General features: G+C 34.0%; 6 protein-coding genes, 1 non-coding gene and 2 pseudogenes across 27 annotated transcripts; 7 read left to right on the forward strand and 2 right to left on the reverse strand.

Annotated features, from left to right (window-relative positions):
• The first annotated feature begins 5,163 nt into the window (after positions 1 to 5,163).
• On the forward strand, positions 5,164 to 7,972 carry LOC18448462 (oil body-associated protein 1A). 2 transcript variants are annotated; one of them, XM_020676134.2, is made up of 3 exons: positions 5,164 to 5,315; positions 6,482 to 6,942; positions 7,540 to 7,972. In XM_020676134.2, exons 1-3 carry the CDS (start codon positions 5,203 to 5,205, stop codon positions 7,728 to 7,730), a joined length of 765 nt encoding a protein of 254 aa, XP_020531793.2. In that variant the 5' UTR covers positions 5,164 to 5,202; the 3' UTR covers positions 7,731 to 7,972. The 2 variants fall into 2 exon arrangements, with proteins under 2 accessions (XP_020531793.2, XP_006858585.2); XM_006858523.4 differs by having other exon boundaries at positions 6,482 to 6,885.
• A 4,629-nt stretch (positions 7,973 to 12,601) lies between these two features.
• On the forward strand, positions 12,602 to 31,892 carry LOC18448463 (P-loop containing nucleoside triphosphate hydrolases superfamily protein). 4 transcript variants are annotated; one of them, XM_011630313.3, is made up of 6 exons: positions 12,602 to 12,740; positions 15,495 to 15,761; positions 18,678 to 18,955; positions 30,533 to 30,697; positions 31,129 to 31,260; positions 31,494 to 31,892. In XM_011630313.3, exons 2-6 carry the CDS (start codon positions 15,530 to 15,532, stop codon positions 31,701 to 31,703), a joined length of 1,017 nt encoding a protein of 338 aa, XP_011628615.1. In that variant the 5' UTR covers positions 12,602 to 12,740; positions 15,495 to 15,529; the 3' UTR covers positions 31,704 to 31,892. The 4 variants fall into 4 exon arrangements, with proteins under 4 accessions (XP_011628615.1, XP_006858586.1, XP_088707118.1 ...); XM_006858524.4 differs by having other exon boundaries at positions 15,511 to 15,761; XM_088850992.1 differs by having other exon boundaries at positions 12,602 to 12,632.
• A 4,710-nt stretch (positions 31,893 to 36,602) lies between these two features.
• LOC18448464 (immune-associated nucleotide-binding protein 9) lies at positions 36,603 to 76,370 on the forward strand. Of its 9 annotated transcripts, XM_011630349.3 has the most exons (6): positions 36,603 to 36,661; positions 52,840 to 53,046; positions 70,689 to 70,960; positions 74,891 to 75,055; positions 75,685 to 75,792; positions 75,996 to 76,370. In XM_011630349.3, the coding sequence occupies exons 2-6, from the start codon at positions 52,863 to 52,865 to the stop codon at positions 76,110 to 76,112; spliced, it is 846 nt and encodes a 281-aa protein (XP_011628651.1). In that variant the 5' UTR covers positions 36,603 to 36,661; positions 52,840 to 52,862; the 3' UTR covers positions 76,113 to 76,370. The 9 variants fall into 9 exon arrangements, 8 of the variants coding, with proteins under 8 accessions (XP_011628651.1, XP_088707122.1, XP_088707121.1 ...); XM_088850996.1 differs by lacking the exons at positions 36,603 to 36,661; positions 52,840 to 53,046 and adding an exon at positions 67,652 to 68,927; XM_088850995.1 differs by lacking the exons at positions 36,603 to 36,661; positions 52,840 to 53,046 and adding an exon at positions 67,652 to 68,359.
• On the forward strand, positions 41,184 to 42,403 carry LOC148779952 (pentatricopeptide repeat-containing protein At3g62890 pseudogene; annotated as a pseudogene).
• A 1,439-nt stretch (positions 76,371 to 77,809) lies between the features above and the next one.
• On the reverse strand, positions 77,810 to 84,104 carry LOC110006406 (uncharacterized). 2 transcript variants are annotated; one of them, XM_088851000.1, is made up of 5 exons: positions 79,654 to 84,104; positions 79,150 to 79,555; positions 78,909 to 79,073; positions 78,357 to 78,782; positions 77,810 to 78,258 (listed from the first exon to the last, which is right to left on the reverse strand). In XM_088851000.1, exons 4-5 carry the CDS (start codon positions 78,564 to 78,566, stop codon positions 78,013 to 78,015), a joined length of 456 nt encoding a protein of 151 aa, XP_088707126.1. In that variant the 5' UTR covers positions 78,567 to 78,782; positions 78,909 to 79,073; positions 79,150 to 79,555; positions 79,654 to 84,104; the 3' UTR covers positions 77,810 to 78,012. The 2 variants fall into 2 exon arrangements, with proteins under 2 accessions (XP_088707126.1, XP_088707127.1); XM_088851001.1 differs by having other exon boundaries at positions 78,357 to 78,775; positions 79,654 to 82,402.
• On the forward strand, positions 82,732 to 84,815 carry LOC105421746 (putative pentatricopeptide repeat-containing protein At5g40405 pseudogene; annotated as a pseudogene). Its single transcript, XR_016043688.1, has one exon. The product of XR_016043688.1 is annotated as a putative pentatricopeptide repeat-containing protein At5g40405 pseudogene (transcript).
• A 12,929-nt stretch (positions 84,816 to 97,744) lies between these two features.
• LOC18448465 (RNA-binding KH domain-containing protein) lies at positions 97,745 to 113,200 on the forward strand. 6 transcript variants are annotated; one of them, XM_011630316.2, is made up of 8 exons: positions 97,745 to 98,087; positions 98,721 to 98,812; positions 104,311 to 104,456; positions 110,328 to 110,462; positions 110,612 to 110,728; positions 111,411 to 111,554; positions 112,132 to 112,299; positions 112,743 to 113,200. In XM_011630316.2, exons 1-7 carry the CDS (start codon positions 97,972 to 97,974, stop codon positions 112,276 to 112,278), a joined length of 897 nt encoding a protein of 298 aa, XP_011628618.1. In that variant the 5' UTR covers positions 97,745 to 97,971; the 3' UTR covers positions 112,279 to 112,299; positions 112,743 to 113,200. The 6 variants fall into 6 exon arrangements, with proteins under 6 accessions (XP_011628618.1, XP_011628619.1, XP_011628620.1 ...); XM_011630317.3 differs by having other exon boundaries at positions 98,724 to 98,812; XM_011630318.3 differs by having other exon boundaries at positions 98,727 to 98,812.
• A 1,615-nt stretch (positions 113,201 to 114,815) lies between these two features.
• LOC18448466 (agamous-like MADS-box protein AGL11) lies at positions 114,816 to 139,125 on the reverse strand. Of its 2 annotated transcripts, XM_006858527.3 has the most exons (9): positions 138,768 to 139,125; positions 137,169 to 137,390; positions 118,806 to 118,887; positions 118,574 to 118,635; positions 118,392 to 118,491; positions 117,901 to 117,942; positions 117,645 to 117,686; positions 115,770 to 115,924; positions 114,816 to 115,086 (listed from the first exon to the last, which is right to left on the reverse strand). In XM_006858527.3, the coding sequence occupies exons 2-9, from the start codon at positions 137,348 to 137,350 to the stop codon at positions 115,083 to 115,085; spliced, it is 669 nt and encodes a 222-aa protein (XP_006858589.1). In that variant the 5' UTR covers positions 137,351 to 137,390; positions 138,768 to 139,125; the 3' UTR covers positions 114,816 to 115,082. The 2 variants fall into 2 exon arrangements, with proteins under 2 accessions (XP_006858589.1, XP_088707131.1); XM_088851005.1 differs by lacking the exon at positions 114,816 to 115,086 and having other exon boundaries at positions 115,766 to 115,924; positions 138,768 to 139,121.
• Positions 117,749 to 117,851, forward strand: LOC148779953 (U6 spliceosomal RNA). Its single transcript, XR_016045129.1, has one exon. It is a non-coding gene; the product is annotated as a U6 spliceosomal RNA (small nuclear RNA).
• Positions 139,126 to 144,179: the final 5,054 nt, after the last annotated feature.

The following is a 144,179-nucleotide window of genomic DNA, read 5'->3' on the forward strand; positions in this document are numbered from 1 at the left end:
CATGAACGTATTGGACAAATCTTAGCGAATTTGGTGGAAAAATGAGTGAAGAATCCATTTTTTCTCAATTTCGGGTCAAAAGAACCCGAAAATTAGTACTCTAGATTCCATCCACCAGGGGCTTTGATCCAACAAATTACAATATGGCTTTGCCACGGGGATCAAAGAATAACAATTTAAAACTAATTTCAAGTTCTTTCATTGCGGTTTGAGGGATAAAATCAAAGAAGGGTGCATCGGGTTTTTGTGGTCGATATTTCATGAGCTTTCTATAAAAAAAAAATCTCATAAAAAATAGAAATTTGATGACATAGAACTTATTTTGGTTCAAGGATCGATTGATTTATGTTCAAATTGATGGATTTCGGCAAATATTTGATAAAAAAAAAAAAACCAAAGCATGCATGAATCTACCTATTTTTTATGTTTTTCCTTGGTTCTTTGTATGAAGTAGGGGTTCAAACAAACTCACCCAATTCCAGGCGAGAATATGTCTAATGCATCCACCAAGCATGAGTCTGACATGGGTAGTTCCAAGTTGGTTCATCTTTTTTTTTTTGACAAAGAGAACTTATTTTATTCATCGGTAAAACATAAACATGCATAGCTCATAAAAGAACAGCAGCAATAACTAGGGAGTCCAAAAGAATTCATTTCTTGAAAAAATCATATCAAATATCATTCCCCTCCCGATAGACATGCTGAAAGTTAACCGCCATGGAGGATACTAAATCCATCACCCATAACAAAATGGATCTAAGGTGCCATGGTGGCTTAGAGATTTTTGAACTCCAATTGATGATATTAAGTGAATCTCCTTCAATAATTAACGTCTCCATCAAACGTCTCCCTCCCCATTAGAATACCTTGCAACACAACAACCAATTCCCTCCCCATTAGAATACCTTGCAACACAACAACCAATTCAGCATGATTGGCTGAAACAACTCCACACGGCCCAATATAGCAAAATACTATCAAACCCTTAGAATCTTACATACTCCTCCCACTCTTGCATTCATTAGGTTACCGTAAGAAGATCCATCAAAATTAAGTTTTAAACATCCCTAGAGAGGAGCTTGCCACCTGGATCTTGGTCTCACCTTTAAAGTCCTATATGATAGGATATTTGCCAAATTAAGGAAAATATCCACCTTAAAGACTCCATACCTTTCTTTAGTAACATTGAACCAACTCCAAAGAGTATGTAAAGAATTTTATTTTGAAGCCCTTGGACAACCAAAGAAACTCCATCAAAAGTTATTTTATTCCTCTCAAGTCATAGCTCCCAAATAATAGCTCATCTGAAAAAGTCCCATATCATCCCTCCCAATTTTGAGAATCCAGCCAATTTAAGATGGTATAACACATCAATCAATGAACCTGGCATAACCATATTCACTCCGACTTTATCCATTGCTTATTGCCAAATATGAACGGCAAAAGGGCTTGACAAGAAAAGATTAGCACAAGTTTCTTCATCATTCTTGAGAAAAAGACACATTTACTAACGCCTTCCTTGTTTTTCTAAGATTACTAATAGAGAGTACCTTACGATGAATTATAACCCAAATGAATCCTTGAAATCGGAGAGGTATCTTCCATTTCCTGCATCCATGTAATCCGATCGTTAAAAGGTAAAGAGTACACAAATCTCACCAAAAAAACACTATTAGCCTCAAACTCTCAAATAGCCTCATCAGCTGCCACATTAGAAAGATGCACATCAATAAGCTAAGCAAATCAGTTAATTGGTCATACACCACAGACAGAATCCTAATATACTGACAATTGATGTTTCAAAAAACTTCTCCTCCATTAGACTCACCAATATCACAAACCTTAGCCAAAAGGTTAGAGCATCTTTGAAACAGTTCTGGATACTCAGATTTAAGTGCTATATCTTAAGCCCACTTTTGATGCCAGAATAAAATTTCCTCACCTTTCCCAACGGACCAGCACGTGTGCCTTACCACAAAGGACCGTGTAAAGCTAATCGACTTCCACACATGTGACTGTCGCGACCCTCACTTTTTTTTGAGGGTGTGGTTTGGATAAAGTGTCAACCTTAAACAATCAAAGTAAAGGGGCACATTTAAATATTAATAAACAACACTACTTTGGTGTTGGAAACTCTTACAATGGCCTAAAATATATTTTAAGACAAACTTATAAAATTTAAAGCTTGAAAAATGATGTAGATCAAACATATCTGTAAAGTATTAGCACTTGGAAATTTTGAAAACAGACAGTCTAGATAATGTGCTACAAGATGCACTTATTCTAGAACGTGAACTCCTATTCCTTTTCATATCAATATATCTTGAGGTTGAGATGATCAATTATAAAATCTTTCAACTTAAAAATAACTTTTTAGGATGAATTTCTAAAAAGTGTGGTTTGCATAAGGTTGCAACCTTAAACAATCAATTTAAGGTGGCGTCTCCAAAATTTATCATAAGAAGTGATTTTGTTGCCAAAATTTTTTGTGATGACTTGAAAATCTATTTTTATCTCTAATTATACGATTTAAACTCTATAAATAGTTCAAATCAAGTAGATCTATATGTGAAAATTTTAAAAATTGACTGTCTAGATAATGTATTACAAGATGCATTATTTTTTAGACTTGAAATTCTTTTTTATTATTTTATATCCATATATTTTGATATCGAGATGGTTAGTTAGAGACTCAGAGGGTTTTCCAACATCAAAACGATATTGTTTCGATGGATTTTTGAAGTGCACATTAATTCTACATTTTAAAGTTGCAACCTCATATGAACTTTTTCTATTTTTGAGATATACATCATATATGTAGAATAAGATAGGCACCTTATATAAAGCTTTTTCTATTTTTGCGAAAAAAAAGTATATAATGATATCATTTATCTTTGGTACAAAGAGGTCACAATTAAACTTGAATATTTGATATGAAATTAGATAGTTATATTTTTTCCATTGTGGTTGCAATAAATCTTGACTATTGGATGTGAAATTAGATAAAAAAAAAAAATTCATATTTTTCCTATTATTTATTTATTTTTATTTTAACTAGTGAATTGTGGAGGGGGTGGCATGCTTTTATCGTGGGGCATCACGCGCCCACCACGTAATACTGAACCACTAGACTCTTAATCGCCCCGGCAACCGTCCGATAAAAAACAAACGGCCCAGATCAACTAATTAGCTCAGTTAAAATCTCACTCCCTCTTGTCATTTGCGTTAATAATAGCAACGATTCCGTTACCTCGCCCCTTGCTTCAATCCTCGCCTCTCCTTCTCCCCACTTCTCTTCTCTCTCTAAACCCGTTTACCTCTTTGTAAATAGCACTCTCTCTCATAAATATAATAGTATATAAATTAAATATTTTATAAATAAATCTCTCCCTTACATCTATCAAATGAAATGGTCTAATTTTTTTAAAAATTAATTATACTTATTTATTTTTGAGATTTAATCTTTTTTAAGATTAATTATATATTTATTTCTTTTTTATGATATACAAATATAATATATATATAATTAGTCTTTATATAATTAAAAAAATAAAATTCTATATGATAATTTACAAAAAGTAACATAATTATCTGAAATTATTGTTTGTTTATGTTAATAACTTAAATATAATCATGTTAAACTTATGTCAATATAATTATTTTTAAATACATTACAATTATTTTTAAATTATATGGAAGTTTTTTTTATTTTTTTAAATTATTTTGATTTAATATTGTAATACTATATTATAATTAATAATCATAATCAAGGATTTAAAAAGCGGCGAGTCGACGCGGCTGTGGTAATTAAATTATAAGATAAAAAAAGAAAAAATTATTAAAAATAATAATTGGGTGCTCACCACCCCTATATTCTACCAAAAAAATCTAAGTTTACCTACCCAAATAAAACATAAAAACTCTATTGGGCATCTCATGGGATTATAACATTGTATGATTAGAAATTAATTAAGTACTTAATTGAGATTAAGAATGAGTACTAACTCATAGGATATTAAGAAAACAAAAAATAATGCTAATTCTAGTTTATTGAATATTAAAAAATATTAGTTTAAAAAATATTTTAATAGAAAAAAATAACACTAACTCATACCACTTTAAAATTTATTTCTACATTGATAACCAAATCTTTTGTTTTATTTATTTTTATTTATTTGTATTATAAATTATGTAATATACTATTTTTCTTACAGGTGTCAATAATACATTTTAAATTAGATGATAGTATAAGATATTTTGGATTTGTTATTATTTATATAATAAAATAACTATAAAATGTAAACCAACAATTTCAATTTCAGTATATAATATTATAGTTAGTCAGTTTGTAATAATTTTGGATTATAGTTAGGTTGTAATAATTTGAGTTTTTTTTAGTGGATTAAGATTTTTGTCAATTCGAGATTTTGGTGGCTATTTTTTATTTATTTAATCCATTTTTTATTGTAGTTCATGTATGATTATATATTTTATCCATGATAATTTTATGAATTTTTATTTTGTTGATGTAAATTTATTGGTTAACAAAAGTTCATACAGGGAAAGAACATCTCAATATCGCATATTGATGAAAAAAATGAAAGCTAATACTATAGTGCCCCTATTTCTTATTGGATTCCAAAAAAATAATATTTATAATGAATTTTAATAATTTTTTTTACCGATTCGTCAGATTTTCGATCCAAATCGTCGATTCACCGATCTAGATAAGTTTTTTGGAATGCTCGATCCGAAGTACCGATCCGTTTTTTAAACCACTTAAGTATTTGTTACCTCCTTGTATGAAAACATAAATAGCCTCCTACACAAACCCTTTTTACGATATTAGGTGGACAACTTGTATAAACTTTTTTTTCTTTTTTCTTTTTTAACCCCCCATCCCTTGTCTCCTTTTTGGTCCCGAGGGAACACATTGTACTCGCTCACAAATTAAGAGTCAAAAGGGAGGAGGCATACCCAATCCTTCAGCTTGCCAGGTGGGATTATATATTTAATATCTGGTCCTTCACCACGGTGCTACCTGTCTTCATATACATAGGAAAAATGAATACGTGGTCCTGCTTCAGGTGAAAGGTGTCACCTAGTGAAAGTGCATGGTTCATTCATCAACTTCTTCACATTATATAAAGAAAGAGAACGAAGGGGTTTGGGGTCAAAACAAGTGCTGAAATCGCACGAGAAATGGCTGAAGTCCCAGGAGAGGCCACACAGACGGGCACTGCCCTTCTGGAGAAGGCCACTGCAGTCCTCGAAGGCTTCGGGCCCATCAATTCCATACACCAGCACCTATGCGCGTGTGTACCCTCAACCCTCCTTATGAACGGTTTCATTACTTATAAATTGTTTTGACTATGGTTTTTAGAGATGTCGATCGGATCGGAATCACCTGATTTAGATTGGTTTGTAGAGATGCTCGGTTTGGAATCGCTTAATTTGGAATTTGGTTGCACTGGTGCCCAGAGGCACTGGTTCGGTTCCCTTAATATATGGGAATGGATAGTTCATGTTAGGAACTGGCTGGTTCGGTAATGAATTGTATTAATTTTTTTGATATTTTTTTTTGCATGTTCATTGTTCTTCAATTTTTTACTTCTCGACTATTTCTTTTAATTTGTTTTTTCAATTTTTTAATTTTAGTGGGAGATTCTCTTAACCAGATCTGGATAAGTGATAGGCCGGACCTATTGCTGGATTGCCAGATGCAATTTCATAAACATTGGTTTCAAATTTCTTTTATTTCTTATTTTTTTGGGTGAATACATTGGTTTCAACTTTTAATGAAGTGTATGTTCACTCTGCAATTACAAAGGCAGGCCATGCGCTTTAGGGACATGTTGGGTGGTAGAGATTGATTAGTTCATCTCTACTATTCAACATTGAGAGATGGCAGATACTGGCATGTGCATGTGTGATACATGTGTGTGTATGGTATTATTTGTTCTTGCGTTTTTTTTTTCTATTTCTATAATGAAAAGAAACTTATACAAGGCGACGCCTAAACAATCAAATTAAGGCGCATCTCAAGTTTTGATGTTCAATAATTCTCAAATTGATCATCTCGACATCAAAATGCATTGACGAAAAAAACGGATTTTAAGTTTTGAAAATAGTATATCTTGTGATCTATTTTGGATCGGGCAAGGTTTAGGCCACGTTTTAAAGTCCCACTCTGGGCACGATAGGCCCTGAAATTTTATCATACATGTTATCAAAGAGATTTCCTTGTACGGCCTGAATTTTCAGGTTTGGGCTGGTTCGGCTTTGTCATCATAAAGTCAGGCCTGACCCGGTCAGGGATAGGTCCGATCTTTTTTGGGCTAGGGTTTGGCCGTCCTAATTGGCTCGGGCCCTCGGCTTCTCCATATTTTGAGCCCATGGTCGACTTGTTAGGTAGTTGAATTTGCATGGTTTTGGACCCTAAGTTGTTAATACATTTTAATGCGTTTGTGAGCGAGCGTAGGTTCCACTTCTATGGAGACAACATGGCCCGACAGGTACAAGCCCACCACTACTGCTCCCACCCAAGTGAGGATATGAGGCAGTGTCTCATATACGACAGCCCTGATGCGGATGCTCGACTGATTGGCGTGGAGTACATAATTTCCGAGAGCCTGTTCTTGACACTTCCTGACCAGGAGAAGAAGCTGTGGCATTCGCATGAGTACGAGGTGAAGAGTGGCACACTCTTCATGCCCGGGGTTCCCGGCCCCCTCCAGCACCGAGAAATGGAGAAACTTTGCAAGTCGTATGGCAAAGCCATCCACTTTTGGCAGATTGATAAGGGCGACTCGCTCCCGCTCGGCCCACCTAGCCTTATGTATGCTCTCACTACTGATGGCCAGCTTGACACCCAGCTCGCTCGAGGTCGATACTTGACCCATCCCTCCCCATGCTATCCTTTTGTGCATCTCCTTATCCATGGTATGTATTTTTTCCGGCCAGGCCAGGCCCGGTCCCGGGCTGGTATCGGGCTCGGCTCAGGGCTGAGTAACTTGGCCAATCCAAGTGGATTCAGCTGGTACATGGCTAGAAAAAACTCCCCTTGCTACGGGACTTAGGCTAAGACGAGTTACTTGACCTTCTCTTTGAGACACTGACAAAGGGCCTTAGAAAATATAATAAAGATTTAAGAAAATTTTAAGAAGTAAAAAAGATGTATTAAAAGGATGTTCTAATTTAATGCATCTTTAAAAGTTGCAACATGGTTAAGGAGGAAAACATGGATTAAAAAGAATCTAGTTCACGAATATTTTTCAAAAAATAAAAAAGAAAAATATAAAAATGTGGTTAATGATGATAAAAAAAAAAAAAAAAAAAAAGGAAAAAAAAGAAGAATAAGGTACTCACCAATTTTTCCCCAAAACATCCCAATGAAGTAAAAATTTTAGAACAGCTTATTTTTTGCGTTTGTTTTTAGCTTTTCGAATTTTTTAAACGCACGGAATTGTCTCTATCTTTGCGCGTTGTTTTTCTTTCTTTTTTAGCATTATTGCTAGTAATGGGTTGAAAAAATTGCAGAGGCGGAGAAGCGTTTCGGAATCAACTTAGAGGAGGAAAGGAAGAAGAGGGAATACATGAAAGGCCCTGACCATGGCATCCACCCTCTTGCAAATGGCTGGTCAAGCGGCAAGGGTTTGAAGTTCAAATTGAGAGAGACCGAATGTCTTCCATCTCCTTCCGCTACTGGAATTACGAGAGTTTTCGTCTAAACAAAACAAACAGAGGATTGCAGCCTTGTAGAAGATCTATACACTTGTTCTCTTCTGTATTTTCTGCAAATGAATGTTGCTAAGTTTTTGCAAAGAGCTACGGCCCTGTAAATGTGTGTACGTGCGTATTATCGTGCATATATTTGCCTTGTATTTTCATGTTTTATTGTTGATTGTTATTTTGCGTGCATATATGGTTGGAAATTGATTTTATAGTCAAAATAGAGATTTTCAGTTTCAAAGTGAAATTGTTTTTTTTTTTTTGAAGTCTTGAAAAAGTCTTGGCCTTCTATATGTGTGTTGTGTTACCGATTAGGATATGTGTGGCCTCAATTAGGGAAATTGTTTTTTTGACCATGATGATGATCTATACTTTATTAGTATTCTATAGTTGGGTGGATATCCATCTTAAAAATAAATAAAAAGTTTATACAAGGTTGCATCATTAAAAATGTAAAATAAAGGTGCGCTAGATCATTGAAAATTTGGGGGGGGGGGGGGGGGGGGGGTAGAATTGATATTTTAGAGTATGTGGTAAAATATATGGGCTTTACATGTATATTTATAATAGAAAATAGTTTATAAAATTTATTTTATTCCGGAGTACTTATTTTGTTTTAAAAAAATCATGAGATGGTTTATACATAGAAGCAAACAAAAATAAAGTAATTTACATTATATTAATAAAATATTGGGTACAGGTAGTAGAAAAGTTCGGAGTACACACGCAGAGAGGTTTTGTTTTTGCCTTTTTTGGGGGGAGAGGAAGCCATTAAGATAATTGAGAGTCCTACACAGAAACGAACGCCAATGCAGCCTGGAACTCTGTCACAACGGCACTGAACTGTACATTAGAGAACTGTGCATTAGAGGGAGGATCTTTGGCCACATTGGAGATAGGGAGGTTCGCTTAATATTGGGTTTAAAAACTTTTTTTAAAATTTAAATTTATTTTTAAAAATCTAACATGAAATCAAGGAACCCATAAATAATATTAAACCATACATTAATCTGATATTAGTTTTTATGAAATAAAGGCATTTTTTTTTTAATTCATATGATATACTTTTTAATGAATTAATAATAAAAATATTTTTTATTTTAAATGTTTATATTGGAACTAGAAAAAACCCTTAATTTGAATATTAACAATCTATAATTAAGATTTTATTGAAAACAAATAGATTTGAATTATTGGAATCCAAATCACAACTTAAATCTATTTCATGTTAGTAATAAAAAATTATGTTATAACATATTTATTGATTCCTTAATTTCCATATCAAAAAATTAGAAAAATCATCTTTATTTTCGGATGTTCAAATATTTACCTTAGTAAAATGTGATGCAAATAACAATCTCACTTAAATTTAAGTGGTATGGGGCCTATGAACTTGTCAAACTTTTTGCGTGCATTTGATTCTTAATTTGGAATCACATGCTTTTAATAAACTTTTGGAATCACATGCTTTTAATAAACTTTTTGTGTGCATTTGATTTTTAATTTGGAATCACATACTTTTAATATAACATGGAATAACATACTCTTGTGATAAGTTTTAGTTTTTATTTTTTTTATTTTTTATTTTTACTATAAGCCTCTATATAAATTCCATCTATTTTGTGAGGCTCACTTTCAAAAACTAAAAGAACTAAAAGCTAAAGATAAATTTGTTTAGCAAATAAATATCGGTGATAGATTGGAAGATAAAATATGTTAAAGCATTGGAAGATACTAAATAGTTATATTGATTTTAAGTGAATTTTTTTTTGTTTAATATTAGTTAATATTATAATATTTAATATTTTAAATTTAAAAGATTCCAATAATATTTGAAAAATTTGAAAAAATGAATATCATATTCTCAATCTAAAAATAGCCCAACATTTTAATCCGGTTAATTACACAATACTTAAAACTAACAAATGTATGAATATTTTTTTAATTTTAATTATTCATAATTTTGAGTTATATTTTCATAAAATTAGAATTTTAATATGAAAATTATTAATTTATAATTAAAAATATTCCAAGAAAAAAAAGCCCACTGGTGGGTCATCGTAATTTTTGGGTAAAATATAAGTGAAAAAATGTCGTGTAATTTTTCTCTTAAAAATGAAGTTTATTTTGTTTTTTTCCGTTAAAAGTTTAATAATTATCATGTGATTTAAACTCATCATCCAAGATAAAAAGTATAATTTTGAGAGAATAAAAAATAATATTGAAGTAACAAGCTCATTATTAAAAAAAACTATTGCAGTTCTATCCACAAGTATACCACGCTCTCTCTGGAGCATAATTGATTTCTACTTCCTCTGAATGAACAACTTGGGCAGGTTTTTTCCATCTAAAATTTTGGCAACGAATCACTAATGGTTATTCTAAAAAAAAAAAAAAAGAAATTTGAGTTTTTCAACATTTAGATCTCACCCTCTAAAAATTAGATGGTTTTTATTCAATCTTGAGACGTTATTTTTTGAAGCGATTAGAAGGTGCAATTATGTTTTTTTTTTAATTGAGGTTAATCTATGTATTAAAGAGCTTATATCAGTGTTTGTAAAATCGAACCAGAATAGTTAACTGGACATGGGCCCAGAAGCGGTTTAACCGGCCTAACCAGTAAACCAGTTGATTCAACTGTTCTAATCAGATAAATTTTGGGCAGTGAAAAAAGTGTTAAAAAAAATAAAAAAGATACAAAAAAACAATCTACTAAAATATGGAATGAACGATTAAAATAAAACACATTCAAATGAAGTTGAAAATTAATAAGAAAAATGAATTTAAAAAATCGATTTGTGTCGAAGGATAATTTTAATTTTTTTTTAAAAAGCTTGGAAAATATAAAAGTGAGTACTAATGATCAAAATAATTTTAAATTTTTACTATAATGTAAATAATATTAAAAAATTTATTACAAACAAATTTATTTATTTTTAGGAATTTATATACATTTTTTTGAAATTTTTTAAAAATATCGGTAGATCACCCAAACCGTCCAAAACCAGAACCGGCCAGTCATCTAATCGGACGGTTACGGGTTAGATTGGCACGTTTTTCCAAAAGTGGGTTATATCCTTATGGGGCCTAGAACTAATCTTGGTTTTTACTTGAGAGATTAAATGAGCCCTAGAAATAATCTTTAGGTGGGGTTTTACTTGAGAGATTAGATGGACAACATACTCACGATCTTTTGGCTTGTTGAATAGCTTATTTCAAAATGGCTTCTACTTAAATAAGTGAATATGTGGATAGATGATAATGATTTATTGGAATTGGCTTGTTTGTTCAAATAAGTACTTGGTTGGATTCCCGTAGCCGAACCAATTAAATAGGAATAGTACTTGATTGAACAAAAATTTCTGATTGTACGCACTTCTGAATTCATTAACCCCTTGTCAATTGATTACGAATAGCTTCATTGAGACCAAAAAGTAAATTGCGCAAGGGCTTCTAACTTTGCAAATTGAGCTTGATCCAAGTTTGATTTGTCAACTACTTGTTTCATAGCCGTAACTTGTATTGCGGATCCGAGTTCTACAAACAGAAATACCCACAACTTTACAAATTGACCTTGATCTAATTTTGAGTTCTCAACTACTTGTTTCATAGCCGTAATTTACGTTGCGGATCCCAGTTAGAAATACCCACATTAACAACTCGCCCGATTTTGACAATAGATTGGTAGATAAGAAAATTTGTTCATATATAAAGGGAAATTATGTATGTGGGAATATAAGACAAAATATCCTCAGATTAAGTCTCAATCATTAATAAAATGATCATACTTCCTTCGCCTAAATTAGAACTTGATTTAGTGGCCCTCTCCCACGCATTGCAAATAAACTTCCTTTGAGAACTTGATTTAGGGGTCCTCTCCGGCGCAATGCAAATAAAAAATTTATTCTAGACAAGCTTTGCAAAATAGTAGTAGGAAAGTCTTTTTCTAGTTTCCCTATTGTATATATTTTCCCCTATATCGAGAAATTCAATTTAGATAAAGTGAGCTACTGGCACTTTGATCTAGATGTGACATCTCAAAGTATTTTATATTTAATTGTTTTTGTAGAAATCATATGAATATGAGATTGAATATGTGCCGTCATGTCAACAGGGCACACCTAAAAAATATATAAAAAATATTCTCGATAAAATAAAATATTTGTGTGTTTTATATGTTTTGTAGGTGCAAGTTTAAGAGAGGAGCGGTCCAAAATTTGGTGTCAAATTTTTTATAGAAAAAAAAAAACAATACAAAGACATCGTAATTGAGTCTATCTCATCCATTCATTAAGATCGGATGGCTGGATAGGGAAAAGTATATAATTTATATATAGTAAGGACAGTATAAAAATCTTGCCCCATTTTTTAAACTTATATATAAAAATAATAATTATATCTAAGCTAATAAAAAAATAAAGGGTGCGATTTGTATAGAGCCGAGGTTCTAAACAATCAAAGTAAAGCACACCTTCAAATAGTATTGAGAAGGGTAATTTCAAGATTGGAAATTTCTGTGATAACTTTAAAATACATTTTCATCTTTAATTATAAAATTTAAAGTTTAAAAAATAGTGCAGATCGAGCATACCTATAAAAACTTGAAAATCTTGAAAATTGACGGTAAAAAAATGCATTACAAAATGTACTATTTCCAAAACACGAAATCCATTTTTTTCTCATTTTCATGCATCTAGATGCCAAGATGATCAATTTGAGGAAATTTGAGCATCAAAATAGCCTATTCTAATGAAATTTTTGAGATGGGTTCTAACTTGATTGTTTAGAGCCTCCATATAAACTTTTTATTTTTTTCTACGCTTTATGATCTAGATTGTGATTAAGTACTAATGCCGTAACATTAAATTTTGAAGTGCAAATAGCTTCGCCGTCGAGCAAGGGTATCTTGCCTATCTTTCTTCTTTATCGACTTTTATATAAGAATTATCTCTTTCTCTCTCTCCATTGCTCTCTCTCTACGTTTTTTCTTCATCTTGGAATCCGTTTCTGTAAGTATGAGTTCTCCATTTCTCTAACCAAATTCCTCCAAGGAATTACTTATATTTTATTTCATAGTTTTAGGTCAAGAATTATAAGTTCTTCTTGAATTATAAAATTTCTTTACTAATTTTTGCATCTGTACATAAAGTTTTTTGTTTCACAATTTCCGCCTGAAAATTACAAACTTTATTCAATTATTTTTGCATATCTGATTCACTCATAGGAAAATCGTGGTCCCTTTCTTCTGTGTTAAGTAAAAGGGCGTGTTTGTTTTAGCTTGTTATTATATGGCGTATTTTGATTGTAAACTCACTCTTTTCTAGATCATGGATTTATTTTTTGCATTTAATTTGGATTTTGATTGTTCTTTTGTGTGCTTTTTTTGTTTTCATATGGATAGTAAGTCTTGCACAATAATCTTTAGTCCATTGAGTAATTTAGTTTAATTGAAATGTTATATATAATTTAAATTAAACTGCATTGCTATCAATTTAATTCTTTTCACTGATAAAGAAAATATTTTTTTCATCTTTTTTATTGCTTGTGGGTTATTTTCTTTGTCAGGCTAGTGGGTTTTTCATTGATTAACTCATTATGTTATTTGTGTTTTATGGAAGCAGGTTAAAATTTCCTCTTTTCAATTCGAAAGGATAGACTTGAATGGTAGTTGTGAATTTCAAGGGTTCCAAGCATTTTTGAATCTTAGACCCATATTTTTACTAATTAGCAGTGGTGATGCTGATGCCAGACACACTGGGAAGAAATCCAATTGAGATTAGTCTGGCATCTTAAGTGAATTATGTGTAGGTTTTAATTTGAGCTTGGTAGGATAATACAATCCAAACCTTAAACTTGCAAACCTTAAACCTATAGATCTATGGTTGTATTTGGGAATTGGGATTATTTTTTGTTTTTTGGGTAAGTCAGTGGGGGGAAGGCATTTTCAAGTCTTCATTTGAAATTGAAGACTTGAAATTGAAAATGAATTTAATGTCAAGTTTTAGTGGTTTCTTTACCTAGGAAAAAGTATCTGGCACTTGATCAGATGCTGAGACATGCACCTTAAAGACATATTTGGATCCTTTTGATTCAAGTTGCTGTTTGATCAATTTGTATTGATCCTCGCACTTGCAAGCACATGTTTGGACTAATGTTTTCTACCCTCTTAGACTAGATATTTGGTTCTTTTTCATCATTATCATCATCATCATCATCATCATAGCCCTTTCCCAACTATTTGGGGTTGCTTAATATTTGTTTTTTTTATTTTAAAAAAAATCTGTCATGTGGAAATATAATTTAGAAGGGTTGGAGTTGACTTATTACCATGCCCTATTGATTTTATGATTGATTTCTACACTAGTCCTGTTAGAGAATGGTGTCCCAGCTCCATTTGAAGTCAACTTGTAGCCCTCCCCTACATATTTTATGGTTTGATAGCTACGTTAGTCCCACTAGAGAGTAATGTTTCAGCTCCATTTGTTTTGTATACATAGTAGTGTTTATATGTATAGATATTTCATATGTTTATATGTATAGATATTTGATATAGTAGGAAAAATTATTTATTTTGGAACCCAGTTTGACCTTGCTAATTGGCTGCTCTGACTGGATTAATCTTAACTTTTCCAATTTTATGTCTAGTTTTAAAACATTGCTTTGATAGGCTACCACTACAAAGCATAACCATCAGACAAATGGACTGTGTATTTTGTAGATTCCAATATGAACCTCACATATTTTCTTGTATTAGTTGGATTCTTATTTAGAAGATTTTCATTATGGGCTTCTTATATTTTCTTGTATTAAGTGGGTTTAGTGAGTGGAAGACAATGATTTTATTTGAATAGCTAAAAGGTGTTGATTTCATTATCTTGGAGACCTTACCCTGTTTTGATTTGCTTTACTGGTCATTCGATCCCTTATGAGTTGATTAAAACTAATTATCCTTAAAATTTTCATCATGCATTATAATCACGTCAAGCGTAAAAATCCATCATCAAATGCATGTATCAGACATTGTACAGGCTATGGCTTAGCCTGTTGGGTTTCAAAACTTAAAAAAAGACATCCTTTCATATTTTTTATGCTATGGGTACTAGGCATATGATCAATTTTTGCAACATTTTCAAAATATATTGGCTGATATATAATGCTGTGGAAGCCAATTTTGGGTTTCAAAATATGGAGACAAAATAATCTTTTCATTTTGTTCTAAACATGAGGATATTCGTAAGTTTGAAAGTAATGCCCATTTATTGCAAATAATGGTTGATTGGTTGATACCATTATATATCGGTATCGGCTCGCTTCAATATGCTTATACATTTTTTTGAACCTTGACCATATTTTAAATGGATTATTATGTAGATGGATTTTTTGTGAGCAGTTCTAATATTCTGGAGTCCAGATTCAAATTTTGCTCCCTGGAGTGTGTCCACTAATCCATATATAATTGTTGTTTGATTGGTCAATTATGGATACCATGTTACATCAGCTACAAGCTCATTGAGCATCCTGATACCATGAAAACAAGGTATTGACTAATACCTTGGTATTATGGTAGGTTGAACTATTATTGTAGACCATGCGATGGATGTTAGTGTTTTGCATCTGCTATGTTGTTTTGTATCCTATGCATTTGGTCGACGTTTTGGTCCATTTTAATGCCTTTTTTTTTTTTTTTTACTACTTATTGTATTTGAGATGTGATTATGCATTTTGTGTATGCTTGATTGTTTTATTTATTTTAACATGGACAGGTATCTTTTGTTGCAGATTTTTTGGAGTAGGCGCAATGGGAGGGAGCACAATGGTGGATGATTGGGAATTAACAGCTAGTTCAAATGCCAACAGCACTGTGGTGTTGGTTGGGAAAACTGGAAATGGGAAAAGTGCAACAGGGAATAGCATACTTGGCCGCAAAGTTTTCAAGTCCCAATCTCGATCTTGTGCAGTGACAAGTAAATGTGAAATGCAATCGACCATTTTAAGGGACGGTCGCATTGTGAATGTCATTGATACTCCTGGTAGGTCAATTACTTAATTTATGATACTAGGTTATGTTAGTCTACATTTGATTCCTGAAGAAACAGTTATCGATTCTTTGGGGTGAGTAGAATCACATGGTTAAGCATAACTGAGGGTTAGTTAGCTGCAACATTTATTATAGATAGAAGTTGCAAACTTGGAAATCTAGTGTATCTTTTATCGTATGATATGGCATTTTTACAAGAAATCATTTAATTTTATTGCATGAATGTAAGGTTGACTTTCCATCCATTTATGGTGCACGTCATTTTCTTGCTTGGCCAAAGTTAAGATTGATCTATCGCTGTAAATTGTATCATATGTACAATAACTGAGTATAATTGGGTTGGGTAATTCAGCTGCAGAATTTATTATAGATAGAAGCTGCAAGGAAATTGAATTTATCATCTGTTGTATTATACAACATTATTACATGAAATTATTTAATCTTATTGCATGAAAGATGAGACATAAGGTTGATTTTCAATCTGTTTATGATGCATATCATTCTCTTGCTAAATTGATCATATGAATAATACATATACATTGTTTTCTATTTGAATATCTAGCCGTTGATGATGCACTTGATTCTCTTACTAAAACAAAGGGAAGGCATAGGGTATGGTGGTATATCATATGAATAATCACATAGAGAATCGCATAGACTTATTTGGCCTTTGCTTGGATATGGCCATATAACTTTGTCTATCACAGATTTATGATTTGCGGATAAGAATTATATTTGATATGCTTAAGGGTTTTGACAAGGAACTCGTGTATACTAATTATTTTTTCTTGATAACTCTCATTTTAACTAATTGTTTGCAAGCATATTTTCCTTTGGAGAGAAAGAATGAGTTGTGGATAAGTTTGATCCAGATTTCTACTGAGTCACTTGTCCAATTTATGGAAATCACGACTTTTACTATAGAAGGATAGAGCAAAGCTGTTTCGCTGGAGTACATGTATTTTCTCACAATTTGGAAGATGCCTAAGTCATCCAAAGTAGTGTATTGTAATTAATGTCATAAAACAAAATATATCATGTGATTCCGTTGTTTAAGAACTCATGTACTAATCTGTATTCTTGTGACAAGTTTTGTAAATAAAGCAAGACTAAGCCAGATGAGAAACACACTTGCATATTTGCACATACATATGTTTGTATGTAAATACATATATTATAGTTTAGCATGCAAATGCAATTCAGGCCATGCATGAGTTGGGAGGGAAAGAGATAAGGAAGTGATATTGATAAAAAAAGAGATTTCTTGAAGATTTGAGAGAGAGAGAAATTTGAGGAATAACAGAGAGGGGACTTGTGGATAGGGGAAATCTCAATGAAAATTTGGAAGTAATGTGATTTTTTAAAATGAAGAATCAATACGGTCAATAATTCACAACATAAATTTAAAGGAAAATTATGTAATTTCAAAAAACTATTTGAGTATATTACATATACGAGAATTTTTAAGGGGCAAAAATCGATAAATAAGAGTATCAGGAAATAATTTTTTAATAAGATTTAGATATTCTAAATTTTGATATCATTGAATAGCTCATGCATTGCATGAAAATTGACAATGTATTTTTACATTCACACTTATGATCACTCGCGTATGCAATGTACACATGTACATGAGTTAGTGACTTGTACATGATTTGCAGATCTGCAAAAAGAAAAATAATGCAAAAATATATAATTAGGCATTTTAGTGAGTATGATGGCTTGATTAAAGCATAAATAAGAGTAGACGTATATTTGTTGAAATAATAGTGTTATGAATTTCAGTCAGTAATCTCTGTTCTTCTAAGGACAATGTGGGAAGATGCACTAGATGTATTGAATCCAACCCTAGAAAGAAACCAGAACATGAAGTGATTAGGGACAATGGGCACCACTTTAAGGAATCAAGAATGGATTGTTGCATTGGAGATGTTAAATATGGGGAAAAGATATTTGTAGTCAGTGTTCCGTAACATGACAGGAGTGCTAATGGGCCTATCTCAACCTTCCATCTGATGTAATGTATATTGTGCTATTGTGTCAGGTAGCGGCTGGAATCAATATCTAATGATGGTGGCCATTATAGCAGATATGAAATGGGAAAATAAATAATGATTAGTTTTGTCTAATATAACTCTATAATATGTAGTATTTAAGATTGTCTGGTAGAACTTTATAATATGTAGTATTTAAGAAATAATAGATATAATTGCTGTATAACGGATATAATGGGTAGCATACATGTGGGTAGCTTCAATAGGTGATAATATGAGGTAAAGTAGAGTTAGGTGGGCTGACCATGTGTAGCGTAGACCTAATCCAACACCGGTTAGGATGTGTGATTTGGTTCAAGTGGATGGATCTAAAAGGGCAAGAGAAAGGCCCAAAAGGACATGAATAAGTAGAAAGAAAAGATATGGTGACTTTTGGTCTTATTGATGGTATGGTCCTTGATAAAGACGAATGGAGGAACTAGAGTCATGTAACCAACCCCAAATAATTGGGATAAGGTTGGATGATGATGATGATGACATGTGGGATTTATGATAGACATAACATTGGTTTTTTTTTCTCCTATTTCTGAAAACTGTGTATATCAATCTATGTGGCAGTTATATTTAATGATTGTTTGAACCATATTTTCACCAACTTCCATGGTGCAGCTTACTTTTTTAGAAGACAAGCTGATTTACCATGAGTTATTGTGTAACTTTCAGTTTCCAATATGACTTATTTGATTTGCTAAAAAAAACTGATGCAAACTTCTTTGCATGCTGTGTGATGGATTATCCAAATAGAATTAGTGATTTTAGTTCTATAAATGGCTTAAGTGCTAGATGTGTTATTTGAATGCTTTGCTTTATTTGCTTATTCTAGAGGAACTTTCTAATTAGGTTATGGTTTGCAGGATTATTTGATCCAAGTGCCACAATGGCCTTTATCGGGGAGGAGATAGTGAGATGCATTACATTAGCTAAGGATGGGATCCATGCAGTTCTAGTAATTCTTTCTGTAACAAATCGGTTTACTGAAGAAGAAGCTCTTGCCATCAAAAGCTTGCGAACTTTATTTGGAGAGAAAATTGCGAAATACATGATCCTCGTTTTTACTAATGGAGATGCACTCGCAAATGATGATGAGACCTTGAAGGATTACTTAGATTATTCATCTCCTGATTGTCTAAAGGTTAGCCGCTTATTCTTTTTAATGTGCCTTATGCACGGAACACTGTAGTAGCTAGAATCAAGATTAGTGTAGCCGACCTTTGACGGCGATGATTATGATTGTAGTAGCTAAAACTGGATTAGCATATAAGCAAATGCATACATATAAAAGAAAGATGCACACGTCAACTTCTTTGATGTTCATTCTCAAAAAAAAAAAAAAAACTTCTTTGATGTTTTAATTATGAAATTATTGGGTTTTTTAGGTAAGAAAAAATAGTCCTGTGGTTTGTTTCACTATGTCGATAATTGTACATTACATCATTGAACATAATTATCCCTTGAGTAAATTAGGAACCACAACAATGAAATGATACTATGAAGTGACTGAACGACCTAGGAGAAATATGTTATAACACTTCCCCCTCAAGTTGTTTCTTATATCACTACCATCCCTAGTATCCTTGAAATGGTGCACATCTTATTCATTGATCTTCAGATTTGGCAAAGGACATTTAAATTTCCATAGATGTTATTTTCTTCTTATTGAAGTGGAAATCTACTTCATTGTGTTTGTTTCTTTCATGGGATACAAGATTGGGAGCATTATGTATGGTTACTTTATTATCATCGAACATATCCATTATAAGGTGCAGTGGTGCACCTTATAGTGATCTTTGTTGCTAAGGTGTTCAACTATATATTTGCATGAACCATGTACCATAGCTCTATATTTGGCTTTATTGTAGACGTTACAACTAATGTTTAAACTAGAAAAGCAATGACTGCAATATTCCAATTGAGAAAATGTATACCCCAGTACTAGTTTGACAATGGGGAACTAGCTCAATTTGTATAAAAAATGGCTGATGTATGAAGATGATGCTCTCATAGAGATGACTTTAGATACCTTAAGATCCCATTAACCACATTTAAAGAGGCTTTTGGGGTGCATACATGAATTGGCTGCAAACTCCTTCAAAATATTCAAGATCTGTTATTGTGATGGTTATATAAAAGAGCTTCTCCTCTCTGATTTATGCATTGATTCTGCAAGGTTCAACTTTTGACCTTGATCCTGCTTACAGCACTAATCCTGCCTCATAGGAGTATACATTGGTCTTGATTCTAATTTTCTAATTTTCTTCAGCAAGGTCATAGTGCTTTCATTTGAGAAAATGAAGATGCCTCTTTTTGAATGAGCATCCTCTAGGTTAAGAAACTACCTCAATATTCATTGGTCCTTAATATCAAACATTGAGTTTGAAGGTTTCTTGAGTTCTAGTATATTTAATCAATTATTGTTGATGTAAACCATATGGTTAGTGCTATCTTCTTTCCTTTATCAATAAAGAGTAGTTTGAATGACTTCTATTAGAAAAACTTGCGAGTTTTTCATATTGAAAATCTCAAGTTATTCATATTCAAAAACTTTCACACTCGATGAGCTGAGTTGACTCAACGAGTTTCTCCAAATAGGGAATGAGTTTTTATTCATGAAATTGACTTCTTGCAGTACCTTGAGGCGTTCACCTAAGCCTCTTTCTCAACTTCTTTGATGTCCTCTCTTGTAGAGACCAGGTGCTTTAGTTCTAGAAATAAGGGCAGCATGACTTGCAGCAGCTAGGGATGTTGCATTGGATCACATTTACGTTCTTCTTGGTGGAGAAGGCTCTTTATACAAATGAGAGGGAAATGAGTCCGCCTACGTGAGATTTGATCTCTTAAATAGTTTTTAAGGTTAAGGCCAGCAAGAAGTTCAAATTTCTGAACTTCTTATATATGTTTTGAAGTTCCTCTTCTTTTGCGTCCTCACAACAATGAGAGGGGATATGTTGATGGGGGCTTAACTCCTCCCAATCCCTATTAAGGCCCCATTAATTTGTTGGTGAAGCTCATATGTCTTTGCAACGTTATTTCTTTGTTATTAATGCTGATTTACATTATTCTGAATCTCTTTCTACACTTTTTGGAAACAAAAAAACTTTATATCTCGTATTCCGAGGGTTAACTTGCTAGGTAACTAATTATTTCCCTCCCACTCATCATGCTTTTGATTGGGAGCCTGTGGATCAATGATAAAAATATGAAATCTATGGAAAACCTTGTGAGCCATTTAAACGTCACTCATTATCATGTAGTCATATAGATGATATAAGTGGATATGATTGCCTCTGGAACAAATTAGGAATGGGGTTTTGCTATAGTCCTACACATGGAGTATTTCTTTAATGTACTCAACATTTATTGGACACTCATTATCCTTGGTTTGTAATACAAAATTTTTCGAGCAAGGGCATTTTTCGTCATTAAGAGGGATACATTTCTATGTTTTCATTCTATTAGTGGTTAAAAAGTAATTAATGCTCCATGTGGCTGATATCACAACACACACTTCATGTGGGTGATGTCATTCTCCACTATAATTAATAAATGCTTTTCTTTCTATCAAGAAAATCTACATTACCCTTGATTAATTACTTACAATACTTTATCAAAAAAAAAAAAAAAACCTACAATACCCATAGACAAAAAAGTTTACATCGTGGGTTAAGGGTATCAAGTGTCAAAAAATAAACACATTTTCGGAATGACATGAATTATAGAACACTATGAAATGAATGCATGAAATGACTGACTAACTCATACAAATATGTTCTTTGGAATGTGTTTTAGTGATCCGTCTACCAAAAAAAGAAAAGGAAAATGTTCTCTTTCCAAAGCATATTGAGCAGCCAAGGTTGTTCTGTTTGAGAGGCACCAATGTTGTTCTTGAATATGTTTCTAGTGTTTTATGATAAATATCTTTTCTCAGATATGTTGTATTTTGTGATGGAAATGTGCTATCTATATAATTCTCCTTAAATTTGCCATGTCCAAAATTGGCACTAGGTTTATTTTTTAAGAAAAAAGGCGTATGGCCCCCTATATAAAATTATTATCTCAAATAACGCCCTGATCCCACGAAAAGCTATGGAACCCCCCAAGTTTAACAAAAAGGATGTTTAACCCCCTCCTTGTCTTTTTCATTATCCTAATTACAGGAGTTACTCTTCTTATTTTTTTTAATAACCTCATCATAAAAATCGAGTTTCTGATGCTTCTTTTAACTTACTTGTGAGGTTCACGAGATGGGAGTGAAGAGATAAGTATTCAAGGAAGGTTGCTAGAGATAGAAAAGGTCCACAGGTGAGGAAGAAAGAGAAAGAGAGCTTTTAAAGATTTAGATAATATGGTGATTAAGAAAACATAAGGGTAAAATCTATAATTTGGACAATGGAAAAGGTAAAGACGGGGCTAAACATTTTTTTTTGTTTACCTTGGGGGTTCCATAGGATATTTATAGGACCAGAAGGTTATTTGAGATTATAATTTTAGAGAAGGGGTTTTACGTTTTTTTCCCTTATCTTTACTGGGAATTGGGGGAGCTATTTCATGTATTTATATTAATTTGATTGCGATCTAAGTATTTTATCTCATTTGAGGTTATATGCGTTAGTTGACTTTGTTTTAGTGGCTTGAAGAACATTTTTTCAAGGTAAAGTAAGTATCGTGAACAAATAAATTTTCTGCACGTGGTGAGATGCAATATAGAGGTTGTTGCAATGCTAATCATTATTCCACATTCAGTGCCCAAATTATGTTTATTTTCTAGAGGGAAATGGGCACTAAAGCAGATTCAATTGTCTATATAAATTAGAGTTCAGAAAAAACACTGCCAAGTCGACTAGGACTCGGCCTCGGCCCTATCGAGGTTCAAGGTAAAAACTTGTGTATGTTAATTTTTTTTTAGAAAAAGTATACATTTTGTTAACTGATAAATGATGTATAAATATGTTTCTACATAATTTCTAAGTTTTTTATGAGGATTTATGAATTTTTGTTATTATATGCTCTATTCGTCTACTCTTTAAATTTTTCTTATTATCTGCTCTTTTTTTCTATTTTTCCCTTTTTTGGAATTTTTTTGAACTGTTTCAAGCTATAAATCTTTTTTTTCCTTCTTCCATCCTCTATATACCTTTTTCCATCTTTTATAGACTTTTAATGTTGTTTATAAATCCTTGAGTCCTTTCTCATTTTATTGATTGTTTTTATTTTTAATAAAATTTTTATATTTTGTTTTGTATTTTTTTTCCGTTTTTGAACTCATACATGACTAGGGTGAGTGTGCTCAGACTCGCTCGTGTTTACTTGGCTTGGCCAAGGGCCGAGTCCCTCTCTAGCTATATTATTTTACAATAGCTGATTTTGCTAGGGCACTCAATTTGGCATTGAAGTGTTACTTGTTATTCTTGGTTGTTCCTTACTAAGAATCTGGCAAGCATTTTGTTACCCAAAACTTAATTCGGCAGTGTTATCAGAGCTGGACTGGGCACCAAACCCCGTCAAAAAAAACAGGAAGGCTAGTTTAAAAATATGAAAGAAAAGTTGATCAACTTCTTTAGTCTTTCCAAAAGATCAAAATTACCTGGTTCGATTGGCCAAAACTCAGTTTTATTAGAACTTGACCATCTACCAAAACACTTAAGGGTCTGGGCAAGTCAAAATGGTCTAACACACAATTGTACATGTTGGAAAAAATTGTAGAAATAACGAGAAATGAGAAGAGTAGTTCAAAAATATGAAATATTATCACTCAGTAAGGAAATGGCCATGATGATGATATTGCTCAAAAGAGTTTCCCAACCGTGTTTAGTTCGTCCAAGGTCCAATTGGTCAAGACCAACTGGTCTAACCGGCCATTACTGGTCAAACATTGGTTTGCAATTGTTTTTGACCAATCCTAGTTTTTGTAGTTTTTGCTTTGGACCAAACCGGTCAAGGCTGTGGGCAACAGGCTGACTAATTCGATAGGCCAGTCGTCATAATGATGCCAAACCTAGTCAAACATCGATTTTGAATGGTCTTTGACCAAACCTAGTTATTGCTCTGAACTGTACTGGCCAAGGTATTTGTCGGCAATCTAATCGGTTAGTAAGTGGTCTAATTGGTTTGACTTGCTGGTCCAGTCCGTTTTTTATAACTACGATCTCCACTTTCCATGTTGCATTATTTCCATGTGTCTATTTTCTGAAATTGGATGGATGTGGTTGATTCATGCAGCTTGTCGCAAATGGCAATCATTTATCAAGAAGTTGAGTGCTGCATTTTCTTGTGAAATGGTCCTTGACGGGAATTAGTTGTTTTTGTAGATTGTGTTTTATAAATAATTGAAGTTAGCTTTATTCTATTTCCTTGTCAACTTGTTCCATTCCTTAGATGGGGAAAAGCTTTAGTGCATCTTGTTGAGTTGTTGGCAGTTGTAGATGCTTTGACTATATATAGTTAATATTTTCATGCAGAATTAATCATATCAAAGTATCAAAGGTGACTTAGTCAATCAGGAAAAAAGGAAAAAAAAACCTCTTATGATGAAAATTGGTTAGACTGAGAGTAGAATGTCTTCATGTTGAAATTGTCTTCCATACCTCTGAACATTTTAACTTTGCTACATCTGGAGACAAATCCCAAGTTTGCATAGTATTTTTATAAGGAACTATCATGAGGAAATAGAAATTCTTGCATGTCATAGTCTTAAGTATGTGAACATCAAAATTTGACCTGGGGAAATGGGGAATTGACACACTTAAATGGAAGCCATATCTATAGGGACATGGGGAAGCAGACTTCTCAATCCGAATTTCCTGCAACTGATCTTGTAATATCTACTCTTGGATTCAGGGGGGAGTCCTTTTTTTTTTCTTTTTTTTCCAGTCACGTGATCTTAGATTTGATAGTTCAATGATGGGATTCAAACTTGGGATGTATTTAGTGTTGCAAATGTCACCAACTTAACCAATCAAGTCCACATCTGTCTTGCTTCCTTCTTACATTAGCTTTTTTTTTTTTGAGTGTTGATGATTAGTTCTTCATTAATTGTCAATTCTAAGTTTCTGAAAAAGTCCAATTATTAGATACTGGCTTCGTACCACCTTTTTTATATGCATTACTCGATGTAAGGAAAGTGAACTTGTGGCAAACCTTCATCCAGAAAACAACAGAGAAATTTCCTAGGCTATGTACTCAGCTCTTCCCAGTTTAGAGGTTCCATTCTGTATATTTTCATCTGCCAAAGCATGTTTCCAACCACCCTAGTGATTCCTCAGCTGCAAACCATACCTGAATCTATTTGACCGAATATGGCTGAGAAGAGATGCCTTGGACTTAAGAGCAACTGAAGTGTATATATATATATATATATATATATATATATAGGGTTATTCTAGGATACACCACACTAATGGTGAACCTAGAATTTGCTACTCTAAAATTTTTGACCATAAAATACTCTTACATGGTAAAAAATGACTTTTTACTATAAATATTTCATGTATTTTAAAAAGGGTATTTATAAATATTTCATGTATTTTAAAAAGGGTATTTATAAATATTTCATGTATTTTAAAAAGGGTATTTTGGTCTTTTTAAAATCCCTATAAAAGTCAATTTCAAATTCAAAAAGATTATTTTGACTTTTTTAATGATAATTGGACATTAAAGGTAATGAAGGTTACAAAAATGTCCTTTTCGAATTTTCAAGTAAGCCATTGTTATTATACTTTGTTATATTTGTAAGAGTATTTGATGTCAAAAATGTTGGAGTAGCAAATTCTAAATTCACCATTAGTGTGGTGTATTCTAGAATAACCTATATATATATATATATATATATATATATATATATATATATATATATATATATATATATAGGGTGCGGTTTATATAGAGCCTAGGCTCTAAACAATCAAATTAGAGCTTACCTTCAAATAGTATCGAGAAATGTGCTTTCAATATTGAAAATCTTTGTGATAGCCTTAAAATATTTTTTTATATTTATTTATAAAGTTTAAAGCTTCAAAAATAGTGTAGATCAATATATCTATTAGAAATTGAGAATCTTGAAAATTGACGGTCAAAAAATGCGTTACAAAATACACTATCAATCCATTTTTTCCTTTTGTCCATACATCTTGATGTCGAGATGATCAATTTGAAGATGTTTGGGCATCAAAACAGTCTCTTCTAGTGAAATTTTTGAGGTAGGCTAAAATTTTATTGTTTAGAGTCTCGGCTCTATATAAACTTTTCCCATATATATATATATATATATATAGGGTGCGGTTTGTATTGAGCCTAGGCTCTAAACAATCAAATTAGAGCCTACCTTCAAATAGTGTCGCGAAATGTGAATTCAATACTAGAAATCTTTGTGATATCCTTAAAATACATTTTCATATTTATTTATAAAGTTTAAAGCTTCAAAAATAATATAGATCAACAGATCTATGAAAACTTGAAAATCTTGAAAAATTGATGGTCAAAAAATGCATTACAAAATACGCTATTTCTAAAACTTGAAATCCATTTTTTTCTCATGTCCATACATCTTGATGTCGAGATGATCAATTTGAGGATATTTGGGCATCAAAATAACCTCTTCTAGTGAGATTTTTGAGGTAGGCTCTAATTTGATGTTTAGAGCCTCGTCTCTATATAAACTTTTCCCATATATATATATATATATATATATATATACACATAAACTTTTTATAGAAGAGTTTGGGAGTACAATTCTTAGACTAGAGGAGATAGGGCACCTGAATTTAAATTCTTATATTTTAGTTATTATTAGGTATTCTGATAAGGCATGAATTAATTGGTAGACAAATGCTATTTTAATTCTTCATTCCAAAAGAGGAAGGGGCTCGTGTTTTGGAAGGCATAAAAATTATGGAGGTTAATAATTTTCGTGAAATACTAAAGTCTTATTCATGATGTTTAATGAGTAATGGGGTGAATTATTTCTTTGAAAGTAGCAAATTTTGATTAAAGTATGAGAAATCTTGGATGCAACCCTATTGTTTAAGGGTGCCTGGATAAGCTCTTGGAAGTTCTTTATATGCAAGGTGTGCATATTATCTTGTGGACTGCAATATCTTTACATTCATAGAAGATTGAGTTCTGGTGATGGGTGGAACGAATTGGTTTAGCGTGCTACTCATTTGTGCCCCTCTTTTTTTTAATTAACTTGTAATGTAATATTCGTTCTTAGTTTTCAATGTTCTTGGTAGTGTGGAAACAAGAGTGGATTAGTCGAAAGCAGTGTTTAAGAACTAAGTGACTCCGACTTGGACTCATCCGAGTTGCTTGGAATTGGCACCCTGAGGGTTCTGGATGGCCCTGGCTCTGATTAACCACGTTATGACTGAGTCTTGCTGAGTCTTACTGAGTCTTGACCAAGTCTGTCCGGGTCTTAAAAAAACCATCGCCTCGGGCATTCCCAACTGATTCTACCATAGAGGCCAACGATAGACAATAACTCCCCCCTGAACACAGCTTACAAAAGGATTCGACGTCCCCCCACCCCATGCTACGATTCCCTGTGGTCCGAACCCGGTGCCACATTAGGTTAGGGAGCAGGGCTATAATAGCTCCTCTGCATCCCAAAGCGTGCTGCCCTCCTAGGCACGCAACACTATGTAATCCAAGCCAATCCACTAGTGAGATTTGACTGATTCTTGAGCGGTTACACTCAGTACTTGGTGAGCTGACTTGGAACAGCCCTGGTGAAGTTGTATGTCCAGTTCCATGATTTGACACTGATCGAAAAAAAAGAGATGGGAGCAGGATAGATTATTTGGAGGAAATACTGAGGCTCTTGGGGTTTTATCTTGTAATCTTTGCTGATGTATTTGTAGGTTATGAGTACGCTTGTTAAGATATAAGGGCATCATTGGCATTTTTATACAACATGATACTTTCTTTTTGTACTTCCGCGTATCCAAGGGAACCTGAGTCATTCCATGTATTCCGAAGGGTAGCTAATTCATGTTACTTGTTGTAGATTATGCACAACCTTTTATTAAGGTTGTGGATCCTGAGAAGAAAAAATATTATATCAGAATGTTCATGATTCTCTCTCTCTCTCTCTTTCTCACATGCGCGTGTGTGCGTCTGTTGTGGGATTTCACATGGTATAAAGACCATGTGGATTCATCTATGCTTTTTAGGAGATATTTATTTTTATTTTGCAAGGTAGTTTTATCTAAAGCAGCTGGCTAGGCGCATATTAGAATCCTGAGAGCTGACACAATTCAGGGTGCTTTTATATTGTACCTAGAATTAAGGAGGGCAGGGAAAGGCTAGGGGTTTTATTCTTACCCCATCAAGTGACATTGAACCGCCTATTTTGGTTATAATAGCTTAGTTACTATTTGAATTTGAAGTTTCTCCAAAACATAGAAAAGAATTTCTTTCCCAGAAAAGTAAACCGAACACCATAATTTTGCTTTGATACTCCATGAGACTTCACAGGAGCTTGGGGGAGTATTGTTTCTCATGTGCTGGGCCTATCTTGCTTTAGAAAAGCATGAAGCCAGAGTGTTAAGATACCCTATAGGATTTCACCTAGCATCAAGTATGTATGCATGCTTTAGCTTTTAAGTCTTTTTATATGAGGAATTAATTTGATCGAAACTGATACTATATATCGTAGGATGTATGTCTGTGTGTCATCATCATAAAAATAAGGGCATTTGGTTTTTATCATAGTTATAAAGATCAGGTCGGACCAATCAATACAATTGATCGAATTGCCAACTGGTGCTTTAGCTCGTCTAGTTTAAAGCAAAAACTATTATTTGTCAAAATCATTGGTTGACTGGTTTTAACATTGCAAAGAAGCTTGTTTTTACTAATTGGACTGGCTAAGCAGGGTTAGACAATTTTTTTTTGTAATATATTTCATAATTTTTTTACTATTCTTCTTTATTTTTTTAAACAGTAAGGTTTAACCAATTCAAGGTGGTTGGATTGGTAGTTTGGTGGCCGGTCTAGTTCTAATAACACTGGTGTCATTTTTTTATTTTTTAAAATTTTTTTATTAATTTTTTTACTAAAAAAGATATCCGTGTCTAGTGAAGTCCTAATTTTTTGAATTTATAGGATAAAGATAAATTCCCAAGTTATATGAAATTCCTTGGTTTAATTTTTTGGAAAATAAGGAATTTTCTTTCATTTTTATTTTTTTAATATGGCAAATTGTTATTGTTTGAAATATGATTTGTGTCAATTTAAAATAAGTTTTTTGAAATTAATACATAAGGGAAATGGTTTGATAGGGCTGCAGCCCAATCAAAATAAGTAAAGCCTCACCTCATAATTCATCACAAAGTGCAATTCAAGTGTTGAAAAAAGCATTAAATCGATCATCTCAGCTTGAACATTATAGTTGTGCAAAAAAATTAGGATTTCAAATTCTGAAAATAGTGTATATTGCAAACATCTAGTAAGTACTAATACTACTATGGCTACATATATATAAATATGTGTGAATTAGATTATTTCAAATAAAAAATATCTATTTATATTTGATCAAAATTTAAATCAAATAATCAAATTAAAGTATAATTATAAGACAAATTATCTAGACCATCCATTTCACCCTAAAATAAGTGTTTACAGATACTGCAAAATCTGTACCATTTTTTGAGTTTCAAATTTATTGTCGGTGTTAGAAATTAATTTTAGAGCCATCATGAAGATTTCTGATGCCGAAAGTGCTTTCTAGATGAGGATTTGAGGTGAGGCTCCATTTTGTTTTCATAAAGCCTAGTCCCTATAGAAACTTCATCCTTACATAAATTGATTGGTTGTGCCTGCTAAGGCTTTGGACTGGTATTTATTAGTCAGAGTTTCACCACCTTGGAACTGAAGGGGCCTGTGGTGAGTTCCTGGGGGCAGCGCCCTCATCACTTAGGAGCCTACTCATACTCATGCATTAGATAACCCTGCTGGTTCACCCTACTTCAACTTTCTCTACTGGAGATTAAGTTTATCTTTCAGATAATAGATTCCTTTAAATAAACATTTTGAAAGAGGTTCACAGCATTGATAGTGGATTATGGTTACTTCTGATTGATTTTATTTGGTATTTCAGGTTCTTGAATACTTCTTATTTTTCTGGTTTTTAAACTCTTTTGGGTTTCTGCATCTCACATATTAAATGTAGAGCTATGGTTGATCACCATTTTTCTAAGAATGGATGGTACATGCGCCACTCATGTATGGCATGCCATACACAGGAAATGTGGTATACTTTCCCATATCTGAGTATTGGATACCTTCTATATTCCTTTGACACAAGACTAAGATTCCTTATCCATTTCTTTGTCTAATACAACTAGTTCATTCCCCTAGTTTGTGTAAGTTTGTAATGCACACATGTAGACATGCACCTCTAGGGGCCTTGTTGATACCTAGTGGTTATGACACATCTACTGGCAAAGTGGTTGCCTAGAGTTCACACCCAACACCTGGAGTTCTGGATATTCTTTTTTGTTTCTCAATTTTCTTTCTGTCGTTGCCTTTTGCAAATTATTAAGGTTTTTGTTTTAAATTGAATATTTATACTAGGTGTCACAATTTGCTTCTGCTCGGTATCATCCACATTTGAATGGAATTTAGTAATGAATTGTAGCTTCTTGAAAAGCTTGGCATGATTAAACAATAGGAAGTGCTTGTATTGGGATCTCTAATTATTGCAATGGGATTGCAGGAGCTTCTTGAGTTTTGCAATCACAGGATGGTGCTTTTTGATAACGTAACTAAGGATGAGCATAAAAGAGTTGAGCAGATTCAACAGTTGCTAGACTTAGTTGATGTCGTCGCAACAGAGAATGGTGGACGACCTTATTCGGATGAGATTTTCGATGAACTCAAGGTGGTAAAACTCTCACAACTTTGTTATGATAAGAATAGAACATAGGGATGAGGAAGTGAGATATGGAAGAGAGGTGGGACCTAGTGGTTGGATGCGAAGAAGAGAAAAATAAGGGATATCCCATTTTCCTATATTTCTTTTGAAATCTTCGCGAGACTGTCCCTCTCCTATTTTTCTCCCACAGTTCTTTCATTGGGCTATTCCCTACTTTTCCTCATGCCTCTCTCTTGCTTCTTGATTCTTCCGGTTACCTCTTTCACACCTCCCATTATTTTATGACGACCACCTCTCTCTCATCCTAATTAAATGCAACTTAGGACGCTCAAACTTTGCCTCGCTTAGGGCTGTCACTGGTCACTTTAAGTTCTTTCTTACTTGTAGCATACCTTGTTTATTGATTTGTTGACCGATCATCTTGTTTTGTATGACAGAAAGGATCTATAAAGATACTTTCTCAGAAGAAAGATTTTGAATCAGAAGGGCATTCTGTTCATGATATGTCAACATTTACTGAACAACTGGATAAATCATATGCAGAGCAGCTTCATCGGATAACTGAGATGGTATTTTTGTATTGTTATCCTCTTTCACCTTTTGGTTGTTTATATGGATTTCTTTATCAGATATGCACAATCAAGAGCATCAGCAGCCCTCAAAAATGAGGTTCAGAATGGAGAGATCCGTACGGTTTTCATAACATGAGAGAGAGAGCCAATTTCATACTATGCAATCAAGATAGAGAGAGCGCCAATTTCATATTGATGAAAAGTTAATGCTTTTATTGTATATGGCCTAGGTGGAGAAGAAGCTGAAAGAGAACACTGAGCATCTCGAAAAACAGCTTGCCTTGGAGCGTAATGCAAGGATGGAGGCTGAGAAGCACGCCCAAGTTGAGCAAATGAGATCGAACGATGAAATCCGAAAGCTCAGAGAGTCCTTGGAGGCTGCTAAGCGTGAGACTGATGACCTCCGAAAGAAGGCTGAAAGTAGATGCTCCATTTTATGAATTTAGTTTTATTTTATTCCTTTATAATTCAAAATACATGATACAACTCCTCATCTTTATTATGTTTGCTTTTATCAAATTCAGAATCACTCTTAGTAGTTTTTGTACATATGGTACATCTATGATCTATATATTATGTATACCCTCTTTATGATTTAATGAAAGATACTTATTCCCCTTTTCTGAAAAGGCTTTATGCTCCCTATATCATGTTTAGTCATAGGACTCCAAATATTGGGGTGTGACATGATCTAGCGACTAGCATAAGAGATTTATATCCATTCTAGAAGTGCTTGAAAAAACTCACCCAAAATTGTCCAAATTTTTTGGACTGTTCAAATCTGGCTTTTCAAGAACTCAAACATCTCTCTTTTTGTAGTAATACTCAAGAGGGGTGGAAATGGACTTGGACCCAACCCAGGACCCGAGGGGTAGACCTGATCTGGGTTTGAGTATGGGTCCAAAAATTGGACCTAGCAGATCAGTCCAGGTCCAGTAATATTTTTTGGGTCCCAATATAGGAAATATGTTTAAATATAGTTAAAATACATAGATATTTTAATTTATGGGTCATGTTCAATCGGATCTGGTTCGATCTTGGTCCCACGCTATATTTTTGGGTCCCCGTCCCCGGATCTGATCCGACCCGTTGCCACCCCTAAATATTCATTTTGTGATTTATAGTGGATTCCAAAATTTCACAAAATCCTTCTAAGAGGGCCTTTTGCCCAAGGGAGCATGTACAATTGATCTTGCAGGAGCACCGTGTACACCGCTCTTTAGTTTTACCGTGTGATTTTACTCTCTTTTGGAGATAAAGAGCACCAGTCTAAATACATGTAGGACTGTATCACTTAGTTTAACATATGAGGCTAAAGGAGTCCTCCAATTCACCTAAACATTTTTCCTGTGTTTTTTTTTTTAATATTATAATATGTATGTGGACTTTCTGAGTATATATCAACTTTATTTGTTTTCTTTTAACTTGGATGGCCCTCAGTATTGTTTAACCTTCGCTCTTAACTTCTATCAAAATTTATAAGTTTCTCTTAAAATATAATCCTTAATAATAGTAAAAAAGGAAATGTGGCGTTGTCATTGACAAGGTTTCTATTTAGCTAGCCCGCATAATGTAGAAATGCGGGCTTGGCAATAAATATATCTTTAAAATATAATTTGATAGCCTGCATAATGTAGAAATGCGGGCTTGGCAATAAATATATCTTTTTAATATAATTTGATCTTAATTTTTAGAGAATATATAATATTTAACATGGAGATCATGAATATGAAATAATGATACTAAAAATTAAGATTAAGAAAACATTTGTACAGTTAGTTACACTTGTTTTTAGATGGACCGCCTATTTGCATCAATCTTTAAGATTGATGGTTGATACCTATGGACCGCATATGGTAGAAATGCGGTTCAGCCTGCATGAAACAATTTTCCTTTAATAAAGCATTAAAAACTCAAGAGATGAATTATTTAACACCTCACTCATTTTTTTTGATTTAATTCCAGAAAACCCATTAAAATACACATAATCATGACTTAGAATAGTTTGATTTTGAGTACTTGATATTTTTGGCCAGTATTGAACTGATCCCAAATAGTTGGGATTAGGGTTGTTAATGGACTGGGCTGGGCCTCGGCCTTTTGTGCCGGGTCTGTTAACAAGCTTCTACGGTCTTGTTAATGGGCTTCGGGCCAAGTTCATATAGACAATACTATTTATCGGGCCGGGCTTTGCCCAACAAGGTCAGGCTGGCCTGGTAAGCTCAAAAATGCTTCCAGCTTGGCCCAATGAATGCCTTTTTTTTTTTGGAAAAAAAAATCTTCACCATTCAAACATTCATTGTTTATAGTAAGGCAAAAAAATAAAATAAAAAAAGCCTAATATATTTTTTCAAAAATTTAAAACCCATACTCTCTCTCTAGAAATTTAATTTCTCTTTAAAAACTTATTCTCTTTAAAAACCCAATCTCTCTATCTCTCTCTAAAAACCCAATCTCTCTCTAAACCTTTTCTTTCTCTAGATATCCAATATCTTTTTCTCTCTATAAAAACTCAATCACTCTCTAAAATCCTCTCTAGAAATCTAATCTCTCTCTGAAAAACATGATATCTCTCTCTCTAAACCTAATCTCTCTTTTTATATCTAAAAACCTATTCCCTCTCTCTCTAAAAGTACATTCTCTCTTTCTAAAAACCCAATATCTCATTTTCTTTATAAAAACTCAATCTCTCTCTAAAAATTCCAAGGAAATCATTTCTCTCTTTTCTTTAACTTCACCCAAATAGAAAAGCATTCTACCTCTCTCTCTCTCTCTCTCTCTCTAACATTCCCTTCACCTAAAATACCTAATTGCCTAACTCCTCTCTTTGAACGCTAATTTTTAGTGGTGAGAATTGACTCAATCCGGATCCAAAATTCAGATTTTGAATCTCATTTGGATCCGGGTATGGATCTGAAATTTGGATATGGATTTAAAAGATCTAAATTGAAATTTGTATCGGATCCCGGTGCAAGTAGATCCAACCCAGATTCAACCCTATTTTTAAAATAGTAAATTTTTGTTTATATATACAAATTTTATATATAATCTATATCCGGATCTAATGTATACTATTCGGATCCTAATATTCATGATCCAATTTTAGCTAGATCTAACCCAAATCCGATTTACACTATTTAGATCTGGATCCAGTCGGATCCCGCCCGTTCTTACCCCTACTAAGTCTCTCTTCTATCACCTCGCTGCTTTGTGCCTCTGTTACAAAGCCCTCTCTCCGCTTTTTCACTGTAAACCGTCTCTCTCTCTCCCCTCTGTTCACCAAGTCCTCTCGCAAAGCTTCTCTCATAAAGCACTCTCTCCCTCTCTAGAAGTAGATGGACCACCTCTCTCTTTATCTAAAATGAGATTAACAACGAAAAGGAGTAGACTGACCACCTCTCTGTATAAAATCGGATTACGAAGAACAAATATGCATTTTTTATACATTTTTTGTGAAATATCATTAGATCTGCATTATTTCTTGGTATTCATGACTGTGCTGATCTTGCATGCCTTAATTGTGAGGAGGATGTCATCTATTCCTTGTTCACTCTTCCCTCTCATCTTGAAGCTCGGTTTTAGAAGCTCAAATCCTTCTCAATACCATCTCCCAATCTCAAAACCCCACTTTTCACTCTAAAATCCCCAAAAAAATGGTCCCAATTGGTCATATTTGGAAACAAGCCCCCCAATTTTATCTTCTCCTTCAAAACCAGAGGTTTCTCACTCTAAGTCCATGCCCAATGGCATGAATGAAAGGAAGGAAGAACCCAATTCTTCCCCTAATTCAAGAACTGATCCTTCTCACTTTTAATTCAGATTATGCACTTCGATGCGTACTAGGTGATTTATGCGATGTTAGTATCTTTTTTTCTCATGTAGTCATGGCTTGTTTTTGTTATTGTCATTGTGGGTATTGTGCGTTGCGTTCAATTGCACTGAACTTGCACTTCTATAGGCGGGAATTACATGTGAAGATGTGAAGCTCCATGCATATTCAACGTAATTACTGTATATGGTTTATACAGTATCATGGTATATTTTAGTTTTCATCCCATCAACGTGAAATTATTGTAATCTGTTCTCTGTTTTTGGCTATGGGTTTTATTGTTTTATTATAACTACCATGCATTAATTTCTATTTAAAAAAAAAAAAAAACTACCATGCATTCATGTTATATTGCTTGTCATTTTATTCATTTATGTAATTACTTATTGCTGGAGAAGACCAATAGCTTTATAGAGGCTCTAAACAATCAAATTAGAGCCCATACTATCGAGAAATGTGGTTTCAATATTGGAAATCTTTGTGATAGTAATAAAATATATTTTTATTTTTAATTAGAAAATTTGAAGTTTAAAAAATAGTGTAAATCGAGCAGATATATGAACATTTGAAAATCTTGAAAATTGACGGTTCAAAAATGCGTTACAAGATGTACTATTTCAAAAACTTGAAATCCATTTTTTTTTTTATGTTCATGCTTCTTGATGTCAAGATGATCAATTTGCGAATATTTGAGCATCAAAACAACCTCTTCCAATAACTTTTTGAGGTAGACTCTAATTTGACTGTTATTACTTGTTTCATAAATGAGAAAAGCAATAGTTGAGAAAAGCAAACAGAAAATCAGAAGATTTTTCAAGCTTTTGTGGTTCTTAGAGCATGCGCTCGTTCTAATGGAATTGTTGTGGGGGAGAGCATTCATAATAGTATTTTGAAGATGGGTTTTGATTGTGATGTACATTTGCAAACTACCATCATGTATGATCGGGGTTCGGGTCACAAAGTGTTTGAGAGGATGCGAGAGAGATGTGGTGGCTTGTAATGCGATGATCATGGCTTATGGCCGACATGGCCATGTCGAACAACCACTCGAGATTTTCAAGGGAATGAATGAAAAGAACAATATATTGTGGAATGCCACGATCGATTGTTACTGTAAATGTTGACATGTATGGTTATGAGGCCTTATGTGTCTTAGCCTACATTTGTAGGAATTCCATATATCCAACGGTCATATCCATATAAACATAACCCTTCGTCTAACGGTCATATTCATATGACCGTAATCCTTCAGAAACCTGTAGGAGATCAGGGATCCCTTTCATTTCTTAGAGACCTGTTGGAGATCATGGATCCCTTTCGTTTCTTAGAGACCTGTTGGAGATCAGGGATCCCTTTCGTTTCTTAGAGACCTGTTGGAGAAATACAACGATGACCTCTTCTTCTCCCTATAAAAGCCAGAGAGAGGATGTGTACAACAATGAATAGATTACATCTCTCTAAAAGGCGAAGGAATAAAAATCCGAGCTCTGCGACCACTAACCTCACGGCACCCCTTCTCTGATCTCCGGTTTGATCTTATATATGCTTCATCAAATTTTGCTAATAATGGTATCAAAGCACCCAGGTTCCATCTTCCCTATTTTTATGTGATTTGTTTGTTACAATCTATGCCCAAAATTTTATGTGATTTGTTTGTTACAATCTATGCCCAAAATTGTGGAGTAATCGTGTTTCAAAATATCACATGTTGATATCTTATCTTGGTTCACAGTGATATCTTGATTCACAATGTTAATTAATTAAAGAATAAGTATGTATGCTGATATCTTGATTCACAATGTTAATTAATTAAATGATAAGTATGCATGCAGCTATCTTATCCTGGTTCACAATAATTCACAGTGTTAGTTAATTAAAGGATAAGCATGCATGCATTCCCTTGATCAATTTCAAATCACCTCTATCCTTTTATTTATTTTTTTTTATTTTTTATGGGTTTGGTTCGATTGTTTGCTTTATCTGATAATTTATGATTGATTGCTGCTTTTTCCATACCTTCGGGAAAAGCATGAAAAAAAAAAGCTCGAATGGTACGATCCTTCCATCACCCCCAAAAAGCAATGGAGGATAGAGCGAATGAATATGAAAATAGAAAATGAAGAAAAGAAATAAAAAGGGATCAGAACACCCACATACTAGGAACCAAATTTGAACTGGTAACACGAGAATTTTCAATCCTCTGCTCTGTGTGATATGGGATTGACTACCTAATTTATTTATTATTTTCCGAATAAACTAGTCTCATTCTCTGTAATTGAAGGGAATTGTGCGAGAGACAAAGTTGTTGCGTTCCCCAAGTGGTACCGATCAAGGCTTGAGACGTGCCCCTTGGATTGGCCTGAGACGTGCCCCTTGGATTCCTTTGGATTGGGTTGAGACGTGCCCCTGGCTTGAGAGAGAAGAATCCTCTCGGCTTATATATATATATATATATATATATTTATTTATTTAAAGATTTATACCGGGACCAACAGATTGATCAGATGGTGATCTACAATTATCATCGATAAATGGGAGTCACTTTTTAGCACTTTAAGGGGATGATGCTTTGGGGATACATCAAAATGAATTGATGTTAACGAAAATAAAAAATAAAAAAAGTTGCATAGCTGAAATTTTGGCAAGAAGTCTGTGTACGAAAGGGACATAAGGATCTCATCTCTCACCGAAAGAGTTCGATAAAACTCGGATGAAGGTAATGGGCTATCAAGGAAGAAACCCATCTTCAACTGATTGAATCTTTGCCTCAAGAAATTGGGCAACACCATCAAATGAAACATAAGATTGCCATAGCGATCGTTCAAATTGATTACCATGATGGGGCGATAGAGAAAGCATATTGTGGAACAAGGGCCATAGATGTTGTTTGTAGAACCCATGATAGAACTTGCTCAAAAGTTCAGGAGAGAGAAAAAGTAACACGGTAGTGTTGAGGTCGATGATCTTGATATTTTTTAAAGAAATTAATCTTCAACAAACAACATCATATGCATGTGACTTAGAGAATTGGGGTTTTGATTAATTACACTCCACCAAAGCAAATTATAAGGTGAATGAGAGAGAAAAGCCTTTCGGTGGGTCTCAGTATGCAGCAAGGGCAATTCGACCATCATGTCTTCAGATGCTTGGTTATGTTGGTGACTCCATTAAGCCGGCTTGAAGCTTCTGGTAAGAAAAAGAATATGAGGAAGTGGTGCACAAGCTGCAAGTTAGAGTGCAGTATGGTTTGCTTTGAATGTCAAAAAAACCTTCAAAGGGCATTTGTGCTTGTGCTTGCCTTTGGGCATTATTATACTAAAGCACAAACATTTTGGCCTGGTGATTTCAAGTTGGCTTGGCAAGAATTAGAACACTGGTATTCAATGTCCATCAGCATATGAATTATTAATTATAGCAACACTGTTCTTGTATACATGTTTTTTTTTTTTTTGAAATCCCATAACACAAGTATATTTGAATTCTTCAAAACTATTAATTTTGGTTGTTTCACTCAAATTAGTGATAAAAGGAAAAATACACTAAATCTATTAGAACATGGAAAGCAAAAAGCATCTTTCATTTGGGTCATCACCTATAACGAAATGATGAAAATTGCAAGGTGATGGAGAGTTTGTCCCACAATTGGGTCATGTCTTATTGTGGTGGAACCCACACCCTCTCCATCAATATCCATTGTTTCATTGGATGGCAATGACCCTGGTAAAGTAAGTATTCTTTTTCAAAATAAAATTTATCTGAATGTTGGGAAAACTCAAAGGGAATGGCTCAACAGATTGAATATTTTGCCACTTATTTCAATGCTCGATGTAGGCTGATAGCATCACTCTCTGTGTAAGATGCTTTGTTCATGGCAACTTTCGACTTGGACTCTTGGTGTGAGACTTCAAACGCATTGAATTCGAACCAGCGAGTTAAAGATAACAACCCACCTTAGCTCAGTTGGTAGAGCGGAGGATTGGAAATATTTTTTAAGTGAATTGCGAGTCATTTTTTGAGGGTCCAATCCCTTATGAGATGGCCCTGCCAAAAATAGTCGTATGCCACTCGAAGTGGCGAGCAACGGTATTTTTTATATTGCTTAAAACAATCTTTAATAAAATGATACTTAACTTTTCATGATGGCATCCTACATATGGGATATGAAAAAGATTGGACCATTGTGCGTATGTCTTGAAGAGTGGGAGTAAATTCACAATACTCTCATTATGTGTAGATGATATCCTAATAGCTGAAAATGACTTAGAAATGATTGATAAGACAAAGTCATAGTTTTTTTATCGATTTGAGATAAAGGATATAGGAGAAACATCTTATATCCTAGGCATAAAAATAACTAAAAATAGAAAAGAAAAAATTATTGTGCTTGAGTCAAGAAAGATATATTGACTTTGTTCTCAAAAGATTTAAAATGGAAAATTGTAAGACATTGTATATTCATGTTGAAAAGGAAGTAAAGTTATTTAGGAAGGATTGTCCAGTAGAAAGACAAAAAAAAGCCTAACATTCCCTATGCACAGCTATTGGTAGCTAGGTATATGCAGTAAGATGTACACGATTAGATTTGATTTATACCGTAAGACTTAGTAGATATCAAAGTAATTCAGGCATAACCCATTAGAAAGTAGTAAAAAGAGTTTTAAGGTGCATTAAGGGAACAAAGTATCTAAAATCGTACTTTCAAGTAAATAAGTTTGAAGTTATAGGATATTCAGATGTATATTTTGCTGGGGGCATTGATGATAGTAAGTCCACCTCAAGACATATTTTCCCTTTTGGAGGGGCTGTTGTTTCTTGGTCTAGTAAGAAATAAGGGTGTATAGCTAGGTGCACACAGGAAGCAGAATACATTCATGTAGCACTACTTGTACTTTTACCGTTTGGATAAAGCGCTTCATAGATAACTTGAAGCTGTAAATAATTGACGGACCGATCAAACATTTTGTGATAATGAAGCCGCAATTAAATTAATTCAAAGTGGAGCAAATAACTCCAAAGGAAGACATATAGATGTCCAATATCACTACATTCAGGATGTAGTTGAGAAATGTGAAGTAACTGTTAGTTACTTGCCCTCATCATATATGATTGCTGATTCATTAATAAAAGGTCGAAGTGTTGAACTACTGTCTAAGCATATTAGCTTATTGGGACTTAAAACTGTTTAAGTCAGACATTTTTCATGAGTGAAAAATCCGCATTAGCGTGAAAATCTTCATGATAATCGATAGTTTTTATGAGTGAGAAATCTGCATTAACGTGAAAATCTTCATGATAGACTAGCTTAATGAGACTCAAAAAATATTTAAGTCAGACAGTTTTCATGAGTGAGAAATCAGCATTAGCGTGAAAATCCTCATGATTTTCATGAGTGAGACATCTGCATTAGCGTGAAAATTCTCATGATAGACATTTGTTATGAGAGGCATATTTGCAAACGCATGAGAAAAACTTCATGACAAGATATTTTCTTAAATGTCATACTCAAAAGTAGGAGTATGCATATGACTTATTAAGTTCATACTAAAAAATGAGAGTGTGCATTGGCCGTCATAGCCAAGTGGAAGATGTTGACATGTATGGCTATGAGACCTTATGTGTCTTAGTCTACATTTGTCGGAATTTCATTTATCCAACGATCATATCCATATGAACGTAACCCTTTTTCCAACGGTCATATCCATATGAACGTAACCCTTCAGAAACCCATTGGAGATCATGGATCTCTTTCCTTTCTTAGAGACCTGTTAGAGAAATACAATGATTACCTCTTCTTCTCCCTATAAAATGGCACGTCAAAAAGAGGATGTGTACAACAATGAATAGACACATATCTCTCTAAAAGGCGAAGGGATAAAAATCTGGGCTCTGCGATCACCAGCCTCATGGCGCCCCTTCTTTGATCTCAGGTTTGATCTCATATATGCTTCATCAAATTTTGCTAACAGTAAATCTAGCAATTTGGAGGTTGCTCGCCGGATTTTTGACAAGAATCCGGCGAGAGACGATGTTGCAAATCTAGTATCCTTGCATTGGCAAAGAGGAATCAAGGAATTCGATAACTTGGAAAACTATGATATCTGGCTATATCCACACTGGGGACTTTACTAATGCTCTCTCATTGTTTCACCAGATGCAAGTTGAGAGAGTGACAGTTAATGAGGCTTTTGTTCATTTGGGTGCTTTGGACATGGAAAATGGATTCATGACTATATGAGACACAAGAAGGTCAAGATTGATGTGGTATTAGGTATGGCTCTTGTAGACATGTATTTGAAGTGTGGAAGCTTAGATATTGCTTTACAAATCTTCAAATAATTGCTCCACAAGAATATTTTCAGTTGGAATTCAATTATATCAGGGTTGGCAACGCATGGATATGCCTTAGAGGTCCTAGATGCTTTCAATAGATGACAGAGTGCAATATTAAGCCTGATGGGGTCACCTTTGTCGGGCTCCTATCTGGGTGTAGCCACGCCGGTTTGGTCAATGAGGGAAAGGGGTTTTTCTCTCTCATGAGAGATGAGTATGGGATAGAGCCTAAGGTCGAGCACTATGGGTGCATGGTCGACCTTTTGGCTCGAGCAGGGCTCTTGAAAGAAGCCGTTGTCTTCATTGAGACAATGCCTGTCGAGCCCAACCCAGTTGTGCTAGGGAGCATACTTCATGCTTGCGAGGCCCACAAGACATCGAATTAAGTGAGAGAATGATCAAGAGACTCTTAGAATTGGACCCTCGGATGGGGGAAACTATGTCTTCCTGTCAAATGTGTATGCTTCTAGGAAGAATTGGGAAGATGTCGATGCTATTAGGAAGGAAATGAGAGACAGAGGAGTCAGGAAAACTCCGGGTTGTAGCTTGATCGAGGTGAGCAATGCTGTTCACGAATTCACAGTCGGAGACTCGTTGCACCAACAATTTGCGCAAATAAGCACGTTTTTGGATGAAATCAATTGGGGTGTGAGAGAGATTGGCTACAAAGCGAAAACCGTGCCAGTTTTACATGACATTGAAGAGAAGGAAGAGTGCAGTCAGGTATTACAGTGAGAAGCTGACCATTGCATTTGGCCTAATGAGCACAGAGCCTGGAAGTGTTATAAGGGTATGAAGAACCTCAGAATATGTAGTGATTGCCATGTTTTCATTTAGTTCTTATCCAAGAAGTATGAGAGAGAAATTATTGTGAGGGATAAAAGTAGGTTTCACCATTTTAGATATGGGACTTGCTCTTGCAAGGATTATTGGTAAACAAAACATAATAACAATAAAGGACATTTACTTGTGTACAATATAAAAATTTGATCAGATTTCATAGCTTGGCTGAGAATTAGGATGGATGACCTCATGGAAGGTCTTTGTTTCAAACCTTATCCTTTGATTCAATTAGCTCGAGGACAGTCAATCAGTCACATGAAAGAAAGGCAAATAATTATGTAAAAAATGAAAAGAGAAAAAGAATAAGAGAAAAAAAAAGTATTAAACATGAATTACCAGCATTATCTTCTAAACCTTGTCCCAATTATTTGGGGTCGGCAAAAGTATTAAACATGAATAAAGCGAAAAAAGGAGAAATATATTTAAACTCTTCTATAGCTCGTGGTCCAGTTTTAAACACTTTGCCTGTAAAAAGGAGGTTAAAGGTTTTATCCTTGAGTCAATTCTCCAGAGTTTAAAGGTTTTATCCATGAGTCAATTCTCCCGAGTTTAAAGGTTTTATCCTTGAGTCAATTCTCCCTTTTAGTTTCTATGTTTTCTCTTCATTCATTCAATTTATTTATTTATATATTTATATATTTATTATTTTTTCTCCTCTTGGCTGACCTTTTCTATTTACTGCATAAATATTTTGTGGTAACTCCCACTAATCATTTGACTTCTTATATGTGAAATTCGTACTTATTTTCCAGTATTGTAGAAATCTCAAATGATTTCCTGCTACCGCGGGAGCATACTGTCCACTTATTCCCTTGGGCAAAGCCTGTTAAGAGTACTTTGAAATCCCAAAATTTAGGTACGTAATCAACCTCAAACAAAGAAAATGAAGAAAAATTCAAATCTCATAGTCACACTTGAAAAATAACGTCTCAAGACTAAACATCCAATTTTTGGAGGCAAAATGTTAGAAAACTCAATTTAATTAATTATTAATTAATTATTATTTTTTTAACTTGTCATTTCGTGACTCTTAAGTAGATTTAATTAATTTTTTTTTTTTTTTTGAAATTGTCATTTCGTGACTCTTAAGTAGATTTGAAATTTTCAGATCCAAAAAATTCTTCCGAGGACATTTTTCACCCTTGGCAGCAAGTGGATTGCATTCTCTTGAACATCTCAAGCGCAAGCCTTGCTAGAAATGGAGAGGTAAAACTTACGGGAATGTAAATTATCAGGGTTATAAGAAATGAAGCGGTAAAACTTACTAGAATGTAAATTATCAGGGCTATAAGAATGTTTACTTTTGGTAAAAGAAGGTCACAATTACTTTTTGTCTGTGATGTTTTTTTTCATAAAGTTCAAAAAAAAAGAAAAAAAAGAAAGAAAGAGAGGGGGACACTTGGAACTAACATATTTTAAGTACTTGATTTCACGTGGGATAGTAAAGAGTGTTTATGACCTTTTTGTTCTAAAAATAAGGATCTTATTGTATGCATTATTTATATCGTATATTTTTTTTGAAGTTTTGATCTTAATTGTGTATTTTCTCAAATGAAAGAAACACCTTAACCATCCATGTTGACAGCAAATGGCTGGGAAGTTGTTAGCACCCTAGCAAAATCCCAAGTTGTAGCATTGAATATTTTTCCAATTAAGGTTCAAGATTTGTCTTGTGGGAATTTCATATTTTGCTAATGGGGAGCTTTTCCACGTTTACACTATAGAAACAAGTCATCTTGAACTTTATTTTCACTATAGAAAAAGTTCATATAAGAGTGAGGCTCAAAACAATCAAGTTAAGGCGCACGTTATTTCAATGATGAAAAACCCTCAATCCGATCATTTCGACCTTAAGATGTATGAACATGAGAACAAATAAATTTTATGTATTGAAATTAATGTACTTGTAATGTATTAACTAGACCGTCAATTTTCAAGATTTTTCAAGTGTTCAAAATTTTGCTCGATTTACACTATTTTTTAATTTTAAAATCTTATAATCAAAGATGAAAATAAATTTTCACCCCATCATAACGATTTCTCACACTAAAACAACAGTACTATGTGAAGGCCTCTTGTTTTGATTGTTCAGGGTCTCAGCCCTATACAACTACACCCATAAAATTTTGAGAAGAAGGCTATGGAAATTTACATTCCGGAGATAAGTTGTATAACCGTAAGGTCCAAAGTTTGGGCAAATATCTTACTTTTGTGAGTCTTGTTTGTCATCCTTATTTCATCTCTAGTTCAGAATTTTAAAATTGCTCACACAAAAAATTGTTTTATTTGGGAGGTTCAAAAGTTCGACTTACGAGTTGCCTGAAATATACGTTCAAACATTTTGAAATTCCATCTTTCGAAACGACCAGAATATATATATAAAAAATGATATATTTAAACAATTCAAAAGTTAAACTATCGAGATGTTTATATATAAAAGTTGGATTTTCAAATTGTACAATATATTGTTTTCTTGTATTAGGCAGTTCGAAAGTAAAACTTCCAAGCTGAAGGTAAAACATGAATAATAAAAAAAAAAAAAACTAAAAAAGTAGTAATAGGTACTCCCATCCCAACGTAAATTTCCCACAAGGCCTTTCAAAGGGTATGTTTTCAATGTTGTATTTGAAATGTGGGACTATTGGATTGGAACCGGTCACCCCCTGGTTCCGAGCCGGCCAATCTAACTCAGCGAGCTGATTGGTTCACTCAACCAATTAAAATTTATGCACTTTAATTAAAATTTTAAACAAGATCTGGAATGCTCAAATCACCCCAAAAATAATATTTTATGTAATATCATTATCATCATCATCTTACCTATTTCGAGTCTACTACACAAACCTTGCCATTCCACAATATTTTTTTATTACTTCCATCCATGTCCATTAGGACATCCCCCTAGCTTTTTTAGAGTTCTCACTTAAATAAAATAAAATCACCTTTCTGAACCAGTGCTGCTTTAGATCAACAATGCATATAACTAGACCACCTAAGTCTACTTTGTTTTTTATTTTTTCACCTTTTGAAGCTACCTTTAAGTTCCCACAAATGTATTCATTTCGAATTCTATCATACATTATCTTGCTGCTCATCTATTTCAACATCCTTATCTCAGCTATACTCATTATGGATATGTTGTTTTTTGATTGTTCAACATATGATACAAAAAAATTGTAACATATTCGCGATTTAATTAGTTGAGTCCTATCCACGGGTTTTCCACATCGTAACTTATTGATGGGTTTTCCACATCTTAACATATTGATGCCTATTTTCCACCCTCGTGACTCTTAGGCACCACTGGTAGGGGTGGCAACCGGGTCCGGGTCTGGGTTTGGATGGTCCAATTTTTGGACCCATAACCAGATCCATATTGGGGTTACCCCTCGGTTCCCGGGTTGTGTCCGGGTCCATTTCGACCCCTAAACACAGGTCACTCTCTCTGCTTCCCTTGTTCTAAGTTATACCTTACATACCTGCTAATATCTTGGAATTAGATTGTTACATGAGTGATTAAAAGCATGGTTACGAACACGACCAGATCGCTTGGTTTGTTTGGACCGCTAGGTCGAATTGATTGGATCATCAAGTAGCTTTTTATCAGTTCGGTCTAAAACAAAAATTGGGTTTGACAGATAATTAGTCGATATCAAGTTTTGCTTGGTTTTAGAGGATTAATGAACAAAGTAAGTATCTTTTACAAAATATTTTATGTTATTAAATTTTAATTTTTATTATTCTTTAAAAATTGATTTAATTAGTTCAGTAGTTGAACTATTTTTGACTAACGCCAGTCCAATCTTATAATAAAAAAAAAAAACGTAAAATCTAATGTCAAACTAACATGTTTACATGTCACTCTTTGAACCTCTCTCCTCTCTGTGTGAACCCGCCTCTCTCTCTTAATCTATGTGAGTCTCTTTCTCTTAATGATCGCCTGACATCTACTCCCCAACCACCCCTGTATGACCCGCCCCCTTCTCTTTCACACACACCCCCATTATACATGCCTTGTGCCCCTCCTCCTCATCTCTCTCCTCCTCTATCTCTCTCATGGCTAATACATTGGATTTCTTGAAATGAATAGCTGAAATTTGGATTTGATGCATATGGTCCAGCACAAACTCCATTGCATGGAGAACCAACTATGAAATCAATGCATCATTCTCTTCCTCCCCCCATATTTATGCCCAATATTTGGTCTCCCTCAACCATGCTTCTTCCCAAACTCTCATTTACGATTGTCGGCCCTCATGTTCACATTCTCTGAGATATACCAAATCATCTCTCTCTCAGGATTATGGGAAATATATATTTTTTAATTTTGAGTTATATAACAATTAGTTCTAACCGTTAAAAAATTAGATGGTTTCTATTCAATCTCGTGCCGTTCTTTTTTTCAAGTCCACAAAGCATGAGATTTTGGAAATTTTATAATGGAGTGAAACATATGGTGAAGAGCTTACATCCTCAAATTTGGGGTCCTAAAACTACTCCTAGATTGAGTTACTAGAGGGAGTAAATGGACAGAGTGCTCCTTCGGGAGCATGAAATCTTTTGCCATGTATATTCTCTAGAAATTACTTCTCTCTCCCCGTTTACATATTTCTCTCTTTTTTAATGTTAAGAAATCTCCCCGTTTCCATATTTCTCTCTTTTTTAATGTTAAGAAATTACTTCTTTCTCTCTATACTTCTAAGTGCTACCTCTTCATCACTCATCAACCGTTATTAGAAATTTCTCTCTCTACGCGCCAATGCTGCTTTATTAGCTTTCTCTCTCTAAACAAATCTCTCTACGCGCCCATGCTGCTTTATTGGTTTTCTCTCTCCAAACAAATGCTATTCAATATGTTTTGAGACCAAAGGTGGTAAAATGAAAACAAAAGAAATTTTTATTTTTAATAAATAATCTTAGTGGGGCCACTCGCTTTATTTTTACCTCTTAAATATATCTGAATAAAAAAAAGAAGAAAAAGTTTACACAAGGTTGAGGCCCTAAACATCATATGCTAAAGCGCACCTAAAAAATTCACCAAAAAAAGTTGTTTCGATGCCAAAAAACTCTCAAATTCGGTCATCTCGACCTTGATATACATATCAATAAGAAAAAAAAAACGATTACTTCAAATCTTGAAAACAATACGTCTTCTAATGCACAATTTTCACACTGTTTTTTTAAGCTTTAAATTTTATATTTAAAGATGAAAATCCATTTTGAGGATTCCATAAAGATTTTCAATACTATAATGATATCTTTCAATACTATTTGAAGGTGCCTTTTATTTTGATTGTTTAGGGACCTCAACCTTACACAAACCGCACCGTAACAAAAAAGTGTGGTTGGTATAAGGTTGTGGCCCTAAACAATCAAATTAAGGCACACGCTCAAATAGTATCCAAATATCTTGTTTTACTAGTGGAAATCTTTATAATGGCTCTAAAATTTGTTTTCATCTTTGGTTATAAAACTTAAAGCTTAAAAAATAGTGTAGATCAATCAGATCTATGAACACTACAAATCTTGAAAATTGACGGTTCAGAAAATGCATTATAAGATGCACTATTTAAAAGATTTGAAATCCATTTTTTGTCATGTCCATACATATTAAGGTCGAGATGATCGATTTCAACATTTTTGGGCATCAAAACAACCTCTTCTAGTGAATTTTTGAGGTGTAAATTAATTTGAGCCTCACCTCTTCTAGTGGATTTTGTACTTAATATTTTACAAATATATAATCTCTAACATGAATATCATTAGCATGTAGAAAAATAATTTTTAATAAATAGTAATACTTTTATAAACAATAGTTAGACCACTGATTTTAGTTTTTTCTTTAGGGACTACCCATTCATCTTTGAAATGGACGTTTTATGCCTTGGGATACACAGGTGCAGAAATACGTCCCCCCTCCCCCCACCGATGCATGCAACAAATTTTCATTTTTAAAAGTTTGGGGATGTACACAACAACAACAACAGCAAGCATATTGGATGGTTGAGACTTGTCACCAGTAAACCATGCGGTCGGGAACCGCACGAGTCCACCTGGATCGGACCTTGGCAATTTAGGAGAGAGAGGCGGGCCACCAGATCCCATGTTCCCTATGTTATCTTTATGAAAATTGACTGCATCAGGCTTAAGACTCTGGCTTCTAATTAAGCTGATTCTGTGATGAACTCGAGGTCATGACTCGGGCGAGTTGGAACCTGAGTCTGACCATATCATGCGCTACTCTATTCACATGTGCGAGTTTGAATGCTCTCAAAGCAATGAGCTTTGGCATAAAGGTAATTTCTTGGATTACAACCCTCAAGAAATCTAATAATTCGTCCTATTCTTTACCACGAGACGAAAACAACCTTGATCCATTAATCTACAACCACTTAAAAGTGGTTTACTGGAACTTCTTATTAGACTCCTTTTGTTGCGGTTTCGGACAATATAGAATGAGATTATTTAGTTAAAGTGTCATGACTCCCTGTGAAATCTGAATATATTTGTATAATTTGGATGGTAGCTGATGGTAAAGCCCTAATTATCTAATTTTATATATGACACTTAAAGATAATGGTGACCTTCTTGGACCTATCTATAGTAAACATTCTTAGTGTACTGTACCATACACATTAACTTAAAACTAGAGAGAAGGACCTTTTCTTCATATTTGCCATGCTTTGGAAATTTACTAAATAGATGGAGAAATGAGGTGAAAACGAACAAGAATGTTATAAAGATAAGGGTGCAGTTTCCATACGGATGCATCCGTAGGTGTAGAGGTAAGGTGCACCTTCAAATTTTATCATGATATATAATTTTGATGTAAAATGTTCTTAGGATTATCTCAAAATCTATTTTTATATTTAATTATAAAATTTTAAATTTCAAAAATGGTTAAAATCAAGTAGATCTATAAACATATGAAAATCTTGAAAATGAACTGTGTAGATAATATGTTGTAAAATGCACTATTTCTACGACTTAAAATCTTTTTACTTTTCATAGTTATACATCTCGATGTCGAGATGATCAATCAAAGGGTTATATAATTATTTTCATTATTTGGACTTTAGGCTGTAGATTAGATTTTCATAAAAGGCCGCGCTATGCATCAAACATTGCGCCTTTGACGGGTAATATCTTATAGATCCGAATACATGAATCATGATTTGTGTAAGCATGAAAGAGGGAAATATAATATAATACAACTTATAATAATATCATTTTTACAAATCGGAGCCGCCCACATTATTAAATACAATTAATGCTACCAAAACATCCTTACAAATTAGAGGGAGAAACTAACTCAAATTTCAAGTTTTAGATAGGGTGTCTTTAAATTTTGGAAAGAAAAACTATAACAAATTTTAGAGAGAGAAATTATTGAAATTTTTTAGAAGGAGAAACTATCTCAAAATTTTAGATAGAGAAACTATATCAAATTTCAAATTTTAGATAGAGAAAGTATCTTAAAATATTAGAAAAAAAAACTAATATCAAATTTTAGAGAGAGAAATTACCTAAAAAATTTCAAAAGAGAGAGGATTTCTCAAAATTTATAGAGAGATAAAGTTTTTTAAAATTTTAGAGAGAGAAACTACCTGATATTTTTTAGAGAGAGAAACTACCTGATATTTTTTAGAGAGAATCTATCTCAAGAATTTTAGAGAGAGAAATTATCTCAAATCGAGTTTTAGAGAGAATGCATATTATAAAATTTTAGAGAGAGAAACTATATCAAGTTTTAGAGAGAAAGAAATTACTTGAAAATTTTTAGAGAGAGAATATATCAAAATTTTCAGAGAAAGAAAGTATCTCAAAATTTGAGTTTTAAATATAGAAAATATCATAAAATTTCATAGAGAGAAACTATATCAAATTTTAGAAGGAGAAACTGCCCAAAATCTTTTAGAGAGAGAAACTATCTCAAAAATTTTAAAGAAAAAAACTCTCTCAAATTTCAAGTTGTAGAGAGAAAATGTATCTTACAAATTTAGAGAGAGAAACTATAGCAAATTGTAGAGAGAGAAATTGCTGAAATATTTTTAAAGAGAGAAACTATCTCTCAAGTTTTAAAGAGAAAACATCGTAAAATTTTAAAGAGAAAACATCGTAAAATTTTAAAGAGTGAAACTATATCAAATTTTAGAGAGAGAAACTACTTAAATTTTTGAGAGAGAGAATATCTCAAAAATTTTAAAGAAAGAAACTATCTCAAAATTTAAAAATTTAGAAAGGGAAAGTACCTTAAAATCTTAGAGAGAGAAACTACATCAAAAGTTAGAGAGAGAAACTATTTCAAATTTTTTAGAGAGAGAAACTATATCAAATTTCAAGTTTTAGAGTGAAAAAGTATCTTAAATTTTAGAGAGAGAAAATACTTGAATTTTTAGAGAGAGAAATCATCTCAATTTTTTTAGAGAGATTATCTCATAGAGAGATAAAGTATTTTAAAATTTTGGAGAGAGAAACTATATCAAATTTTTTTAAAAAAAATTTTCTAAACTATTTTAGAGAGAAACTATCTCAATTTTTTTTAGAGAAAGAAACTATTTGAAATTTTAAGTTTTAGAGAGAGAAATTATATCAAAATTTAGAGAGAGAAACAACTTGAAACTTCTTAGATAGAGAACTATCTCAAAATTTTTAGAGAGTGAAACTATATCAAATTTCAAGTTTTAGTGACTTAAAATTTTAGAGCTTGAAACCATATCAAATTTGAGAGAGAGAAATTACCTAAAATTTTTAGAAAGAGAAATTATCTTAAATTTTTTAAAGAGAAACAACCTATAATTTTTGTTAAAGAGAGGAGCTATCTCAAATTTTTTGGCGAGAGAAACAATCTCAAAATTTTAGTTCTCTCCCTGTGCAGTAGCAAACCAGGTTATACGAAAAATGATCCAACATGAGATTGGGATAACTTGGGTACTATTTAAAGCCATCCAAAGCAATCATGTTTAGCCAGGTCTTAACGTAATTAAAGTTTTGGATAGCAAGGTTTTGATTCAAAACCTGAGTCAGTTAACCCAGGCAATCAAACGAGCCCTCACGCGCGACCAAAATAACAGAATCTCCCGCCAAATGTTAGTCCCACTAGAGAGTGATGTTTCAGCTCCATTTGTTTTGTATACATAGTGGTGTTTATATGTCTAGATATTTGATATATTAGGCAAAAGCTATTTATTTTAGAATCCAGTTTGACCTTGTGAATTGGCTGCTCTCACTGGATTAATCTTAACTTTTTCGATTTCATGTCTAATGTTAGAACATTGTTTTGATAGGCTACTACTAGAGAGCATAACTATCAGACAAAATGGAATATTTATTTTGTAGATTCCAATATGAGCCTCTCATAATTTCTTGTATTAATTGGGTTCTTAGTTAGAAGATTTTCAATACGGGCTTCTTATATTTTCTTGAAGTGGGTTTGGTGAGTGAAAGACAATGGTTTTGTTTGAATAGCAAGGGGTGTTGGCTTCCTTATCTTGGAAACTTTACCCCTGTTTTAATTTGCTTTACTGGTCATTTGATCCCTTATAAGTTAATCGAAACTAATTATCCTTAAAATTTTCATCATGCATTATAATCACATCAAGCTTTTAAATGTCCATTATGAAATGCATCTATCAGAGGGTGTACTGGCTATGGCTTGGCCAGTCATGAAACTGTGACAGTTATCAGTCCTAGGCCAATATTGGGTATTTAATCGGGTTTTGTGATATTTTTAATACGTCGGCCATTATGTGAAGGCCGGCTTTATTAGTTTCAAAACTTTAAAAAGGGCAAACCATTTCATATTTTTTTATCTTATGGGTACTGGGTCAAGATTTTGGCATATGGTCAATTTTTGCGACATTTTCCAAATATTGGCTGATATATAATGATGTGGAAGCCAATATTCTGGGTTTCAAAATATGGAGACAAAATAACCGTTTCATATAAATCTGAGGATATGCATAAGTTTGAAAGTAATACCCAATCTATCCGCTTTAAATCAATTAAATTAGAAATTTTAATAACTGTTCAAGAAATATAAAATATTACACCCTATTATTGCAAATAATGGTTGATTGGTCGATAGCATTATATATCGCTATCATCTTCCCTCAATTTGCTTAGACCTCTTTTTGAACCTCGACCATGTTTTAGATATATTGTTGTGTAGATTGATTTCAGTGGACTCGCATATTGTTCTCTAAAATATGTACACCAATCCATATGGAAATCTTTTTTGAGTGATCAATTATGGGTACCATTTTACATCGGCTACCAGCTCATTGAGCATCCTGATATCATGAAGAAAATAAGGTATTGACTAATACCTTTGTACTATGGTAGGTTGGAGTTGGACTATTAGTGTGGACCACGCGATGGATGCTAGTGTTTTGCAATTGCTACCCTTTTTTTTTTTGTACCCTATGCATTTGGTCGACGTTTCCATTTTAATGCCTGTTATTTCTTATACTGCTTATTGTATTTGAGACGTGATTATGCATTTTGCGTATGCTTAATTATTATTTTTTCTTTTTCAGCTTTTTTTTGACATGGACAGGTTTCTTTTGTTGCAGATTATTTGGACTTTTGAGGCACAATGGGAGGGATCACAATGGTTTTGGTTGGGAAAATAGGAAATGGCAAAAGTGCAACCGCTAATAGCATTCTTGGCCGCAGGGCTTTTAAGTCCAAAGCTCGATCTGGTGGAGTGACAATTAAAAGCGAAATCCAATCGACCATTTTAAAGGATGGTCGCATTGTAAATGTCATTGATAGTCCTGGTAGGTCATTTAATTAGTTTACGTACAATTGGGTTCGGTAATTCAGCTGCAGAATTTATTTTAGATAGAAGCTGCAACTTGGAAATTGAATTTATCATCTTGTATATTATACAGCATTATTGCATGAAATTATTTAATGTTGTTGCATGAAAATGAGGCATAAGGTTGATTTTTTATCTGTTTATGATGCATTTTATTCTCTTGCTAAATCGAAGTTAAGATGTAAGCCATGATGTAAATCATATGAATAGTACACATACATTGTTTTTCCATCTGACTATCTATCCGTTTATGTGTCTCTTACTAAAACAAAGGCAAGACGTAGGGTATGGTAGTAGATCATATGACAAATCACATATAAAATCACATGCATAGTTGGCCTATGCTTGGATATAGCCATACAACTTTGTCTATATAAGAATTATTGCTTGTAGTTTGATATGCTTAAGGGTTTTGACAAGGAACTCATGTATAGTAATTGGTTTTTTCTTGATAACTATCATTTAAATTAATTCTTTGGTTGTACATGAGTTTGATCCAATTTTCTACCGAGTCATTTGTCCAATTTATGGAAGTTACGACTTTTACTATAGGGGGATAAAACAAAGCTGTTTGTCTAGAGTATATGTATTTTCTCACAATTTGGAAGTTGTCCAGGTCCTTCAAAGTAGAATATAGTAATAACTATCATAAAACAAGATTTATATCATGTTATAGCTTTGTTAAAGAACTGTGATACTAATCTGTATTCTTGTAACAAGTTTTGTAAATAAACCGAGACTTAGCCAGGTGATTGGATCACCATGCAAGTTCTACAGTATTTCACTTATACCCGTCCAAAGTTCATCATACGGCCACAAATTTCAGTAGTATTTGAATTTTTATAATTTTTGTGCTAATAAGATTTATCGAAAATTTGGAACTTGTGTACATATGATCAATCCTCACCAAAATAAAATATTTAAATAATAATAGTCATAAAAAATAACAAAATTACCCTTGAAACTTTATAGGGGTACATAATTTTTTTCTCATTCAAATTATTTGTTTTATATTTTATTCATGTGAATTTCACTAAGGCGCACACACATACAAAATTTCAGACCATTATGACTTGTAAAATAAATATTACAATTCAAACACTATCAGACATCTGTAACCATGTGATAAACTTTGAACGGTGATAAAGTCGTAGGTGAAGTACTATAGTATTTCACCTATAGGCATTTTGTAGTGTTTTCCATATATATACTACAAAAATTATAAAGGTTCAAATTACAAAGGTTCAAGATAGAGAGAGTTGTGAAAGGTGGATTTATTAATTTTGTAGTCTATTTTTTTACAAAAATTATTTTTGTGGGGCAATTTTGTAAATGTTACTACGAGACAAAGAGTATTTTTGTCATCTCTATAAGGGTAAAATTGAAATTTTAACTAAAGGATAATAACACTACAAATAAAGTTCTATGACACTAACTTCCAAAATACCATTGTATTTTTGTGAAAATTTCAAATTTGTCATTACTTAATTGTAAAGTTGCCTATTTAAATATTTTTTTTAATGAAAAGTAATCATTGTTTTGATAAATACACCCATTACAACCCCTTCTAACTTGAACCTTTGTATTTTGAGGGGTTGTTAACTCTAGACAAACATATATATATATATATATATATATATATATATATATATATATATATATATATATATATATAAATGAATAGTGATTTGCATACCCTCGTCACTGTCAAAAGTTCATCGTACGGTCACGATTGTTCGGTAGTATTTTATTTTTTATTTTTTTTCTACATATCAGAATGATCTAAAATTTGGAGCATGTGTTCATAAAAAATAAAAAAATATATGAAAATTATCAAAAAAATATTTTACATGAAATAAATTGACCAAAATACCCCCAAAATATTTCAGGGCTATTATGGTCTATTTTTTTACAAATTATTTTTTTATATTTTTATTCGGTGAACCTCACTAAGATGTACACACACTCCAAATTTCAGATCATTCCGATTTGTTGGAAAAAAAATGAAAAATAAAACATTATCGGGCAATCGTGACCATACGATGAACTTTAGAAGGTGATGATGGTAGGCGAAATCACTGTTCATTTTCGCCTATTGGAGTTGGGAAGACTTTTCCATATATATATATATATATATATATAATCTATACTTCACAACTTCAAATTATAAAGGTTAAAGATAGTAAGAATTGTGAAGGGTGGATTTACTAGTTTCATAGTTTAATTTTTAAAAAAAGTTAAAAAGGGTAAAATTGAAAAATTTTACTACAAGGGGTACCTTTTTGTAAAGGCAATTTTGTAAATATTACTACAAGGGGTATTTTTTTTCATCTCTACGAAGGGTAAAATTGAAATTTTTATTAAAAGACAAAGGCAATCTACAAATAAAATTCCAAGACACTGACTTCCAAAATTACATTGTACTTTTGTAACAATTTCAAATTTCATAGCTTAATAGTTAAGTTACCTATTAAAATATTTTTTTAAATAAAAATTAATCATTTTTTTGATATATACACCCATCACAACCCTTTTTAACTTTAACCTTTGTATTTTGAGGGGTTGTTAACTCTAGACAAACTCATATATATATATATATATATATATATATATAGGAAAACACTACGCAAAGCCTATAGGCGAAAATGAACAGTGATTTCACCTATCCCCATCAGCGTCCAAAGTTCATCGCGGTGTCACGATTGTCCAGTAGTGTTCTATTTTTTATTTTTTTTCTACAAATCGAAATGCCCTGAAATTTGGAGCGTGTATTCATCAAAAATAGGGAATCTTTGAAAATTATAAAAAAAAATATTTTATATGAAAAACATTGACCAAAATACCCCCAAAATATTTTAGAGGTATTTTGGTCAATTTAGTTTTTGCGGATAATTTGTTTTATGTTTTTATTAGATGCGTCTTAGTAAGGTGTACATACTTTCCAAATTTCAGGTCATTTTGATTTGTAGAAAAACTATGAAAAATAAAACACTATCGGACAATCGTGATCACGCGATGAAATTTGGACGATGATGAGGGTAGGCGAAATCAATATTCATTTTCGCTTTGAAAAGACTTTTCCTTTTTATATATATAGTATGCAAATGCAATTCATGCCGTGCACGGCATGAATTGGGAGGGAAAGAGAAAAGGAAGAGATTTATTTATTTTTGGACATTATAAGACAAGGAAGAGATATTGATAAAGAAGGAGACTTCTTTAAAATTTGAGAGAGAGAACATTGAAGAATAACAAGGAGGGAACTTGTAGATTGGGGAATTCTCAAACGAAAATGTGCAAGCAATGTGATTTTTAAAATAAAGATTCAATTCGGTCAATAATTCAAAACATAATTTTAAATGAAACTTATGTAATTTTAAATAACTATTGAGTATATCACATATTTGAGAATTTTTAAGGGGCAAAAATCTATAAATAAGAGTGTCTGAAAATTATTTTGTAATAAGATTTAGAAGATCTAAATCTTGATATGGTTATTACTTATTTATTGGTACCCATCTTAGTATTGTCACTTGGGGGTGCTACGCATGTTAAATACACTGAGTCTTTAAGTTTGCTCCTTGGATTTGGTGAGGAAACCTAGTCTACTAAGTATCGTCCACTTGGCATGAATCCACAAATTATGCGTAGCTATTGAATTTTTTATATCCACACTCATTGTCAATGAGTATGCGATTTACCTATGAACTATCACTTGTATATGAGTATATATAGAGGGAAATTCTAGCACTAGCAAGTGGGTTTATAACTACATGTAGGTCCAACGGTTTAGACTGAATAGGGGTCGATCTGATATGCATAAATTTTATTTTATATTTTAATTTTAATTTTTTTATCTATCAATCCAAATCACGTGAAATTTTAGGCATTTATTCTTCTCATCAAGGCGTACCTAATAAAAATATTAAAAAATAATTCGAAAGATATAAATTGATCAAAATAACTCTGAAATGTTTCGAGAGTATTTTGATCAATTTATTTCTTAAGAAATATTTTTTTGATATTTTTATTAGATTCTTCTACTTTTAAAAAACACACACCCAAAATTTCAAGTGATATAGATTTATATAAAAAAATTAAAATTAAAATACGAAATAAAATTGTGATAATTGAATCAACCTAGATTGAATTTGTGCCGTTAGGCTCATATGTAGTTGTAGGCCCACTGACCTTTGCCAGCATTATATATATATATATATATATATATATATATATATATATATATATATATATATATATATATATATATATATATATATATATATATATATATATATATATATATATATATATATATATATATATAAATATATAATTGTCTGGAGTTAACAACCCCTCAAAATACAAAGTTCAAAGTTAGAGGGGGTTGTGATGGGTGTATTTATAAAAAAGATGATTACTTTTTGTTCAAAAATTTATTTTAATGGGTAACTTAATCATTAAGCAATTATAAATTTGAAATTTTTACAAAAGTACAATGGCAATTTGGAAGTTAGTATCCTAAAATTTTATTTATAGAGTGCCCTTGTCTTTTAGAAAAAATTTCAACGTTACCCTTTATGAAGATGACAAAAATACCTTTTATCTTATAATAATATTTATAAAATTGTCTTACTTAAGGGAAATGTTTCTATACTTCCCATACAGGAAGGAAGATCTATGCTTCCGCTACCATCCAGCCATCCAATTTTGATCAAGAGAGCCATTCACCATTTGATCTTAGATCCGACGTCTCAAAGTATTTTACTTTTAGTTTTTTTATACAAATTGTATAAATATGAAATTTGATCGAAAAATTATTTTTAATATTTTTTATAAGTGCACCCCAATGAGAAGATGATACGTACCAAATTTCACATTCATAAATTTGTATAAAATAAAACTAACAATAAAATACTTTGAGACGTCGGATACAAGATCAAACGGTGAGTGCCTCTCTTGATCAAAATTGGACAGCTGGATGGTAGATGAAGCATAGATCTTCTATGCTATAGGGGAAAATGAATAGTGATTTCGCCTACCTTTATTACCGTCCAAAGTTTATCACACACTCACGATTGTCCGATAGTGTTTCATTTTTCATTTATTTTTTATAAATCAGAATGACCTGAAATTTGGCGTGTGTGTCCATAAAAAATAGGCGAATCTACAAAAATATTAAAAATAAATAAATTACATGAAAATAATTGATCAAAATACCCCCGAAAGGTTTCGGGGGTATTTTGGTTTTTTTTTGCAAATTATTATTTTTATTAGGCGCACCTTACTAAGATGTATACACGCTCTAAATTTCAGATCATTCTGATTTGTAGAAAAAAAAATGAAAAATAAAAAATAAAAGTATTATGAAACACTACCTGACAATCGTGACCGTGTGATGAACTTTGAATGGTGATAGGGGTAGGCGAAATCACTGTTCATTTTTGCCTATAGGCGTTGGGAAGACTTATATATATATATATATATATATATATATATATATATATATATATATATATCCTAGTCTGTTTACGCGATACTAGGCATAATAGATTTTCTGATTCACTGCTAGAAATGGTTGAATCTAGTTTATGTAGTGGACCAATATATTTCAACTGTTTTCCTAATTATTCTGTATCTCTTACAGATCCAAATATTTTAAATGTTTTATCTTTAAATCTCAAAACTCAAGGATTTAATATGATGACGGGTTCTCAAAATATAGCCATTGTTTATCGAATTTATTACAAAGTAATGACTACATTATGTCCAAATGTACTCCAAATAGATACGAGAGGACAAACAATATTTTTTCAAACCAATATGGAAAAATCAAATACAATTATACCAAAAACAATATCATGGTCAGATATTGTTCTACCCCAAACATGGTCTATCCATAATGAAAACCAACCATCACAAATATCTACTCAAAATATTCCAAACTAAATTATTGAATATACAGACGGAAATATTGAAATACAGTTCACCACAAATAATAGAATTATGGATAATGCATCCATCTTAGGTACTTCAAGTACTCATTCTTTTCGAGAACCAGAACCTCCAAGAAAATCTATTACTACTTATAATAGAATTCCTCCTATCATAAATATTCCATCAACACCAGTAAAACCACAAATTGATGGACTCCTACGAACGTCTGATAATATTATTATTCCCCAATACAAAGAAGCTCAAGAAGAACCTGCTGAAGCAGAGTTCATTCAAGTATTACAACTTGAAGAAACATTTGATAAAGAATATATCATAAAAGATTTTTTATCTCCAGAAAATAAAAACATCAGAGAATGGTATGTAGCAGAATTTGAACCTAGATTAGTGGAATTATTTCACAAAAGATTTAATAAATGGAGAAAAAAGTGAAATAAAGGAACATGCTTTTTCGATTGGCTAAAAGACATTTTAACTCAAAAAGGTATTCCTATTCCTAATTTTGAAATAAATACACTAGAAACTCAATATACAGTATTCAATACGACTGAAGGAAATACAATTAAAGCCATACATCCTCCAGAACAAAGCTTGAAAATACAAGGAGTTGCTACTATGGTATCAGCTACTAAAACTCCAGAACAAAATATAGGATCCTCATCTTCATCCTCAACCCAAATGGTTGTGTATGAAACAGTAGCTACACCATATAAACTCAATAATGCAAATATAGCTCGTATAGAATTACATGTTCTTATTCGTACTGATTGTAAAGCCGCCAAAGACATTCTGCAAAAAGATGTTTAAAACCTTGTATATAATTGAACAAAATAATTATACAAATCTCTGCCTCCATACACTTGGACAACAAACTAATAGAATAAAAAATTTATTACATCCTCCCATTTATAAGGAGAAAAAACAATTATTTTTTAAACCTCCTCCTGACCTGAATAAAGAAAAATTTCATATAGGCGATGATAATAAAACACTTATGGATCAATTAATCTCCAAATTATCCAAATTAGAAATAAAAGATTCCAAACAAACTATTGTTCTACCAGACAATGATAAAGGAAAAGCAAAAATCCCTGAACATGATAATATGACTCTACAAGAAGAAATACTTTTCCAAACCAATGAAACCATGGAACCACCAATTGTCAACACAATAAAAAATATGCAGACAACGTTTTCTGAAATTCAAATTACTCGAGATACTATAAATCGAATTAATTACAGTAAAAATTGGCAACCAATAAATGCCCGACCATATTATAAAAGACCAACCCCAGTTGATATCCAATTAGAAGAAGACCTAACAAGTCATACTTCTACATATATGGGTCGAACGATTATAGATTGGAATATTGATGGAATTTCTGATCACCGAATATTAGATACAATGAAACACATGACTATGTATGCTTCGGCATGTAAAATGGCTGGTAGCCATGACCAAGAAATAACAAAAGCTATAGTCTCAGGATTCACCGGATGGTTAAGAGGATGGTGGGATTCCTATCTCAATGAACAAACAAAACAACAAATATTAACTAATACTCGACAATGGACAGCAAAAAATGAACACAACCAGGATATGATATATTCTAAAAGTGATGCTGTCAATTCCTTAATCTATACAATTGCCCTTCATTTTATAGGGAATACTTCAATACTTGCAGCACGAACTGCTGATCTTTTATCTAATCTACGATGTCCTACACTATCACACTACAAATGGTATAAAGACGTCTTTTTCTCTCGATTACTCATACGCGAAGATAGTCATCTTGACCACTGGAAAGAAAAATTCCTAGCAGGATTACCTTATCTATTTGTTGAAAAGGTTAAAAAACGTCTAAAAAATAAAAATAGTGGTGTAATCAATTACTCTCAATATACTTTAGGAGAATTATCCTCAGAAATCTGTGCTGAAGGCTTAGCCCTATGTACAGATCTGAAACTCAAAAAGCAACTTGATAAACAAAATTTAAGTGGTAAAAAAGAGTTAGGAGATTTCTGCCAACAATTTGGCTATCATATGGATCAAACTCATATAGATAAAATTAAACCACATAAAATACATAAAATATATAAAAAGAAAAAACATCGTAATAAACCCGAAAAAACACATAAGTCTTTTCCAACCAAACAGAAAAAATATAGAAAATTTACGAAACGTTTTGCTTCCAAATCATCCCAACAGAGTAAAAAGAAATTACCCGTTTGTTATAAATGTGGCAAAGTCGGCCATTATAAAAGCCAATGCAAAGTCAAACAAAAACTAGACTCCATTACATTAGATGAGTCTATCAGAAATAAAATATATGATATTATTCAAATATATGATTCGTTTGATAGTTCCGATACTGACACTACTTCCTCAAGTAGTGATACTTCTTTCATAGAAACAATACATAATGATGATTTTTATTGGTCAGATATTAGTTCTAATACAGAAGACGAAATATGTCTATGTCCTATTACAACTTCTGGTATTCATACATTAACAAAGAAGACAATCTTATTTTAGATTTAATCGAAAAAATATCTGATCCTGACGAAAAAAGAGAAATAATTACTCAGTTTATCGATTTAACTAAAATAAAAACAAAACATATGCCATTAGTTAAACCTCCAGATAATTATTATTTAGTCCTAAACGAGTCAAGGGTTTTACAGCTATTTGAATTAATCCTATATATAAATATTTATAGTTTTTTGCTTTATGGACTTGTAATATCTTTTGAGATAGTAATTGAAAGTCTTCTTGATTATTTGTAACAGATAAAGTTTCTTCTACTGTTTTAATAGCATATCCGATTTTTAGATCGAATGTGCCTTTTTTATAGATATCTGATATTGGCACTTTAGGTATGTTCCAATTGTGTATTTGGCTTTCAATATCATTAATAACAACTTCTTCTTTGATCCTTAGAGTTCTATTAGTTGTACTAGTTGTTTTATCCGTCAGATTCTTAATAAATTTTTCCATTATTAGGTTGCGGTTGAATGTTATCTGGACAGTCCTCTTTGACTACCTCTTACGTCTTCTAGACCTCAGCGGCTCTCTTGGCCTAAACGGTCAATTGACTGGGTGTCCTGAGCGTCTCTAACCTCAATTCTCGGACCAACTTTATTTAATGGATTAATTTATTAAGTTTTTTAAGATAGAAGAACTAGTAGTAACTGTTAGATCTCTAAAACAGGGTTGGCTCTGATACCATTTTTACCGCAAGATCTACCCTAAGTAGTTACTATTATTTATCTTAAATATGAAAAGATTACAAAGTTATAAGTTATTAATTGTTGTAGAATAGTAACATAATATAGGAACACAAATAGGATAATTAAAACAGGAAGTAAAGATATGTCAAATATGATCCACGAAGTATGAGTATAGTCACAGATTTTGAATGTAAAAACAAATTTAAATTGCATAGCTTACTGATTACAGATACAGAGACTTGCAAACTTTTTCCACTCAGAAGGATAGTAAGAAGGTAAGGAAGATAGATTACAATCACACATTCTAAAATAAAGAAGTCATATGGAAGTTACTGACTTTGTCGATGTACAGGTGACTGAATGCAATAACTAACCTACTGTCTACAGAAAGAGTGAAGAAGAATGAAGAAGGAGAGAGAAAGAGAAGAAGAGAAAATATGAGAATATGAGAGCTTGAGAATTTCTGCTGCTGCTATGTTGCGTCCTTGATGCAGTCTGCCTTCTTCAACTAATCGAGTGGGTATTTATAGAGGAATGACCCAGGAAAACTTGTGGCTATGGATGATAACGTAACGACGAAGGAACCTGGGGATAAGGTGAAGGGAAGCTTGTAGCTGAGGTTCGTTAGCGTAGCGACGAAGGAACCTGGGGATAAGGTTGTCGTATGAAGAGGGATACGTGGCAGGTGCAGGGAGTAGCCAGACGTTGAGGACGGTGATTGACGTGATGTGATGGCGGTACGTGTGAGCAACGAAGAAGGAGAAGAGGCCACGTCGGTAGAAGCGTGACTATGATTTGACTCCAAATTAGTCACATCGATCAAATGGGGTAAAAGAGCATCTTTACTATTTGGAGGTGTCTTGTCATTTATAAAGAAGGAATATTTACTTATTGAAATGTCTTGTCACTTTATGAAGAAGGGAATCTTTACTATTGAGATGTCTTGTCACTTATGAAGAAGGGAATCTTTCTTGTCGAGGCATCTTGCTTTATGATGGTGAGGTCATATCAGCGAATAGTGGAGATATCTATCTGGATCATCTCGGGCCGGACTGTCGGGCCGTGTTAAGCATCGGGTCTTTGGCTGACTTCGTCAAATAAGGGATTGCCTGATTGGACAGTTTCTTCTGATGTTGTTGGTGCAGTAGTATCGGGAGCAAATATATGAAGAAGATTTTGCTCTATTTCTTCTAAGGTAGCATTAGGATGTGCTTGCTTCATTTTCTTCAGATAGGCCGAAAATGTGGGTAAACTGACTGTATTATATGCTGGTGGATTGAAGACACTGGTTTGAGGAGGTATTCGTTTAAAGGGTAAGGAGGTAGGATTAGTACTGAAAATATCCCACCATTTGATTTTAAGGGTTTTGCCAAGTTTGGGAATATACTCATAATTATTGGTATTATTTTTAGAAATAGAGTAATCCCATTTTAGGATCCAAGGTATTTGGTGGATAGCCATGAAGTAGAGATGGAAATCATCTTGGTCAGTACAAGTATTATATTGTGCAAATTTTGTCTGTAAGGCTTGGAAACCATCGGGTAAAATTTGGGTCTGAGATCCCCATAATAAGAACCAATGGCGGAGCCAACTTGGGAATCTTTCAAGAATAGGGAGTTTGAATTGTAAATACCAGGAATGAGTATTATTTGGATTTTGGTAGGAGAATACCTTGTGCCATGCGTCAATGTATTCAAAATATTTATAATATTTATATTGGAATTCTGGATTCAATAATTTTTTCCCTTGAAGAGGATTGCATCCCCAATCATTATAAGAAAGTAACTTTTTGATTTGAAATTTGGAATAAGCATATACTTTAGTTGTACCTTGATAAAAATGAACAATTGAAACCGAGCCGGTTTCCATAAGAATAGCTTCATACCATTCACGGGTTTTGACTCTGTATGATGGATTCAAATGGTTTACAAGATAAAAGTGAGCTATTTTATTTGGGTCAAGTTGTGCATGAGTATCGGAAATGGGTATATCTGATAAGAAGGCTGTGTCTATATAGACTAATTTGGCAGAGGTTGAGGTTTGTTTATTTGGGTATGTTGCCGGGGAAAACGCCGAACTTGGGGTTTGTATTGGACTTTGCGGAGGAGTTTGTAGCAAGTATTCAGGTACATTTGAAGATCTGAGAGGTGACATAGGTGTCAGACTTAGAGAGGAATGGATGGGCATAAGGGGCCCATACCTGTTGCTTGGTACTAAGTCTATCGGTTGTTTTCCTTTGTTGGTATTTGAAGACTGAGGATTATTCATATTGGTATTTTTATTAGTAAGAAAGAGTTGCAAACCGTAGGATATATATATATATATATGGGATGATGCTACCGTTAGCCCAATGGCTAACAGAAAGAAATGAGCCCAACGGCCCAAATTGAATCTAGGCTGATCTGATGATCACCGATGCCCGATAGTATTTTAATTTTCACTTTTTTTCTATAAATCCAAAACACTTGAAATTTTAGGTGTGTGTTCATAAAAAATAAGTGAATCTTTGAAAAATATCAAAAAAATATTTTACATGAAAAAATTTGATCAAATGCCCTCGTAAAGATTTGAGAGTATTTTGATCAATTTATTTTTTGCAGATTATTTATTTTTTATTTTTTTATTAGGTACTGCTTGATGAGAAGAACACACGCCTAAATTTCAAGTAATTTGGATTTATAGGAAAAAAATTAAAATTCAAACACGAAATGAGGTCATGACCGTCAGATCGGCCTAGATTCAATCTCGACCGTTGGGCTTATATCTTCTTGTGGGCTAACAGGAAGATTTCCATATATATGAGAGTGGATTCTGTCAGCCCACGGGCTGACTTCTACAATGTCAGCCAATGGTCCAGATTCAATCTGGGCTAATCTGACAGTTACAATATCATTTCGTATTTAAATTTTCATTTTTTTTTCTACAAATGCAAATCACTTGAAATTTTAGGGGTTCATTCTTTTCATCAAGATGCACCTAATAAAAATATATAAAAAAAATAATTCAAAATCAAAATACCCCCGAAATGTTTCGGGGGTATTTTGGTTAATTTATATTTTGTGAATTATTATTTTTATATTTTTATTAGGTTCTTCTATTTTTGAAGAATAGACGCTCCAAGTTTCAAGTGATTTGAATTTATAAATAAAAATAAAAATTTAAACATGAAATGAGATTGTGACCGTCAGATCGGCCCAGATTCAATCTGTGCCATTGGAGACACTGTAGATATCAGCCGATGACAAGATATTTTCTATACATATAGAGCAATGATTTCATACCACCGTTGTATGGTAATATGATGCAACAACCTTAAAAAACCATCTTATGGTCATTTGTTTGATCCAAATTTTGAAATATATATTCTTTTTATTCTAATGAACAATTACAAAAAAGAAAAATTTGAAAACACAACCTATAAAGTATTTGTTTAGCCCAATTAGCATAGGCCATTCATTTTTGTGAGATGCTTAAATCTAGGTCTTAGAAAGTATTTTTCATTTCCAATTGTTTTGGATGGCTTTATTATCATTAGATGAACAATGTTAAAAGGAAAAAAAAATGAGTTTGAGTTTATAAAGACTAAGATCTTGAAATTCACAAAATGAATGGTTTATATTCGTTTTTGGAGAGGACTCATTTCGACTGCATCTAGGGTTCAAATTGAATTTTTTTTTTTTTTGGAATTGCTATGATACCACTGTTACATTAGATCATTGCTTATATATATATATATATATATATATATATATATATATATATATATATATATATATATATATATATATGAGCAATGATTTCATGCAACCGTTGTATAGTAATATGATGCAACAACCTTAAAAAACCATCTTATGGCCATTTGTTTGATCCAAATTTTGACATATACACTCTTTTCATTCTAATGAACAATCACAAACGAAGAAAAAATTAAAAATACAACCTAGAAAATATTTTTTTAGCCCAATTAACATAGGTCGTTCATTTTTATGAGATGCTTAGATCTAGGCTTTAGAAGGATTTTTCATTTTCAATTTTTTTGGATGGCTTTATTATCATTAGATGAATAATGTTAAAAAAGAAAAAAATAATTTTGAGTTTATAAAGCTAAGATCTTGAAATTCACAAAAGGAATGGTCTAGATTCATTTTTGGAGATGACTCATTTTGACCATATCTAGGGTTCAAATTTAACTTTTTTTTCTTTTTGGGATTGACTATTGAGATAAAGAGTGTGTGCGTAAAATTTGAGGTCATACAAATGCTACAAACATGGTTTTTTAAAAGTGTCATTGCATTATACTATGATATAACCGTTGTATTGGGTCATTGCTCTCTCTCTCTCTCTCTTTATATATATATATATGAATTCAACGGTTTAGATTGAATCTAGGTCGATCTGATGGTCACGATCTTATTTCGTGTTTGAATTTTAATTTTTTTTTACGACTCCAAATAACTTGAAATTTCAAGTGTCAATTCTTCTCATCAAGGTGCAACTAATAAAAATATTTTAAAAATAATTCTCAAAAAATAAATTGATCAAAATACCCCCAAAATATTTTAGGGGTATTTTGATCAATTTATTTATTGCAAATTATTATTTTTGATATTTTTCATTAGATTCTCCTATTTTTTAAAAATACACGCATACAATTTTAAATTATTTGGATTCGTAGAAAAAATTAAAATTAAAATACGAAATGAGGTCGTGATCGTCAGATCGACCCAACTTCAATCTAAGCCATTGAGCTCATATGAACATATATATGAGCTAGTATGCTCACAAGTAAAAATAAGTCTAACGGCCTAGATTGAATTTGGGTCGATATGATGATTACGGATGCCCAATAATGTTTGAATTTTAATTTTTTTCTACAAATCCAAATCACTTGAAATTTTAGGCGTATGTTCATAAAAAATAACTAAATCTTCGAAAAATATAAAAAAAATATTTTACATGAAAAAAATTAACCAAAATACCCTCATAAAGTTTCAGAGGTATTTTAGTCAATTTATTTTATGGGGATTATTTTTTTTTATATTTTTATTAGGTACCCTTGATGAGAACTTTACTATTAAACATAGGCAAATTTGAGATTTTCACAAAATTACAATGATATTTTGAAAGTTAATATTCTAAAACTTTATTTATAAAATAATTTTGTACGTTAGTTAAAATTTAAATTTATTTATAAAGTGATTTTGTACTTTAGTTAAATTTTAAATTTTACCTATTAAAAAGATAACAAAAATATCTTTTATCTAATAGTAATATTTACAAATTTATCTCAAAAAAATAATTTTTTAAAAAAATTGACAAGAAAATTAATAAACCAAGACAACTTTCTCTCCCTTCAACCATTGTAATTTGAAGGGTTGTGAAGTTCGGAGTTGGATAAAAGCGTGGGAATTTAGGCTGGGAAGAAAGAAATTGTAATGAGTTTAGCCTGAAAAACCGCCAGGCCGGTTTTGGGTTTGGATGATAACACGCTGTCAATTTCTGGTCGATGTTTGAGAACCCAAGGTGATTAATGGCTGGGTTTGTAAGCGGAGAGGTCATTTAGAAAGGGGAAGGAAGGCAAGTCATTTTAGAGAGAAATGGAGAAGGCTATGGGGTTGTAGATCAGTGGTGGCACCGTGGTCTCTCTCTTTCTCTCTCTTCTCCCTGTCTTCATTGTTAGAGGGAGAGAGGGCATGTTTTAGCGCGAGTATTGTGATCACAAGCCATTTATGGCTTTTCTTTTTTTTCTTTAACATTTATTTTATAGGCTATCTATAATATTTTTTTTGTTTTTTGATAAAATTTTACCAATTTATATCTATGCCTCCAAATATTTGATTCATGTTTCTCCGCTTGTCTTCGTGAAAATTTCCTTGTATGTTGATTGAGACAATGATACCAGTGACGACTTTAGGTCCTTGACTCCTTCATACTCTTTTATCACTCTACCTCTCCTCCCCTACCTTTATCTTTCTCCCTCCTCACCTTCTTTAACACCTTTCTACATTTCCTCTGAGGTTCCATGGCTGTCTTGCTGATCAAACCAGCCAAATTAAGTGCAGGTTAACAGTGGCGTATTTGGGGCTGTAAGTACTTGGACCAAGTTCACTCCCTGCACTCTTCCCCCTCTCTGTAATGCTTTTGGAAATAAGACCATACTAGATAGAGGTGGTAGTGCACACACATGCACAAACGGAGAGAGAGAGACAAACGGAGAGAGAGAGTTTATGGAAATGGAAAGACATGGAGGTCATGGGTAAAAGAGACGGAGAAAGAGAGAGCTGAGAAATGTTTTTAAGAGAGAACGAAGGAAGAGAAGCGTGCTTGATAGAGGGAGTTCCTCGGTGGTGGCAAGCCACATCAGAGCAAGGCAGTCAAACTGGAAAAGAGACAAGAGAGAGAGATCGGGATGGGAATTTTACGCAAGAGGAGTGAGGTTGGGGAAATATTGGAATGAGGCAGAGGAAGAAAGGAGAAAGGACTTGTGAGGAATAAATTAACTTCCAAAAGATAATCTTTGAGAGATAAAATTGAAAGAAAGTTGTGCACCGGGGGTGGTGGTGTGGAGGGGGGTCTTTGATGGATTATTTTGATTTTGTAGTGCCGCATGAAATGAAAGACAGAGGGGGTCTTCTTCTAACTGCTGAATTTCAAGTGTGTTTCCATGATAGTTTCCCTTGATAATATATATGCCATACCATATTTATTGTAGTTACTGTCTTGTCCAATCAATTAGAAATCCACAATAAGATACCTATTTTCAGTGCAGGAAAAAGAGATTCCTATTCCAAATATTGGTTAAAAAAAAGTGTAGATTCATTATATGGGATCACTCTCTTGTTTGTCAATTTCTGTTTGTCAGTTTATGACAAATGAAATATTTATTATAACTTATATCAATATCTTTCCATGAATCTTGAATCTATGTTATCCGCTTATACTCAGGTGTTTCTCGTTTGCGACGCGCTGTACTAGAACCCGGGTACAATTAGAAATGAGCAAGGATTAGCTAGGGTGTTATCTGCTTATACACTTTTCTATCTTGTTTGAATTTTGTTTCTATTAGGGTGTTCCCCAGAAACGACACTTCGTAGTGTCGCCGGGCTGCAGTGAAAAATAGGCAATGGATTTCTAGGGCATTCTATAGAAATGATATAGGGACTTATAGTTTTACTGAGGGTATGACCCTTGATAGAATAGAATGGTGCACTAAGATTCATGTAACTAACCCCAAATAGTTGGGAAAAGGCGTTGATGATGATGATGATGATGATAATGATTGATAAAAAAATTACTGTAAATTTGGGAAAATAATTTTCGAAAATTTAAAAAGAAAAAGCATGAAAAACGATATAAATAGGCATTTTAGTGAGTATGATGGCTTGATTAAGGCATAAATAAGAGTAGATATATATTTGTTGAAATAAAGTGTTATGAATTTCGGTCGGTAATATCTATTCTTCTAAGGACAATGTGGGATGATGCATTAGATGTATTGAATACCAACCCTAGTAAAAAAACCAAAACATGAAGTGATTAGGGACAATGGGCACCACTTTAAGGAATCAAGAATGTTTTATCTCATTGGAGATGTTAAATGTGGGGAAAAAGATATTTGTTAGTGTTCCGTCTCGTGATAGGAGTCCTACTGGGCCTATCTCAACCTTCCATCTGATGTAAACATATATTGTGCCACTGTGTTAGGAAGTGGTTGGAGTCAATATATAATGGTGGTGGTCATTATACCGGATATGAAATGGGAAAATAAATAGTAGTTAGTTTTGTCTAATATAACTGTATAATATGTAGTATTAAGAAATAATAAATATAATTGCTGTATAAGAGATAGCATACATGTAACTAGTTTCAATAGGTGATAAGATGAGGGAAAGAAGACTTAGGTGGGCTGGCCATATGCGATGTAGACCTAATACCATACCAGTTAGAAAGTGTGATTTGGTTCAAGTGGAAGGCTCTAATAGGATAAAAGGACATAGATAGAAATAGTAAGAATATATGGTGACCTTTGCTCTTACTGAGGGTATGGCCGTTGATTGGAAAAGAATGGAAGAATAGTAGTCATGTAGCCAATCCCAAATAATTGGGATAATGCTTGGATGATGACATGTGGGATTTATGGTAGACACAACTACACGCTGATTTACCATGAGTCATTGTGTAATTTTTTCATTTTTCAGTATGACTTATTCGATTACCTAAATAAAAACTGATGCAATATGACTTATTTGATTTGCGAAAGAAAAACTGATGCAAAATTATTTGCATGGTGTTTGGTAGATTATTTAGTTTATAAATAATTTTGCGGAGTGCTAGATGTGTTATTTTGATATGCATCATGCTTTGCTTTATTTGCTTATTTCTAAAGGAACTTTCTAATTAGGTCATTTTTTGCAGGATTATTTGATCCTAATGCCACATTAGATACGGGGAAGGAGATAGCGAGATGCATGGCATTGGCTAAGGATGGGATCCATGCGGTGCTCGTAGTTCTCTCTGTAGCAAATCGGTTTACTGAACAAGAAGCTGGTGTCATAAAGAGGTTGCAATCTTTATTTGGAGAGAAAATAGCAAGATACATGATCCTAGTTTTCACTAACGGAGATGCACTTGCCAATGATGATGAGACATTGGAGGATTACGTAGATCATTCTCCTGATTGTCTAAAGGTTGGCTGCTTAACATTGTAGTAGCTAAAATTGCATTAGCATACATGCAAATGTACACATATAAAAAAAAGATGCACATGTCAGTTTCTTTGATGTTTTAATTATGAAATTGTTCGGTTTGATAGGGAGTTTTGAGGCAAGAAAAAATGCTCATGTGGGTTGTTTCACTATGTAGATAATTGTACATTCCCCCCTCAAGTTGTTGCTTAGATCGCTACCATCCTTAGTATCCCTGAAATGGTGCACATCTTGTTCATTGATCTTCAGATTTTGCCTAGGGCATTTAAATTTCTTTAGATGTTATTTTCTTCTTATTGAAGTGGAAATCTACCTCATTGTGTTTGTTTCTTCCATGGGATACACGATTGGGAGCATTATCTATGGTTGCTTTGTTATCATCGAACATATCCATTTTAGGGTGCACCTTACAGTGATCTTTGTTATTAAGTTGTTCGACCATATTCATTTGCATGAACCATGTGCCATAACCCTACAATATTCCTATTAACAAAATGTATTCCCCAGTACTAGTTTGACAATGGGAGGTAGCTCAATTTGTATCAGAAATGGATGTATGTATGAAAATGATGCTCTCACAGGAGATGACTTTAGATGGCTTAAGATCCTAATAACACCATGCAAACAAGGCTATTTGGGTACATGCATGAATTGGCTGAAAACTTTCACAACATATTCAAGATCTGGTCTTGTGATGGTTAAATTGATGTGCTTCTCCACCATTCTCTGATTTATGCATTGATACTGAAAGCTTCAACAGCTGACCTTGATCCTGCTGAAGGCAGTAATCCTACTCAACAGGAGTATACATTGGTCTTGATTCTAATTTTCTAATATTCTTCAGCAAGTTCATAGTGCTTTTCATTTGAGAAAATGAGACACCTCTTTTTAAATGAGACCCTCTAGGTCAAGAAACTACCTCAATATTCACAGGTTCTTAACATCAAACATTGTGTTTTAAGGTTTCTTGAGTTCTAGGATATTAAACCGATGATCATTGACGTGGAACATATGGTTAGTGCTATCTTCTTTCCTTTATCAATAAATAGTAGTTTGCATGGCTTCTATACGAAAAACTTGCCAAGTTTTTCATTTTGAAAAACTTACCCACTCGATGAGTTGAGTTGACTCAACGAGTTTCTCCACCTAGGAAATGAGTATTTATTCACCAAATTGACTTCTTGCAGTAGCTTGAGGCATTCACCCAAACCTCTTCCTCAACTTCTCTGATGTCCTCTCTTGCAGCAACCAGGTCTTTAGTTCTAGAAATAAGGGCAGCATGACTTGCAGCAGCTGGGAAGGTTGCATTGGATCACATTTACATTCTTCATGTTGGAGAAGACTCTTCATACAAATGAGAGGGTAATGAGTCTCCCTACCTGAGATTGGATCTCTTAAATAGGTTTTCAAGGTTAAGGCCACACAAGAAGTTCAAATTTCTGATTTTATTATGCCTGTAGGGGTAGGTTGATAGGGGCTCAATTCCTCCCATTTCCTATTAGCGCCCCAGTACATTCAATAAAAAGACTGAGTGCCCTGCTTATGATGAGCAATTTGGTGGTGAAAAGCTCATAAGTCATTGTAATGTTATTTCTTTGTTATTAATGCTGCGTTACGTTATTCTGAATCTCTTTTTACACTTTTTTGGGAACAAAAAACCTTTATATCTCATATTACGTGGGATTAACTTGCTAGGACAAACAACTATTCCTTCCCACTCATCATGCTTTTGACTGGGAGTCTGTGGATCAATGATAAAAATATGAAATCTACGGAAAACCTTGTGAGCCATTTAAATGTCACTCATTCTCACGTAGTCCTATAGATGCTATAAATGGATATGATTGCTTCTGGAACAAATATACATGGATATGATTGCTTAATGTACTCAACATTCATTGGACACTCATTACTCTTGCTTTAAGATAAAAATTTTCGGGGCAAGAGTGTTTTGTACTCATTAGGAGCGATAGAATAGATATTTTTATAAGAAACTAGTGGTATTCTATTAGTAGTTAAAAAACAATTAATGTTCCATGTGGCTGATGTCATGTCACAATTCACACCTAATGTGAATGATGTCATTCTCCACTATAATTAATAAATGATTTTCTTTCTATCAAAGAATTTACATTACCCTTAATTAATTACCTACAATAGCCCTAGACAAAAAAGTTACTACATGTGGGTAAGGGTATCAAGTGTCCAAAAATGTTGAGTACATTTTAGGAATGACAACACTATGAAATGAATGCATCAAAAGATTAAATAACTTGTAGAAATATGTTCCTTAATGTGTTTCGGTGATCTGTCTACCAAAACAAGAAAAGAAAAGGGTACTCTTTCCCTAAAATATCGAACCACCAATGCTGCTCTTTTTGAGAGGCACCAATGCTGTCATTGACTATGTGTTATGTTGCTAGTGTCTTTTGATAAATATCTTTTCTCAAATATGTTGTATTTTGTGATGGAAATGTGCTATCTATAGAATTCCCCAAATTTTCTATGTCAAAAATTGGCACTCGCTTTATTTTTAGGGAAAAAGATGTATATCCCCCTCGCTAAAATTATTATCCCAAATAACTCCCTAATCCCATAAAATGCCCATGAAATCCCCCAACTTAAACAAAAAAGGGGCGTTTAACACCCTCCTTACCTTTTTTATTGTCCAAATTATAGAATTGACCTTTCTTCTTTTTTCGAATAACCTCATCATAAAAATCGAGTTTCTGATGCTTCTTTTAACTTACTTGTGAGGTTTTTGAGACGAGAGACAGTGATAAATATTCGGGGAAGGTTTCTAAGAGAGGGAGGAAGAGGTCCACAGTTGAGGATTAAAGAGAAAGGTCCACAGGTGAGGATTAAAGAGAGAGAGAGAGCTTTTCATTTAGATAATATGGTGACTAAGAAAAAAGTAGTAAATTCTTTAATTTGGACAATGAAAAAGGTAAAGAAAGGGTTAAACATCTTTTTTTGTTTTAAAACTTGGGGGGTTCCATGGGATATTCATAGGACCGGGGGGTTATTTGGGATTATAATTTAGAGAGGGGGTTTTATCTCTTTGGACTAGTATTTATTAGTGGTAGTTTCACCACCTTGGAACTGAGGGAGCCTGCGGGGAGTTCCTGGGAGGGCAGCTCCCTCAGCACTTAGGAGCTTACTCATACTCATACTTTAGATAACCCTGCTATTTGTTTACCCCTTCTTCAAATTTCTCTCCTGGAGATTAAGTTTATCTTTTCAGATAATAAATCCCTTTAAATAAACATTTTTAAAAGAGGTTCACCGGACTGATAGTGGATCATGGTTATTTCTGATTGATTTTATTTGGAATTTCAGGTTCCTGAATACTTCTTTTTTTTCTGGTTTTTTTAAGCTGTTTTGGGTTTTGGCATCTCACACATATTAATCTGGAGCTATGGTTGATCTCCATTTTTCTGAGAATGGATGTAGATGCGCCACTCGTGTATGGTATGCCATACACAGGAAATGCGGTATACATTCCTGTATCTGAATATTGGAAACCTTATGTATTCCTTTGAAACTAAGATTCCTCATCCATTTCTTTGTCTAGTAAAACTAGTTCATTCCTCTAGTTTATGTGTACGTTTGTAATGCACACATGTAGACATGCACATCTAGGGGCCATGTTGATACCTAGTGGCTATGCTGCGTCTACTGGCAAAGAGGTCAACTAGAGTCCACACCCTGAGTTCTAGACATTCTCTTTTGTTTCTCAATTTACTTTCTCTGTGTGTCGTTGCCTTTTGCAAATTATTTAGGTTTTGTTTTGAATTGAATATTTATGCTAGGTGTCACAATTTGCTTCTGCACTGTATAAAGCTTGGCATGATTAAACAATAGAAAGTGCCTGCATTGAGATCTCTAATTCCTGCAATGGGCCCATTGCAGGAGCTTTTGGAGTTCTGCAATCACAGGATGGTTCTTTTTGATAATATAACTAAGGATGAAGGTAAAAGAGTTGAGCAGGTTCAATTGTTGTTAGACTTAGTTGATGTCATCACAGCAGAGAATGGTGGACGACCTTGTTCGGATGAGATTTTCGACGAACTCAAGGTGGTAAAACTTTCTCAACTTTGTTATGCTAAGAATAGAACAGAGGGATGAGAAGAATAGAACAGAGGGATGAGGAGGGGGATATGGAAGAGAGGTGGGACCTAGAGATTGGATGAGAAGAAGAGAAAAATAGGGGATATCCTTTTTTCCTATATTCCTCTATCTCCCTCTCCTATTTTTCTCCCACGCCTCTTTCATTGGGCTATTCCCTACTTTTCCTCATGCCTCTCTCTTACATTTTGGGGACTCTCTCCCTCTCCCTTCCTCACCCATGCATATCAGCCATCACACATGCGTGTTGCTATGTATGCAATGTACACAAACCAGACATGGTGCTCTGCCTCCTCAAATCTTTTAATGTTATACCCCTATTCCTCTCTCTCTCAAACACACACATACACAGGCACACACGCATGGGCGTGCATGCACACATGACTCTTCCTGTTACTTCTTTCACGCCTCCCATTCTTCCTTTGAGGACCTTCTTTCTCTCTCATGCTAATTAAATGCACTCATGACGCTCTAACTTTGCCTCACTTGGGGCTGTTACGGGACACTTTAAGCTTTTACTTGTAGCACACCTTGTTTACTGATTTGTTAGCCGATTGGTTCTAAACTTGCTTTCTCAGAAGAAAGAGTTTGAATCAGTAGAAGGGCATTCTGTTCATGATACTTCAGCATTTACTGAACAACTGGATAAATCACATGCCGGGCAGCTTCAGCTGAGAACTGAGATGGTATTTTTTCTGTTGTTGTCCTCTTTCACCTTCTGCTTGTTTATGTGGATTTCTTTATCATATATGCACGATCAAGATCATCAGCAACCTGCAAAAATGAGGTTTAGAATGAAGAGATCAATATCGTTTTCGTAACATCAGAGAGAGCCAATTTCATACTGATGCAAAGTTGATTGCTTCCTCATTTCTTGCATGTGGCCCAGGTGGAGAAGAAAACCACTGAAAATCTTGAAAGGCAGCTTGCCTCGGAGCAAAATGCAGGGATGGAAGCTGAGAAGCACGCCCAAGCTGAGCAAATGAGATTGAAGAGGACCAAATGAGATTGAAGGATGAAGAGGCCTTTGAAGGCTGTTAGGCTTTTGACTGAAGTGCGCCGAAATAGAGCTGAAAGTGGAGGCCCAGATGATGATGATGATGATGATTATTATGAAATGATATTCTAGTCTTGCTTGTTTACTTCCCTACTTCTACTTTCTAAATAGAAATAGTGCATCATGTAATGCATTTTCGGACTATCAATTTTTGAAGTGTTAAATTTTATAATTAGAGAAGAAAATCAATTTTCAGTTCATCACAAAGATGGGTGTGGTTTCTATAAGGGTGCAACTTTAAACAATTCAATTAAGGCGAACCTCCAAATTTTAACATAACATGTAATTTTGATGTAAAAAATTCTTAGGATTATCTAAAAATCTATTATCATATCTAATTATAAAATTTTAAACTCCAAAAACAGTTTAAATCAAGTAAATCTATAAACATATAGAAATCTTGAAAATGGACAGTCTAGATAATGTGTTGCGAGATGCACTATTTCTAAGATTCATAATAAATTTTTTTTTTTTCATATTCATGCATCTCAATGTCGAGATTTTCTATTAAAATATTTTTCAACATTAACACAACATTCTATGGTGGAGTTTTTAGGTGCATTTGTAATGCTATATTTTAAGGTTGCAACCATATGCAAACTTTTTCCGACAAAGATTTCAGTATTTAAACTTCTCTTGACACTATTTGAAGGTGCACATTATTTTGATTGCTTAGAGCGTCGGTCTTATACAAACTACACCCAATATTAAATGATCTAAATACATTTGTAACTTGTATGGGTGTTTTTGTTATTTGTAATCAGAAGGTCTTATACAAACTACACCCAATATTAAATGATCTAAATACATTTGTAACTTGTATGGGTGTTTTTGTTATTTTCTAATCAGAAGTATTTTTTGGATGTGCGACATCCGAAAATGATTTCGGTTGTTGGACATCTAAAAAAGTGATATTTTCGGATGTTCAATATTTCAGATGTTGGACATCCGAAATAATTTTCGGGTGTCGCACATCCAAAAACTTGATATTTTCGGATGTTGAACATCGGAAAATATCACTTTTTTGAATGTTCAACATCGGAAATCATTTTCAGATGTTGCACATCCAAAAAATTGATATTTTTGGATGTTGAACATCCTAAATGTATATGAATATAGAGCCTTGGCTCTAAAAAAATTAAATTAGAGCTTACCTTAAAAATAACACTAGAAGAGGTCGTTTTGATGTCCATATATCCTCAAATTGATCATCTAGACATCAAGATGCATGGACATGAGAAAAAAATGGATTTCATGTTTTGGAAATAGTGCATCTTATAACGCATTTTTGGACTGTCATTTTTCAAAATTTTCAAGTTGTCATAGATTTGCTCGATCTACACTATTTTTCAAGCCTTAAATTTTATAAATAAAGATGAAAATATATTTTAAGGCTATCAGAATGATTTCCAATATTGAAATCACCTTTCTCGACACTATTTGAAGGCGCGTTTTACTTTGATTGTTTAGAGCTTCGGTTCTATACAAATTGCACCCATATCGTAAATCAAGATTTGTTTTGCTAAGAGAAATATTCCTATGGGATTCTTTTAAAAGACTTAAATAAAAGTAGAAAGTCGTTTGCCGATCTTGAGACGAAGGCAAACCGTGCCAAGAAAGATTTAAACGAAAGTAGAATGACTTAACCAAATTCTACTTAACAATATTCATTCAACAAATTGGGTGGATCAAAATGACCAATACATTACAACGGTTATAATGACCAAGTGTTCTAATACATTACAAAGGTCAAACCCTCATTACACTGATCCCTTTCTCTTAGACTGTTACTGTTTCTTTTGTGTAGTATATCTTATGCGATCCTAAACTGCAAGTTTTGTGGATGGAGCTAGGTCTTTTGCTGCCCGACTACTTTCACCACTACATCATGTCCAGCCACGTCAGGTACACCTTCGTCATTATATTCACGTTGTAAATTTTCCATCCTGGCTTCTATGTCATCCATATCCACAGGCACAAACTTAGGCAACGTTTCAAATGCGTTGTTAACGCAATTATAAACTTCAGGATACCACTTTTGTTTAAGTGTAAGTGCCTCTGTTAACATGATTGTAGATACCTGAACTGCACTAACCTGTAAAAACAAGATAAGTAATTAATATATTTAAATAATTTCATGGAACTAATAGCTAAGTACAAGACTATAAAATTTGTAGATCAATATAAACATACCAACTGGTCCTCATAACCTCGAGGGCTCATTATATACCATGGTTCATGAGCAAGAACCACATCTTCTTTTTCCTTATTATGAGGTTGCAATATGTCTTTGGGTAGGTTAGCGACATTATGCATTATAGGATGAAACACTAGGTTGTACCAGGCATTGTACTCCTCTGAGGGCAACCCATTGTTGGTATCTTCTTCAATATCAGGCATCATGCGATCATGGCGAGTCAACCAGTGTTGGATTTTGTTTGCATTCACAGTTCGTCAATCTGGTTGTCCACCTTATCTGCTAGACCTCTTAGATTTATAGGAATGCCATGTTTAGCTCCAAATTGCCGGTGTACATGATTTGGCATGTATGGCTCATCAATATCATCAAATATGAGTGTCGTATGCACATTGCAGATTAATATGCCTCCTGCCTGTCATCTGAAATGACCTCATCAGGCTTGAAATAGCGATTCCATATCTTATATGATATGCAATCAGTCAATAAAAATAATAATAAATACTTAAATATATTTGAAAGTAATCAATATCAAATTATACACTAACCTCATTAGGTTTGAGGTTATCAAATTCTTGTCCGATGGAAAGCATTAGGTTATGTGGATTGCCATGATAATTCTTCGGTGGCTCCCATCTTTTGGCCCTAGGCATATTTGGAGAGATACTATGCGGTATGGGCCTCATATGCATAATATGCTCATACGACCAGTACTGCAATAAATTAAGATATGATAAGTATTAAATATTTTAGGAAAGCAGTCTACACTATTGCGTTAAAAAAAGTTACCTGCATGAGAGTGGTTGAACCACTAAAATGTCTTCGCTGGAAAGTACAAGCTTTTCCAAGAGAGCGATAGAGGAATACAAAGGCTGCAGCATAGAGGAATGCAAAGGCTGCAGCACCCCAAGCATATCTGTTAGCTCCCTCAATATCTTCAAAAATTGCAAGGACCTTTTTGGCACTGTTGAAACTGATGCATCAGCGAATATGGTGATGCTGATAAGGAAGAGCAGATATGTTCGAGTATATCTATAAACTTGAACATCGATTGCATCAGGTGGTAATTCTCTAAAATTCCTCTTCAACCATGTATGCCTTCGGACTGACAGGTTGCCATCAGGGACTATACCCAAATTGCCTTCTATCTATTCTAGCAAGTTACTGATAGGACGACATATAACTGGCTCGCCATCTACAACCAGTCCGAATATCTCATATATATCAAATAGCATCGGTGTCATCTCATCAATATGAATGTTGTAATGGAATGTATTGGTCTCAGAACGTCACCTCTTTACATTAGCTGAGACCAAAGGATGATCAATTCGGCCTGGCTGAATAATAGATAGTGCACCCATCACAGACGTGTTTACTAATTAAACTTGCTCTTATATTAGATGCCATTCATTTATTTGATAAGTCTTCTTATCAATTCTAATTTTTTGTTTCTCCTGAAATACAACAAATAGACAACATATTAGTCCATTACATATACGTATACTTCTCATAGGATGTTTGAACCTGACTACAATTTATTGAAAAATAACAAATTAATATAATGGGTAGATGAATATATGCATATACATGTCCTTCCCATATAAAATATGATGCATGTTCCGGATGAAGTTGCAGCAAACTAGGGTTCAGAGGACCTCTTAGATATCCTCCATCAGGATGTACACGATTCATATTCACTGAAATCTCATATGGTCACCATGTTAATCATAAGGTTACATATACAAAACTTAACTGGATAACAATAAAACAATAATGATATGCTATTAATAAACGGAAAAATAGATTGTTTCTTGAAATTGAATTAAAGTCTCTAGCTGGCCTAGGCCAACTTGGGAAAGTCTCTAGTTGGCCCAGTGGTTTTCTAATTACTGGTAGTTAAAGATTTGCTCTGTCAAAACTTCATTATATCCAACCACCCAAAAACAAAGAAGACTAGATAAAGGTAGATAAATCCATTGATGAAAGAAGAAAAGTGCTAAAATGAGATTGCTATGTTAGTCCAACTCAGGATCATATACTTGAAAATTGAAATCAATAAGTGAACATGGTGGCCAAAAAAAGAATTGATTCTTTGAGTCAAACAGGTAACTAAAAAGAATTCAAAGAGTTCTTAAAATTTTTTATGAAGAATTATGTAGAAAACAACTATAATGGGAATCCAACCCAGCTCATCACCTAAGTATGCCATAATGGCACTACATTAGAAAGGAACATTGTCATTGTCAAATCAACACAAAAAATTATACACAACGAAAAAAACAAAAAAAAAAACATTATCCAAGTTTTCAATTTATAAAACTTGCCCACTTGATCAATTTTTTTACTCAAAATGAATTTTGTTCGCTGCTTGAAACCATCTCTATTAGCTGAATAAACCATCCCGACCCAGTTTACCATCTTTAATCACCCAAATCCACAAAATAAAGAGAGAAGCATAGACATCCATAGTTTAATCCAATTCAAGCTCTTCAAGCTAAAACCACTAAACAACTTTCATAATTACCTAAAGCGCAAAAGCAGTCTCCTATCCAGTTCATCACCTATTATAAAGAAAAACTATCCCATGCACCATCCAATATCACCCAAAAACCAAGTGAAAAAAGCAAAGGAGACCCCATTCTTAAATCTATTTTAATATATGTACTTGAAGAACTAGTACATAGACCCCATAATTAACCAGATATGCACAATCCTCATCCACTTCTTTTATCAGTCGCAAATACAAAACCACATGAAACACTACATTGAGTCCAATTCAATGGACCTTAGCTAAACAATAACCAAACCCTAGATGGATAAACAAATAAAAACACAGTAGTCCCCTTCCAAGTAACCATCCTCGTCCAAAAACCGAAGAATTCAACTTTTATGAGTAACTAAATCATTTCACTAGAATTCAACATTGATAAGCAACTAATCATTTCACTGTAAAGACAAGAATCCAACTTTCATGAGCAACTAAATCATCCCCTCAAAAACAAAGAATTCATATTAGCTCAGTAACCAAACCATTAAAAAACTAAGCAGTTCAATAAAAAACTGAAGAATTTGATTTATAGATAGCCTAATGACTCCATTAACAAAAAAAAAATTCAATTTCAAGAAACAATCAAATTATTGTTTTCATAACAGAGAACAATGCTACTTATAATACAAGCAACAGATTAAAGTCAATAATATGGTCACCTATCTATTGATAAACAGGAGCAACAAAGACGTCAAGGACAGCATGAGGTCTTATTTGGTTCAAAACCACAATATGAAAGAAACACATCCAATAAGCATAGATCCAATTATTCTGTGCTATTAAGAGTATAAACTCCCAAATTAAAAAAAATTATTCCAAGTTCTCAAAACCCACAAATTTTAAAAATCTAATTCAATCACAATAGAGACACAAATTAATTCAATCTATACTAAATTCAGAAGAAATTACTACTATGCTTGAGTATAGATCCTAACAAAAAATCAAGTGGCAATCTAAATATAAAAAATCGACCCACATACCTTCACTCTGTGAAATGGCTTCAAAATCCAAGAAATGTTGTATGTCAAAGATGTACACTGTTGAAAATCAAAATTTATGAACTATCTACTATTATTTACCAATGAGAGATCAAATAGGCGCACAAAAGCACTCACACAGCAAGAACACTGAACCAGTGACTAAAAACGCAGAAAATAGGGAAGACGAAGGTTAAGTTTACTGTCGCGCTGCTTTCGGATGTTCAACATCCGAAAATACCATAAATTCGGATGTTGAACATCCGAAAATACCAAATTAAATGTTTTAACTTGCCATTTTCGGATGTTGAACATCCGAAAAACCCGCAAATTCGGATGTTCAACGTCCGAAAAAGGGTAAAGTCTTTTTTTAAAAATAACATTATAGAAGATAAAAATCGGATACAACTGAAATAACGAAAACTATTAGGTATATTCGTAATAACATAAAGTATAACAGATTCTTACGTAATTTTTTCAAAAAATAATATATGTAATAATTTTTAATAATTTTTTTAAATTTTTTTAAAGCCGAATCCTAATTTAGCCGATTCCTGATCTGAAACTCCAATTCGCCGATTTGGATTGTTCTGTTGGGGTGAAGGATCCGGGAACCCTTTTTTAAACCAATCGCCTCCCCTACTCAAAATCACCGGTCAATTAGTATCCTTCTAAAAGTAAATCACCAAATTTTCCACATTGGAAATCACTGCAATTCCTTTCAAAATCACCGGATTTCCCATCTGAGCTAATTGACCTAAAAAGTCACCAAATTATACATCTTGAAATTCATTCAATCCCGTATGGACATGAACCATTTTTTCACATCCCTTCTTTACTTCTCCCATGAGCAGTTTAATGCACTCTTTTCTCTCAAAACCTTCAAAATCGTATTTAGTGGGCCATCTTCTGTCCCTATTGCAGGTTCCATTAACTCTCAACCAACTCCATCAAATCCATTCTCAGATAATCATAAACCAGCTCTCCAAAACCCACCATTTGATTGCCAATTTCTTGACTTCATGTTTGAATCTTCACCATTTGCACTACGTTTCTCTTGTTTACAACCAGAACCCAACTCTTTCTCTATCTAACTTCATGATTAGAGCTTCTATACAATGTGGGTCTCTAGGGAATGCCGTGTTTTTCTTTAGAAGGATGCTCAGTAGCGAAATGTGTCCGGATAATAACACATTTTTGATGGTTCTTAGAGCATGCGCTGCATCTAATGGAATTGTTGTGGGGCAGAGCATTCATAATACGATTTTGAAGATGGGTTTTGATTATGATGGACATTTGCAAACTACCATTTTAGACATGTATGCAAAAAACAGAGATTTAGGTTCTGCTCACAAAGTGTTTGAGAGAATGCGAGAGAGAGATGTGGTGGCTTGTAATGCGATGATCATGGCGTATAGCCGACATGGCCATGTCGAACTAGCACTCGAGATTTTCAAGGGAATGAATAAAAAAAACAATGTATCATGGAATGCCATGATCGATTGTTACTGTAAATCTGGCAATTTGGAGGCTGCTCGCCAGATTTTTGACAGGAATCCGGCGAGAGACATGGTTTCATGGAACACCATGATCACCGGATATTGCAAATCTGGTATCCTTGCATGGGCGAAAGAGTTGTTCGATGCCATGGATTCAAGGAATTCGATAACTTGGAACACTATGATATCTGGTTATGTCCACACTGGGGACTTTACTGATGCGTTCTCATTGTTTCACCAGATGCAAGTTGAGAGAGTGAGAGTTAATGAGGTCACATTGGTTAGCTTGTTATCAGCTTGTGCTCATTTGGGTGCTTTGGACATGGGAAAATGGATCCATGCCTATATGAGACACAAGAGGTTCAAGATTGATGTGGTATTAGGTACAGCTCTTGTAGACATGTATTTGAAGTGTGGGAGCTTAGATATTGCTTTACAAATCTTCAAAGAATTGCCCCACAAGAATATTTTCAGTTGGAATTCAATTATATCAGGGTTGGCAATGCATGGATATGGCTTAGAGGCCATAGATGCTTTCAATAGAATGAGAGAGTGCAATATTAAGCCTGATGGGGTCACCTTTGTGGGGCTCCTATCTGGGTGTAGCCACTCCGGTTTGGTCGATGAGGGGAAGGGGCTTTTCTCTCTCATGAGAGATGAGTATGGGATAGAGCCTAAGGTCGAGCACTATGGGTGCATGGTTGACCTTTTGGCTCGAGCAGGGCTCTTGAAAGAAGCCATTGTGCTCATTGAGACAATGCCTGTCGAGCCCAACCCAGTTGTGCTAGGGAGCATACTTCATGCTTGCGAGGTCCACAAAGACATCGAACTAAGTGAGAGAATGATCAAGAGACTCTTAGAATTGGACCCTCGAGATGGGGGAAACTATGTCTTCCTGTCAAATGTGTATGCTTGTAGGAAGAATTGGGATGATGTTGATGCTATTAGGAAGGAAATGAGAGACAGAGGAGTCAGGAAAACTCCGGGTTGTAGCTTGATCGAGGTGAGCAATGCTGTTCACGAATTCACAGTCGGAGACTCGTCGCACCCACAATTTGCGCAAATAAGCGCGTTTTTGGATGAAATAAATTGGGGTGTGAGAGAGATTGGCTACGAAGCGAAAACCGAGCCAGTTTTACATGACATTGAAGAGGAGGAGAAGGAGAGTGCAGTCAGGTATCACAGTGAGAAGCTGGCCATTGCATTTGGCCTAATGAGCACAGAGCCTGGAAGTGTTATAAGGGTGGTGAAGAACCTCAGAATATGTAGTGATTGCCATGTTTTCATTAAGTTCTTATCCAAGAAGTATAAGAGAGAAATTATTGTGAGGGATAAAAGTAGGTTTCACCATTTTAGATATGGGGCTTGCTCTTGCAAGGATTATTGGTAAACAAAAGATAATAACAATAAAAGACATTTACTTGTGCACAATATAAGAATTTGATCAGATGTCATAGCTTGGCTGAGAATTATGATGGCTGACCTCATGAAAGATCCTTGTTTCAAACCTTATCCTTTGAATCAATTAGCTAGAGGACAATCAATCAGTCACATGAAAGAAAAGAATATAATTATGAAAAAAATGAAAAGAGAGAGAAAGTATTGAATCATCTACTAAACCTTATCCCAACTATTTGGGATCGACAAAAGAATTAAACATGAATAAAGTGAAAAAAGAGAAATATACTTAAACTCTTCATAGCTCGTGGTCCAGTTTTAAACACTTTGCCTGTATAAGGGACGTTGAAGGTTTTATCCTTGAGTGAATTCTCCCTTTTAGTTTCTATGTTTTCTCTTCATTCAGTCAATTTATTTATTTATTATTTTTTCTCCTCTTGGCTGACCTTTTCTATTTACTGCATAAATATTTTGTGGTAACTACCACAAATCATTTGACTTCTTATATGTGAAATTCGTACTTATTTTCCAGTATTCATTTATATAGAATTCTCAAATGATTTCCTGCTACCGCCGGAGCGTACTGTCCACTTACTCCCTCTGGCAAAGCCTGTTAAGAGTATTTTGAGATTACGTAATCAACCTCGACCAAAGAAAATGAAGAAAAATTCAAATCTCATACTCAATCTTGAAAAATAACGTCTCAAAGACTAAACATCCAATTTTTGGAGGGCAAGATCTCTACGTTAGAGAACTCAAATATTGTTTTTTCTTTTAAAAAAAAAAAATTTATCATTTCGTTACTCTTAAGTGGATTTCAAATTTTCGGATCCAATAAATTCGTCCAAGGACATTTTTCACCCGTGGCGGAAAGTGGATTGCGTTTTCCTGAGAGTATACACGATTACTTCATTATTATTATTTTTTTGTGAAACTCGATGTACTAAGAAAATTACAGGCACTTGCTAAAATTACCATGATAGTTATATGAGTGAATAGCTAAGAATTCACCTGATTCAGATCCGAAACTCGAAATTTGGATCCTATCAAGATCTGGGTATGGATCTAAGATTTGGATCCAAAATTCGGATCTGAATCCAAATCTAGGTCCGAATAGTAATTTGGGTCAGATTTGGGTTAGGTTGATATGATTCGGATCTTACCTAGATTTTTAAAATAATATATATTATTTTATATATAACTATTGTTAAAATGTATTCGTTTATTTATATATATAATATAATTATTTTAACTTATATAATTATATTTTAACTTTATAATATACAAAATTGGAACTAATTTAGATCCGGTTTATAGTTTTGGATCTAGATTTGAATCCAATCGGATCGGAATTCAAATACAATGTATACTTTTTAAATCCGGATCCGGATCCTGATCTAGTGGATCCAAACCCGATCCAAAAAAATTCTCAGCCCCATTAATGATTAGAAAATTTGAGTAAGAGGTTGGGACTCGTAAGAGATCGGGACTTCCTAGGGTCCCAACACTGGGTCCCTCCTTATCTGAATTGAGTGAATCCTAGATAAACCAAGAAAAGAAATAATTTTCAAAAAATTTAAAAATACAGGAGACTCGGGCGATCCTATGATATTTCCATGCCGAATTGCTGGGCTCCGATACAGTATCTGGCGAGTCTCGAGTCTCCAATTTTAAAACCCTATTTTATGGAATGAGTTGATAAATTGATATGGGAAATATGAGCTTTGTGAGTATCCACTTGAATGTCATAATTGGTGGTCACATCTCTCTCTTATTGTTTTCTTGAGGTGCTGTTATTGTTTCCTTGTTGGGTAAGAATCTACGTGGCATGGATAATGAGAGTCTCTTTCAAAGGTCAAGACTCAAGGGCTCTGCTCCATTGGATTTTAATGCCACCTTATATTAAGAAAATGTAAGAGTTTCTATAAGGTTGCAATACAAGATGCACCACAATAATTAGTCGAAAAGAGTGTTCACAAGTTAGAAAACCTTCTAATTGGTTATTTTGATCTCGAAATGTATAGATATAAATAAAAAATAAATTTCAAGTTCAACAAATAGTGTGTCTTGCAACAAGTTATTTGGACTGTTTATTTTCAAGCGTTTATAGATTTCTTCTATTTTTATCATTTTTTGAATTTTAAATTTTATAATTAAGGTGAACTATGAATTTTTAAGTCATCATAAGATTTCTGACACTGAAATTGTATCTCTAAATAAAAATTTAGAAGCGTGCCTTACTTCTACACTACAAAGAGACAAGCTTAAAAAAAGCCTTCTAAAACATCATTTTCCATCCACTTGACCACGTAAATACAATTCCTGTGTTTTTTGGGTAGATTTTTAAAGAAAAGGCATATTTTTTTCCCTAAATTTTTAGTTTGTTTCCTTTGTCAACATCATCGTCAAATCTTAGATAATGACTTTTCTTTAGGATAAATGGTGATTAAATTTTATGGGAAAGTGGCATTTTTTATTGGATGGTCATGGCGGATCATCTTCCACATTGACCTGGGTGCTTCCTTACGGGTTTCTTTTCATCATGTGTATAGAGAATCAAATAAATTAGCTAATGTTTTGGCTAAGGGGGATGTCGTTCTTTTTCTACTGCGATTTCTGATGATGTAACTTCATTGCTATAATTTGATCATTTTAATAAAGTTCACTAATATTGTCAAAAAAAATAAATCCAAATGGTGGATTGCTAATGTTTGATCCACATATAGCTCATTTTGAGTATAAGGCAATTTTCCCTTTCTTTTGATGAAAAGAAGTTTTGTGTCGGGGAAAGTATCCTTGGTAAAACCACCTCAAAGAATTCAGTAATCAACTAGGTAGTTTAAACAAAAATTTATCAATTGCTCTGATTTTTTTTTCCCCATTTATGTACCTCGTCAAGAGTTTTGCTAAAAATTTATCAAATAGCTCCTCGTGTTCTAAATTTGTATCCTTGACAAGCGAAGACATCTTGATAATTTGACGTACTTAAGTCACTTGAACCAAATAATCTAAATGTTCTTGTTCGTCCCATATTTCAAACTGAGAACATGTTTTTTTCATTAAAAAATCTTCTTATAGGTTTGAAACCCAAAATAAGTGGCGGTCTTTTGGTAATTTGGCCATACTAAAGTCACATGTCGCAACACACCATGTATGCCCCCGTCTAATTTGGGTTCCAAACCTAAAACAATAATTTTTAATTTAAAAAATTGTTTCGATTTCGGAATCCAAAACAAGCAAAAGGTATTTAAGTCATTTATCCAGTTTATCTTAATAAGTTGAATCACAAAAATTTCTCAATATTCCAAATTAATATAATAATAGTTTGAATTATTTTTCACAAAATATTTTGATGAAATACTCATGCGAAGTAAAACTCTTTAACCATATTATTGGATTTTAAAGTGGTTTGACCATTTTATTAATATTTTACTATATCTTGTATGGGTAAATGATGTGACTAGTTTTTTTACGTGCTACAATTGTTCGACTTGATTTTTAAGGTGGTTTGACCATTTTATGGACACAGTTTCTATGTGGCCAGCCCGAAATGCAGGCCTGGCACTAAATATTTATTTTAAGTATAATTTGATCTTAATTTTTAGAGAATATATAATCTTTAATATGATGAATATGAAAAAAAAGAAAATTTTGAAACTAAAATAATAATTATAATGAAAAAAGCATTTGAACTATTAGTTACATTTGTTTTTAGATGGATCACCTATTTGCATCTATCTTTAAAATAGATGCCTTATTCCACCGCATATATTTTCGTTCACTATATTTCGTGTACCTGTAAATAAGGTCGATTGATTGTTTACGTGCTACAGTTGTTTGACTCCAGCTGTTTTGACTGAAACATTATACTTGTGTGCCTCATGCTTCTATTTCAAACAAACTGGGTGTTAGGGTCCTATTTGTTTTTTTCTTTGAGTTTTTTTTTTTTTCCTATTTTTCTAAATTTCATACAGTGACCAAATTACCCTCAAGGACTTGGTTTTCTTCTTCTCAAAATAACCAAAGGTATAGAGAACATGATATAGTCCTAGAGAAGACCAAATAAGCTTCTTTTTTTTTCTCCCATTTTTCAGATAATTTCTTGCTTAATTCCAATTTTATTACAGTGTTTTAGTTTCATTTCTCATACAATTCTAATTTTATTTCATTATCTCTTGTTTTTTATTTATTTATTTTGTATTCAGTATCCGAATTATCATGGTTTTTATACTTTCATTTTAATTTATATGGTGTATTTTTAGGTGAGCAACTTCAAATTCAGTTGAAGACTGAGTCTTGGGGCCTCAACAATTGAGCCAGGAGGCCTAACACGTTCTTGAATTTTAAAGTTTTGTTTATTTTTAATTTTTCCTCCATCGCATGCATACAAATTAGTCTATATCTTACTATTGATCTTATTAAATTGCTAATGAATGGTTTAGATCAATAGGGAAGGTTAAATTAGGAATTGCCGGTTAACTGATTCACCAAAAGAAAAGATTTTTGGTCATAAGATTGGTAACTTCAAATTCTTACATAAGCTCTTTATCAATGGCCAACAGATTAGAGCATACTGTCCATTCACTCCCTCTAGTAAAAACCCTGTTCTAAATTACCTTCAAGATCATAGATTTTAGAGGAGCAATATTCATAGCCTAGTGACTAACCTCTAGAAAAGAACAAAGGCATGCACACTTTATATGTGTATGATGAAAAAAAAGAATCTTAAAAATGAACAAAGATCGTTTTGAGTTTTCGATCCTCTGACCAAAGTGTGTAAGAACTCAAGTTCATTTTTTAGTTTTCTGAAAATGCTCATTATGCAATTCTTAAGTGGATTCCAAAATCCTAAATAAAAAAAAAAAGAAAAGATTTATATGAGGTTGCAATCGTAAAAATGTAAAATTAAGGTATACCTTAAAAATCCATCTTAAAAGGTTGTTTTGATGTTGAAAAAACTATATCATTTATCATCTGGACATCGAGATGCATGAATATGGAAAGAAAAAAAGATTTCGAGTCCTAAAAATAATGTATCTTACAACACATTATCTAGATCATCCATTTTCAAGTGTTCGTACATCTATTTAATATGAACCACCTTTAGAGTTTCAGATTTTATAATTATAAATAAAAATAGATTCTCCAGCAATCCTAAAAAAAATTTATACTGAAATTATATTTATGATAAAATTTAAAAGTGTGCCTAAATTTGATTATTTAAAATTACAACCATATACAAACCCCACACTAAAAACAAATCCTTCAAATTAGCTCTTTTGCCCCTAGGGAATAAGTGTATGTGTATAAAGTGCTCCATTAAGAAACTATAAATACTCAAACTGTTCATCCCTAAAGTGCAGCTCCCTTGGTCAAATTCATGCGGGACACTTGTCACATGGGTTTGCACCATCCAACATTTTCAAACAGGGCACATGAAATATCAATAAGTAGTTTGCCCATGGAATAACATCTCAATGAGGTTTTTGATTTTTTTTTTTTTTGAAAAGTAAATTAGGTGTTTGAATGTTAGTGGATCCTGAACACATCAAGCACAAACCTTGTTAGAAATAGAGGGGTAAAACTTACTGGAATATAAATTATCGGGTTATGAGAATGTTTATCTTTTGTAAAAGAAGGTCACAATTATCTTTAATTTATGATGTTTATTCTCATAAAATTTAAAAAAAAAAAAAAGAAAAAAAAAAAGAGAAAAAGAGGGAGACCCTTGGAACTTAAATGACACATTTTAAGTACTTGATTTCACATCGGATAGTAAAGAGTGTTTATGACCTTTTTGTTCTAAAAATAAAGGATCTTATTGTATGCATTATTTATATCGTATATTCCATATATTTTTTTAAGTTTTTATCTTAATTATGTATTTTCTCAAATGAAAGAAACACCTTAACCATCCATGTTGACATCGGATGGCTGGGAAGGTGTTAGCACCCTAGCAAAATCCCTTAAGGTTCAAGATTTGTCTTGTGGGAATTTCATATTTTGCTAATGGGGAGCTTTTTTATAGAAACAAGTCATCTTGCACTTTATTTTCACTATAGAAAAAGTTTATATATGGTTGAGGCCCAAAACAATCAAATTAAGGCGCACATCAAAAATTCACTAGAGGAGGTTGTTTCACCCTCAATCTTATCATCTCGACCTCAAGATGTATGAACATGAGAACAAATAAATTGTAAGTCCTAAAAACATTGCACTTGTAATGTATTAACTAGACTGTCAATTTTCAAGATTTTTCAAGTGTTCATAAATTTGCTTGATATACACTATTTTTTAATTTTAAAATCATATAATTAGATATGAAAATAAATTTTTACACCATCATAATGATTTCTCACAGTAAAACAACATATTACTGTACTATTTCAATGTGCCTCTTTATTTCGATTGTTTAGGGTCTCGGCCTTATACAAACTACTCCCATAGCAATTTGAGAAGAAATCTATGGAATGTTACACTCGGGAGATAAGTTGCATTACCGTAGGGTCCAAATTTTGGGCAACGGTCTTACTTTTGCGAGTCTTGTTTGTCATCCTTATTTCATCTCTAGTTCGGAATTTTTAAATTGCTCACACAAAAGATTGTTTTATTTAGGAGGTTCAAAAGTTCGACTTACGAGTTGCTTGAAATATAGGTTTAAACATTTTGAAATTCCATCTTTCAAAACTACCAGAATATAAAAAAAAAGTAAGATATATTTAAGTAATTCAAAAGTTAAACCATCGAAATGTTCATATATGAAAGTTGGATTTTCAAATTGTACAATATATTATTTTCTTTTATTAGGTAATTCGAAAGTAAGACTTCCAAGCTAAAGATAAAACACGAATAATTAAAAAAAATAAAAAAATAGTAACTCATGATAATACGATGCAAAATATCCAAAATATTGGCCACATGGTAATAGGGACCCCCGTCCCAACGTAAATTGCCTACAAGGCCTTTCAAAGGGTATGTTTTCAATGTTGTATTTGAAAAGTGGGACTATTGGATTGAACCGGTCACCCACTGGTTTCAAGTTGGCCAATCTAACTTGGCGAGCTGGTTGGTTCACTCAACCAATTAAAATTTGTACAATTTAAATATTAGTTGTTTCAAATTTTAAACAACATTTGGAATACACAAAACACCCTAAAAATAATATTTTATATAATATCATTATCATCATAATCTTAACTATTTGGCGTCTTTGTTTTTGGGTAAGTAACTATTTGGCTTCTACTACGCAAACCCCTGCCATTCCGCACTATCAAGTGCCACATCCTTAATCATGTCATATCTTTTCTTATTACTTCTATCCATGTCTATTAGGGCATCCCCTTAGTCTTTTTAGAGTTCTCACTTAAATAAAATAAAATCACCCTTTTGAACCAGTGCTACTTTAGATCGACAATGCATATAACTAGACCACCTAAGTCCAATTTCTTTTATTTTATCACCTTTTGAAGGTACCCTTAAGTCCCCATAAATGTATTCATTTCAAATTCTATCCTATATTGTCTTGCCGCTCATCTATTTTAACATCCTCATCTCAGCTATTCTCATTATGGATATGTTGCTTCTTGATTCTTCAACACATGACACTTAAAAGTTATAGCATATTCAAGGGCTAATTAGTTGAGTCCTATCCACGGGTTTTCCACATCGTAAGATATTGATGCCTATTTCGTGTCACTATTAGGCATCACTGGTAGGGGTGGCAACTGGGTCCGGGTTGGTCCAATTTTTGAACTCATACACGGATCCATATCGGGGTTACCCCTCGGGTCCCAAGTAAGGTCCGGGTCCATTGCCCTAAATACGGGTCACTCTCTCATTCTTTTTGCTTCCCTTGTTTAAGTTATACCTCACATACCTTCTAATATCTTGGAATGACCAGCTTAGATTGTTACATGAGTGATTAAAAGCATGGTTACGAGCACAAGACCAGATCGCCTGGTTTGTTCGGACCGCTAGGTCGAATTAGTTGGATCATCAACTAGTTTTTTATTAGTTTGGTCTAAAACAAAAAATTGGGTTTGATAAATAATCATTCAATATCAAATTTTGCTTGGTTTTAGAGGATTGAACAAAGTAAGTATTTTTTCTAAAATATTTTATGTTATTAAAATTTAATTTAATTTTTTTAAAAAAAATTGATTTGATTTGTTCAATAGTCAAACTATTTTTTACTAGATCAAATACCCCACTGGCAAGTCCAATCCTGTAATATCAAAAAAGCATAAAATCTAATGTCAAACTAACATGTTTACATGTCACTCTTTGAACCTCTCTCCTCTCTATGTGAACCCGCCTCTCTCTCTTAATCTATGTGAGTCTCTTTCTCTTAATGATCACTTGACATATACTCCCCACCCACCCCTATATGACCCGCCCCCTTCTCTCTCACACACACCCCCCATTATAAATGCCTTGTGCCCCTCCTCCTCATCTCTCTCCTCCTCTATCTCTCTCATGGCTAATACATAGGATTTCTTGAAATGAATACCTGAAATTTGGATTTGATGCATATGGTCCAGCACAAACTCCATTGCATAGAGAACCAACTATGAAATCAATGCATCATTCTCTTCCTCCCACCATATTTATGCCCAATATTTGGTCTCCCTCATCCATGCTTCTTCCCAAACTCTCATTTACGATTGTGGGCCCTCATGTTCACATTCTCTGAGATATACCAAATCATCTCTCTCTCTTGGGATTATGGGAAATATATATTTTTGAATTTTGACTTATATAACACTTAGTTCTCACCTTTAAAAAATTAGATGGTTTCCATTCAATCCCGTGCCATTCTTTTTTTCAAGTCCACAGAGAAGGAGATTTTGGAAATTTTATAATGGAGTGAAACATAGGGTGAAGAGCTTACATCTTCAAATTTGGGGTCCTAAAATTACTCCTAGATTGAGTTACTATAGGGAGTAAATGGACAGAGTGCTCCTTCGGGAGCATAAAATCTTTTTCCATGTATATTCTCTAGAAATTACTTTTCTCTCCCCGTTTCCATATTTCTCTATTTTTTAATGTTAAGAAATTACTTCTTTCTCTCTATACTTCTAAGTGCTACCACTTCATCACTCATCAACCGTTATTACAAATCTCTCTCTCTACCCGCCAATGCTGCTTTATTAGCTTTCTCTCTCTAAACAAATCTCTCGCCCATGCTGCTTTATTAGCTTTCCCTCAGTAAACAAATGTTATTCAATATGTTTGAGACCAAAGGTGGTCAAATGAAAACAAAAGAAATTTTTTTTTTTTTAATAAATAATCTTAATGGGACCACTCGCTTTATTTTTTACTCTTAAATATATCTGAATAAAAAAAAAGAAGAAAAAGTTTACATAAGGTTGAAGACCTAAACATGCGCACCTAAAAAATTCACCAAAATAAGTTATTTCGATACTAAAAAAACTCTCGAATCCAATCATCTCGGCCTTAAAATACATATAAATGAAAAAAAAAGAAAAGATGACTTCAAATCTTGAAAACAATGTCTTGTAATCATTATTTAAACTATAAATTTTCACACTGTTTTTTGAAGCTTCAAATTTTACATTTAAAGATGAAAATGCATTTTGAGGCCATCATAAATATTTTTCAATACTATAATGATATCTTTCAATACTATTTAAAGGTGCTTTTTATTTTGATTGTTTAGGGCGTCAACCTTATACAAACCACACCCTAAAAAAAAAGGTGTGGTCCGTATCAAGCTGAGGCCCTAAACAATCAAAACCAAGCACACCCTCAAATAATGTCAAAATATCTTGTTTTACCACTGGAAATCTTTGTAATGGCCCTAAAATCTTGAAAATTGACGGTCCAAAAAATTTATAGTTAGATGCACTATTTACAAGACTTGAAATTCATTTTTTGTCATATTCATAGATATTGAGGTCAAGATGATCGACTTCAACATTTTTGGACATCGAAGCAACCTCTTCTAGTAAATTTTAAGGTGTGCCTTAATTTGATTGTTTAGGGCCTCACCCTCATATAAATTTTTTCCTAAAAAAATCCTCTATTTTTTCTAAAAAAATCCTCTATTTTTTAAAGCACATAGTTTATGTGAGTCGCCGTACACATATGTAGAAATCAGTCCTCTCTTAAATTTTTATTTTTGTGATGGATTTTGTACCAATATTTTACAAATATATAATCAACTTGGATATCATCAGCATGTAGAAAAATAAATTTTAATAAATAATAATACTTTTATAAAAAAATATTTAGGCCACTAATTTGAGGTTTTTTTTTTTTTTTTTTGAGGGACTACCCATACATCTGTGAAATGGACGTTTTATGCCTTGGGATACACAAGTGTAGAAGTACACCGCCCTGACGCATACAACAATTTTTCTTTTTTAAAAGTTCATGCATATTGGATGGTTGAGACCAGTAAACTAGCGGGTCTGGAACCGCACGATTCCACCGGTCGGGAACCGCACGAGTCCAAGACCTTGGCAATTTAGGAGAGAGAGGCCTAAAAACAGGCGAGCCACCCGATCCCATGGTCCCCTATGTTATTTTTATGAAAATTGACTGCATCAGGCCTAAGACTTTGGCAGCTGATTCTGTGATGAACTCGAGGTTAGGACTCGGGCGAGTTGGAACCTGAGTCTGACAATATCATTCGCTACTCTATTCACATGTGCGAGTTTGAATCCACTCAAAGCAATGAGCTTTGGAATAAAGGTAATTCTTGGATTACAATCCTCAAGAAATTTAATAATTAGTCATATTCTTTACTACAAGACTGATCCATTAATCTACAACCACTTAAAGGTGTTTTATTGGAACTTCTTGTTAGACTCGTTTTTTGTTGTTTCGGACAATATGGAATGAGATTACTTAGTTATATTTGGTACAAGGAGATCATGTAGTTGTCATGAAATCAAGTGGTTGAAAACTTGTCATGTCTCCTCGTGAAATCCAAATATATTTGTATAATTTGGATTGTTGTTGATGGTAAAACCTTAACTATCTAATTTCATACGTGACAGCTAGGATAATGGTAACCTTCTTGGACCTACCTATAGTAAATATTCTTAGTGTATTATACCATACACATTAACTTAAAACTAGAAAGAAATACCTTTTCTTCATATTTGCCATGCTTTGGAAATTCACTAAATAGATGGAACGTACATCATTGGGAAATGAGGTGAAAAAGAATAAAAATATTATAAAGATAAATAGTCCCTTTTATCTTTTTAAGGAGTAAGTCCCTTGAAGTTCAATGTCTTAGAAGATAAATAGTCCCTTGAAGTTTAATGTCTTAATATATGAAGGGTGCGGTTTCCATAAGGTTGCAACTTTAAACAATTTAATTAAGACACCTTAAAATTTTATCATAACATTTAATTTTGTTGTAAAAAATTATTAGTATTATCTTAAAATCTATTTTCATACCTAATTACAAAATTTTAAATTCCAAAAATAGTTAAAATTAAGTAGATCTATAAATATATGAAAATCTTGAAAATAGATGGTCTAGATAATGTGTTGCAAGATGCACTATTTTCATGACTTAAAACTTTTTTTTTTTTCATATTCATATATCTCGATGTTGAGATGATTGATTAGAGTGTTTTTTCAACATTAAAACAACATTTTCGATAGATTTTTGAGGTGCATATGTGATTCTACATTTTAAGGTTGCAACCTTAAATAAACTTTTCCAATATATGAAAATTACAGCTTATAAACTTATAAGTGGTAGCATCTAAACATTTTAACTTTCCATAAATGCCCAATAAAAAGTATTTTCATTATTTGCATTTTAGGCTGTAGATTAAATTTCCATACAAGGCTGCACTATACATCAAACATACCTTAGCTATGTTAGTGGTTGTGTATCCCACTGGGGGCTTATTGAAGAAAATGTTTCTTTTTTTTTGTGTGTCTCTTTGTCATTCATGTTTATCTTTATTAATGGGTTTTGTTAAGTGCACAACATTTTTTGACACTAAAATACTAATGCTTCTCTTTTTTGTTCAAGTTGCATACTACATCGGTTTTTGCTTATTTGCAATGAAAATAATAAAGAATTCAAAATAGATGATTTGGAAATTCAAAATAGATAGATTTGGAAATTCAAATTGTCAAAGGACAAATGCTGAATAAATAAATTTCCATTCAAACAAGACGAGATCCAGACTGTCTATCAAATGAAAATTGTTGAAGTTATCCACATTTTCCGGCCAATGACAATACCAGCCACAAAGAGCATGTTTGTTTCAGTAGGATAGTTGTTCTCTACAAAGAAAAACTTTCCCCTGTGAAAACTGTCCCATGGGAAAGCATTTCATTACCAAAATATTTATATACTCTTTCTCACATCCTTACTTTGCTCGAAAACGTTTGGATACTGATTCTCAAGGCTACGTCCGAAACCCTTTAACTTTAAATTACAATTTCATTTATGTAATTGTATCATTCTCCTTTGAGAGTCACATTAATTTTCTAAAAAGGAGTCACAACGGTCTTTTTGTGAGGACTTGGATGCATCTGTCTTTGACAGCAAAGATATGGGCAAAGTTCCACTGTCCTGCTCATCACTGCTAAAATTACAATTTCATTCCTGTAATTGTATCATTTTTCTTTTGAAGAGTCACATTAATCTTTAATTTTCTAGAAAAGAGTCACAATGGTCTTTTGGTGAGGAGTTGGATGCATCTGTCTTTGACAGCAAAGACATGGGCAAGGTTCCACTTTCCTGCTCATCACTGCTAAGTACTGATGGGAAAAACAAAGCATGGGCATAATAGCCATCTTCTAAAATTCAAAGAAAACCAAGGGTATCTCAAGAATAATAGAAAAAATCAAGTATCTGTCAGTCACCCATTCAAAGATCTGAGGGTACTATGGTCATTCTCAAAGAAAAAAAAATTAGGTGTGTGTATATAAATAGAGGAAGGCAAAGGATCCAAGGGCCTTTTGAGGGGAGTGGACCTCTCAGTTCTGAGAGCCAGCCAACCCCAGCCATTGCCCCTTCTTCTCTCCATACCCTCTCACAAACCCAGCAAATTTTCATATAATTCTCTCTCTAAAACTCCCTCTCTCTCTCAAATTGAGAACACACAATTAAATCAGATTTTTAGAGAGAATAAATCAGATTTTTAGAGAGAGGGGGAGAGAGGAGTCTCTCCCTTTTCTGTGTGAGTCTATGGCCATGGGTGATAGGATTGCTCCTGGTACTTACTTTCAGTACTCAAATTCAGGAGTCCAATCATCACCCTATAATACAATGAGACCTTCTTCTGCTTCTTTAGATCTAGAAAGGTCAGTCTAATTAATAAATAACTTTTATTTTTTTATTTATTTATTGTTAAGGAATTGATATATCCTTTGGTAGGTTTGATTTGATTCATGATCTTTTTGATTTGTATATAAATTGATGGATTGGAAATGATTTTCTAGTAGTTATTTATTTATTAATCTGTTCAGTAGATTGATGAATTTGGGCCATGATTTTCTGTTAATTTTTGTTTTTTATTGAATTTTGTATTTATGAATGGTTTCTTGCCCCATACTGGAATTTCTTATTATGGCATATGGGTCTTTTATTTGATGGTTGTGTGTGTTTGTGTATATATTTTTTTCCCCTTTTACACGCAATTCATTTCAATTGACTTTCATGGTTGGGTTCCTGCTTTTAGAGATTTGGGCTTTTTTGGCATGTATTTTTCTCATTTAGTTCCTGTAGTTGTGTTCCTCAGTTTGTAACATTTTTTTTTTAAAAAGTGATTTTCCTCTGTTGGTAACAAACTGTAATTAGCAAATCTATTTTGGGCACTCTAATTCTTATTTTTTTCCCATCATTTTTCTTGATGGTTTATTGTGTATGCATTTAACGTATTTGATTGTATTTTTTATATGGGTTTTGTGGATTGTGTTTGCTGCTGGGTGCATCAGTAGCAGATATTTGGCCGAGTTGTTGGCAGAGAGGCAAAAATTGGGGCCTTTTATGCAAGTTTTACCCATCTGCAGTCGCCTTCTTAATCAAGGTGAGTACTCCTAGATTCTTACTTAGTTTATGCCATTTGTTTTGATTGAATATTTTGTTTGATTTTGAGAACTAGGTGCATATGTCCTTGGGTACAAGATGCATGCCATGGTGTTTCATTGTGCTTTTATATGGAGGTTTTAAGATTGAGAGAACAGTGCATGTATCAAACTGAAGGCTTGCTTGAAAATTGGGACCATCTATTTCTATTTGAATTAAAATGTGTTACTGCCATTTATATAGAATGGGTGCTTAAGCTTATCTCCTCATTCTTTCTATGTTTGTACTTTACCTCTAGAGCGTATGGTCACAAGAAATGAGCAATAGTCCTATAGAGATATTACTTTTAACAGTAAAAAGAAGAAATAGAAAAGGAAAGCTTATTGGTGTGTGCATCAAACCCTTATTCCTAGGTATCTTGATAGTTTTTCTCTAGACTAATATGTTATTTTGCAAATAAAAATGATAATACTTTCTTTTGATGATTAATTTTGATTGATTTGGAAAATGGATTCCACTTTCTATTACAATAGCTTAGAATGGTTACAATGATAGATGAGGAACAGAGGAATGATAAAAGAGAGGTGGAGTGGAAATACCAATGAGAAAATTGAATGGAATGGAGTCAACAGTAATTGACAGTAAATACTTGTTGTCTATGAACCTCTTTGTTAGCAAGCAGCACTTTACATTTGAGTTGTTTTTTGTGGAAAGTGCTCATACCAATAGAACCAATTGCTATATTGATTGAACAACTACTACTCTTGGTTCTGGATTAAAAACTAAAATCCATTGGTAATCTGAATCTAGGGTATTTTAATTGAAGAGTCTAAATTTGTATTTCAACAAGAGAAAGCTTGCCACTACTTTTGAGAAGAATGAGATGTTATTTGGATTTAAGGTAGGGTGTGTTTCTGCAGCTGTGGTTTGCTCTTATCTTCATTCTTTTAGTAGCTAAGAAGCATATATATATATATATATATATTCAAAGTTGAATGGAGAATGCAATTCTCCTGGTTATTTTTCAACTTCTAAATGAAATCAAATAGCCAACATTTATATTGTACAAATATGAACCAACTTCATTCTCCTCTCTAATGTGAAAAGCAACTACTCGGTGTTACTCTGATTGACAATAAAATTCTTATAAAGAAGAATATTTTTTTTTCGACTTCTAAATGAAATCAAATAGCCAACATTTATATTGTACAAATATGAACCAACTTCATTCCCTTCTCTAATGTGATAGGCAACTACTAGGTGTTACTCTGATTGACAATAAAATTCTTATAAAGAAGAATATTTTTTTTTCGACTTCTAAATGAAATCAAATAGCCAACATTTATATTGTACAAATATGAACCAACTTCATTCCCTTCTCTAATGTGATAAGCAACTACTAGGTGTTACTTTGATTGACAATAAAATTCTTATAAAGAAGAATATTCATCAACACAAGGAAGTACAGAACACATAGTTATTCCAAATGAGAATGGGACTGTAGTGGCACAAATTATTCTGTTTGCATCCACATTTGCTAACCTGTTGGGTACTTTTTTTTGCCGCCTTCTAAATATAGTTAATATCCGTTGCCCAAAGGTTTGACAGTGAAGTCTTCAATGTTTGCAAGTATTCTCCTTAATCTCCAAGGAGTTTGGAAATTCCTCTTAAGTTATGTTATTAGGTCCAGGAAATCATACTCAAGGGTCCTTAGTTCCTCATAGCTACTTGATAAAACGCAAAGTTCCAGAAACCTCAAGTATACGTGATCACTTGTGAGATCCGAAGTAATTGTTATTCATATTTGTTTTTCGAAATGAACTATTATTCATATTTGTTGGGAATACAGCTGTTCAAAAACTCAGATATATGACTAATTGACTCTCTTGAGGCGACTGAGCTCAACATCACCTGAGTCTTAAACTACACTACCCAAACACGGATGTGGTTAAGCATGTCTGACCAGTGTTACACGGTACTCCGATTTTCGCTTTGTGTCGTGTAGACATGTGTCACTAGTTATACATGTGTCAACATGCTCAAACATGGATAAGCTACTTTTACTCAGATAAATGTGTCGAGAGTTCCTTGAATCCTAGGCCCTCACCTAGAGCCTAGATGTCCAGACCTTAGGGTTGGGAATGGGTTGGGTTAGGTCTGGGACGGCTTCGATCTGGACATGGGTCGGTTCAGGCCGGGTTGGCCCCCACCTGGACCTAACCTGGCTAGACTTGACCTGATAGGATCCAAGTTGGACCAGCCCAAAGCTAACCGAGTTGGATCAAGGTCACGTGGACCCTGACCTGACCCGTCAGGTCTAGTGCGTTCTGTCAGGTCTAGTGCGTTGGTCCAGACTCAGATCTGGTCGGGACGACACATTGGGTCCACATGTTGACCTAACTTGTTTCCCACCCCTACACAGACCTCCCCTGACTGCCTGGGTGTTGCCTTGGCCTTTTTTACAACCTTGTTTAGAGTGATTGAGTCCACCTTAGAAGGTCTTAACTTTGGAAGTACCATTTTAAAAATAAAAATTTAATAATTGTTCTAATCCATGTTTTTAAAATAAAATTTTTTGAGAGTTTTTAAAAATAAAAAATAATTAATAGGGGTGACAGTCACTGCCTTTGGGTGGGACACTTGTCTAATGCTCAGATCGTCAGACACACCACTTCTCTGCTCTTGGGACATGTCTAAATTTTCGGACACGTTTCGCCATATCTAATATGGTGAAATGCCAAAATTTTACCCCCTTTAGGATTTTCTGGTAACATAGATTCACATAAATTACAGGTGAGTCTGATAAGACGTGCTCAGTTTTTGTGGTAGTTTGCCGAACTTTGAATCTTATCTGAGTTCCACCGAGTGTATTGACCTCTTCTAGAATAATCCTTAAGATAATATTTGAGTGTTATGAAGTACTATTGCTGAGGGCTGATGTTCTTTTTGAAGCTGGATGGCATCTTATGATTAAACGTGCACAGTTAAGATGGGTGGCTGATGTTTCCTGTTCTAGCCAAATCATAAAACACAAAAGGGGAAGAAGGAAAATCCTTGTTGTGAAGGTCCTGGTCATCGTCTTTTGTTGGACATTGAAGATCCTATATATATATATATATATATATATATATATAGATCGAGAACGGGGTGCATGAATACCTGAAAATGAGTTTGTTGTCTGTGTTTTCGTAGTTTGAAAACATGTCTGCAGTTTCGTTTAGTAGGTTAAAACTTAGAAAGGTCAAGAAAAACAACTGGGATATTGGAACTGGAGACTCGTGGAAGAGCTAAGGTGGCATTTGAGAAGGGTTATTGAAGAGTACATAGAAGTCTAATGAGGATTGGTGGGGATGGGGGAATTGAAGTTGGCTATTTGGGGTTGTTGGGGCTGGAAGGGGCATCAGTGAGGTTGGATTAAAATTCATTTGGGGAAATATTTAGGGTAGAGAAACTAAAGTAATCGATCCCTTGATTTCGTTCTCTTTCTTTTTTTGAGCTTCTGATTGCATTCATTGCTTTGTTGAGTTGCTTAAGTCCGAGAGATTGTTCTCATGCCTCATTTGTTCAAAGCGAGATAGGAGCACACGACTCTTCTAGTATAGACAACTGAGAGCCCTGCCACTTATTGTGGACTCATATTTCACTGGACTTTACTGGCCACTGAACTTACACAGCAAAAAGGGCTGTTTGCTATTTGGTTGGGGTTTGACTACTGCTCCTAAGGGGCACTATTGGCACTTGGAAGTTATTGCATCTTTTCTTCGCCAGTCATCCAATCCATCTTCCCAATTTTTGAGGATCAGGTTTTGGGATACTATCTGGGTTGATGAGATATTTGCCGAGCAATTCGTCATGCTTTGTAGGGTTGCGATGTAGGAATTGTCATCAAGGCTTTTATTTGTGGGGTGACTTGGCCCCTCAAAGAGTATTGGCCTTCTGTTTGGATGGCAAGTTTGATAGTACATTTTCTGGGAATCATCTATAGCATTTGGTGTCCTTATCAAGTAAAAGAACATGCATCTTTTGACTCCCGAGTTAGTTACAATGTTATGAATAGCAATGTTGAGGAAACTGTCAGTCATCTCAGTTACTGTTCAACTACTAGAGTGATCGGAAATGCCTTCCAAGATCTACCAGTTTCAGTTTATCTGGTGACAATAGCAGTGGCAACTCACCATTATCAATTAAAAAACTCACCTAGGAGGTTGTTTTTGACCCTTTCCATAGTAGGTTGTATATGTGAAAGCTGGGAATATTCTTGGGAAAGGGGAAGGAGTGGGGTAGCTGAACCTCTAGATCTGTGAGTATATTAGGATGTCCTTGTCTTGTAGGGGTTAGTCAATAAGAATTCCAGGTTCAAGATGACAGACTTGGTTTGCGAGTGGAGGACAATGTCTCTAATGAGCTCCACTTTTTAGGTAAGGTCATGTAAGCAGCTCACTCGAGTATCATGGGCCCTTTGAAGTGAGATTATTTTTAACGATAGAGATCTTTCATTAGATCACTGGAGCTTTCTGAATCTACTATTGAGGCATAAATGAGAGCCCTCTTGACTGGTTGATGTATTATCTGAGTATTTGTGTGGCCCTTAATTGTTTGCACTGGTTCTTTGAACTTGATCAGATGGGTAAGACAAGGGGTAGTAGGTTTTTGGAGGATCCAGGATGTGTTTGAGGTAACTTGTGAATGTTACGATCTCATTGATCATATGCTGCCCTGTCTTTGGGTATGCTAGTTTTTGTTAGCTCCTTGGATGTAAACTGGTGGTTATATGAGCTAACCATTTGGAGTTCCACCCACTTAGTACTTAATCCGCAATTCTGCTTGCACTTCATATCTCTTGTACTACTTGTATCTGCTATTTAGTCTGTTGTATATGTAAATGAATAGTAGATTAATTATTGCCATATACCTTTATTAATGAATACATATTAATGGCCACTTAAAATAAGTTTATCATGAGAAACTACCTTGTAATTTAAAAATAGAATCACAGAAAGAATTCAACAAATGTACTATGTGGCTGATTTATGTATGAAAGATCAAGAAAGAGCTTGACATGATTGTCATATTTGTTGTAGTAATGGAAGACAGACAGTTCTATCCATTTCAAAGATAGACATGCTGCAGATAACCCTCTTTCAAGCAACTTTGGTCTCTTCATACAGGCATTACAGGCTTTGGCTTTTTGAACCATTTGTTCGAGTGGAGATAAAGAATTGAGTATTAGACTACTTGCTTGAACCTCTGAAAACAATTTAGACTGTCTTGTGACTACTGTACGTTGCATGTACCTGATAGATTATAGAAACTATTGGGCTTAGTTCGAAGATTTCGTGGCTCTTTCCAGGCAAATGTGAATTACAATTGTTTATAAAGAAGCATATAGCTACATGTGTTTTAAAAGAAACCTATAATTACATTTGATGTCGATCATCTGGCTGATGTAGAATATCATGATATCCTTATCTCTGATCAACACTTCTTTTTTTGCTGTAGAAATTGTACGTGCTTCTGGGTTGGCACCTCATCAGGCTTTTGTGGATCATGAGAGAATTGAGCAGGGAAGCCCCCTAAGATCAGCTGCTCTTCTCTCAAATGGTGGACCCATGGATTTAGAGGGGTGGTCAGGGATGCAAACCGAGGTTGTAATGATCTATATACTTGTCACCATCTTTCTTCCCAATGTCTACTGCATTTTTGTGGTGTTTATATATATATATATATATATATATATATGGAAAATGATCCTGTGATCCAATGAGCTCACATGAAAAAATGAGCCCAACGGCCCAGATTGAATCTGGGCCGATCTAACGATCACAGATGTTCGGTAGTGTTTGAATTTTAATTTTTTTATACAAATCCAAATCACTTGAAATTTTAGGTGTGTGTTCTTCTCATCAAGCTGCACTTAGTAAAAATATAAAAAAAATAATCCGCAAAAAAAAATTGATCAAAATACCCCTGAAACTTTACGGGGGTATTTTATTCAATTTTTTTCATGTAAAATATTTTTTTGATATTTTTCAAAGATTCACATATTTTTGATGAACATACACCTAAAATTTCAAGTGATTTGGATTTGTAGAAAAAAAAATTAAAATTCAAACACTATCGGGCATCTGTGACTGTCAGATCGACTCAGATTCAATCTGGACCGTTGGGCTCATTTTTACTTGTGAGCCCACTGGCTCACAGGATCATTTCCTATATATATGTATATATGGAAAAAGTTGGGATTAGTCCACTAGCTCATATGAACATATATGCCCAACGGCCCAGATTGAATTTGGGCCAATCTGACGATCACCGATGTCCGGTAGTACTTGAATTTTATTTATTTTTCTACAAATCCAAATCATTTGAAATTTTAGGTGTGTGTTCTTCTCACCAAGGCGCACCTAATAAAAATATAAAAATAGTTATTCATGAAAAAAAGGACCAAAATACCCCCAAAACGTTTTTGGGGTATTTTGGTTAATTTATTTCATGTAAAATATTTTTTTGATATTTTTTGAAGAATCACCTATTTTTGATGAGCATACACCTAAAATTTCAAGTGATTTGGATTTGTAGAAAAAAATTAAAATTCAAACACTATCGGGTATCCGTGATCGTCAGATCGGCCTAGATTCAATATGGGCCGTTGGGCTCATTTTTACTTGTGAGCCCACTCGCTCACTAGATCATTTTCTTATATATATATATATATATATATATATGGAAACAGCTGGGATTAGCCCACTAGCTCATATGAACATATGAGCCCAACAGCCCAGATTGAATCTAGGCCGATTTGACGATCACAGATGTCCGGTAGTACTTGAATTTTGTTTATTTTTTTTCAAATCCAAATCATTTGAAATTTTAGATGTGTGTTCTTCTCATCAAGGCGCACCTAATAAAAATATAAAAATAATTATTCGTGAAATAAAAAATGACCAAAATACCGACCAAAACTTTTTCGAGGTATTTTGGCCAATTTATTTCATGTAAAATATTTTTTTGATATTTTTCAAAGATTCACCTTTTTTTGATAAATACACGCCTAAAATTTCAAGTGATTTGGATTTGTAGAAAAAAAAATAAAATTCAAACACTACTGGACATCCGTGATCATCAGATCGGCCCAGATTCAATCTGGGTCGTTGGGCTCATATGTTCATATGAGCTAGTGGGCTAATCCCAGCTTTTTCTATATATATGGAGAAAGCTAATACTAGCTGGGCAGCTATAATGAATAGTAATATAGGTGGAATCCCAGCCGTTAGATCTTCATCGAGTGTATATACTTAATACTATTACGCACCATATAAAAATATAAAAAAATTGTTTTCAATAATTTAAAATTACCAAATTATCCCTATCATTTTTCAGGAGTATTTTGGTCATTTTATATTTTGGAAAATATTTTTATATATTTTTTAATTGTGTGCTCTATTTTTTAGTGCACATGTCTTAAATTTCAGTATGATCTGATTTTTAGAAAAAATATTAAAATTCATATAGTGATGTGCATTCTGAAGCACATGATGAAGATCTGACGGCTCCCATTCTACATATATTACTATTCATTATAGCTGTCCAGCTATTGTAAGGTTTACTCTCTCTCTCTCTCTATATATATATATATATATATATATATGGAAAAAGATATGGTCAGCAGACGCATGTAGATAAGCTAAATACGCCAACAACCCAGATTGAATATGAGCTGATCTGACGATCACTAATATCCAGTAGTGTTTGAATTTTAATTTTTTTTCTACATATCCAAATCACTTGAATTTTTAAAGGTGTGTTCTTCGAAAATAGGCGAATCTATAAAAAATATTAAAAAAATATTTTACATGAAAACAATCCACCAAAATACCATTGAAATTTTGCGCGGGTATTTGGTCAATTTTTTTCATATAAATATTTTTTGTATATTCACCTATTTTTGAAGAACATACGCCTAAAATTTCAAGTGATTTGGATTTGTAGAAAAAAAATTAAAATTCAAACACCACTGGATACTACTGAACATCCGTGATCGTCAGATCGGTCCAAATTCAATGTGGGCCGTTGGCGCATTTAGTTTATCTACATGAGGCTGCTTACCATATCTTTTTCTTATATATATATATATATATAGGGTGTGGCTTCTATAAGGTTGCAACCTTAAACAATCCAATTAAGGCGCACCTTAAAATTTTATCATAACATGTATTTTTGTTGTAAAAAATTCTTAGTATTGTCTTGAAATATATTTTCATACCTAATTAGAAAATTTTAAATTCCAAAAATGGTTAAAATCAAGTAGATATATAAATATATGAAAATCTTGAAAAAATTTGTGATTCTACATTTTAAAAAATCAAGACCGTACATTTTCAACATGCACTAATATAATTTTAAAATCAAGAGGGCTTTTTTAAAATCTGTGATTCTACATTTTTTAAATCAAGATGCACTAATATAATTAGAGCGCTTTTTCAACATTAAAACAACATTTCCGATAGATTTTTGAGGTGCATTTGTGATTCTACATTTTAAGGTTGCAACCTTATATAAACTTTTCCCATATATATATATATATATATATATATATATAAAGCCTAAAAACAACATTCCGATAGATTTTTGGGGTGCATCTGTGATTCTACATTTTAAGGTTGCAACCTTATATAAACTTTTCCCATATATATATATATATATATATATATATAAAACCTAGATTGAATCTAGGCCGATCCAATGGCCACAATTGCTTTTTTATTTGAATTTTAGTTTTTTTCTATAAATCTAAATCACTTGAAATTTCGAGCATCTATTATTTAAAAATAGGAAAATCTAATAAACATATCAAAACAATAATTCGCGAAAAATAAATTGACCGTCAAATCGGCCTAGATTCGATCTGGGTGGTTGGGCTTACACTGTAGTTGTCAGCTAGTGGGCTATTCCCAGCTTTTCCTGTATATGGAAAAGATCTTGTCAACCCATGTGCTAATCAAATAGTATAAATCCAATAGCCCAGATTGAATTTAGGGCGATTGAATGGTCACGATTATATTTTGTATTTGAATTTTAGCTTTTTTTTTCTACGCACCTAATAAAAATATTAAACAAATTATTCTCAAAAACTAAATTGGCCAAAATCCCCTTGAAAGTTTTAGGGGTATTTTGGTCTATTTGATTTTTATGAATTAGTTTTTTGATTTTTTTATTAGATTCGCCAAATTTTTAAGAATAAACGTTTCAAATTTTCAGTGATATGGATTAGTAGAAAAAATTTAAATTTAAATGTGAAATGCAATTGTGACCATTAGATCAACCTATATTCAATATGAACTTGGGCGTTTACTTTAGTTGTCAGCTAGCGGGTTGACCTCAGACTCTCCTATATATATGAAAGACACTACAAAACGCCTATAGGTGAAGTTCTACACTATTTCACCTACATCTCATCATTATCCAAAGTTCATTACACGGTCATTGTTGTCTGATAGTATTTGAATTTTTATAATTATTTTACTATTCAGATTTATCTAATATTTGGGGCGTGTACATATGACCAAGTCACACCAAAATAAAATATTAAAAAAATAGTAGTCACAAAATAAATGATGAAATTACCCCTGAAACTTTATAGGGTATTTTACGTAATTTTTATAATTCAAATTATTTGTTTTATATTTTATTCATATGCATCCTACTAAGACTCACACACCTACAAAATTTCAGATCATTATGATTTGTAAAAAAAAAAATTAAAATTCAAACATTAACATCTGTGACGGTGTGATGAACTTTGATTGGTGATAAAGGTGTCGAACCTCACGTATAGACGTTTTGTAGTGTTTTCATATATATATATATATATATATGAAAAAAGCTGGGATTAGCCCACTAGCTCATATGAACATATGAGCCCAACGGCCTAGATTGAATCTGGGTTGATTTGACGATCACGGATGTCCAGTAGTGTTTGAATTTTAATTTTTTTTCTACAAATCCAAATCACTTGAAATTTTAGGAGTGTGTTCATAAAAAATAGTTGAATCTTCGAAAAATATCAAAAAAATATTTTATATGAAATAAATTGATCAAAATACCCCCATAAAGTTTCGGGGGTATTTTTGTTTTTTTTTTTGCAAATAATTTTTTTTAATATTTTTATTAGGTGCGTCTTGATGAGAAGAAGATACGCCTAAATTTTCAAGTGATTTGGATTTGTAGAAAAAAAATTAAAATTCAAACATGAAATGAGGTCGTGACTGTTAGATCCGTCCAGATTCAATCTGGGCCATTTGGCTCATATGTTCATATGAGTTAGTGGGTTAATCCCAGCTTTTTCCTATATATATACGTATAAAAGGTGCAGTTTGTATAGAGCTGAGGTTCTAAACAATCAAAGTAAAGTTCACCTTCAAATAGTGTCGAGAATGTGGTTTCAATACTGGAAATCTTTATGATAGCCTTAAAATATATTTTCATCTCTAATTATAAAATTTAAAGTTTAAAAAGTAGTGTAGATTGAACAAATTTTGAAAACTTGAAAATCTTGAAAATTGACTGTCCAAAAATGCATTACAAGATGCACTATTTCCAAAGTTGAAATCCATTTTTTTCTCATGTCCATGCATCTTGAGGTGGCGATGATCAATTTGAGGATATTTGGGCATCAAAACAACCTCGTCTAGTGAAATTTTTGAGGTGTGCCCTGATTTGATTGTTTAGATCCGTGCACTTATATAAACTTTTTCCATATATAAAAGGTCATCAACCAATCTTATATTGTTGAAATAGCGTGCACCTCAAAAATCCAATTAAAGGCTGTTTTGACATTGAAAAACCTTCCAATTGATCGTCTTGACCTTGATACGTATGGATATTAGTAATAAAAAATGAATTTCAAGTCCTAAAATAATGCATCTTGTATACATTATTTGGACCGTCCATTTTCAAAAATTTTAACTGTTTATAGATTTGCTCGATTTGCACCATTTTTAGAGCTTTAAGTTTTTTATAATTAGCGGTGAAATATATTTTTAGGCCATTGTAAGGGTTTCTAACAAGAGAACTGCATCTTTTAGCTAGATTTAGAGTGTGCCTTACTTTAAGGTTGACACCTTATATGAATTGCACATGTGTATATATTTATATATATATTGAGTCAACCGACTCATCTATCATCTATTCATATGAGTTCTCCTTCCGAAGTCCATCTTAGAGATTGATTTTGGATTAAAAAATTTTAGGGGTTGACAAACTATACATACCATGGAGAACATGAATACCCAAATTTATTTTTTCAAAAATAAAAAATAATAGTTTTTGATGTATATTTCAAGACCATTGTTTTAAAAAGTTTGGTGGGAGCACCACCTTTTAACGTTCATCTTTAAGATGGATGCTAGTTACGTCAAGGGATGCACATGTAGGAGCGTGTCTCCCGACTTATGCTACACTTTTCCATATATATATATATACCCACTTTTAGTAATAATGTTTCTGCTTTTTTCTAGGACAATGGTCACCTTCAGAGGATGAGCATGTTGCAAGCATCTTCAATGGGTTGGCATGGAGCACCTGGGGTCCCTAGCAGCCCAATTATTAAGAAAGTCGTGCGACTTGATGTTCCTGTTGATAAGTATCCCACTGTATGTTTATAATTCTTTATTTTGTTATTTCCTCTTTTTGATAATTTAATCTTGATGGTTTAAGGTTCTAGGATTATTTTGACAGTTATTCTTGTCTATAATTTTCTCAGTTTCTAAACAACTCCTATATTCTTGTTTGAACTCTTCAGTATAACTTTGTGGGTCGGCTCCTTGGGCCACGGGGAAACTCTTTGAAAAGAGTTGAAGCTACTACGCAGTGTAGGGTGTACATAAGAGGACGAGGATCGGTGAAGGATTCTGTTAAGGTACTGGCTATTCCTTGTCTTTGTTATGCAGCATTTGGAGTTGAAAAATGTGATGGCATATTTTTCGAAATTTTTTGTCCAAAATTATTCATTATTCTGTTTCTTTTCTGTATTTTTGCCAAATCCATCATTTATTGTTAAATTTATGTAATATGATTTTTTTTTTTTTTGGGTGAATCACGATTTTATTTTTCTTCCAATACAATAGTTGTTCTCCTTTGTTTCTCCAGAGGGAAGGAGGGGAAGGGAGGGAGGAAAAGGGGGGTTTGGGTGGGGGTGTGGCAGGGGCGGGCGTTGTAGTGGGGTAGTGTGTGTTTTGGGCTTGGGGAAGTGAGTGAGGGAGGGAAGTGGGGAGGGAGGGTTGACAGGGCAGGTTATTATGGTTGGGTTTTTCCCTGTGAGAGCCTCCTCTAATTTGTTCAGGGGTTGATTTCCTGCAACCAATTTGAAGTTAACCAGCATCAGCAGAAGAAATTTGGCCCCTTTATACAAAGGGGAAAAAAAAAAATCTAAAGCACAATATGTGGCTTTTTATAACAAAATTGAGCTACTTATTTCTGAATCTGATATCAGTTTACTTATTCTTGTGTTCATACTTTTAGTTGATTCAGTAGAGAAAATCTCATTTAGTTTCTTAAATTTAGTTTCCTTGATGTCAATTGTCAATTCTGTTCTTGTGTAGGAAGAAAAACTCAGAGATAAACCGGGATACGAACACCTAAATGAGCAACTACATGTGCTTGTGGAGGCTGAATTACCTGCCAACATAATTGATGCACGAATGAATGAAGCCGTTGGGATTTTGGAAGACCTTCTAAAACCAGTGGTATCTCCTCTCTCTTTCTCTCTCTCTCTCTCTCTCTCTGTGCCTGAACACGCCTGTCAATGCATTGGAGGATTATCAGTATGCTACCTTCACGACTTGTGAAGTCTATTTTCCAATGTATCATTCCTCAGGATGCTTGCAAACATTGCTGTGTTGGAATGCTTTCATAGGACTGTACATCCTTCCCAGTGCTCTCTCTCTCTCTCTCCCTCTCTCTCATACACAGAACACACCCAACCCAGTCCACGAGTATATTTTAAGAAACCTATGATTTTTTGTAAGTGCCTTCATTCTTATTGTACAGTTACATCTATCAGCAAAGAGCATTTTTCCCATTCTATACGTGTATGTCATCTATAGGAAGCCTTTGTTCCCCGTTCTCCACGTTTATATGATATGTGAGGATCCTTACATTTTACTCTGTCCCCTTCTCTTTATTCTTTGTGTATTTTTTTCCTGAAGTCAACACCTGTGTGATAAAGCCTATCTTTGCATTCTCCATTTCTATGTGATCTATAAGGATCTCTCTCTCTCATGGTAATGGCACTTTGATTGTTATTGGTTTTTTCAATCTCAGGATGAATCTTTAGATTACTACAAGAAACAACAGCTTAGGGAGTTAGCTCTCCTTAATGGAACTCTAAGGGAGGAGAGCCCCCGCATGAGCCCAAGCCTCTCCCCTTTCAACACCACAGGGATGAAGCGTGCAAAGACCGGTCGATAGCCAGTACACCATTTGATACCAGTACGTAATAATCCCGACCACTTTCTTATCAAAAATATCAGGAAGTTGATTCCAATCTGATAAACTCGCCATAAAGAAAATGCAATTGATATTATAAAGGAAAAAGAAAATGGATGTCCCGAAATCTTGATGATGGGACGTGAACTTTCTGTGGGGCATGGTGGGTGGGGAGGGATGATTAGCTTGTACCCTGCGTAGTTTGGGTTGGTTATAGAAGCAATAGTTGGGTGTACTTGTTAAGTATCTCATTAATTTTTTTTTTCTTCTTATTATTTAGTCATTTTAGGGTTTTGTTGTTATTTATTATTAATTCATTTTGTAATCTTGTCCTGAATTTCTTGTTCCTGTAGTGATTGGATTTTCTATTTTTGTGGAACTCGTTCTCTTTCATTATTTGGGGTCTCTTTTGTATGAATTATAATATCCTTGTTTACCTGTCTCAGGCAGTTTGACGCTAGAAAGAAAGTTGATTAATGGGTTGCTTAAACAATATGATGGAGATCTTAGCATTTACAGAATACCATTAAGATCTTATTCAACATAGCCCCATACCAGAAAAATAAACAAATCTATTAGGATTACGGATATCACGGATATCGCGCAACGTAAGAGGGCTACAAATGTTATGTTCGGCTTCTCATTGGTAGTTGGTGTTCAAGAGCTCAAATCTTGAGATCATTAGAGTCAATCTGGGCAAGTTAATTTTTATGAGCCAAGACTATTTTGTTGAAAATCAATACATTCCCAAGTAATATTGGTTTTTTAGATTTTTTATAGGGACCTTGTTGATCATCATCAGTTTTTCTTCAGGGGTTCGGCTAGACAAATTTTGTATGCCATTTTGCTCTATCAAGGGCCATATTTTTAGTAAGGCTATAAATCTTTATTTCTTTTCTCACTATTTTCAATCGTGCTTTTTTGGATTTATTTTTTGCTCTTTTTGAGCTTTCTACCACTTATTAACATGTTTTATATTGGGTATGTGTTGTACGTACCCAGCCCACTTAAGTCTAAGTCTACTTTTTGTCATCTTATCGTCTATTGGAGTTATATCTAAGTTCTCCCTTATGTATTGAATTCTATCCTCCCTTATTGTCTACAATTTATCAATCTCAACATCATTGACTGTCTAATATGTTGCCCCATAAAGCAATGTGGGTTTCACAATTATCATATAGAATTTTTCTTTCAACTTTATTATTATTATTTGGCGATCACATAAAATTATAGTAGTATATCTTTACGTCGTTTATCCAGCTCTAATTACATATGTGATATCTTTTTCATTCTTTCAATTTTCTTGGATTCTCCCTTTCAACTTTATTATTATTCAGTGATCATATAAAATTCTAGTTACACATCTCTATTTCGCTCAAAGAACTCTATCAAAAGGAAAAAAATTATATAAGTTTGACAAATTAACATATAGAATTAAGGTGCCCCTCTAAAAGCATCCGAAAAAGGTCGTTTTGATGTTGGAAAATTATCTAATTGATCATCTCGACATTGAGATGTATAGATATGAAGGAGAAAAAAAAAGAGTTCTTCGTACAAATAACATCTTACATTATTTGGACCGTCCATTTTCATTATTTTAATGCGTTCTTAGATTTGCTTGATTTGAACCATTTCTTGCATTTAAAATTTTATAATTAGAGATAAAAATAGATTCTTGCATCATTCTAATAATTTTCAACACCAAAATTGCACCTCATGATATAGTTTGGTGTACCTTACTTTGATTGTTTAAAGTTGCAACCTTATGCAAACCACACACTAATCAAAATGCATTAAGAAATGAATTATTTTGACATTTTATCTATTTATTTTTACTTCATTTTTTTTAGTTCAAATTAAAAGATCTCATCAAAATGAACATGAGTTGGAATAGTTGAAAACGGATAATAGCAGTAGTGTATTTTGAATAGTTGAAAACGGATAAAAGCAGTAGTGTATTTTGATAATTCTTTGTTTGTTTATTTTATTCTTTATTCCTTAAACTTCAGCTTAGTGTTCAATGTATCAATTTGGGTGAGGGAGATTAGAGGCTGCGATTTTATCCCAAGCTCAAGCAAGATTTTCTCTCTTAGGCTTGGCTTAGCGGTAAATGTATCAATTTGTTGATGATAGAGTTTCAATTTAATTTTGTCCCAAGCTAAGGCAAACTAACCGAGCTTCTTTTTCTTTATCTTTACATCGTTTGTTGGTCTTTCCTCAGCCACCTCTCTCTCTCTCTCTCTCAATATTCACATAACCAGTAGTTGGAAACTGAAATTCCTCATCTCTCACTTTCTCACATACCAAATGGTTTGAAACTCTCTCAATCACACTCTCCTACATTCAACTCGCAAAATTCCTATGTGAGAGAGAGAGAGAGAGAGATTTAAGAATGGAACAGTAAATACCTGCACAAATAACCCATTGATTTAAGGATCGAATGGTAAAGACTCTTTTTTTTTTTTTGGGTTGGTGGGGGCGGGGGGAACGGTTTAGAGATAGACTTAAGGACCGAACAGTAAACTCCAGAACAATGCCCGTCGATTAAAGAATCAAACGGTAACGACAAAGACAAAAAGAACCATTATAAATCTTCCGCCCAAGTGGAAATATATCATTGTCCAAGGACTTTTAGAGTTTGAGATGACACTTGAGATATTTCCACTTAGGGTTTTATGCGTACAACTTATCAAATATTACTTGAGCTGTATATATAAGAAACCCTTAATTCCGGGAACAATTACATAAAATACTCCATTTTTGAAGGATAAATGGCCTCCACCATATTATCTGCACAAAAGGACATGCAAAATGAGAGAGAGAGAGAGAGAGAGAGAGAGAGAGAGAGAGAGAGAGATTATGTGCATAAAAGGAAAGACAAAATGTGAGGGAGAGCAAATGAGAGAGATTAATTACACAAAAGGAAAGGCAAAATGTGCACAAAAAGAAAGTTATAATGCGTTTGAGAGATGGAGGGAGGGAGACTATCTGAAGGAAAGGCAAAATGAGAGAGAGAGAGAACGTATAAGGCTAAAAATGAAAACCAGGGTGCGAATCCTAAGATCCATATTTTCGAAGCTAAGGGCAAACTTGAATTACAATTCTTCTCCTTCCCGATTAAAAGAAGAACACACTCAAAGAAAAAAATGTTCCGAACTTTCATTGGAGATAATGTAAGGGATTGTCTATAAAGAGACTGTTTTTTTTTGTACATGGATTTCACAATCATTCCCATACATTATATGTCAAAATGGATAGCTTGGGTTAAGTCACGAAGTCTGAGAATTTTTTTTTGGAATTTTGTATTTATTTAATGATACTCTTACAACCACTCATTTTGAAATTTAAGGGATAAAAATGATTGTGACTTTCATATACAAAAAATAAACGATCTCTTTGCAGACAATCCCTAGAGATATAAAAGTACATTAAAAGAAAAATATCAACTCTAACAACACTTTTCTCTCTCTTACCCGAGATGAAGGGCAGTTTGGTCTTGATTACGGTAGTGGTGTGCGCCCTCCATGAGATTCACTTGGTAGTAATTTTGAGAGTCAAAAGTCGGAATTGCATCGAATTCTGGTGCCGGCAACATGTTAGACTGTTGGGTCCTATCTTGCTCGGCTATCTGCATTCAACAAATTCACTGCTTTTATTATCCAGAGCACCAAATAAGAACAGTGCAAAAGGGAACAGAGCTCTTGGGATGGTGGTTAGAATAAGCAGAGCTACAATGTAAGTTTAATGGTTCCATTCACCCGGTCCCAAGTTAACATTCAATAAAAGAAAAAAAAATAGTGTGGAATGATTGTCATTGTAGGGGTAAAATGGTAAACATTGACGTGCGTACTATACGGGCTTGGCACCCTGGCTGGCGTGGTAAAGGATGGCTACAAAATGTGGCCCGAGGGCTGAACCATCATGAGGGGGCCGATCCAGCTTGACCTTCCTTTTCTTGGTTTTTTGTTTATTTTTTTTTCATTTATTTTTGGCCCAGCCCGTCTAGACCTTGGCTACGGGTAGGGCCTCTTTGGCTCGGTCTGGGCTGGGTTAGGTCTAGGCTGGCTCTACATAGACAGCCTAATCCCAGACCAGGTCAGGACGATTACCGGCCCCATATGCAACTTGTGAACTATCAATGTGGAGGTGGATGCAACCTGTGAACAATCAATGTGGTGGTGGATGTGCTACCACACATGGTTTGTGTCTAATTTTTCATGTGTGTGGTTTGTGCATAGTAACACTTTTATAATTATTTTATGATTTTATCATTGGGACTACATGCTATAAGACCATTTATCTTTGTTACAAGGATGTCATATTTATTTCTAGTCATTAGATGTCAAATTGGATGGCTTGGAGTGTGTTCAAAGTTTGAGAAAAAATTGTTTTGAATCTTGAGTCTAGTTAATAACACTCTTACAACCATTCAATTTGACATATGATATATAAAAGTAATTGTGACCTCCTTGTACTAAAAGTAAATGATCTCTTTATATACTTTTACTTTATCATTTGGATACGGTTGGCATGCTGCCAAGCCCGCACATGTAGAAATGCGGACCCTTTAATAAATTTATTTTTAAAATAGAATTCGATTCTAATTTTTAGAAAATATATAATCTTTAAGATCATGAATATGAAAAAATAAATAAAATTTGAAAACTAGAAATAATAATTCTATTAAAAAAACATTTGGACTGTTAGTTTCAATTGTTTTTAGATGAACCTATTTACATCCATATTGAAGATGGATACTTTATACCTCTGGACCTCATATTGTACAAGTACGCTCCAGCCCGCATGAAACAATTTTCCTTATGATTATGTGGATTAGTTTTTGTTTTTTCAACTCCTAATGCATGGGGTACAGAAAATGCCGTCACCTGCCCTTTTTGGTCTTTTAGGGTTTTATGCTTTTTTGTATCAACAACTATGGAAACGTTTTTTGAAAGAAAAAAGAGGGGAAGAAAAAAAATACTGCTTCTTTAAGAGTTCAATGCCCCTTGCTCATGTAGAAAACAATGTTTATTAAAAATAAAAAGGAATCAGGTGGCGCCGGGGCACTTGCTGATCGGAGTGTACTCGCTGATTCTTATCGAGTTTGGGAATTGCGGGTCTCAACATTGAACAGGCGGTTCACTACATTAGTTTGGGATAGTCTCGATTGGGGACCCTTGACAATTCCCCGATTCGGAACTGTCAAGAACTAGGGAATTGAAGGCTTTGGACGATTTTGAGTCGGCTCTTCAATTTCTCAACTATCAATTAAAAGAACAATTGCAAAAACTGACTGTGTAATAATAAATAAATACCCTTTCTTTTTTACAAGAATAATAAATGAATACCTTAGCCCGAAGGTACATGTTATCCTTTTGCAGTTCAGCTTCCTGTTTGCATAGAAAGTATGAGCTTGCAATTTGAGAGAAAGAGAAATAGGGAGAGAGAGGGAGTCTCTTCAGAGACATCCGATAAAATTGGAACGATATAGAGAATATTAGCATGGCCCCTGCGCAAGGATGACATACACAAATCGAGAAATGGTCTAAATTTTTAATGTTAAAAAACAAAAAACAAAGAGAGGGAGAGAGGGAGAGAGATTACCTTGTTTTGCATGTACTCAATTTCTGCGAACAACAACTCGTTCTGAAAAGGTTAGTTAAATACAAGCAAAAATTAGTAATAAAGCATTGACAATTAAGCTCTGTGTCGTGGAATTAAGTCTACCAAATGCATTAACAATTAAGCTGCATATGACTACAAGGAGTGGGAAGTTGGAACTTGAGAGTATAAGTGACTACCCAATAGTAATACTTAAGATTCCAAATGGAGATTCACACATTATAAGGACACTGTGAAAACATGAGTTTCCCTATTTCTTGACAATGAATTTTGACCAATGGCTTAAAACAAGAACCCGAGTTGGGATTCGCTAGGGTCCCGGACCGAGTCAAGCTACTCAACTCAGCTGAGTCTGTTGGACCGATCAGCTGTGGCTTACAAAAGTAAGCAAAAGACTTCGGAGGGCCGGTTCGCAAGGTTTTAGTTCTAGGCCTATGTCCAAGTCAGACTCGCTGAGTTTTAAGAGATTATACCTTCTTTGATCTGATTCGGGTGAGCCCTCGCTCCAATCTGCCCTCCAATTGCTTGAGTTCTTTGATAGTCAGAGCACTCAAGCCATCGCCCATGAAGTGCCTATATACATATGGAATAAACTTGATTGAAATTTCATGAAAGAAGATAAGGCAAAATCTGTGCATTTATTAATTTGCTTTACCTATTGGCATTTTGGAGGAGTTGTATCTGTTGGCGCAGTTTGGTTGCTTCTTGCTGATAGTACTGCAACCAATACATAATGGGGATAAAAATGCATTTCACACTAAAATGAGAGAGAAAAAACCTCCTATATCATTCTTCTATCATAAATCTTAACAAATATATTTGAAGAGGTTGAGAGAGCCAAGCAATGGTTAAACAAAGAGGTTTCATGGAAAAAGGCCATTTCTAACTTGGGAATTGGCCTCTGAAATCGATGTTGCGCTTGAACTGTCAGCAGAAGCCTTCTTGTACCTCTCAATGGTTGTTTTTATGCTGCAAGTCATTAAACACGAAGTTATGCCTTGCAAGCCTGACCATGATCCAAGTTATTACAAGCTAACTATTCGAAAATATATCTACTGCCATGTTTTTTTCTTTAACTGAACGAAAAATGGTTTGACAGCTCCAACAAGAAACAAGTGTGCCAAAGTTGTAAACCAGTAATATATATATTGAATTGTGAATTCTAACAAATTCAACTTTTTGTGTTGGCAACACGAACTAAACGAACTAATTTGGTAAAAGAGCTGAGATTGGAATGAAGGCCGAAGATGCATGCATTTGTGCAAGATTTTAAGATGACGGTGAACCTGTGACAGACAAGGAATTGCACATTCGTGAGACATGAAACAAGAATGAGCATGAAATAAGTCATTCAAAACTAAGTCATTTTCACATGGATCATCAATAAGACGCATAAGCATGAAGCGTTCCTTCAATCCCATGGATCAAGATTACCATAGTGACATGGCCAAACCAAATAGCATGCAAAATATACTTGCAAACCAGTTATTTCTGGTGCCTAAGTCAACGGATTTATATCCATATGTTGTAGAGTTTTAACAAACCATCATTTCTTTTTTATCAAATCCATCAATAACATGGTAGTTCTTTATGTGGATATGGCATCCTTGGTGACAAATCTTGCTGCTTGGTCTTCAAAGACTAAGTCTGTGGGCTTTTCATACACAAATTCGGATTTTAGGTCCATCAGGATGATCTTCGCCCAAATGACCTCTTCTTCTTCCAGAAAAAAGCAACATCATTTGCATAACTGGCCCACACACTATAAACCATATTTTCACCCAAGTGCTGGTTGATCTCATCAGAATCAGTATGAGCTATATACTTTGGATCAAGCCTAGGAGTAGGAAACTTGTAGTGTTTTATTCCCTTGATGTGTCTTGTGATCTCTTCATGCGCGTGCCAATTCTCTTTCTTAAGGCTGCTATCTACTCTTGTGTTCTAGCAAATAGCACCGAGTTGGTCTAATGCATCACAAAGAAGAAAATTTAAGTGTGACACCAATAGGAAATAAGATTAGAGATAATAGATTTAAGTGGGTTGGCCGTGTGTGGCACAGACCCAGTACATCTTTTAGGAAGTACGAGTTCGTTCAAGTAGAAGGCTAAAAAAAGGCAAGGGGTAGGCCCAAAAGGGCATGGTTGGCAATAGTGAGAAAAGATAGGGAGATTTATGGCCTCATTGAGGCTATCACCCGCAATAGAGCAGAATGACGGACCAGGATTCATGTAGCCGACTCTAATTAATTTGGGAAAAAACTTTGACGATGATGATGAAATCCATTCTAAATCTTCTTGTACAAACTTGAGATGCATTTCTCTATGACAAGATCGATAATTTGTTTGTTGTATTCTAGTAATTTGAATAGCTAAGATGTAGGATTCAGTCCCATTCTTTGATCTCAAATGAGTATCAAGCATCAGTACAAGCTCCCAATTTCCTCAGGAAAATGTTCACTGCCACAAATAATGAACCCAGCAAAACAATTGCATCCTGAGTCTAAACTGCCAACTATGAGCTAAATGTTCTAAACAGACATTTTTGTTAAAGTTCCTCCAAGTTATGCTTCTTCATCTACAAGCAGAAATGAAAGAGATTGGCCCAAAACTAATGACTTCGCTTGTATTCTAAAATTAATGGAAAAAAGTAGACGTCTTCTGTAATTCTTTGGACAAACGATCATATGGTCTCCCAGTGGTGCATTCATTTCATTTGGTAAACTTTGGGAGTGTTTTAGGACCGTAAAATATTTGGGATGTCACCTCGTGATTAACCTCAAAAAAAAAACAGAAAAAAAAAAATTCATATGCACCTAAAATGCATGTGAAAAAATAGTGCCTTAATATTGAATATAGATCTTAGTTAGATCTAGTGTTCACAAACTCGCCTGGTCCAACTTAGAACAAGGTGGTCAAACCGGAAAAAGGCACTGGCCGATTGATAGGTTTTGGTTGTTCCAGCTTAGTATTTTTAAAAAAATCTAAAAGAATTCACTAGTTAGATCTGTGTTAAAGAACTCAAAATTCTTTCTTTGAAATTAGTGGTCTACTTATTCTAAAGGGATTCCAAAGTTTGGGATGGAAACAATTCTCCTAAATAAGTCTTTCGCCCAAGAGAATAGATATATGGTATGCTCTCATGGGCGTTCATTATTGCTGGGACTTCAGTATTGTTCACATTAAAAGAATAGATATATAGTATGCTCTCTTTATCAAAATCGAATTGAAAATAGGAAAATTGTTTCTAGTGGGTTGGGTCCAGAGGTATAAAACATCCATCTTAAAAATGGATGCAAATAGGTGGTCAATTTGAAAGCAAGTGTATAACTAACGGTCCAAATGTTTTTTTAATGTAATTATTATTTTTAGTTTTTTATTTATTATTTATTTATTTATTTCATATTCATGATTTCCATGATAAAGATTATATATTCTTTAAAAATTAGGATAAAATTATATTAAAAAATATTTTTATCTCCAAGTCCGCATTTCTACAATATGCGAGCTAGCGGCATAGAAACCGTGTCCTTAAAAAAATAATAAAAAATAGATACAATAGTTTTAAAAATATAAACTACATAAAAAAAAATTCCGACTTCATTGGTTAGCCAACAACACCGGTAAAAACCGACTAATCTGTTAAAAACATTGGTTTTATGTTTTATTGAAGACCAGACTGACCAAGACAATGGTCACTTTTTTGACCCAATAAATACCTTGACTAACGTGACCCCATCAATACCTAGTTTGGTCACTTATTTGACCCATCAATACCTAGTTCAGTCTGGTCATGATAACTGTACTCGTCCCCTCAGGCTCCATCATTCTCTCCCACAATAGCGTTCCCATCAATAACTTTTCCCCATAACTCCAATTCTATTACCAAGCATCTGATTTTTGTACCTTCATTGCTGTAAACAAAGGTTCATTCTCTCCATATAGATGTTAGAGTTTCGCCTACAGTTAACAGTAAAAAAAAATAAAAAAATATTAGAGTTTCTTACTCTCTTCGATATTATAATAAGGTTCTTCTTTCTCCAAATCCCCTCTCTCTCTAAATCAAATTCTTTCAAAAGAACCGTAATGGCGACTGCAACAGTCGATGGCCTAATTACAGGTATTTGTTACACATACATGAGAAAAAAAAATTGAAACGAATGAAACAAAAGAGTACAGGAGAGAGAAGAGAGAGAGAGACGGGCAAAGGAGGCGGCGGGTTCAGAGAGAGAGGGGCATTCATGCTTAGGAAAACACAGAGGAAATCATAATTTGTTGGTTTTCTTTCCATGTAACCACTGTTCAAGTTAAGTACAAAACTGACACACAAAAATGTGCCCAAAATATGAAATAATCAGAAACGCAGAGTAGACGCTAATAAATTGTTTCTGCCTTTCTGGTTTTGGGTACAATTACAGGCTGCAGTTTGGCAGGAGAGAGAATGAGGGCTATTTTTTCATGTAAGGAACCAGTACTTTGTATCAGGAAGTTGCAGGGATGAGAGAGAGAGGAGACTTTTTCTTGGGTTGTTGAGAGAGAAAGAGACTACCATTAATATTCCTTCTTACTACTTAAGAGAGAGAATATTCGTGGCATTCCTTCTTAGTGTTAAGAAAGAGAAAGTACACTTGGTGATCCTTCGTAGTAATTAGTTTGTTATAAATGTATATTATAATCTCTAAATGAGAGCTTGGACTTGGAGAGGCCAACCCCCAACTGTACCATTTCGAGTTTCGGCTCTCTCTTTCTCTCTCTAGAAATTCAGGGTTCAGATAGGGGGTATCTCATTTCTCGCTCCTAAGGCGAAACAAAAGCAGCACAGAAGAGCAAGCAAGCAACCAACCAGGCAATTGTGGCATTCGTGACTCTCTCTCTCTCTAAATGGAGACCCATTCTCTCTCTACCTCATCTTGGGGTGAGGAGATGCCATCACTTTCTCTCTCTCTCTATACCTCATCTTGGGGTCAGGAGTCAGGAGATGCTATCATTTTCTCTCTTCTCTTTACAGTTAAGAGTGAAGAAGCAGAGAAAGGCTCCAACACACCATCCCTGCTTGCCCATTTTTCAATCACTGGAGTTTCTAAGTGATCAAGAAAGCAAAAGACAAGAAAAGTTTCAAATATATATGATAGAGAGAGGAGAGTTTGCAAAAGGGAAAACAGAACATAAGCCAATGGATAATGGTGTGTGGTTATTCGTAGTCTGCTCTTCTTAATGATCGGCAGTGGAGATTAATCCTTGTAGGTTTCCATTGTGACATTCACCTACACCCTATTGGCAACAAGATGATTTGGTGAATGCCCTGTGTATTGTTTTCGTATACCATGGGATTCATCATCTTGAGTCTTATTTCAATTATTGGAGGTCCGGCTATACAAATTTTGTTTTATCATTATGCTTTATAAGGGCCCGTGTTATCAGTTTCACAATAAGTCATTGTGCTCACTATCTATGTCCTTTTAGGTCTTTTCGTGGCCACTTTAGAGCTTTTCACTTAAACTAAATTGCTCCTTGTAACAAGTGGTATTAGGTTCACTTTGCATATTACTAGCACACTTAAATCTACTTTCCCTCATCTTATCACCTATTGGAGTCACCCCTAAATTCTTTTAGATATACTCTATTTAAATTCTATCATTTCTTGTCTTGTCACTCATTCATCTCAACATTTTCATTTTAACTGCTCCTTTTATAGATATGTTGTTTATTAACCATCTAATATTCTATCCCATAAATCATGACAAATCTAACAATTATCCTATGGAATTTTGGTCTGCAATAATTATGTAAAATTTTAGATGCACATTTCCACTTCATTAACCCAGCTCTAATTTTATGGTGATATCCTATTTAATCTCTCCAATCTCCTGGGTTATCGATGTCTTTTAGGTGTTTCTTGACCATTAAATTAACTACTTTCTCATTTATACTCCTATTATCACTAAACTTGCATACCATATATTATGTCTTAGTCCGGCTAATTTTAAAACATTTAGATTCTAAAGCATCACTCTAATGCATTTCATCCATACACATATGGATTATGTATTATATTTCCATGCAAAAAAACTAAATTCATTTCGTGTTTAACCATTTTTAAAACTAGAGAACAAATATAAAAAATTAGGAGAGAAGTATGTTGAAACCCACTCTTTTTATTAAAAGAAAATAATATTATGTTTTGTCACTTTGTAAATTGGTTTGGTATTCTACCCTATTGAAATCAAATTGAAAATCAAAATGACTTTCCCCTTATGTCCAAAAAGCTTACATCCGTGATTTATTAATCTAGTTAGTGAGTGAATGTTTATATCCCCATTTGCTTCTTTGGTCTAATAAGGGTGAGGATCTTGAACTTTCTTTTAACTCATCCCATGCACGGCAAATGAGTTGGATTGTATTAGGTAGGTAGCCAACCTAAAATTTTGCCAAAACTTATCATAAATCCTGAACCTACAATATCTTCTTGCAATCCTGAACCTACAATATCTGATGATGATGATGATGTCCATATGCTTCTTGCTCTCTTAGAGCTACTTTCTCTATAGGCAACTATGTTGGTTTTAATGTTGATATAAGAAGAACTACATGCCATAAGGAGAATATCCATAACATATACAAAATTCATAAGTCTACTTGCAAGACAGATAGTTAACACATCTAAGAACCAGCTATTTTTAAGCTCTACGAAAACAGTTGTGGTTGCATTGACAAGCAACTAATTATGTTCTCAATGCAACCTAGATGCTATTAATTAATGAATCAAAATTCGGCGCCATGTTTGAGTTACTCAAGTTTGACAGGCTGCAGGAGTCCGAACTCAAACCTTGGGAACTCATCGAGTCCATGGTTTAGGATGCAACCGATACTCTGATAGACTCGGAGCCCGAGTTATTGGATGAATATAATTAAAAAAATTTGAGGGTAGTAGGGTCATTTCTATTTTTTAGGTTTTTCTAGTTTATTCTAGGGTTTGATAGAGATATAGAAAATTGAAAGAATGTCCATGATGGGGACACAAAAACGAAAAGATGCTTTGGGACATAAAGAGGTTGCTTGCTACTAGTAAATGCTGGAGATTGTTGATAAGACCTCTATAAAATGAGAAAGTTTGTAGATAAAGATAATGTGTGAAAAAATAACTTTTTATCAAAAAGTGAAAGTCATAATAGGGATTATGTGAATGGTAAAGGTAAACTTAGGAGCTCTGCTATTGCCTTTTTCCATAGTATCACCTTGTCTAATGTATGCTTATTATTTTTTATGTTTATCCATATATATATATATACATTAGTGTTATTTGCGCAGGATTTTATATGGATGAATCTCTCCTTAAAATATGATGTATTGTCCTATTTCTAAAGAAATATTTCTCCGTAAAATATGACATATTCCCCTTTGTTTGTTTGTTTGTTTGGGTTTTTTCCTCTTTTTTTTTTCTTCTGGTATCACCTCCAAAAAACATGCCTCCTCTCAAAGTCATATTTTAATGAATTCTAAAATTCAAACTTGGTAGAGACAGTATTTTACTCCTTGGGTTGATTTTAAAAATTAAAAATAAACGAGAAGTACAATTTTTATTTTCATTTCATTTATTTATTTTTAAAATTTGAATGGTAAGGGTCAATCCGTTTTTCTAAAAATCTTTGGTTGAGGTCTTATTTAAGGGTTTAAGATTGAAGGGTTCTTAAGGAAAAATTTTCTATAAGGATTTTTAATATAAAAAAGGGACTAGGGTAGTCCTTTGTGGAAAAATATGTCATAAAGGGCATCAAAGAAAAAAAAAAAAAAGAATGTTATGAAAAGGAGGACCAAGGCCAGCAACACAAAAGAGTTTGTAGGGCTTGAAAGCTCATGGTGTATTTTTGAATAGGATTGTTCATTCAAATCTACGAGATGGAAATCGTTTTTTGAGAAAATGTTTTGAAAATTGATTTTTGAAATGGTTGCAGCAGTCACCCAAAAGGGGAAAAAAGGAAATCTAAAATTCTTAGTTTTTGTGGCGAAATGGTTGGAAGCATTTTATTAGTAGAGTTGTCTACATGAGATACCTAAGGAGATTGCGAAAATCAGATTCCATAACAACAAAGGAAGGACCGACCATGACTCAACCTTCCAAAATAAAGCGCAACCTGATTTTTGCAGCGACCTACTTTGATGATATGTGTGAAGTAGAGAGAAGCATGGTGTTCATGGCGACAGAGAATCAAGAGGAGAGAAAAATTGAAGAACGAACGCGAGGCTATGTCCCATTTTGGAGAAGCGAGCTTAGATGCTACGGGCACATATGGAGGAGCATAAGAAGGCAATTAATACTTTCGAAAATCCAGTTAAAGATCACTTGATTCACATTGAGGCAAAGAAGAAAGATGATATTTGAATTATGGGGCGTAATGTAGGGTTTTTGGGAACTCTTCGTTTGTGGAACGGGGAATCCCATATACTAGAAACCCAATGAAAATCTTGTATATGATTGGTGCAAAGTAGATAAATACAACTATGAATCAAATATACAAATCACACCACAACAATACACAATTTACATGGTTCACCTATAGGACTACATCCACGACCTAGTCGAAATCCACTATAACAATGACGATTACAGTTTTAGATTACAAGAGATAATACCTATCTCTAAACATCCGTAAAAGACCATCACCGATCTTTCCTTCTAAACTCGTTTTCCCGACGGAGTAACACTGTCGATGAATATCTTCTTCCTATCGCAATACCGCTACCGAACTCTTTCTCAGAGGCCATGTCTCTCTCTTGGAAACCATCTCCATATTAGAGATTCATTCCCATAAGCCCCAAAAGGGTGACCTGAAAGGATGGTATTATGTTTTTTTTTATTCTCTTTTACCCTTAATCTTTTAATGAAAACATAGGTATGGTGATTTTGATTATCACCAAACATAACATGTAATTCAAAATCTCTAGGGTAGTGTTGTCATTTCTATTTTCTAAGGGTTTTAGTTGATCCTAATGTTTTGTAGAGATTTTGCAAGTTGGTCAGTTCTATGTTCTAAGGATTCTAATGCAATAACAACATTATCCTCAAGATCTTCTACTTCCATTTTTGAAATCCCCTGTAACTCAATATTCTTTTCTTTTTATTTCAAGTTCAACTATGAGATCTTTAACTAATTTTCCCAAACCATTAATGTCCTGCTTGAGCTCCTCCACATTGGCATATGGTGCCTGAACTCCCTTGTCTATCATCGAATACCAAGCCTCCCTTTTATTCTCCAAATTTTCTCTTTCTTATTTGTGCTTATTATAAAGTTTGTTTTCCTCCTCCATTTTACACATCATCAAAGTAAGATATTGTAAAATGGGTTCTGCTTGGTTTGTCCTTTTACTTGAGAAAGCGAACAAACTTTATTGATTATTGCTCGACGATTTACAACGCTACGTTCTAGGCTCAATTCCTTTCAAGGGTAGAGACACTCTTCCTAATTCATTAACAAAAGATGAGGACTATAGAACCCTTCTCAAAAATAAATTTCCAAATTGCTTTTGCAACGAGGATTTCCATCTTGTTGATTTAGGTAACATTTTAAAAAATGCCATGACCTTCAAAGTATGGGATATGGTGATATCCAAAATCACATCCATTAGGAAATCTTATATTATTGGCATTGATATTAAAGAGTTTCTATGTTTATTTGGATTCCTATTTTGGAGCATGTGAAATCTCTTGTTTTTAGGAAACTAAATTATACAATATATATTTCCTAATGAAATAAGGATTGGTTCTAAGATGCCTAACATTGTATATATCACACTTTGTATCTATTTATGAGATGAGAGAGGAAATAATACATGTGTCCTATTCGGGTCACCATATGGGAAATTCATACTTCCCTATAGAGGGAGGCAAATGCCTCATGTATAGAGAAGGAAGAGCCTCTAGAGAGAGAAGTGAGTTTCTACTAAGTGAAACGATTTTTCGATACCTCACGTGGAGAGAGACATGTTTCTTGTAGAGAAACGGGTCCTATAGAGATTTTGAGTGGTATCTCATTTGTAGAAAAAATCACTTTCTCGTTGCTCTCGCATCTCTATTTGGTATGGTCGTTAATAATTGCCAGAAGTAATGAGAATGATGAACGACATGCGATTTCAGTCGAGAGAGTAGTTTCAAGGGTTGTTCGGCTGGGTATTAACGATGGTTAGTAAGGTACATTCTAGAACCCAAAATCATTGATGTACTCTCGTCGGTATAGTGGTTTTTAGTTTGCTATGCCCGTGGGGTGAAATACGTAAATCTCTGTGTTCTTTTCACATTATATATATATATATATATATATATATATATATATATATATATATATATATATATATATATATATATATATATATATATATATATATATATATATATATATATATATATATTCTGGTTATTTTCTTGTTGCTGGTTCTATTTTTCTTGCTCTTTATTTGCAAAAAATGAGGTTTTGGATGATATCCCCTTTGTAGATAAAATTGGTTTTTTGTTGGCCTCGCATCTCTATCACATGTATTCGGTATAGTTGCAAGAAGCAAAGAGAAGGAATAATGACGTATAATGTCAATCAGGAGAGTGGTTTCAAGGCTTGTTCGATTGGGTATTATTGATGAGTAGTAAGATACCTTATGTATCCCAAAATCCTTGATGTACTCTCATTGGTATGGTGGTTTTTAGTTTGCCATGCCCATGGATGTACCCCTCTGTCATGAACCATGTAAAATCTTGGTGTGCTTTTTGCGTTATTTATTTTCTGCTTTATTTTTTAGCTTGTTGTTTGTTCTATTTTTCTGGCTTTTCATTTTCTAAAATCAACCCGTCAGATTTTAAAGCTTCCACGCACAACACCAAGCTCTTCAAACTCTTTCAATACGCTTTTAACATGCCTCAAATGGCATGGCATCTGTTGATGACTGTTGATGTCCTCGTTTTTCTATAGAACTTTTTTATTACTACCCTTTTTGGCAAATTCTTACTCAAAGGACTACCTTACTCCTTTTTTTATCTAAAATTTGTAATTCTTTTTTAAAAGTCTGTGCTTAGGAACCCGTTGTTAGGATTTAAAAATGCTTTGATATGCATAAACATAAATCCCCAAAACTTGGATCCCCTAGGATCATGTACTTAACCAGTTAGGAACAAAATAAATAAGAGTACAAACCATAATACGATAACTAAAGCATAAAACAAACATACTACAAAGAACACAAAATTTATGCCATAGTATGGCAAAGTGAAATCCATCACACTAAGGAAAATTGCATTACATATTTTGGGACTTAGAGTTGCCTCTTTGACACTCGACAAAATTCGATCGAGCAAACCTTTTTAGACTCTCTCTCTCCCGCTAACACCACAAGTCGATTTTTCATCTCTTTTCAACAACAAAGCCACTATCCAGGAAGAAACCTTGAGAGCAACTAAGACTCTCTCACTAAAAGAGGAAACTACCCAAAATCTCCTTGGGAATGACTTCTCTCCAAGAAACTAACCTCTTACTCTATAGGAGGTACCATAGCAGTATTCTCTCTATAATAAGCTCTTTTTTCTCTAAGGGAAGGCTTAGCCTGTCATGCACAAGAAGCCCTGCTTTTCTCTCTCTATGGAAGAAGCCATTTTTCCCATATAATATTTCAAATAAGGTACACATATTCTTTTTTCACTCTTTCCATATATATAAGATTAAGAATCCGTATAGGAAATTTCTCATAGTTATTACATATATTTAAAAAACCAAGAGATATATCCAAGAGTCCTAATATTTTTTAATTTCTATTTTCTTTTGAAAACTTATCGATCAATCGCAATGTCAATCCCATCCCACATAATATATGATTTTCTTATATGGATGATTTTTGATATCACCATATCTAATAATCTCTACCTTGATATCAAAATCACCTGCTCACTATACCAACATCCATTTCATAGCCTTATAAATTATTCATATTTGCCAAATAAATTCCTTCAACATTCTTGCTGAAAAGATTGTGCTTTCCCTCATATTTCTCCACCTCAAATAAAACACTCGAATATTTTGTCGAGTGCTTTTCTTTAACTGAATGCACAAACCCTAACCTCGTACTCAATCATACTCTCTTATGCCACTTGTTAGGATTACGAACCATCTTAGAGGTAAAAATAAGAATCTCGAAAAGTTGGATTCTATAGGATTGTGTACTTAACCAGCTAGAAACAAAATAAGGGAGAGTACGAACCACAATACGAGAAATAAAACATAAAACACACACACCACAAGATCACAAAGATTTACTTGGTTTATCCCTAAAGAGATATTTCCACGGGCATGGAAAACTAAAATCCACTATACCAATGAAAGTTACATAACAGATTTTGGGATATAGAGTTGCATCTTTAACCCTCGGTAATACTCATTAAAGCAAATCCTTTTAGACTCACTCTCTCTATCAACACCACCCACTAATCTCCCATCTTTATTCCACAACTAAACCAACATCTAAAAAGATACCCATCTCTATTCCGTAGCTAAACCACTATCCAGGAAGAGACCTATCTCTATTTCATAGCTAAACCACTATCCAGTAAGAGATACTTGTGAGCAATTGAGACTTTCTCTCTTTAAAACGGAAAACAACCCATAATCTCCATTGAAACTACTTCTTTACAAGAAACTAGCTTCTTTCTATCGTATCATTTCTCTCTATAAGAACCTCTATTCTCTCTGAGGGGAGGCCTTGCTTCCATGCACAGGAGGCCCTACCTCTCTTTCTCTAGAGGAATTGACCTTTCCCATTATGATGTCCCAAATAAAGTACACATATTCTTTCCTCTCTCATCCCACATGTATATAGTTTGGAATCCACACTATATAGGAAACTTCCTATAGATGTTACATATATCTAAAAATTTAAGAGATATACCTAAGAATCCCAAGCCTTTTGGATTTCTATATTAATTAGGAAAACTATTAATAGCAATCCCAATCCTACATAATATGGGATTTCCTTAGGCAGGTTATTTGGATGTCACCATATCCAACGTCCTTCAATCTTAAGCCTAAACGGGGCCCGAATCAAAGATGTTTTAGATAAATATACTCACTTTCTTGTTTAAATGCTATTCTCATGCATTTCTCATTTTCTTGAATTTTTAAATCATCCTAGGGAGCTTAACCATTGGATCTTATTTTACGCACAAAATTTTTGGCAAAATAGTCGAGCTGTGGTAGAAACTAGGGGTTCCATCAGATTGTGACGCGAATGAGGGACTGGTCCCTAGACCTCTCTCGTACAGATTATCAGCAGTGCCAGCCTGCGAGTGATATACTGAACATCTGCTAGGGAGTTCAAAAAAATATTTTTTGATTAAAAGGGGAGGGATTTAGAAAAGGGTTTAGAAATAGACTGGAAAGAAAAGGGTGAGAAGAGAGGGCTAACGCCTAACATCACACTGAGCCCCAAGGCTCAGTACTCCTAGTCGGTGGTCGATTCAAGATCGTGTTCAATGAGCTGACTTATTCTGGTCCTTTGGGTCCACGGGGTGAGAGCGATTGGTATCAAGGGAGGTTTAGGATTTAAGAGATGTCGGGACTAGGATTTAAGGATATTGGGATTAAGGCTCGAGTCTAGGATCAGGCTTAGGGGAAGTGCCGATGCGACAAACTTTTGGTTCTCATTCCAAAATTTGGTTCGAAAATTGTAGGCTCAGGCCTTTATTTGTAGGCAAAAGTCCCCTCAACAGTGTTACAAAGCTTCAATTTAATCTGAGCTTTCAATTAGCAGTGACATTGGTGCCCATGCTAGCATTGTCATAGCCCATGCTGAACCTTGGCACCATTCAATGGCAATGTTGAAGATGAATCATTACAACGTTTGCAATATGCTTCAACCAATTAATGAAAATACTGTTATGAGGAGTGGTACGTGATCGGGGTCACTGATTATCAATGAAGGCACTGTTGAGGCTAGCATGGCCACCATTGATGTCGGACCCTTGATGCTACTTGTTGATGCTAGCAAGTGGATCCCAGAACTAGCTGTTGCTTGTGAAGTATGGAAAGACATCAAATTCGAATTCAATGACAATCATGGTTAGTTGTAATCATTAGATTTTCAATAACTGGCCCATCTTCATTTAATGGAATCATTGTTGCATAATTGTGGGCATGTCGTATTGAAAGTATGGTTTCCATTACCGTTGCTGTGGGTACCGCACCGGTCGGGCCCTAATAATTTGATTTGTAATAATTGGTCCATCCTCATTTAATAAAATCACTATTGCAGATGTGTAGGGGTTGTCTGACAGCTTTGTGTGCATCATTGACATTGGTGTGGGTGTCCTTGGCACTGGACTCTCATGAAGCTTCGGGCTGTGTTTTTTAGTCGACCTTCGGGCCAATGATTTCTGACGACATTGCTACACTTATCGCTAACGTGCGTGCCCTCCACATTGGTGTCTCATGAAGCTTCAACCCATGTTCAGGCCAGTGGTTTAGGCTAATGATTTTGGGGAACTAACCTTGCGATTCCTACGCTGAGGCAATCATGATGTTCCCAGCTGGATTTCGGGACCTGACTTCCAACTAAAGATTCATTATTACTATGGTTGATGGCAATCCTTCTACTCTATCATCATTGCTACCCCTGACTTTAGGATGGCCGGCCTTGGCTCCGATGATAGGGCGCTAGCATTTGTGGCCTTGACGCTAGCGTCAATAATGTCTGCATAGGGGACCAAAATGTCATTTCAAGTAAACAAAACTTCATGAGCCATAACTTTCAAATGATATATCGTATTCTTGCGATTCTTGGGCCGTTGGAAAGCTTATGACTTTTACTTTGATTTGGGAATTGATTCGAGCCTAAATGGTGGATTTTAGGAGTGTCTACAGAGCTTGGACTCTAGGGTACTGACTTTCAGGGTTTTAGATGATGGGTTGGTTTCTGCAGTAATGGGTGATCCTAAGACCTATGGCTTATGGTGGTGTCAAGGTTTTTTATTCCTTAGCAGGGAAAGGGCGTCTGCACTTATCTTGTGTTGGAATTTTAGATTTGTACAAACACATGGAGGAGTACGTGTCTTGTTACTTGATTAGTATTTCATTTAACATGAGAAATAAAGAAGTTAAATTATGCTTAGTTTTAAGGAAAAAAGGTTTCTTCACAAATATGGACAACTTACTATGTTTTAAGGACATAATCATTCAAACGAAACCTAACACAAATATACTAATATATATTGATATGCATAAAATACAATTGACAAACATTAGATAAAGGAGGTGCTGTCACTAATTATTTAACACTAGTCATTTTGGACCTCTACTTAGTTTCACCCAAGCTTCATCCTTAATCATGGATAGATTAACCTTATTACCTTATGAAGACCACTTTTGCTACGGCTCTCCCTTAACCTAGCCATTGGCCATGGTTCGTTCTTCAACACACAGGGAGTCTGAAATCAAGTTCTCCTCCTATTGTTTGGGATCTCACGGTTTCATATTCTATTTCACTCCTTAAGGATTTTTTCTCTTTTTGCTATTATAGCTCCTTAGATTTCTTCTAGTGCTCACTCTATGCCCTCTATAACTTTTTTTTCTCTTTGTACCTACTCTTTTCATATGTTGTCTCTCTCTACGCACTTCCTATTTTTATAAATGGTTTATTCATAATCCCCAATACAAGCATTTAATAATGATAACTAACCTTTCTAAGTTCCAAGGTACCTCTTAAATTGTTTTTCTCCATCCATGAATGTTCTTTCCATTTTCCAAAATCTCTACAAAACTCTCCAATAAATTATCCTAGAAAATAAAAATAAAAAAAAATAAAAAAAATGAAAAAATAAAAAACCCTTATAGTCTTGAGATCTTTGATTGGCATTTCTGCAACACAAGAGTCTATAAATAAGAATGATGAATATGATTGATATTCTCGTTATTTACTAAGTAAAAGGACTATATAGTGTAGCATGAGAACCTAAAGGAAATGGTTTGCTGGCCTCTTTTACTAGAACCGTTTCACCGGGTGAACCATTCCAAAAAGAAAGGGCAAATGATGAATATAGTTGACAAAGAAGCAGTTAAAAAAAAAGAACAGAAAAGAAAAGAAAAACAATTCGCAAAAGAAAAATGGGGAAATGCTTTCAAGCCCTTCGAACCATCGATCTATAATAGCTCTCTCTCTTTGTTTGGAAGTTTTCAAAGCATAATGGGATAATGGGAGAGGGATAAGAAAAGATGGGTGGGTAAGGAATGAAAGAAAGTTGTAGAAAAGACAGGTTTTGTGAGTGGATGAGGGACAAAGATAAGATTGAAGAGAGAGAAAAAGGAAACGATAAAGAGGGGGATGAGGAAGGGAAGGGAAGGGAGGGAGAGTCTGATATAGTTACCTTTGAAAAGATAGTTGTTCTTTATATGGATTTTGTATTTGGAATTTGAAGGGAGATATCTCAAAGTGAGAGATGGATCTCTCTCAAGACTGATCTCTCTAGAGAGAGAGGCTTTCTGATATGGGTATTTTTTTGAAAGAGATAGTAGTTCTTGATAGGGGATGTATATTTGGATTTTGGAATATGTACCGAAGATTGATGGACCTCCGAGATGATATTTCCACATAAAGAGAATTTTTGCTTATGTGGGTATTGTATTTACGGTTGAGAGAGAGACAGAGAGAGGATTAGGGCTACAAGAGAGAGAAGATTAAGGCACCACAAGAGAAAGACAGAGAGGATTAGGGCCCCAAGAGAGAGAAGATTAGGGCACCAAAAAAGAGAGAGGATTAGGGCACAAGAGAGATATAGGGACAGAGAGATGATTAGGGCACCAAGAGAGAGAAAAGTATCGAATAATCCTGAAAAATAGTACAAAACCGAATGAAATTAAAATCAGAGCAAAAACCCAAAAATAAAAAGCCGCTCGCACTCGAGTCGGCGAGTTCCTGAATCCTAGTACCAGTACAACTTTACCCAGAAAACCATAAACAAAAGAAAAAGGAAGAAGAAAAAGTATCTCTCGGAGACCATGGCTCCGTTGAGAAAAATAAGAATCTAAAGTGTACAAGCTCAAGAAAACTAGAGGCAAAAAGCTGTCTAACTCAAGCAAATCTGTTTTCTCTCTCTAGAGGAAATGTTTTCTCGCGCTTAGAGGAAACCCTAGGTTCGCTTGAGCACTGAAGGATGGGCTTTGATAAGAGCGTTCAGTTAAGGTAGTGTCAAATGACAGTGGGCGTGAGGGGTACGGTTACTTGTTAGGGTTTACATAGGAATCTCTCTCGCTTTCTTTCTCATCATAATTAAGGGGAGGAGTCGTCTGAAAAGCTTTTGCTTTTGTGCGTGGCCAAGTCCGAGGCTGAGGCTGAGGCTGAGGCGGAGGGGAGGGGGATGTGACATCCTGGGAAGAGTACCATACGAACAGAGAGAGAGAGAGAGAGAGGTTTTATCAGAAAACTAATGTAGTTTTAGAGAGGGAGAGAGAGGTTTTATCAGAAAACTAATGTAGTTTTAGAGAGGGAGAGAGGCCATTAGAAAACTAAGGGTGTAGAGAGAGAGACTAATGTAGTTTTGAAGAGAGAAAAAGATTAAAAAACTAATGTAAGAGAAAGAGAGGGAAAGAGATCTTAAGGCACTGTTTCCACTTGGATGTGAGGCAAGTCATATGCTACGGATGGAACAGTAGAGAGATGTGTACTTTTGCTTGTGAGAAGAGAGAGAGCAAATAAGCAAACATGGAGATTGGATTGTTTTTTTTTCTCTTCAAAATCAAGATTACCAGTATAAACATGGAGATTTGATTGTTTTTTCTTTAACTTTTTTTTTCCTCTTCAAAATCAAGATTACCCGTATAAACATGGAGATTGGATTGTTTTCTCTTTACTTTTTTTTTTCTCTCTCTCTTCGAAATCAAGATTACCCATATAAAGTCCTTCAATCATAAAAAGTTTACATAATGTTGAACTTTTATTAAAATATATTGTAAAAATCCAATAAGAATGAGTATTACGAAGTTGGAAAACCTTCCCATTAATCATCTTGATCTTGAGATGCATGAGTATATAGAAAAAATTCAAATCCCAAAATTGTGAATCTTGTAAGAAGTTATTTATATAGTTTCTTTTCAAGATTTTCAATTGTTTGTAGATTTACTCAACTTGCATTATCTTTAGAAATCTAAATTTCATATTTAAGATTGATCATGTACATGATTTACCGGCTATCATAAAGTTTATGACAGCCAACAAAAATTTAGCAGTGTGTTTTAGATAAGATGGGCACCTTCTACAAACCTCAAAAAATTGTGTAATCTTTTGCAATTTACCACTTGTCTTTGTGGATGGTGCATGCAATAGAGAGTACCACTTGGTATTATTTAATAATATTTTTTTCTAACTAAGGTATTTATTGAGTCAAAGTGATTGTGACATTTATGTACAAAAGATAAATAATTTTTTATAAAAATCTTATTTAATAATATCGAAAAAAAAAAAAAAAAAAAAAAACGACGCACCTAAAGCTAAAGAGAGGGAGAGAGAAGAGAGGGTTATTATGGTTTTCTCCCCTGCAAGAGAGAGAAAAGAGCTGTGTTTCTATTCTCCAGCTATTTTGCTCACTTTCCCATTCTCCTAGAGAGAGAAAGAAACGAAAGAGGGTTTCCCTTCCCCTTTCTCCCAGAGAGAGGAAGTATTCTGCTTATTTTCTCTTTCTAGAGTTTTGTGGGTGTTAGCCCCCTACCTCCTACAGAGAGAGACAGGTCTTAATGAAAGGTTTTAGAGAGAGAAACAAAGAAGTTTCCATCTCTTGGTTTCGTGTTAAGCATGCCATATCAAGGATTTTATTTCACCCAAAACTGACTACACGCATCATTACTCATCAGAAGTTCAGAAACAAATCACACCGTCTCTCTCTCTAAAGTCACGGAGTTTTAAGGATTCTTTTGCAACAGAGTCATTCAACACACAAAACAACAGCACTCTTGAATTCAGTAATGGAATAGAAAACGAAAAAAAAAAGAAAAGGCAACTCGTTTTAACCCAACCGTTTAAATTTCCATCTTATAATAAAAGAAGCAAAAATGGAAGAATAGAAGTTGCAGAATACCATTAACAAAAGAGGCATAGATGGATTCACAAAAACAAGCGCATTCTAAAAGATGACTTAAAATGAATTGACAAAAACTCCTTCAAAGGTAGAGAGAGAGAAAATGCAGTGATAGAGTAGTGAGAGAGGCAGAATGCATTCATAAGGTAGAGAGAGAAACTTACTTGTTGTTCGCATACTCGTAGACACGGCCGCGGCTTGAGAAAACAATGAGGGCTACTTCCGCATCGCACAGCACAGAGAGCTCATAAGCTTTCTTGAGCAAACCGTTCCTCCTCTTGCAAAACGTCACCTGCCTATTCGTCGTGTTCTCGATCCTCTTTATCTCTATCTTACCCCTCCCCATCTCACTACTTTCTCTCTCTACCTTTCTTCTCACTCTAGATCTGCCATTACCATAAACTAAAATTAAGCTCCAATTCACACCAGTTCAAAGAGAAGAAAGAGGAAAACGGTGACTGACGTTATGCTAATTAAAGAAATTTTACAGTCTGATGAAATAAACAAAACCGAGTTGCAAAAATGGCATGATTTCATTGAAAGAAGTGCAACACTGAGTTTTACAGAAGCTTTAATGGCGTGTGAATTAGAGCTTAATACTAATTAGGAAATATGGGAACAAAAATGTCGAATAATTTCGAGGAGGATAACAGTTTCAAAGTAAACAAATAAACAGGAGTTTTATTGATCTGCAGAAGAAAGTAAAAAAAAAGAAGTCATTTACCTAAGAAAAATAAGTAATTTAGAAGAAAAAGTTGCAGGAAAACACTACTTTTTTCTTTTCAATGAACGGAAAATGAAAGAAATTTTTTTTATCAACTTCTGCAGAATCGAAGAAGAAAAGTTTTTAGAATCTTCACCAATAAAAATGAAGAGATAGGAAAAAATGGCAGAAATTTAACTTCATTGAGTAGCGGATTAAAGATTCATACTAATCGAAAAATTTATATTACAGTAAAAAAATTCAGAAAAATCATATCAAAAGATGATTATAAATTAGAAATTCTTAACGTGTATTTCAGAAAAAGTAAGATTTCATGTATGAAAAAAGCTGAACTGCTTCCCCAAAAAGTTTGATTAACAGAAGCATTAATGATAATTCAGATTAAGAGAAGAGAAAAAACATTAAAAGAGGGAACATACAAAGATTCAATGAGATTAAGCAGAAGAAATAGATGACGAAGAAATCAAAATAACATTTACAACAAAAATACTGAACAGTGTTCACTAAAAACCTCACTAATAGATGAATCAAATTCTTTTTAGTTTGATCATCAAATAGAAAAAACACCGAATTAGTACTAAAAATTGAAGTGGTTGTTGAAAAAAAGAAGGTAAATACAGAAGAAAAAATGAAAAATAAATTAAAAAAAATCATAAGTTTGTGCAAACAAAAGTATCAGAAAAAGTTAACTTCAATCACAAAAGAATCTGGTTTTCCTTCCACAAGCTGTTTAAGAGATCGCTCAAATAACCAGAAGTGTCCAGTAAAACAAAGGATGTGAAAAAAAATGGCATAATTTCAGAGAAATACAGCATCTGGAAAGGAATCCAATGTCCTTTACATAATCAACATTAAACAGATGAAATTTAAAATCACTGCAAACTTAAGCGTTGAAAAAAAAAAAAAGCACAAAGGCAACAAAACAAATCTAAATTTCATAAGATATATGGAGATTTTTTCAGAGACCTCCATCTAACAATGAATTTTCAATTGCTGAAACCCTAAACATTAGGATCATCAAGAATTGAAGTGATAATACCTGTAAGAAGAAGATCAATGGTCTAGAGAGAGGTTTCTAGATGATTATGGTGGTCAATTTTGCACTGGAAAGACCAGTTTTCTTGAGAGAGAAACTTTGAAGGAGAATGGCTTTGGGCGAGTTAGTTTTTTCGAGGCTTCCAGCAAATATTTTCAGCAGTCTGAGATTTTTTTCAGGTGAAATGTGGTTCAAAAACTTTTGGTCAGCTCTGTGATTAAGAGAGAGAAGAGGAACGCGGAGAGAGGCAGAAGCCACTCTAAGAAAGGAATTCATACATAGGATTTAGAGAGAGAAAGAGCAAAGAGAGTAGAGAGAGAGAGTTGAAGAGGCCCAGTTCATGGCCCCTCCTTTTTATAAAATATTGTTGTTGCCCCAACCTTAGGGGTAGTACCGGGACGAGTCCAGCGGGACTCGGACCCGAACCCCGACCCCGACCCCGACCCAAACCAAAACTAGAACCCCAATCCAGGTTTTGGTCTCGGATCCGATCTTTTGGGTACAAAATTTGGACCCATATACATGAGGATAGATCCAATGTCACCCTATGACTATCAGCTTTTTTTATTTTTTTTTTTTCTTTTTTTTTATTTTTTTATTTTTTATTTTTTTTTATTTTTTTACCATCATATACCCATATTATTGGTGACATTTATAGTATTTCACAACATTATGAATACCTAAATTCCTTACTATTTTACGTAATAACGGAAAATTCCTAAGAAACAAATGTATTGGCAACATTATGAATACCCACATTATTTGGATTGGGTCCGGGTCGAGTCTAGTTAGATCGAGACTCGAATAGTATTCAAGTCATGTTGCAGACCTAGACCCAACATTTCGGCTCCAAAATTTGAACTCATACCCGGACCTGAGATTGGGTCTACCCAAATGGTCCCGGGTTTGGTCAGGTCCATTGCAACCCCTAGTTAAAACCACTCGTAAAGTATACTACAAGGTACTTCCCAGAGGAGCACACTATACAACTCCTCTCTTTGGTGAAAGAGCTGCTTATTTAATTTCTTTTTCAAGATCTTAAATTATGGGATCTACCTAAGAATTACCAGATAAGTATTTTTAAATAATTAAATTCTAAGTTCTTGACACTGAGGACTTCCAAATTTTGGACCGTATATTTCAATATTGGATTAATTTTTTCTAGGCACGTAGAGTATTAGTTGCTAGGTTGAAGAGGTTACCTCTTCAACTTAAAGATCCTAAAAATACACTTAGTTTAGGATGTACATGCGAGAGTCGAGATACAATGTATACTTGTTTGGGAGGATGTAATCTTTTTGCTAACCTTCATAACCATACAAATATTAGATCATTACTGCAATTCCATGGAAAAAGAGCTAATTAAGCGGATTTTTTTTTACATGAAATTTGTCGGGATACTTTGTAATCGAGCTTTTTCTGCATGAAATTTTGGGGAACACCTTAGAATCTCTGTTGGAGTATTTTAAAAAGGTTTTTATTTCTAAACACATATATCTAATCATCAAAATATTGAGTGTTTTAGTTTAATCATAGTTATTTAGTTTCAATACATATGAGTAATGCGGGATTTTATTATCGAAAAAGTTTATATAGAGCCAAAGCTCTAAGCATTCAAATTAGAGCTCACCTCAAAAATTTCACTAGAATAGTTTGTTTTGATGCTCAAATATCCTCAAATTGATCATATTGACATCAAGATGCATGGACATGAGAAAAAAATAAATTTCAAGTATTGAAAATAGTACATCTTATAACGCATTTTTTGACTGTCAATTTTCAATATTTTCAAGTTTTCATATATCTATTTGATCTACACTATTTTTTAAGCTTAACATTTTATAATTAAAGATGAAAATATATTTTAAGTCTATTACAAACATTTCTCGACACTATTTGAAAATGCGCTCTACTTTAATTGTTTAGAGCGGTTATATACAAACCACACCTTATTATTATTATTGTTAATCACCATCTTCATTATCATTACTATCATTACTATAGCTACGGAGAAGGTTGGTCGTTGGGTTTAATAGGTTACATCCCCTAAATTTAAGATATAAAAAATAGTGTTAAATGGGGTTTTAAATAAGGGAGTGAATAGGACATGCTGTGGAGCATATAATCAGTTGGAATTATCTTTAGGCTTCTTACCCTCCATTAACCCATATTGTCCCTAATCCTGGCTCCTACCCTCTTTCTATAATCGTTCTTTTCTATGTGAACAGTAATGAGCATAAGGAACGTGCTTCCGATAGTCCTAAGGATTATAGCTATTTTCTTTTGTAGAGGTTATGGTGATTGCCTACTATAAATTGTTGAAATAAGGAAGTCGTAATCACTTCTAGCCATTGGATGTCAATTCCAATGGCTTGGGGTCTGTCACAAAGTTTTCGAAACCTTATTTTCGACTTTGGTCAATGGCACACTAGCAGCCGCCTAATTTTACATCAAACAACATAGAGCGAGTATGACCTTCCTGTGCCAAAAATAAATAGTGTTATTAAATACTTTTCTAAATATGTTAGATATGTAGGGAAATAGCCCCTCCATTGTCATTGATAAAAATTAGGTAGACATATAACTCTGCTTGTAAAATTTTATCGAGGTTACTCTCAAGCCACTAAGAAATTACGGTGCCGATTAACTTTAACAGCTTGGATATCTCCCCTATAGTTCATCTCCACTGTCCATCTTGAGATGGCAAGGTGAATTTCGGGTCATAGGATTATGTAGGACATGCGTATAAGATGATGATTCCCTTTTACTCAAAGATAATGCTTGAATTATACATCTATTATTGCTAATGAGTTGGCCGACTGGGCTGGCTATTTCGGGCTGAAAATCCTTGGGTTCGCCCGAGTCTCTAGGTTTTCTGAGGTTCTTATTACTTTCTTGTTCAATATAGTTCAATCTGATTGTGAAATCGCCAAATCAGACTGTGAGACTCAGAATCCAACCTGTGGTGATTCAGAGCCCGATTTACGCTGATTTAAAGTGTTATTTGAGCCGACTAATCCTTTTTCCCAATGTCATTAAAATCCGACTAGCCACTGAATTGGTGAGAGGTCCGGTTAACTAAAAAGCAAATCAACCTCATGTTCAATAGGATTTTCAAAAACTAAAAAAATGGGAACAATAGTTCAAGAGCATAAAATATATTCTAAAACATGATAATTTTTGTGTAACCGGTTCAACCACTAAAAAGTAGCCAGTGTGACTAATCAAACATCAATTTTAATTGATTTTTTTTATCAAAAACTGATTTTTGATTTGGACCAAAACAACCAAAGCACCAAACGTTAATTTTTGCTTTTGGCAAGGGGTATCACCATGCTTTTTGCATTCTCTCCTTCGAAATACAGGGCCAGCAAAGAAAATACCACTATTATGCCTGGTTAATGGTTATACAAATTAGGGTAAATACATGGAAATTTATTTGCTCAGTGCTCGAGAAATTTGCATGGCTCATGAAATGATGAAAGATACAGGAAACTCCTATTGATCCGTCGTGCATATCCCAGAAAGTTGGCATCCGAATCAACCTTATATGAGATAGAATGAGATAGAGAGAGAGACTAGAAAAGAAAAGAGGTAGAAAGTAGTTCCTCTGGTAATTAGTAACGTCTCTCACTCTAGTTCAGAGAGTTTTACCAAACGGTTGATAGCGCCAGGAACGGTTGGCATTCCTGGGGTGGTTAAAACCGGACGATGCCGATCTGGATTAGATTTGATGTGTGGTGTGATCAAGGTCCCACCACCAATATTTTAATTTTTTTTTATTTTTTAACTTGTTTTTTACCAGCTCTGCCTATCTAGATCACCGATCAGGCTGATGTGCACGTGCATAGTGGGTGTACTTTTCAAAAGCTTATTCAGGATTTCAAATACTATTCATCAGCATCTCTTAGTTAAAATATTGAGTGAATTATGCACAGTCGCAAAATATTAAAATACAAAATGAGTCAATTTTTAAGTTAAAATTATGCGGAAGGTCGGTCAACTTGAAGCGTTTTAATTTTTTCTTTTTAAGTTTTTTCGACAGTAGGGTTGTGCCCTATTGTTTGGAGCAATGCCTAGTCTGTCCGGTATTAGCATCATCGGACCGCCTTCTATGGTGCACTCTTCAAAGCGGCCTGAGATTGGGGACAACAAAGACTGACTTTGTTAAGCATTCAGAGGCAGTTGAAGCTACCCATTCTCAGACCGCCTTCTCTGGTGCTCTTCACGGCGGTCCAAGGTTAGGCCACATTAGCTCATTTATCTGCTAAGAAATAAGGCATCCTCGGACTGCCTTCTAGGGCATTGTCCTACTAACAAAAAAACCAAAAAAAATAAAAATAAAAGTCGTCTGAGTATGACATCTTCGGACCGAATAACAATTTAAAAAAAAATAAAAAAATTACGGGTTGACTAACCTTCAACTAATTTTATCCCAAACTTGACCCATTGCATATTTTCCTATGTGCGCATACTAAATTACACTAAAATATTTCACGATTGTCCATTATTTTCTCGCATGTTTTGCCAAACTAAGGATACTTTTGTTAATCAAGCAAAAATGAAGGTGTAGTTGCGTAGTTATAGAAGTGGGATTCAAATCGAGCATACTGTGGTTACTCCATTAATCTTGAGGACCTTCCTTGACCATTTGTCTCTCTTTTTTTTATGCATTTCCTTTTGCTCTTTTTCTCTCTCCCTCTCTCTATTTTGACCTTGACCTCGACCTCGACCTCGACCTCGACCTCGAAGAGAAGGGGGAGAGAGAGTGACGGGTAGAGAGTTGAGGGTGACGGGCATGTGAGGCGCTGCCCACCATTGAATGGTTATCGTATCGGCCCCAAACTTTTGGAAACTGTAGAGAGGGATGTCTGTCGTTTTCCATAGACTTCTTTTTGGAACTTTTGCTCGTTCCGCTCCATTGTTTTGAGCATCTCTCTCTTCACATGTATTTTTCTCTCTTGTTTTTTTCTTTCTTTCTTTTCCCTTTTTTTTTTTTTTTTTTTCAAGTAGCAATAAGGTCACAATCACTCTCCAGCAGATTTTAAAGCTGTATAATTTGTTCGTTTAATGACTAAAATGATTATCAGTTTTTATTATATAAGATTCTTAATACATCCAAACAAATAGGTTTTAAAGTAAATTATTTTATCTCTAATGATTTACAGGTATGGGTCGGGTATAGGTCAAGTCCAGCTGCACTTGGACCAGGATTCGAATAGTGTTCAGGTCCAGGTTTTGAACCTAGACCAGGACATGACTCGCAAGGTCTAAATGCTAGATCCATACCCGGACCTGTGTTGGGTATACCTGATAAGTCTCGGATTGGGTCGGGTCCATTACCACCCCATCTGCCACTCTCTCTCTCTCCATTTATTATCACAATTCACGTTAGGTTTTGTTACTCTGGATCTC

Source organism: Amborella trichopoda, chromosome 11 (genome assembly GCF_054954075.1).
Source record: "Amborella trichopoda isolate Santa Cruz 75 chromosome 11, AtrichopodaSantaCruz75HAP2 v2.0, whole genome shotgun sequence".
In the NCBI taxonomy this organism is placed as follows: domain Eukaryota; kingdom Viridiplantae; phylum Streptophyta; class Magnoliopsida; order Amborellales; family Amborellaceae; genus Amborella; species Amborella trichopoda.

Coding starts and splice junctions, on each gene's coding strand:
- LOC18448462 (XM_020676134.2), top strand. CDS start 5,203: ATGGCTGAAGTCCCAGGAGAGGCCACACAGACGGGCACTGCCCTTCTG. Junction 5,316..6,481: donor ATACACCAGCACCTATGCGC/GTGTGTACCCTC, acceptor GAGCGAGCGTAG/GTTCCACTTCTATGGAGACA. Junction 6,943..7,539: donor TGTGCATCTCCTTATCCATG/GTATGTATTTTT, acceptor AAAAAATTGCAG/AGGCGGAGAAGCGTTTCGGA.
- LOC18448464 (XM_011630349.3), top strand. CDS start 52,863: ATGGGAGGGATCACAATGGTTTTGGTTGGGAAAATAGGAAATGGCAAA. Junction 70,961..74,890: donor ATTCTCCTGATTGTCTAAAG/GTTGGCTGCTTA, acceptor GGCCCATTGCAG/GAGCTTTTGGAGTTCTGCAA. Junction 75,056..75,684: donor AGATTTTCGACGAACTCAAG/GTGGTAAAACTT, acceptor TTGCTTTCTCAG/AAGAAAGAGTTTGAATCAGT.
- LOC110006406 (XM_088851000.1), bottom strand. CDS start 78,566: ATGATGCCTGATATTGAAGAAGATACCAACAATGGGTTGCCCTCAGAG. Junction 78,259..78,356: donor GAGGTTATGAGGACCAGTTG/GTATGTTTATAT, acceptor TTGTTTTTACAG/GTTAGTGCAGTTCAGGTATC.
- LOC18448466 (XM_006858527.3), bottom strand. CDS start 137,350: ATGGGGAGGGGTAAGATAGAGATAAAGAGGATCGAGAACACGACGAAT. Junction 118,636..118,805: donor TTTCAGAGGCCAATTCCCAA/GTTAGAAATGGC, acceptor TATTGGTTGCAG/TACTATCAGCAAGAAGCAAC. Junction 117,687..117,900: donor TTGAGTACATGCAAAACAAG/GTAATCTCTCTC, acceptor CTATGCAAACAG/GAAGCTGAACTGCAAAAGGA.
- LOC18448463 (XM_011630313.3), top strand. CDS start 15,530: ATGGGAGGGAGCACAATGGTGGATGATTGGGAATTAACAGCTAGTTCA. Junction 18,956..30,532: donor CATCTCCTGATTGTCTAAAG/GTTAGCCGCTTA, acceptor ATGGGATTGCAG/GAGCTTCTTGAGTTTTGCAA. Junction 30,698..31,128: donor AGATTTTCGATGAACTCAAG/GTGGTAAAACTC, acceptor TTTGTATGACAG/AAAGGATCTATAAAGATACT.
- LOC18448465 (XM_088851002.1), top strand. CDS start 97,972: ATGGCCATGGGTGATAGGATTGCTCCTGGTACTTACTTTCAGTACTCA. Junction 98,813..104,310: donor CAGTCGCCTTCTTAATCAAG/GTGAGTACTCCT, acceptor TTTTTGCTGTAG/AAATTGTACGTGCTTCTGGG. Junction 110,729..111,410: donor CGGTGAAGGATTCTGTTAAG/GTACTGGCTATT, acceptor GTTCTTGTGTAG/GAAGAAAAACTCAGAGATAA.